A 144,179-nucleotide genomic window follows, 5' to 3' on the forward strand; every position below is an offset into this window, starting at 1 on the left:
CTGATACTTGGGGGACAGGATAATGGTCCACTGACACTTGGGGTACAGGTTAATGATACACTGACACTTGGGGTCAGGACGATGACACTGACACTTGGGATACAAGATAATGACACTGACACTTGGGGTGCAGGATAATGACATACTGCAGAGAATAAACATACAGCCCTATTACCACTGCTAGTTGAAGGGTCATGGTGTCCAGTGGTTTAATGTATGGAAAGAATATCTTAAGGCCTCATGCACACTTCAGTTTTTTCCTTCAGGGTGCTATCCGTTTTTGTCACTGATAGCACCCTGAACCCATTCATTTCAATGGGGCCATGCACACCTGAGTTTTTTTGATGGTCCGTTGCTCCTTTCCGATACAAAGTAGAGCATGTCCTACTTTGGTCCGGGATTCCGTGACCGTGAGGCCCATGCAAGTCAATGGGGCCGTCAAAAAAACTGAAGGCACACGGAAGACATCTGTGTGCCGTCCGTGTGTGACAGAGCCGTTGCCTAGCAACCGCCGGGCGGGCAGAAAAACATTAGAAAAATATTACACTAATCGGCAGCCACTTGTCTCTATCAATAACATAGAGAAAAGAGGCTGCTGATTAAAAATAAAATAAAAAGCATTTCATACGTACCAGGTCGTTGTCTTGGTGACGAGTCCCTCTTCTTCCTCCAGTCCGACCTTCTTTTGTGACGCGGCAGTCTGTGATTGGCTGCAGCGGCGACACGGATTGAACGTCATCGCTGGAGGCCGGACAGGAGGAATGTAAGTATGAACTTATTTTTTTTTATTACATTAAAATTTTATTTTCCGTGCGCCGAGCATGGTACTGTCCAGGGTGCTGAAAGAATTACCGCCGATCAGTGCAGCCCATTAACTCTTTCAGCACTCTGGACAGTACCATGCTCAGCGCACGGAAACGGAAACACGGAGTGCACACGGGACTGCACACGGAAACCACACAGCCGCTAAAACGGGTTCACGGACCCGTCAAAAGCGGTCGTGAAAACGGTGACGTAAGTGTGCACGAGGCCTTAGTCATTCCCTCCTCCTCTTAGTAAATAATGGGCGACTGTTCTCAGATCTATTTGCTGTTGCTCATTATTCGCTTATAATAGCTCTGGATTAATTAATACATTTTGTGGTTTTTCTATCACTCCCCAGTGTGAATTATTGCTGAGAAAATGATGATAAGGAGATGAATCGTGGATCATTGTACAGTCAGGCATTTCATATATACTGATGGCTCTGGGAACTGGGTGACTACCTTTCGTAGTAATCTTGGGGACCCATACGGTCAGTCATTCACTTAAATGGGACTGAGTTTCTGTGAGCCGTAGTACCTGGCATAGCCACAACTGTATGTATGGCGCTGTGCCTGGGTAAACAATGACCATCGCTCAATTCAGCTGATCGTCATGAGTGTCGAGAGTCAAACCCTATCTATCGTAAATTGATGGCCTATCTTAAGGTTAGGCCATCAAAATTCTAGTCCTGGGACCAGTTGCCTGCTACGCATAGGAGTCTGTGAAGAGCAAGATCTATGGACACCCTTTGGAAAAGCATATTTAGGTGCCCTATTACAGTTTTTGGAAAGAAGTACTAGTGCCATAATACAATAATAGAGCCATACTGTGCCCGAGTAAATCCATAGAGTGCCCATATAATGCTGCCATACTGTACTCAAGTAGAACCATAGAGTGCCCATATAATGCTGCCAGACCGTGCTCAAATAATACCAACACAGCAGCAGCAGCTATGACAAGCTATACTCCCTCTACAAGGAGGAAGGGTCCTACAATTTCCTGTCACTACATTGCAGGTCATCAGAATGTTTCATCCCGAGGTAATGTTTAAGATTAAAAATAAGGAATAAGTTATTATAATGCTGGTAAAATGATACAATTTCTGTTCCGGGGTTTTCTATAAAATATGTTAAAGCAAAAATGTTGCTCTATATGAGGAAATGCAAAGGTGGAGATGTAAGACAGCTGGAGGCTATAGGTGATAATTGACAGCTTGCAGCCATAGGTGATGATTGACAGCTGTAGCCATAGGCGATGATTAATAGCTTGCAGCTGTAGGCGATGGTTGACTGCTTGCAGCTATAGGTGATGGTCGACAGCTGGCAGCTATAGGTTATAAACAGCTTGCAGCTATAGGTGATGATTAATAGATTGACGCTATAGGCGATGAGTTACAGTTTGCAGCTATGGGTGATGATTAATAGCAGATGATTGACAGCTTGCAGCCATAGGTGATGATTGACAGCTGTAGCCATAGGCAATGATTAATAGCTTGCAGCTATAGGCGATGGTCGACAGCTGGCAGCTATGGGTGATGATTAATAGATTGCAGCTATAGGTGATGGTCGACAGCTTCCAGCTATGGGTGATGATTAATATTATATGATGATTAACAGCTTGCAGCTATAGGTGATGATTGACAACTTGCATGTAGAGAAGGTGATTGACAGTAGCAGCTATAGGTGATGATTGACATATTGCAGCTATAGGTTATGATTGACATATTGCAGCTATAGGTGATGATTGACAACTTGCATTTAGAGAAGGTGATTGACAGCTGCAGCTATAGGTGATGACTGACAGTTGTAGCCATAGGCGGTCATTAATAGGCTGAAGCTATAGGCAATTGTTGACAGCTTGCAGTAGGTGATGGTCGACAGCTTGCAGCTATAGGTGATGGTTGACAGCTTGCAGCTATAGGTGATTATTAAAAGATTGCAGCTATAGGTGATGGTTAATAGCTTGCAGCTATAGGCGATGATTGACAACTTGCAGTTAGAGAAGGTGATTGACAGCTGCAGCTATAGGTGATGATTGACAGCTGTAGCCATAGGCGATGAATTATAGCTTGCAGCTATAGGCGATTATTGACAGCTTGCAGCTATAGGTGATGGTCGACAGCTTGCTGCTATAGGAGATGATTAACAGCTTGCAGCTATAGGTGATGATTGTCAACTTTCATTTAGAGAAGGTGATTGACAGCTTGTAGCTAGAGAGGTGCTGCAGCAGCAATTCTATGTAGTGGGCTTCCTCTAGTGGGGGTGGGGGTGTACATTACTGGGCAGACCTCCTTCTAGTAATACGTCTTGATGTCCTGGCTGTCTATACTGGAGTAGGTACAAAGGGTTAAAAAGGGAGGGGAGCGGCTGCCAGTCTAGGAGGAGCCCGGGCTCCAGAGAGCGGATTGCAGACATTCAGTGTTCATCACTGTGCATTGAGCAGCTGCATTGATCGTACCCCCACCCCCCGATTCAGGAGATGAGCCCCCTACCTGGAAAGACCCCCCCGGTCTGCCCCCCTTCCAGTATGCAGCACCGGTGAGACCCCCCCCCAAAAAAAAAAAGTCTCATTCACTAACCATGGTGCAGAAATCCCGCAATGGGGGGGTCTACCCCGGCCCCACCGGGGAGAAGAAGCTGAAGGTGGGCTTCGTGGGGCTGGATCCGGGGGCACCGGAATGCAGCAGGGACGGGGCTCTTCTTATTGATGGCTCCGATCACAACACAAAGAGAAGCAGCATCCTCAGCAGCAAGAGCCGATCAGCGGTGCCCGGGACCGGGAAGCCCCCGAAACGCAACGCCTTCTACCGCAAACTGCAGAATTTCCTGTACAATGTGCTGGAGAGACCCCGGGGTTGGACCTTCATATACCATGCCTACGTGTGAGTACACAGAGATGGGGAGCAGTCATGGGGTACAACACATCTATAGGGGTGCACTGTCAAAACTGGAGCACATTGATTACTTGGGCACAGTACATTTGTGGGGTACAATTCATCATTGTGGCAGCACTCTGCAATGAGAAATCACTGAATAATAGGGTACCCCATAAATGGGGTAATGACAACTATAGGGTATAGTCAACATTGGAGCAAATCATCAGTGGGGGGGCATTAGTAGACTACAATACATCAAAGGGGGTTCTCTTAACAATGACTATATACTGACTGAGGGGCACTTACAAATGGAGTACAGAAAACAATGGGGTGCAGTTCTTAAATAGGTGAGCAGAAGACATGTAAGGCTAGTCCCTCGGATAAAGGGTAGGTCCTTTTGGATTAGTTTGTCTGATAAAACAACAGAGTGAAAAGTTAGGGTACACTTAATAATTTAGGAGGTATGCCCAACAATGGGGCACATTCAGCAAAGGGGTACATTAGTGATTAACAATTTATGTAGCTGTAAACGTTGGACCCCCAACATAGGACTTATCCTGTACACAGTCGTCACATGGATGAAAATGTAGGGTGAGCAGAAATAGGGTTTATGCAACAGTGGGGTACAGTACAGAACCCTAGCGTCAATACATAAATGATGGGTGCAGTAGTTATGTAAGGCTGGATCCTCAGATATAGGAGTGGTCTTCCAAGAGAAGTGTCTGATTTAAAAATTGGGGTGTATTGGACAACTGAGGGTTAATATTTTGGTAATATATGGGTACAGCAGTTGTATGGTTGGACCAAAAAAATCAAATGTAGGGGGCTATTATACAAGCAGGCTAAGATATATCCTAGAACTATATATATATATATCTGCTTACTATAGGCTTCATCTCTGTGAGTAAAATTTGGGGTTCACTATATAAATATCGCCGCTATAAAATTCTGCATATACTTTGGGGATTCTGTCAGCTCTTACTGTGATATAGGAGATGTGTCTACCTTGGGAGCAGTATGGAAGTCGTTATGTTCCTAGAAAGAGTAGACCATATGGGGTGCGATATTCAGCGGTGTAAAATAGACCTTTTTTTTTTTAAAAAAAACATTCTTGACTTTAATGTTGGGGAACGGCCAATAGACCCCCCAAAGATTCAATTCCTCTGTGAAGTAAAGCTAAGACGGGGTGTTCTACAGAAAATGAGGACACCATGAAACCTATAGATCAGCGGTTACTGGGGTTCAGTAGATGACGAGATTGGGATGTTTGTAAGGTCCTGCAGACACTTGCCCACCCCATATCTTCATAAACCAGATCATCTGGCAGGTTCTATAAAATTCTTATGTATCGATGGTGAGGAACAGTGTTGGTTTATGGGGGATATCAAGTAGCCATTTGTGAGGTTTGGGTACAGAACACAAAGTGGATAAGGAGGAGGCATTATCACGGAGTTCTTGCTTACCATGCATGATGGAGATTTGAGGACCAGGCTATTGACCATAGATGGTTAGGTGTCACCTTAATACATGACTGTGCTCCTACGGGACTCAATAACTGAAGGGGGGTTTGGGATTGCTTTCCATTGCTCATGGCTTAGACCCTCGTGGTAGGGTATTATTGACTTATCCATTAGTTTGAGGACCTTGTCTGGTCCTAGATCTTGTCCTCCATTCAGATTAATGTATGATGATAGCCCATGTTAGTGGTGCTTTCTATGAATTCAGCTCATGAATGGTTCCTTCTTTACTCTACTGTTTAACCCCATATGGGCTGGTTCAGAGTTTGCTCCCCTTCACATCCTCCTTGGCTCGTTTTTCAACATCCTCAATCAGTATGAAGACATATGACATGTTCCTGGAATCTTTGTCGATTCTGTATGTGTTTGTTTTTTTCATACTTTCCATAATAAGTTCTATTATGCAGCACATTGATTATCTATATGTCTCTTCCCTACCACACCCCAACAATGTCTTCCTTAAGTTGGCTAACATAATTCTTCAGCCATCGTTATAGTCCGAGATCCAGTATCAATCTGCCTCCTGCCAAATCCGTCCACCTACAACGTCTGGAGACCTCCTCATCTCACGTTTCTTCTACCGTTGTGGCCCTAACAATGCTTCTGTCCTAATATTCGGTTCTTGCTATGACTTGATCGAAGAACTGATGTTTTTATTAGATTCCCGAGCAATAGAAGAAGAGTAGGAGGCAGTATTGTCTGTGAATTTAGTCCTTCCCAAAATTCGTAGACACAAAAGGGGAGCAGCCTTCCATTCAAAACATCTACGACGTCACAGCTGGATGTCTTCTATGTGTCGAAGAGCACAAAGCATCTTCTAGTGTACACAGTGTTAGGATATATACAGTGCCTGTCCTAGGGGGGAGTCATGTGGAGCCCCCACCGTCTCCCTTTCCATCCGCCAGTAGGTGATAGAACATTTCTTGGCTCGTTCTTGGTATGACCATGGTGCTGGTCTCACTAGGAGATATCCTCACTTTAGGTGACTTTCTGCTTCATGTGGTGGGTTTTTCATAAAAATGGAGCAGAATGGTCTATTAGACCTTAATTCACACACTAATCAATGGAGTTCATTGCAGAACGTCTGCTGGTGTGAAAGCGCCCAGGAAGGTGAGATTTCCTGCTTCTCTTTATAGACCTGAGCTGCTTAGTATCATGTGAAGACTTCAAAGAACCACTGAAGTCGAAATACTCTGATTTTTAATATTAGAATTTTTGGTTATTTTTGCAAAATGGGATGACTTAGGAAAGGCAAAGATACAAAAAAAAATAGTTGGACAGGGACTATATTTTTTAATCTCCCGCTGCTTTATAGCGCCAACGAATTCTGCAGTGCTATACAGAGATGGTCCTCTTTCACATCAGTCCCTGTCCCCCATGGGGCTCGTAATTTAATTATCCCATCTCAGACACACATGCGCTAGGGCCAGTTTATTAACCTATTAGTATGATTTTTGATTGTGAGAGGTAATCCAGGGAGAACATACAAACTCTATGCAGTTGTTGCCCTTGGTCAGACTTGAATCCAGGACCACAGTGCTGCCAGGCCATCTTGCTAACATAGTAAAGTGTTAACGCTAGCCATTGGTGCACAGATAATTCAGCTAACTCGACCTAAAGTAAATGCCCATGGCCAGATAGCAGAGGGACCCCCGTGCAAAAAAAGTGCGTATGGACCACTTGCTCTCGAATACCTCAGAATATAGCACCCCCTTACGTCTTTCTAAAAACTAGTAATTTTGAGCCAGGATACCCATTAGCTCAGTCCCTAATAGACGGTAGGAAGCTGCTTTTAGAATGGTCCCCTCCCCTACTATGTCATGTCCTTTCCATGGCCATTATCTGGTTAGAAAAGAATTACCCTCCGACCAATGGAGGCTAAATACAAAAAGAAAATGTATTAGGTATAGTTTTTTGGTCTTTGCTCATAGATATCTCCAGAGGTTTATATAAGTGAGGGTCAAGAACAACGGCACCCCAACTGGGTTGTAAGTGTCTTGCACCTTTGGCTTTTAGCTTGGATATCGAAAGATCTTTGGGAGGATCATTCTGCCCAAACTATAAAAAAGAGGGAGGAACGAGCCCTTCCGTTCAGGGATGGGGTCTTATGGTGGTGGTGGAAACCATCAACAGGACAAGTTCCACTCTACAAAAGCCCCTGATATTGATGACCATAAATATGCCAGAATGTCCACTCCATCAGAAGTATATCTGACCATTAATGCCTTCATGAATGTTCCACCTGCAGCATCAGGATCCTCAAAATGCGGAGAGGAAGAAGTGTTAAGTCTTCTACATGGACAAACAATGTTCACCAAGTTTTCTAGGGTCTTGAGGCATCGTTACATGTTCTGTTCTGTGTGCATATGGGTTAAGCCATTAAAATGGTCTCCATCTTTTTTTGGACAACCCTTTTAGATTGTTCAGACTTTCCTACTGGGTGGTTTCTTACTGCTTAGAGCTCCCCCTGATTCAACTAGCTGGAAAGGAAAATCTTGGTATGGTGCCCATTGTGTCTTCTTTTCAGTGGCCACTTATTGGTCCACCAGTGCCAACTTTTGACAAGTAGCAGTAGCCATTCAAAGAATTTGGGAATGGTTGTCACATAGGGTTCGTGGACCCACTGGGCCGTACCGCCTTGGCGGTATGGCAGCTGGCCAACAGGGTGCAGGTCAGAGTCTATAGTTTTATATAGGGTACCTGTGGCAGCTCGGACAGTAGCAAGGCAGGCCCGGCAGGAACTAGGCAGCAGGTAGACGTTAGGCGTGGAGAAGCAGGACAGGTGTGGTATACAGCACAGCACGGCTACAGCTCAGCACGGCACTAGATCAGGAAACACTGGGAGCAGGAAACACTAGGGGACCATTTGCAAGACCGACTAGGAATACAACAACAAAGCTCAGGCGTGGGAAGATGGGGCTGGGACCTTCTTATAGCCCAGGGAGCTCTGGACCAATTCGCTCAATCAGCAACATGCTTGCGCTCTGGCTTCTCAAGTCTGGACTGAGCTCGTGAGCGCACCCTGGTGGTCACTGTGGAGCAGGACGGCCGTATGTGCAGACATCTCTTGAGAGAAGGGCGTCGACTGGATGGAAGGAGTTCGTGGTCAGCGACCACGGACGTTACAATGGTGGTCCTGTGATTTCTGTTGGCCGATTCATACCAGTTGCTGTCCCAATAGAAATCAATGGGGAGGTATCCATGCTTGCATGTGACCCTCTGCATTGTAGTCTTTGGGATTTAAGGCGAGACGCGAGTATTGCTTACTCTGCTTTTTCTGAAATTCCCATAGACCTCCATTGACTTCTATGGTCAGAGTGACCAGTGTGAATTGGGAAATGGGGATCACTGGATCACCTTCTCCTGAAAGGTGAGGGTTCTTAAAGGTGGGACCCACACATATCTGGCATTTATGGCATATCCTGTGGTTCATATGATGACCACCACATAAGGCAGAAAGGAGCCCGGTCTGGTTTTTCACCTGCCGTTTCTGGACTCCTGAATGGCAAATTTGCCTACTAATAGAGAAATGCATATCCCACTCCCACAAGAGCAGATGTCTTAGATAGGAGCTTAAAGCTGCAGAAACATGTTACCTTATGGGGTGGGTCATGATTAACTGATTTGTAGAGCTGGTGGGGAGTCCTGCAGGGTGTTGAATGGCATACAGGAACATACAGCACTCCAAGTGCAGAGATAGCCAAGTTTATGTAATTAGAATGTATATGTTAGTAATAGCTGCATTCACAATTCTGCAGGCTTCAGAGCTGAAATCCGCTGGGTGGTCTGCACAGAGATTGCTTTTGTCTTTACACTAGACACTGTACAGTAATCTGATGTTGGAAGAAACTAACTACCCCCTCTATTACTGGAGCTTAGCTAAGCTTTTAGTGTGGAGTCTGGCAAAAAGCTTGCTGACTGTTTCCTTTGATAACTAGAAGAATAGTCCGTGCAGCTCTGGAGTATAATACAGGATGTAACTCCGGATCAGTGCAGAATAAGTAATGTATGTACATAGTGACTCCACCAGCAGAATAGTGCGTGCAGCTCTGGAGTATAATACAAGATGTAACTCAGAATCAGTACAGGATAAGTAATGTAATGTATGTACACAGTGACTCCACCAGCAGAATAGTGAGTGCAGCTCTGGAGTATAATACAGGATGTAACTCAGGATCAGTACAGGATAAGTAATGTAATGTACACAGTGAGTCCACCAGCAGAATAGTGAGTGCAGCTCTGGAGTATAATACAGGATGTAACTCAGGATCAGTACAGGATAAGTAATGTAATGTATGTACACAGTGACTCCACCAGCAGAATAGTGAGTGCAGCCCTGGAGTATAATACAGGATATAACTCAGGATCAGTACAGGATAAGTAATGTAATGTACACAGTGACTCCACCAGCAGAATAGTGAGTGCAGCTCTGGAGTATAATATAGGATGTAACTCAGGATCAGTACAGGATAAGTAATGTAATGTATGTACACAGTGACCCCACTTGCAGAATAGTGAGCGCAGCTCTGGAGTATAATATAGGAATTCTTATACATTGGCCAAATCAGTCGGGCCGGTCTATGGTTCCCATCCACAGAACTACGATTATCTCTCCCAAGGCATTCTGGGAATTGATGAATCTGGCGGATTCATTCCTTCATCTGTAGTTCTCGCCAAACATGGTGACGCATTATTTAATAAACCAGTTCCCTCGAGAATTCACTCTATTCATCGACACAGTTTTATAACCGGATTCATCCGTATCAAGCCTTTTAGGCCGGGTTCCCACGTAGCGTGAACACTGCAGAATTTCTGCAATGAAATTCTATGCTGAAATTCCGCAGCATTTACAGTAGCAGTAAATTGAATGAGATTTTGCGTATCTCCGCCACAGGATGTAGAAAAAAATGCTGAAGAGTAGTGCAGAAAGCGTTCTGCGGTGCGGTTCTCAAGTTCGCAGTATGTGAATTTATGCTGCAGGTTCTGTGCGGAGATGCTGCGAGTTTGACCCATAGACTTCAATGAGGAGTATAAATTCTGTAGTGTACAATGTTTACGCAGCGAAAACTGCTGGAAATGCGCAGGTGCACATATACTTTGCTATAATCAATGTTTAACTCTAAATCTGCAGGTAAAACTGCTGCGAAACCCCCCCCCTCCCCCCACTATTTGCTTGCGGGTTTTTGTGACTGAATTACCTGCGTTTTTTTTTTAGATTCTGCTGCAGATTTTGTTGCAGAAATTCTGCAGCGTATCCAGTGTGTGGGAACATGATCTTGGGGTCAATTCACACTGAGGGAAAAAAATCTGCTTCAAAATTCCTTCAGGATTTTTAGGCCGGTTTTAAAATGCCAGCGTTGTTTGACTCTTTTTTTAGACGCGTTTTTCTTGGCTTTTCTTTAAATGAAGCAAATGGGGGAAAAAAAATCAAACACTTCAAACAAGCGGCGCGTTTTTTTTTCTGCCTCCCATTGCTTTCAATGCAGTTCCAGAAACGGAAAACGCTCGAAGATGAGGCATGCCGCTTTTCCCCACAAGCGGTCAAAAACCACCTCTGCCTCATTAAAAATCAATGAGGGGAGATTTGGGGCATTTTGGCGCTAATTCTGACGCGGTTTCCGCAGTTTTCACCAGAAAACGGTGTGAACTGGTCCTTAGGCCCCATGCAAACGAACGTAAAAACGCCTGTAATCACGGGCCTTAATTACGGGCCCATAGACTTCTATTGGCCACGGGTACCTACCCGTATGTTTACGGGAAGGTGCCCAGCCCGTTAAAAAAATATAGAACATGTCCTATTTTAGGCCGTAATTACGGCACGGGCACATGGACTGCCGCGTCATCCAGGGAGGTCGGGCTGGATGTCAAGAGAGGGACGCGTCACCAAGACAACGGCCGGGTAAGTATGAATTTCTTTTACTTTTATTACGGAAAGGGCTGCCCCTTCTCTCTATCCTGCACTGATAGAGAGAAGGGGCTGCCGATTTAGTGCGTTGCAATTTTGCAGCGAAAACGTGCCCGTAAATACGGGTGGAATACTGGTGATACCGGGTCCGTAAATACTGGTGCAATACGGGTCGAATACGTGTGACCAAGGACCCGTATTAACGCCAGTATTTACGGGAGGAAAAAAATACATTCGTGAGCATGAGGCCTTACTCTTTCATTTGTGGAGATTATACAGTTTTCTGATATACATGGATTATAAATTCTCCTCACATACCTTCCTTATACCCGTGTAGTAGCCCCGGTCTCCTCACCGTACAATGGTAGAGCCCACGCATTGGTCCTGTGTAATACATCCATGAGCTAACCGAATAGGACTAAACATGGCGGCAGTCATGTGACCCCCTAGCATTCTGTAAGCAGCAGGGTTCCATGACAGACTTGTTGGGGACGCGGGCGAAGTGAATAGGACTAATGGTGGAATAATAATGAACAACTACTTCACTGTGCACGTTTTTACGGTCCTTAAACGATTTGTAAAATGCTGCCTGTCTCTAGGGGATGTTGTTAATAAAGTTGTGTTTAAAAAAAAAAAAAAAAAACACCCCAGAGGAGACAATGTATCAGCTGCTCCTCACAGACTGACCGACATGATGGAATGTTGCTGCAGGTAGGAATACTTTATAACTTCTGCTCCTCAATACCCTATTATTAACCTGTTCTATACCTGGACAGTGTTACCTGAATGGCAGGAGGTCACTTGACGTGAGTCACATGACTGCCGCCATCTTTAGTCCATTCAGTTATCCTATGGACTATACCATTTTTCACTTTTTTTTAATTTTTATGCTAAGGCGACTACACTGGAATAGGAAAGTTATATAAGCAGAATTTCACATATATTACAAAACTGTATAATATACTATTCTGTAAATGAAGACAAAAATAAAAAGTGGACAACCCCTTTAAGAAGCTATCCATGAGATATTGCACTTTGTATTCATATTTGTTATGCACTGGGAACAAAGGGTTGTTCCCCGTTATCAGCCATTTCAGTCAGAAGGGGTAGGGGTGATTGGAGAGGAAGCGTGGTGTGCAAAGAAAAGTATCTTCCCCCTTCCACCATGTCCTAGTTTATGTTCCACGGTTTGAAGGGGTTGTCCACGCCACGTGTACGGTACACGCCGGCAGGAAGCGGTTTGTTGGGCTCCTCACGTTCAGCAGCAAATTTGTGGTTATAGGTGAATTTTTTTTTTTTTTCCCTGACTAAAACCATAGCCGCTGTGTGTTAGTCAAAGGTACAGTTCACATACAATTTTTTGGCATAGAAACCGAGCCTGAATCCACACCAAAAAATGGCACAAAAAAAAAAACACGGCAAAAGACACCTGAGGAATTTTCAGGCAGTTTTTTTTTTCTGCCTGACAAAACTCTGCCAAAGGGAGAAAATTACCGGTGACTACTTTTTTTCCCTCCATGTCACAGGAAGGCACATTGCCAACTAGAGCCGCTCTACAGTGTGAGGAACTCTGCAAACAACCCCCTAGATCTCACCATCGTGGCCCCCCGTGATTGTGACCTGTAGAAAGATAATTGGTTACATATAAAGTTGTTTCTTTTTTTTTTTTAAATCAAATATTTGTCTACCGTTTTGCGTACATAGCTTCAATGCAAACCTCTGTGTCTCCATGGTTACAGACCACAAACAAACCCTGTGTAGTCTGATCCTGCAGTCTTGTGTTATGTTACACCCTCTACTCACTATTCTACAGACCGTAGAGGAGGCAGAGGGAATGGAAGGGGAAGTCGGCCTCGAAACCATCACTTAAGGAACAAGCAAAGCAAGCGAGCGTTTCTTCTTCTGTCTTCGTTGTTTATCAAATGGTCGTGAGTGCTGCATAGTGGTCAGGAGAACTCCGCAGTTAGGAGACTCGTAGTCTGCTGGTCATTAGAGAAGCTTCGTTTGTCCTTGCAGATAAAACACACGCATTCCTTAATGAAAAGTTCTGCAACTTTCTAACATACTTTGTGTATCCATTCCTCATCGATTTCAAGATCTCTGCTGTCAGCCAATAGAAACATTCTTGTTTAAATGGATATTAATGAAACCTGCTCAAATTTGGTGATTGGAGAGGAAGCCTCAGAATGTAAAAAATGTTTTCAATTCACTGACAGCAAGCAGAAATGCCCGATAAATAGATGTACAAACTTTATTAAAAAACGACAGAACATTTAATTGTACAGTGATTTTTTACATACAGACGGAAAACGCCTTTAAATATAAATGAATGGAAAAGTTGTGCGACCTTTGTAATGTCCAGTCGCGCCAAAGTCAGATAAAGCCTTACCAATTGTCTTAATATACTCTGATTTATCCCCCGTTCTTATCTTTGTGGGAATCCGTTGCCATTTATCAGTTATTTTGATCCATAAATTATTCTCAAGCCATTGTGTGTATATATACAATTCTGCTCTGCTGAAATACTCTGTGACTCTGTACAATTTAAAGGGGATGTCTAATTTTTTTTTTTTTTTCTGTCTTTTAGCAAGACATTATCAAAAGAGCTTTTGGATTCGCTAAAGTATCTGGGGTTTGTGTTTTGCGAGTGGCTTCGAAAAGCTGGATGATACTGTAATGGCGGCCATATTGGTTGTTACCCAGCTTTCCCAGAAACAGATAGAAATGTCGTTCTGCGATTTCATATTTGTAACAGAAAAGGCATAACTGACAAAATTTGTATTTCTGGACATAAAGGGGCGGGGCTTGTGCACATTTACATAAAATGGGCATAATTAGCAATGTTGGGGGCATGCCTAGTCTGAGTAGGCGGGGCTTAAAATGGCCTGCAATGTTTGGATTCAAATGTTGGTAGGTATGGAAAAGGTTGAATCACGGAATGGCATTTACAGGGGATTACTTTAAATTTTCAAATGAGTATAGTAATCCCCTACCCCTCTGTGCCCCCCAAAGCGCTTCATCGAGATTAAACACTGTAACCATTACAAAAGCCAAGTGCAGAACTCCCCCGTAATCTGTCTGTATTAAACTCCAGACATCCCCCGATTTTCCTCCTATTGATTTCTCATTTTCTTTATAACTAGATTACAGCAAGCAGAGGACTGTTACTCAGCGGTTGCAAATGAACTCGAGTGCCAGGCTCCTGCGCCATACTTATTTAATAAGCGCTGGCATTAAATCTGTGATAATTTGTCATTCCAGAGAGAGAGGTGCAAATGTGACTGCGAATACGTCAGTGGCACAAAATATGGCGCCGAGGGTCAGGTGTCGGGGGAGGTGCTGGGTTAGGGCACTAGATTGCATGCTGTAATTTCCCGGATGTGGACCGCGATGCCCTGATAAAAGGCCTCCGAGGTGACTATATTTCATGCTACAAGCCAAGCACTTGCGCTCCTGGTCCTGACTATGGATTTTCTAGTCCCTGGGGTGATGCATTAGATCAGGAGACGGGCTGGTGTATTTTGTAGGATTTTCAGCTTCCCGGTGGGTTAGTTGTGATGGTATCATGTAATATTATAGGGCACTCATCATAACTTGAGTCACCCTTGTGGCTAAAAACCATATTCAGCGATTTCTTATTTAAATCTGGTCTTGGGAAAGCTGGGTGACAACCAATATGGCTTCCATTTCCGCACCCACAGGGATAGCCACCCATCTTTCCGAAAGTCCTGAACTGAAGATCTAGTATGGAGAAGACGGTATACTCCGGAATGGTGGCTATATGAGTGGGTTCCTTTCACAGGTGAAACGTGAAGCTCCTGGGTCCAGGCTCCCCCCACTACTATGTAGTCCTCTATACTGGTGTTTTCTTAGGCGCAGGAGGGGCCCTTTTAGTGCCCAGTGTGACGATCACAGCTCCCCCTAGAGTTACGGAGGATCCTTCCCTGCACATTGTAATGTCTCTTTGTATTTGTAGTTACAGTATGGTTTCTACATGGTAACAGCTGCTGAATGAGATCTCCATGATCCATTTTTTCCCCTGACAATAATTGTCAGACTCCACCCCCTTCTCATTTCTGAATAGGTATCAGTTGGCAGGTGCACACAGTCATGTGACTAGTAAGCTCCACCTGGTGGTGGAAATGGAGAAAATTTCAGTTGGCAATGACACATCATTGGGAGAAATAAGGTAATAATGTGACGTCTGATCATAACTGGGGTCCTTCAGAGGTCATCAATGTGACCTTGGGTTGTACGAGTCTTGGGGGGGGCGGTGAGACAGTAGTAAGGTGAGCCGTGTGGAAAATATGATTAGTGGGCACCACACTGGTTTCATACGCTGAGATAATCTCCCTCCACTCTATGTCCATGCTCCAATCTGGTCTAGAGCCAAGATATTTTGTTCTAGGTCATCTTTCCTCAGTGGTCTAGAACTTTTATCCTGTCTCTTGTTCTAGGCTCTTCAAGTTGTTCCATTCTTTAGGATCTTCATCCTGTTCCATGTCTGGTTTCTTTATTGCTTTAGGATCTTCATCCTGTTCCATGTCTGGTTTCTTCAATGGTTTAGGATCTTCATCCTGTTCCATGTCTGGTTTCTTCAATGGTTTAGGATCTTCATCCTGTTCCATGTCTAGTTTATTCAATGCTTTAGGATCTTGATCCTTTTCCATGTCTGGTTTCTTCAATGGTTTAGGATCATCATTCTGTTCCATATCTGGTTTCTTTATTGCTTTGGGATCTTCATCCTGTTCCATGTCTGGTTTCTTCAATGGTCTAGGATCTACATCCTGTCTCATGTTGGTCTTCAAAGCACTAGAATCTTCATCCCATTCCACACCATGCCTTCTCCGTGATTGACACTTCATCCTTTTTCATGATCGGCTTCTACAAGTGTCTGGATATTTTCTTTTGCTGTTTGGTCTCCGGCTGGTTTGACTTTTTTGTGTAGAAACAATGCCACCCTCCCCTCCTTTTTCTCATGTTCTTGTGGTGGCCTCTGGATTGTTGTCTGTTCCTCGCAGAGGTCTTTAGAGCTGATTTAAGGTTGTAGATTGGAGTATAGAGACGTAGCAATGTCAGGTCCGTATATCAGGGAACATCTAATTTGCAATTTTCATGCTAGATGAGTTTATTAAGATGCTGGTTGTCTGACTCCAGGAATACAATAACTTAGAATATAGAGCCGTTAATAAGCCGTACCATAACTGGAAGCCACAATCGGAGTACGGTTACCTGACAAAGAAATCCCCAATTTTTTTTGGGGATGTGATTATAAAAATGTTCCGGGAGGAAGACCGGAGTAATCACCCTAGGACTCTCCTTCTATACTCCGTGATCTTAAAGGTGTTTTCCAAGATTTTGTTTCCAGAAACAGTGCCACTTTTGTCCATAGGCTGTGTATGGTATTGCAGTTCAGAACCCTAGAAGAAGCTAACTCACGTCAACAAAATGCGTGTCGGGACAAAGCCGGCCGTAGGTTAGAGACAGCACAATCGAGTGAGAGTTCAACAATGCTCATAACTTTGAACCATACTTACCCCGCGAGGTAAATATATTACGCGAAAAAGAACTGCATGTAACTTCTTGAGCTGTTTTTCATTGACTCAATAGAAAAACGGCATCAAAAACAGCCGTGAAAAACGCGAGTTTGCTTCCCTTGAAAACAGCTCCGTATTTTCAGACTTTTTTAGTAAGTGTGTGAACATACCCTAACACATGAATGCTGGTAATGTTCAAGCTTCAATATAAAGAGCAACAATTTTTTTCCAACATTAAAGGAGCACTCTACTTTTTATTTTTTTATTGTACCCTCCATTTGTACATTGGTATTTCATGGAGGTGCTGTGTGCAAAAATACTTTCCGATCCCCGCATCTTGTCTTTTTCGGGTCCAGCGCCACTCACGTGATCTTCCCTCTGACTTGTATACCGAAACATTCCTATGGGAGCCAGAACGAGGCTCCATAGGGATGCACTAAGAGTCTGACTTCCGGTTTTCTGAACAGCAGCGATTCCAGACCAGGTCAGAATGAAGATCACGTGAGCGGCGCTGCATCCCAAAAAGACAAGATGCGGGGATCGGTAAGTATTTTTACACACGGCACCTCCATGAAACACCAATGTACAAATGCAGGGTTCAAAAAATAAATAAAGTGGAGTTCTTCTTTAAGATACAAGTGTGTGCTCTAAAGTTTACATTCACATTGTATCTTCTGAAGGAAGTCTGAATTGAGTTTATACTGGTGTTTTGCCAGTATCTATCACAGTATTTGTTCTAGCAGCACTTTAATTTGCTGTTGGAGCACCCAGGTAAAACGGCACGTTTTTTGCGCGCGCAAAACGCACACTCTCGTGTAAATCCGGCTTTATAGGAACTTCCATAAGGGACCCTATCCTTATATGGTAATCCATAATTACTATAGCCGGTCTTTTATTAGATCGAGTATCCAAAACTTCTTGCCCTCTTTTCTCTTTTCCACATCCCCTTTCCCTTATTTAATCTCTACTATTGGTAGTGTACATCATGGCAATATAATGAAACAATAAGTTTAAAGATCCCAAAGAGGTGTTTCTTATTACTATTGCAGTTCAGGACCATTCACTCGAATACTGCAATACCAGACTCCACCTGAGAACAAGAGTGGCGCTGTTTTTAGAAACCATCCTAGACAACCCCTTTGAGCTGCTTATACCTAGTAGATAGAAGACCTATGGAGAATGGATTACCAATCATATACCAGATTGTAAGTGGGGGCAACAATCTAAAACATATGAAGTTTGGGGTAAAAAAAAATAATGAACAATGGCCATACACAAAAGTTGAAGTTTAACAACTTCTCTCTAATGTTTAGAGGAACCTTTAGGGTCATGATTTAAAGTCTTTTTTTTTTTTTTTTTTTTTTTTTTTTTTTTTTTTTTAAATTCCTCATAATTTTTAGGATTTCTGCTTGCTGTCAGTGAATGGGAAAAGTCTTGTTTGCATTGAGAGGCTGAATACCTGTACAGATATATTACTTCTCATAGCTGAGTGTTTGTTCCAATTGTAACCTGTCTAGGCAATCTCTGTGAGGTAAAGCCTCTGATCTCCAGACTGTTATATTTTACCTGTACTGATACAATGTAGCAAACAGGTCAGGAGAGAGATTTGTGCTGTAATATATTTTACGCAGAGTATTAACTATACTGTAACAAGCTCATCTGCTGTGTGAGCAGGACTGGTTTTCAACCTTTGCATGTAAAGTAGGAATGTTTCCATTCAGTGACAGCTGTAACATTTGTGCCGCTGGTGTATTAGGGTATGTTCACACACACTAATTACGGACGTAATGGACGCCGCGAAAACGCCTGCACTTGCAAAAACGTCTGAAATTCAGGAACTATTTTCGCCTGAAAACTGCTCCGTAATTTCAGACGTATCTTACGTCTGCGTGTGAACATACCCTGAAGCTTGCAGAGGATTGTCTAAACTGGATACAATTGTAACAAACCCTCAGCTGTAAGACGTTTTAGATCTTTACAGATTTTCAGCCTCTGCTGAATGTTCACACTCGCGGACAGCAAGCGGAGGTCTTGAAAATGTTGAAAAATTGTGTATAATAACTCATTTGAATCCTTTTAGCAAATATTTGTCGCATTTAGTGTTCCGTGAACTATTGTCTCTGCTGCTGGTGGGAAGTTTGCCCCAGCAGTGAACGAGTTAACCCCGAGGTTTCAGTCGATCTGCCTGCCATGGATGGAGGAAAGCGTCCAGTCAGCAGAAATGGAGCTGGATCCGGCTCCTCCTGATGCTGCCGGGTCCCAGTTTCATCGGTTAAAAGCTTTAAATAAATGAAATGCGGTTTTATTGCAGCTGATTTGTTTCTCCTCCACAATTGTGTCCAATTCCCAACATAATGCCCATGTGGGCAGTGCCAGCCAGCAAGCCACCAGCTGTGCCTCATGCCGCCCTGGGAACTAGTGAATTATCATGCTAAATATCAGCTCACAGTATCCAGTTATTATGGCGGTCGTGTATGGTGCAAGCAAGTACGAGAGGCCGTGACCCAGTAGGCAAGAACAAGCTCATACAACATGTATAATATACAAAGGTAGCAGAGCTGAGTTTGTCAGATGCAGCTGAATTAAGATTTTCCAGACACAGCAGAGCTGTGTTTCTGCCCGATATAACAGCTGGCTTCATGCTCTATGCAGCAGTGCTGAGTTTTTATATTAGATGCAGCTGAGCTGAGTTTCTTCCCAACCTACCGTAGGTTCTTCTTGACGCAGCAGACCTAGACACGGCAAAGCTGCGTTTGTCACCTGTGTTATCTAAGCTTTTACATAGGACTGCCCATATGTTTCCAAAGGAGTAAATTACAAATTCAGCTCTGCTACGTCAGACGTTTCTTAACGCCGCCATGTAGGGATTCTGGGTAATGGTTTGATGCCTGGATTGATTTCCTGACTGGCAGCTCCTGTCTCTGGTCATTTGGCGTCTCCGACCATTGTGCCGGGATCATTAATATAATATTTTCCGCACTCTGGCACCAGTGATTCTGCAGTCGTCCGAGAATGACCTGGGGAGGGGGTGATGGAAAAAAGGGATAGGGGCATCGCATAATATGAGGATGGTATTCGCTGGCGCAGACCTGTCACGAGATAGAAGCAGACGAAAATTGTACTCTGAGGTTTCTTTTGAATTAAATGTGGGCAGACACGTGCCCATGGGCATGAGTCAAGGTCTTCTCCAGAAATCCTGCAGTGAATGGGCAAGACATGTGGAACACAAAATTAGAAAGCGTCAGAGCTTTTCATTATAAGACTGGACAACCCATTTAAGTTAATGCACCACGCGATCAGCCCCTCACTGTTTATCCTGCACTTTCTGGTTCATGAATAGAATTCCAGAACTTGAGTGAAGACTGACACACCGTTGTTAAAAAAAAACAAAAACTAAGAAAGCAACACTTGTTTTTTTTGTCAGGTAATTCTGGATGAAATTGCGGACCCATTCATTTCTATAGGTCATGGACACCTTTCCATACATTTACGGATGTTTTTCCGGGCCGTAAAAATGATCCACAATATATAGAACATGTCATATTCCTGTCCGCAATTACGGACGGCTACCGAAGTGTATCCGTATTTGCGGACAGTAAAATCCTTAGTCGTGTGTATAAGGCCCCATGCACACGACTGCGCCCGTAATCACAGCCCACGATTGCGGGCACGGCTGGCCGTTGACGGCCGCCCGCATTTTCGGGCCGTGCTCCCATACAAAGTATAGGAGCACGACCCGTAAAATACGAAAAATAGGACATGCTCCATAATTCCCGACACGGTTCTACGGCAAGGACACCCATCGGTAGCGCTACGGAAATGTGTCCGTAACCAATAGAACCGAATGGGTCCGCGGTCTTATGGTCGTGTCCATGGGGCGTAAGGCCTAATGTTTTTTACTGTCCGCAAATACGGATCTGTAGTCATCCGTATATCTGGCACGCTGTCTGCAAAGACGGTCCGTAGTGCATCCGTATTTACGGATCCGCAAAAAAAAGGGAGGCTACAAATGAGGTCACCAACATGTCCCAACCCCTTGAAAAAGTCACATGATCGCTCATGTGCCATTTTTTGGGGAATCCGCCGCTGTCGCAGAGAAACACATCCGCAATTACGGACGGCGCTATGGATGCACATCCGTAGCCGTCCGCAATTTTGCACTTGCCCATACACTTCTATGGGGAGTCCGTGCCGTGATTGCGAACAAGAATAGGACATGTTCTATATTTTGCTGATCATTCCTACGGCCTGGACACACCTAGGGAAAGGCGTTCGTGACCTGTAGAAATAAATGGGTGCGCAATTTCATCCGTAATTACCTGATCTGTAGTTACGAATAAAAACTATGGTCGTGTGAATGGGGCCTTATAGTGAGTAGAGGGCTGCATGTGACCGGGGCAGTGTCATGATGTGAGGAAGGGAATCAAGGCGGGGAGGGGAGGGTACAATGACTGTTATATCCTATGAGAGCTTTCAGCAGTACAGAGTGTTTCAGGCAGGGAGTGTGTTCTTGTGGGAGGGGAAGTAATCTGTCAACCCAAATGGTGATGTTACGGAGAACAGGGCTCCATGTGGGAGATCGCGCAATGCGTTTTAGATACTATAAGAGCTGCCAGCTGCACAGAGTATTTCAGGAGAGCAGTGTGTTTCTGAGGGGGAGCAGTGATTTGTCCACTTATGTGATGTTAGTGAGAACAGGGCTCCTTGTCATCCGGACAGTATCATTATATGAGTTGAAGAATTGAATGAAATGGTATTGTGCAGAATAAGTGCTAGATACTATCAGCACAGAGTATTTAAGGAGAGGAGTGTGTGATCTTGTGGGGATGCAGTGACCTGACTACTCATGTGATGAGGTAATTGAGCGCACAGTGTCTTGATGACGAAGAGGATTAGAAGCAAATGACTGGTCATAGCCTGAGAGTTACATAGTGGAAGGAGCAGGGTCCCCCAGCAGCACAGAGTATTTCAGAAGTTGTGTGCCGCTCATGTGGGAGGAAGTGACCTGTTCACTCAATGTTGATATTGAGGTCAGGGCTGCAAATGTCCCTTAAATGTTATCCCCTACTTTATTACATTGCATCACGCCACACACCACTTAAAGGGACATCACCCCAAAATCTCAACACAAGTCCCTACAACATACTTGTCACAGGACCGGTCCCTACTGTCTATGGATGCCTCACCCTGCACTATAAATGAGCCAGTCCCTATGATAACTATCCTGATGTCCTGCGGCTTCGAGGGATTGTTGATAATGACGGATTTATAAAATGTTTTTTTTTCTACAACCGCAGATGAATTCTCCTTCTCATTATCCCATTATACCAGCTCCGGGTGACGGGATGTTCCTTTAATACCCAGGATGTTTCTGATGCAGAATTTATAAACAGGCGCTACCTTATAATTGTCTCTAAATATCAGGGCGAGCTCTTCTAGAACGGGGGTCAGTGCTCATGGGACCAGGGCGGGTGTATTAGGCCAATGTGCTGACTGTAGTAAAACCTCAAGGAAGTGCTGAAGTCAAGTTATTGAGTGGATATTGCTCTTCTCACTAAATTTGAGATACCCCCTGGGACTGGAGAAAATGATCCCCCCCCCCCCCCCAACAATCATTGTATATTTGCTTTGCTTGTACTCTGGTATCTCTCTCGGGAAACAGTCCATTACCCCCCCCCCCATTCTCTGCAATTAACGGAACCCTATAATTCCTGTAGGTGTTGGATTCTCATATGTCACGTAGGAGGCAGGAGAACAGGATGGGGAGGGGGAGTTCCTAAAAATTTGCCTAACCAGAAATACGAGATTAGTAACTGTAATCCTTAGGATCCTAAAGAGCAATACCACCCGGAAATGAAAGTTCTCTTACCCCTGCAGATCCATAATTATGTCTATAGGGGCAGTATTATAGTCATAAATTTTTGCACATATAGGGCAGTATTATAGTAGTTATATTCTTGTATATAGGAGCAGTATTATAGTAGTTATATTCTTGTATATAGGAGCAGTATTATAGTAGTTATATTCTTGTATATAGGAGCAGTATTATAGTAGTTATATTCTTGTATATAGGAGCAGTATTATAGTAGTTATATTCTTGTATATAGGGGCAGTATTATAGTAGATATATTCTTGTATATAGGGGCAGTATTATAGTAGTTATATTCTTGTATATAGGGGCAGTATTATAGTAGATATATTCTTGTATATAGGGACAGTATTATAGTAGTTATATTCTTGTATATAGGAGCAGTATTATAGTAGTTATATTCTTGTATATAGGGGCAGTATTATAGTAGTTATATTCTTGTATATAGGGGCAGTATTATAGTAGATATATTCTTGTATATAGGGGGCAGTATTATAGTAGTTATATTCTTGTATATAGGAGCAGTATTATAGTAGTTATATTCTTATATATCGGGGGCAGTATTATAGTAGTTATATTCTTGTATATAGGGGGCAGTATTATAGTAGTTTATTCTTGTATATAGGGGGCAGTATTATAGTAGTTATATTCTTGTATATAGAGGCAGTATTATAGTAGGTATATTCTTGTATATAGGAGCAGTATTATAGTAGTTATATTCTTGTATATAGGGGGCCAGTATAATAGTAGTTATATTCTTGTATATAGGAGCAGTATTATAGTAGTTATATTCTTGTATATAGGGCAGTATTATAGTAGTTATATTCTTGTATATAGGGGCAGTATTATAGTAGTTATATTCTTGTATATAGGGGCAGTATTATAGTAGTTATATTCTTGGATATAGGGGGCAATATTATAGTAGTTATATTCTTGGATATAGGGGGCAGTATTATAGTAGTTATATTCTTGTTCATAGGGGGCAGTATTATAGTAGTTATATTCTTGTTCATAGGGGGCAGTATTATATTAGTTATATTCTTGTATATAGGGGGCAGTATTATAGTAGTTATATTCTTGTATATAGGGGGCAGTATTATAGTAGTTATATTCTTGTATATAGGGGGCAGTATTATAGTAGTTATATTCTTGTATATAGGGGGCATTATTATAGTAGTTATATTCTTGTATATAGGAGGCAGTATTATAGTAGTTATATTCTTGTATATAGGGGCAGTAATATGGCAGTTATATTCTTGTATATAGGGGCAGTATTATAGCAGTTATATTCTTGTATATAGGGGCAGTATTATAGGAGTTATATTGTATATAGGGGCAGTATTATAGTAGTTATATTCTTGTATATAGGGGTCAGTATTCTAGTAGTTATATTCTTGTATATCGAGGGCAGTATTATAGTAGTTATATTCTTGTATATAGGGGGCAGTATTATATTAGTTATATTCTTGTATATAGGGGGCAGTATTATAGTAGTTATGTTCTTGTATATAGGGGGCAGTATTATAGTAGTTATATTCTTGTATATAGGGGGCAGTATTATAGTAGTTATATTCTTGTATATAGGGGGCAGTATTATAGTAGTTATATTCTTGTATATAGGAGGCAGTATTATAGTAGTTATATTCTTGTATATAGGGGCAGTAATATGGCAGTTATATTCTTGTATATAGGGGCAGTATTATAGCAGTTATATTCTTGTATATAGGGGCAGTATTATAGGAGTTATATTCTTGTATATAGGGGGCAGTATTATAGTAGTTATATTCTTGTATATAGGGGGCAGTATTATAGTAGTTATATTCTTGTGTATAGGAGCAGTATTATAGTAGTTATATTCTTGTATATAGGGGCAGTATTATAGTAGTTATATTCTTGTATATAGGGGTCAGTATTATAGAAGTTATATTCTTGTATATAGGAGCAGTATTATAGTAGTTATATTCTTGTATATAGGGGGCAGTATTATAGTAGTTATATTCTTGTATATAGGGGGCAGTATTATAGTAGTTATATTCTTGTATATAGGAGGCAGTATTATAGTAGTTATATTCTTGTATATAGGGGCAGTAATATGGCAGTTATATTCTTGTATATAGGGGCAGTATTATAGCAGTTATATTCTTGTATATAGGGGCAGTATTATAGGAGTTATATTCTTGTATATAGGGGGCAGTATTATAGTAGTTATATTCTTGTATATAGGGGGCAGTATTATAGTAGTTATATTCTTGTATATAGGAGCAGTATTATAGTAGTTATATTCTTGTATATAGGGGCAGTATTATAGTAGTTATATTCTTGTATATAGGGGTCAGTGTTATAGTAGTTATATTCTTGTATATAGGAGCAGTATTATAGTAGTTATATTCTTGTATATAGGGGGCAGTATTATAGTAGTTATATTCTTGTATAGGGGGCAGTATTATAGTAGTTATATTCTTGTATATAGGGGCAGTATTATAGTAGTTATATTCTTGTATATAGGAGACAGTATTATAGTAGTTATATTCTTGTATATAGAGGGCAGTATTATAGTAGTTATATTCTTGTATATAGGGGCAGTATTATAGTAGTTATATTCTTGTATATAGGGGGCAGTATTATAGTAGTTATATTCTTGTACATAGGGGGCAGTATTATAGTAGTTATATTCTTGTATATAGGGGGCAGTATTATGGTAGTTATATTCTTGTATATAGGGGCAGTATTATAGTAGTTATATTCTTGTACATAGGGGGCAGTATTATAGTAGTTATATTCTTGTATATAGGGGTAGTATTATAGTAGTTATATTCTTGTATATAGGGGCAGTATTATAGTAGTTATATTCTTGTACATAGGGGGCAGTATTATAGTAGTTATATTCTTGTATATAGGGGCAGTATTATAGTAGTTATATTCTTGTACATAGGGGGCAGTATTATAGTAGTTATATTCTTGTATATAGGGGCAGTATTATAGTAGTTATATTCTTGTATATAGAGGGCAGTATTATAGTAGTTATATTCTTGTATATAGGAGCAGTATTATAGTAGTTATATTCTTGTATATGGGGGCAGTATTATAGTAGTTATATTCTTGTACATAGGGGGCAGTATTATAGTAGTTATATTCTTGTATATAGGGGTAGTATTATAGTAGTTATATTCTTGTATATAGGGGCAGTATTATAGTAGTTATATTCTTGTACATAGGGGGCAGTATTATAGTAGTTATATTCTTGTATATAGAGGGCAGTATTATAGTAGTTATATTCTTGTATATAGGGGCAGTATTATAGTAGTTATATTCTTGTATATAGGAGCAGTATTATAGTAGTTATATTCTTGTATATAGGGGGCAGTATTATAGTAGTTATATTCTTGTATATAGGGGCAGTATTATAGTAGTTATATTCTTGTATATAGGAGACAGTATTATAGTATTTATATTCTTGTATATAGAGGGCAGTATTATAGTAGTTATATTCTTGTATATAGGGGCAGTATTATAGTAGTTATATTCTTGTATATAGGAGCAGTATAGGCTAAGTTCACACGGAGTATTTTGGGGGAGGAATATCTGCCTCAAAGCTCCAAACGGAATTTTGAGGCAGATATTCCTCCCCCAAAATACTCCGTGTGAATAGCAATTATCGCGCCGTTTTTCGCCCGCGGCCATTGAGCGCCGCGGGCATAAAACACGCTTTCTCCTGCCTCCCATTGAAGTCAATGGGAGGTCGGACGCGGAAGCGCCCGAAGATAGGGCATGTCACTTCTTTTTCCCGCGAGGCAGTTTTACTGCTCGCGGGAAAAAGACGCCGACGCCTCCCATTGAAATCAATGGGAGGCGTTCTCGGGCCGTTTCTGCCGAGTTTTGCGACGCGGTTTCCGCGTCAAAAAACTCGGCAAAAGACCCCGTGTGAACATAGCCTTATTATAGTAGTTATATTCTTTTATATAGGGGGCAGTATTACATTCGTTATAAATGTATGTTCTCTTTATTCTCAGGTTCCTACTTGTCTTCTCCTGTCTCGTTCTTTCGGTCTTTTCCACTATTAGAGAGTACGAGGAGAAGTCAGAGGGTGCCCTCTACATACTGGTATGTACGAAAAATAGATTGTCCGCTCTATAAAGCAAAGATGTTTTGAATAATGTCATTAATGGTGGACCATTTTTTTCAACTAATATTCTTATTAAAGGGGATTTACATATTTTGTTACCATTGCCCATTACACTGGGGCCCCTTAGAGCTCCCCTTAGGGACGGAGTTGATGAATCTTAATTTTGAAAATAAATAAATAAATCATACCTCAAATGTAATGCTCCCTGGGGGTTTAAAGTGTAGTATCCCTTTTAAATTTCTTTCTTATAACCCTATTCCAATCTGTCCCGTCCTGCAGGAAATTGTCACCATTGTGGTCTTCGGGGTGGAATACTTTGTCCGGATCTGGGCTGCCGGCTGCTGCTGCCGTTACAGGGGATGGAGAGGACGGCTGAAGTTTGCTCGCAAGCCATTCTGTGTCATCGGTGAGGCGCCTTCTACCTTTTATCTTTGACCTTTCGAGTCACTCGCTAGTTATCTGTAATAATCAGCAGGTACCCTGCCTATGTAATGTGCCCCGTGCATAGTGACAGGGATCTAGCAAACACCATTGCACCCTGGCAGTGGTGGCAGAAGAGGCCCAAAGGTCCCTCTGCCAGGTGAACTGTATGACACTACGGAGTCCCTGATACAGATGTAGTATTGGGACGCAGCAGCTGTAAATTAGTAGTCAGAAATTGGAATAAGAGGTCTGCTTTTTTTTTTTTTCCCCAGAAACAGCGCCACTCATGTCCAGGGGCTGTGACTGGTATTGCAGCTCAGCCCCTCTGGTTTACAGTTTTTTGTTTTTTTTTTATGTTTGTTGTAGTACCATGCATTGACATAATGGGAAAGTTTTTTTGGGAACAAACAAGGTCATCTCCTTTTTCTTTCTTGCCCGTGCAGACATCTTGGTGTTGATCGCGTCCATAGCGGTCCTGTCTGCAGGGTCACAGGGGAATGTTTTCGCCACTTCAGCTCTCAGGAGTTTGAGGTTCCTGCAGATTCTACGTATGATCCGTATGGACCGGAGAGGAGGAACATGGAAACTACTGGGCTCTGTGGTGTACGCGCACAGCAAGGTATCGCTCACTGTACAGGGTATACTTTATTATGAGGGCAGAGAGCTGATCAGCCTCGCCTGCTGAGTGGAGGTTTCCAAAAACTTTCAAAGTTTGTACCCCCTTGTTCTTACCCGGTCACAGGGTGCACTCCTACCAACCCCCTTCCACGGATGTGCTGATTACAGTGCCTACAGGTACTCACCCCCTATAGAAGTGGTGCCACCTACAGGCTGATAGCAAGTATTGCACAACTTTTTGTTTATTTAATTTTTAAACCTATAAATCAAAATATTACCAGCAAATAAGTCCCAGAGTCATCAGAATTGTTTAAAATTCCATTCACTTGTTTCTGAGAAAGCTGGATGACAACCAATACAGCTACCAGTACGGCTATGTTCACACAGGGCGCAAAGCGTATCCGTGCTGGATGCCGCAAAAGAATTACGACCGAAAAACAGTGGTGCAGTTTTTCGGCCAGAATTTCCGCTGCGTAAAACTGCACGTATATAAAAGAATACATACGTACCATCTGACGTCCTGCTGACCGGCCTCCTGGGATGACATTTATCCCATGTGACCGCTGCAGGCTGTGATTGGCTACAACGGTCACATGGTGAAACGTCATCCGTTGAGGCCGGCCTGAATGAAAAAACAGAGACTTCTGGTTAAGTAAGATTTTTTTTTTTCTGACTTGCGTTTTTGGCGGCGTAATCACAGATTTTCCGCCGCAAAAAAAAACAACTTCTGCCATTTTTTTGTGGGTTTTACCTCCCCATTGAATTAGATGGGGAAAACCTGCTGCGATTACGCAAATACAATTGACATGCTGCGGATTGTTCAAATCTCATCCACTTTGCCACTACTCTGTTAGGCTATGTTCACACGTAGGAAATTTTGCGTCGTGTTCCGCCTCCTCTTCATTTCAATGTGAGTTGGAAGCTTTTTTTTTTTTTTTTTTTCCCGCTAGCTGAAATAATAAATAAATTTAATAAAAAAGCGCCCTGCTTGATCTTTGGCCGGATCCTTACTGAATCTCCCATTGATGTCAATAGGAGGGAGGAATCTTCCCTCCTATTATATAATATATATATAATAATTCTGCATATTGTTAAAAAAGAAGCTGATTATAGCGTCTACTTCAATAATGAATTACTCTTTAAGCCACTTATCCATTCACTTAGGCTTCAAGGTTTCCTGTAGTAGGTGTCAATTGTTAGAACACTACACAGATGTAGCAGAGCAGAACTTGACAAATCATCGTTTTCTGTCGTGAAGAGTGATAACTGCGTTAATATAATGCATTAGGTTCCCTGCAGTCTTATGGAAAAACCACAGTGACCAAATAGCGCTATCACAGCGAGGTGTTGCCAAATTTATGGTTCCGAACCAAACCGGCTCTGCTACATCTGTATATAATTGCAAACATTTCTTAGCCTACCATAGTCCATTTTTCAGATGTCCAGCATGAACCTGGTAGTGCTCATAACGTTTCTTACTATGAATAACCTTAAAGGGCCACTAGCCAAAAAGTCCCCTGATTATAAGAGAACCGCGGTGTTATAAGAGGAGCGGCTGATATCGGTCACACAAATGGATGTCTATATATCTAGGAGTAATCCGCATGAGAGATATTTGACATCAAGTAGCGATCATGAAGGCATGGAGATGTCTGGACTTTCTATCGGTTAGAATGCTAGAAATGGCTGATAACAGGGAACAATAGATTGCACTAAACGAAATATAGATGGCATTGACTGTAAGTTTAAGGTCCCTTTAAGGAGAATATTTTTTACTTTTAGGAACTGATAACTGCCTGGTACATCGGCTTCCTGTGCCTCATCTTGGCTTCGTTCCTGGTGTATCTGGCAGAGAAAGAAGAGAACAGCGACATGTTTGATACTTATGCCGACGCCTTGTGGTGGGGACTGGTGAGTGTCGGAGTTCTCGAGCTTACACCATCTACTACAAAACACACTAAAGCATCGCAGGAAACTTGTAGAACATTTTTCTTCATTATCATTTTTTTACATTTGTAGTTAGATACACCCTAGTAGAGATCGTATCTAAGGTTGTGTTCACATAAATTGTGGTCCATCTTGCTTGGCAGCCATATCGGAGATACTGTCTCTGATAGTCATCCCATTGGAAACACTAAAGGTAGCCTCACCCAGCATGAATTGCTGATAACCGGGAGCAATAGAATACAATTACTGGAACTGCATAACAAGTCAAGATAGACTTTAGGTTTACTGTCCCTTTAAAAAAGGTTTGCAGATCAGTACGGTACAGGCTTAATGAGAAGCAGCTTGATCGCTCTGATGGAACCTGCGCCTCATAAATATTTGACTATGAAGTGGCTCCGGGATATCGCTCCTTCCAAGAAATGTGCCGCATTCCTGTATAAGTGATGTCACTGGCTTAAAAAATATACTTCAGTGTAATATAAAGGTCCCTCAACCTATTCAGGTCCATATTCTTGTCTATTAGGGGTTTATTACAGTATTCATATTCTTGTACATAGGGGGCAGTATTAGGCCTGATTCACATGAACGTTGTATACGTCCGTGTGCTGTGCGTGAAAACAACGGACAGCACACGGACCCATGTAACTCAATGGGGCTATTCAGACATGCGTGATTTTTCACACAGCGTGTTTCAGTTGCGTGAACCACACTGCTTGTCCTGTTTTGGTGCGTTTATGTGGATCACACACCCATTGAGGTCAATGGGTGCGTGAAAATCATGGACTTCCGCGTGCTGTCCGTGATTCACGCACCAGTTGCTAAAGAAATGCAGAGAAAAAAATAAATAAAATGTGTACTAACACTGACGTTAAAAAACGGATGCCACGACGAACTGCAACGCAGGAAAAACGCTGCGTTTTTTTGTGGACACAAAACGGACACGTTCCTAAACGTAGTAGTTATATTCTTGTATATAGGGGCAGCATTGTAGTAGTTATATTCTTGTATATAGGGGGCAGTATTATAGTAGTTATATTCTTGTATATAAGGGGCAGTATTATAGTCACTGGCGTAGCTATAGGGGTCGCAGCGGTCGCAATTGCGACCGGGCCCCGAAGCCAGGGGGGCCCACGGCCCCCCGCACCACATCAATAAAAAGTTACTATAGTAACTCGGGCCGCGGGCCCCTGTTACTATAGTAACATACTTTACTTACCTTCCTGGTTCCGGATCGCAGCGGAGGTCCTGACGTCACAGCGCTGTGCCGCCGCGCACAGCATCGAGACTACAGAACTCCCGCCGCGGCCGAAGAGGAAGGTAAGGTTATTATCCCTGACTGGCGGGGTCTGACTCCCGGGACCCGCCAATCAGCTGTTTTGAAGGGGCCGCAGCACTCGTACGAGAGCTGCTCCCCTTCATTCCTGTCACTTCATTCCGGTCACACTGTGAATCGGTGTCGGCGATTCACAGTGTGGGCGAGTAGTGAAATGAAGGGGAAGCAGCTCTCGTACGAGTGCTGCGGCCCCTTCAAAACAGCTGATTTGCGGGTCCCGGGCGACACCTCATCTATTGATGGCCTATACTGTGGATAGGCCATCAATGTTTAGGGACTGCACAACCCCTAAGCCTACGATGTAGCAGGCTTAGGGGGCCCAGAAGACAGGATCACAGATTGTGTGATCCTGTCTGCTGGGCCCTGTATCTAAGCCAATCACATGGTAGGCTTAGATACATGGCCCATGTGTGATCCTGTCTGATGGGCCCTGTATCTAAGCCTACCACACTGTAGGTTTAGATACAGGGTCCCAGCACACAGTAATCTTATACTGTATAAGATTACTGTCTGCTGGACCCTGTATCTAAGCCTACCTTGTGGTAGGCTTAGATACAGGGTCCCACAGACAGTATCACACATGGGCCCTGTATCTAAGCCTTAGGGTATGTGCACAGACACTAATTACGTCCGTAATTGACGGACGTATTTCGGCTGCAAGTCCCGGACCGAACTCAGTGCAGGGAGCCGGGCTCCTAGCATTATAGTTATGTACGATGCTAGGAGTCCCTGCCTCGCTGCAGGACAACTGTCCCGTACTGTAAACATGATTATACTACGTGACAGTTGTCCGGCAGCGAGGCAGGGACTCCTAGCATCGTACATAAGTATGATGCTAGGAGCCCGGCTCCCTGCACTGTGTTCGGTCCGGTACTTGCGGCCGAAATACGTCCGTCAATTACGGACGTAATTAGTGTGTGTGCACATACCCTAACACACGTGTTACTAATCATTTTTTGTGTGTTTTCTTACAGGTTCGGTCGTTGGACTACGGCAGATTCCAGGACTACTTCGATGACAGCTTTTTTTTTATTAATAAAATGGTTAATGAGGGCTGTGTGGGTTTTTTTTTTTATTTCAATAAAATATTTTTTCTATGTCTTTGTGTTTTTTTTTAAACTATATTACTACCGCCTTAGTAATGGCCGCCGGCTGATTGACAGCATCCATTGCTAAGGCGGGGCTTAGTGTTAGCTGCTGCAGAGGCTAACACTAACCCCCTTTATTACCCCGGTACCCACCGCCACCAGGGGTGCTGGGAAGAGCCGGGTACCATCCAGTACCTGACCATCTGAAGTGATGGTCGGCCACTGGGGTGGCCGCAGGCTGGTATTATCAGGAGGGGAAAGACCAAAAACAGTGGCCCTTCCTACCCTGGTGATGCTAGGCTGCTGCTGCTTTATTGTATCTGGCTGGTTATGAAAATGGGGGGGACCCCACGTCATTTAAAAAAAATAATAAAATAATTGGAAAGAACGATGTCGGGTCCCCCCCAATTTTCATAACCAGCCAGATACAACACAGCAGCAGGCAGCATTACCAGGGTGGTAGGGGGCCACTGTTTTTGGCCTTCCCCAGCCTAATACTACCAGCCTGCGGCCACCCCGGTGCCTGCCCGTCACTACAGATGGACGGGTACTGGTTCGTACCCGGCTCTTCCCAGTACCCCTGGTGGTGGTGGGTACCGGGGTAATAATGGGGGTTAGTGCAGCCTCTGCACCGGCTAACATTAAGCCTCGCCTTAGTAATGGAGGTTGTCAATCAGCCAGCGGCCATTACTAAGGCGGTGATAATAAAGTTTAAAAAGATACAAGCACATAGAAAAAATATTTGATTGAAATAAAAAAACAACCCTCATTAACCATTTTATTGAGAATAAAAAAAACGCCGTCATTGAAGTCCTCGTATCCGAAGTCCAACAACCGAACCTGTAAAAAAAACACAAACACACAAAAATAATCAGTAACACATAAAGAAGCAAAATTATTATTCTTACCTATCCTGGGTCCAGCGCTGGAGCTGCAATGTCAGCGAGCTGGGCCCTGTATCTAATCCTATCATGTGTGATACAGTCTGCTGAGCTGTGTATCTAATCCAATCATGTATGATACTGTCTGCTGGGCCCTGTATCTAATCCTATCATGTGTGATAGTCTGCTGAGCTGTGTATCTAATCCAATCATGTATGATACTGTCTGCTGGGCCCTATATCTAATCCGATCATGTGTGATACTGTCTGCTGAGCCACTGTATCTAATCCTATCATGTGTGGTACTGTCTGCTGAGCCACTGTATCTAATCCTATCATGTGTGATACTGCCTTCTGAGCCACTGTATCTAATCCTATCATGTGTGATACTGTCTGCTCAGCCACTGTATCTAATCCTATCCATAGTTTATAGGGTCGTAGTGCTATAGATATGCTATGCTGTCTCATATACACACTTTTTTTGGGGGCGGACACATATGTATTGGGGCTATTTTCCCTGACATTTTAAGCCCTGAGGGTATGTTCACACGGCAGCGTCTGTTACGGCTGAAATTACTGTGCTGTTTTCAGGAGAAAACAGCACCGTAATTTCAGCCGTAATGGCATGTGCAGGCGTCTTTCGCTGCGTCCATTACGGAAGTAATTGAAGCTGGTTTTCCATGGAAAACGCCTCCATTTACGTCTGAAGAAGTGACAGGCACTTTTTTACGCGCCGCCTTTTGACAGCGGCGCGTAAAAAAAATGACCATCGGCACAGATCATCGTAAGACCCATTCAAATGAATGGGCAGATGTTTTCCGACGCTTTTGAGCCGCATTTTCGGACGTAATTCAATGCTAAAACGCCCGAATTACGTCCGTAAATAGTGTGTGTGAACCCAGCCTTAGTGACGCCCCCGGCTGCTAGTGCTGCATTGTTGGGTTACTTAGGAGACCCAGCGATGCAGCTGAAAGCGGACCGTCGGCCATGAGAAGTTTGGGGGGGGGGGGGGCCCAGTAAGAATTTTTGCATCGGGGCCCATGAGCCTCTAGCTACGCCCCTGATTATAGTAGTTATATTCTTGTATATAGGAGCAGTATTATAGTAGTTATATTCTTGTATATAGGGGCAGCATTATAGTAGTTATATTCTTGTATATAGGGGTAGTATTATAGTAGTTATATTCTTGTATATAGGGGGCAGTATTATAGTAGTTATATTCTTGTATATAGGGGGCAGTATTATAGTAGTTATATTCTTGTATATAGGGGGCAGTATTATAGTAGTTATATTCTTGTATATAGGGGGCAGTATTATAGTAGTTATATTCTTGTATATAGGGGTAGTATTATAGTAGTTATATTCTTGTATATAGGGGCAGTATTATAGTAGTTATATTCTTGTATATAGGGGGCAGTATTATAGTAGTTATATTCTTGTATATAGGGGCAGTATTATATTAGTTATATTCTTGTATATAGGGGCAGTATTATAGTAGTTATATTCTTGTATATAGGGGCAGTATTATAGTAGTTATATTCTTGTATATAAGGAGCAGTATTATAGTGGTTATATTCTTGTATATAGGAGCAGTATTATAGTGGTTATATTCTTGTATATAGGGGCAGCATTATAGTAGTTATATTCTTGTATATAGGGGCAGCATTATAGTAGTTATATTCTTGTATATAGGGGTAGTATTATAGTAGTTATATTCTTGTATATAGGGGGCAGTATTATAGTAGTTATATTCTTGTATATAGGGGCAGTATTATATTAGTTATATTCTTGTATATAGGGGCAGTATTATAGTAGTTATATTCTTGTATATAGGGGGCAGTATTATAGTAGTTATATTCTTGTATATAGGGGCAGTATTATAGTAGTTATATTCTTGTATATAGGAGCAGTATTATAGTAGTTATATTCTTGTATATAGGGGCAGTATTATAGTAGTTATATTCTTGTATATAGGGGTAGTATTATAGTAGTTATATTCTTGTATATAGGGGGCAGTATTATAGTAGTTATATTCTTGTATATAGGGGCAGTATTATAGTAGTTATATTCTTGTATATAGGGGCAGTATTATAGTAGTTATATTCTTGTATATAGGAGCAGTATTATAGTAGTTATATTCTTGTATATAGAGGCAGTATTATAGCAGTTATATTCTTGTATATAGGGGGCAGTATTATAGTAGTTATATTCTTGTATATAGGAGCAGTATTATAGTAGTTATATTCTTGTATATAGGAGGCAGTATTATAGTAGTTATATTCTTGTATATAGGAGCAGTATTATAGTAGTTATATTCTTGTATATAGGGGGCAGTATTATAGTAGTTATATTCTTGTATATAGGGGGCAGTATTATAGTAGTTATATTCTTGTATATAAGAGCATTATTATAGTAGTTATATTCTTGTACATAGGGGGCAGTATTATAGTAGTTATATTCTTGTATATAGGGGGCAGTATTATAGTAGTTATATTCTTGTATATAGGGGGCAGTATTATAGTAGTTATATTCTTGTATATAGGAGCAGTATTATAGTAGTTATATTCTTGTATATAGGAGCAGTATTATAGTAGTTATATTCTTGTATATAGAGGCAGTATTATAGTAGTTATATTCTTGTATATAGGGGCAGTATTATAGTAGTTATATTCTTGTATATAGGAGCAGTATTATAGTAGTTATATTCTTGTATATAGGAGCAGTATTATAGTAGTTATATTCTTGTATATAGGAGCAGTGTTATAGTAGTTATATTCTTGTATATAGGGGGCAGTATTATAGTAGTTATATTCTTGTATATAGGGGCAGTATTATAGTAGTTATATTCTTGTATATAGGGGCAGTATTATAGTAGCTATATTCTTGTATATAGGGGGCAGTATTATTGTAGTTATATTCTTGTATATAGGGGCAGTATTATAGTAGTTATATTCTTGTATATAGGGGGCAGTATTATAGTAGTTATATTCTTGTATATAGGGGCAGTATTATAGTAGGTGTGTGTGTGTGTGTGTTTGGGTTTGTGTATGTATGTGTACATATATAGGCAGCACTCCTGGATCTCCAAGTAAAAATAAAATAAAAATCAAATGATGAACTTTATTCTATAAGCGACGTTTCGGCAGATGCAACTGCCTCTCTCAAGCGTTCAAGCAGTTGCATCTGCCGAAACGTCGCTTATGGAATAAAGTTCATCACTTGATTCTTTCAGTTGCAGATCCGGGAGTGCTGCCTATTTTTTTGTAGACTATTACGAAGGATATAGCCTTCATCCGGAGGTGGCACCCACATTTATTGGTCATTCCTGCATGGTGCTGCTCTGGGTTTTCTTTGTTTGTTTGTGTGTGTGTGTATGTGTGTGTGTATATATATATATATATATATATATCTATCTCTATAGAAATGCTCAATAGAAAGTATAGTGATAATATTCTTGGTATATTCTGATATTAATGAACAATTACTAATAATTTGTTATAAATGAGTGTTTGCACTTTAGGAAGATGAAGCACGTTTTCAGATCACACATGCCCTGAGTTTCTCTGCTCCAAATAGAATATATAGATTTTTAATCCTGTCGTTTTATAACCACAAAATCCTCATAATTTACCCTTTTTCCCAACCAATTCCCATAAATCATCAATAGGAACATTGAGGGACCTGAAATAATATCAGCTAGAATGATCGTCCTGGATTACAGCCATTAGATGCTTGTACGCTGATCTATCAGAAAATCGCTTATATAGCTATTCCCTTATCTAATATTATGATTGGAGTTGCAGAAATAATATGATCATCCAGCAGGGTTGCTGCAGGGAATTCATGGTCCTGCCCAGTCTGTGGCTGTTGTAGGGTATCCTGGATCTGCTAATTCACATGGTGAGGGACATGTCGTCATTAGTTTCATAATCTTGTAGGGATTTGCTTCTCTTTCCTCAGATCACTCTGACCACCATCGGTTATGGAGATAAGTATCCGCAGACATGGAATGGTCGTCTCCTCGCTGCCACCTTCACCCTCATTGGAGTTTCGTTCTTTGCTCTCCCCGCTGTAAGTACATGGCTCTTTACAGGGGTTGTCTGGTTAATGAAACCCTTTTTTTCAAATACCGTATTGGGGAATTTGGAGTTAATAGAGGGGTCCCCCACTTAGAAAACCGAAAGCGACTTACAGGAGTTTCTCTTTCTCCGGAGAATACGACATATCTGTGTATTACACATACAACCATTAATTTCAATGGGCTCCGTGTAATTCTTTATTTCTCCTGCGGGGGAGCTGCAGGCAAATTGAACACTTGATACCAGGTTTTTTCCATTGGTTGTATCACATTGAGGACTTGATTTCAATTTCCATGGTCATTACCGACTTTACTCTCGTTTAGCTGTGTGTCCGTCCATTGACCTCCATGTAAGGGGTTCCCAACACTTTTGTGTAACTCCCATTCACTACAGTGGATAGTGACCTCTTGAAAAGGGGAATCGAGTACTCCTGTTCTTCGGATCGGTGAGGGTCCCAGCAGTTGAACCCCTATTGATCTGACATTCATCCAGTTGATGTGCAAAAAGTATGGAAGCCAATTTTGGGATGGTGCAATAATGGTCTGTATAGTGGTGAGAAAGGGGTTGAGGAGGGTTAAAATTGTTATACACTAATATAAAATAGGATTAGGTCATCGGACCACATCTGAGGAGGAAGTAGGCATTGTGTATATAGCTGCGACCCTGCCCATGGCTCAAAGGATATAGCTAATTACATAAGAATCATTATGTACTCACTTTAGCGCCACCTGCTGGTTGGTAGAAGGTAGCAATATTAAAGAGGAATTGCACCTAAATTTATTTTGTGACCATTTAGTCTGAGATTGGACCCTCACTGATTCCCGCAATAAAGCGCCAAAGGGCACTGCTTGGTGCGAACCCAGATTTTCCTCTATGATAATATGCGGCTTAATACAGTCAATGGTTCTTTATGAAGGATATTTGAACACTGCTTGGCGATTGCCATTGCTGTAATAGCGCCAGTAATTTCAGAGAACTATGACCCTACATTTTAAGAATTAGTGGGGTCCCATACCAGCCCACATATGCCCCTCCCCCATGTTTGACATTTGGTGTGATTTCCCTTTAAGGCTACGAGTTGTTTTTGGCACCAGTCTGATACCGATGTGTGGTAATGTAACGTTATCTCTGGGTTTCCTTCAGGGGATTCTTGGATCTGGATTTGCCCTGAAAGTCCAAGAACAACATAGACAGAAACACTTTGAGAAGAGGCGGAATCCAGCGGCCGGACTGATTCAGGTAACGGATGACTGTCCGCCACTCTCTCCAGTCCCACCGCTGGGACTTGTTTCACACCGTGTGTAGGAGGATTAATCTCCGTATCATAAATCTGACTATTGTTGTCAAAGACGTCATCCTGTGCGGCAGGCGGCGCTGGAACAGATGGCATCAGGGGAGTTTTTAGGGAAAGGTGAAGAATAACAAAATGTAGAATTAATGTCCTCATGTAAATCTATCTGAACTTTTCCATGGTGAAATAAAGCTTAGAAACCAAGGCAGAGTCATAATAAGACAAGCTGTGCCTCTAACTGTTATAATCCAAATATATCATGTGGCGCCGCTTATCTTCGATGAAAAAAAAAATCCATTGTTGGATTTTTTTTTTTTTGTATATCTTTCTTCTGTCCTGGACTTCAGGTTCATAGCTCGTACCTACACTGATATATTATAACGAACCACTAGAACATTTCTATCTATTGACAGCAAGCAGAGATCATTAAATATCTGAGTGGCATTCTGGCAGCCCCTTGTCTGTTGATCCCAACAAAATCCTCAAGATCCTTCAACTAAAATCTAATATCCATGGCAAAGTTAAAGGAATGCAATGAAAGGTTACAACTTTCTAATATATTTAGAGTTTCAGTTCCTCCCCTCTGCTTGCTGTCCGTGAATGGAAATGCTCTTGTCATTTGTTACAATGTATCAGGGTAGGTAAGTGCTATCAGTCTGGAGTCCGGACCAGGAGAGACTTTATTTATTTATTTTTAATGCAGAGGATTGCCTAGTATGATGCATTGCAACAAACCTATCAGCTGTGTGAGCTGGGAAGTAGAGGGCAAAAAAAAATAAAAATCAAATAACGAAACTATACAGCGCCGTATAGAGGGCTTAGCAAGTAACACAGTCTTACCGTAAAAGTAGTTTTACAACGAGTACTAGGCTGTGCCGTAAACGATGAGGGTCCAACCATTAGGCCCCCCATCAATCCTGAGAACAAGTAACTTGGCTGTTTCTGTATCTCCATTATTAAATAGCATCCGGCTTCTCTAGCCCCCCCCTGGTGTTCAGCTGTTATCATCGGGGAAGCCCCGTCTGGCCATTCACTTTCCCTTCAGTGGCCGTATGAATTGCTGAAACATATAATGTATAGACGGCTGGGTCCGCCAGATAGGGGCAACTCTCTTTTTTTTTTTATTTTTTTTATTTTTTTTTTTGCTCGTAGAGGGGTGTCCAAAGCAGGGGAGAACCCTCTTTGGCATCCATATTACCTAATTGGGCAAATGGAAAGGGGTTCTGATGGGAGAACCCCATTAACGGGGATAGATGGTGTTGACGCGGTCTAATCTACTGGGAACGGGGATCCTCTCTGTTGGATGCCCCCTTTGTCCTGTTGATACATTCACACGACACTGCATGGCAATACAAGAAGTGCACACCTGCCCGAAATTACAAGTCTGACCGGAGGAGTCAACTTGGCAAGTTTCAATATAATAGACCACTCCTTCTTTGTTTTTTTTTTTAGGCGTCTTGGAGATTCTACGCCACTAACTTGTCTCGCATGGATCTGCACTCTACGTGGCATTATTACGAACGCACCGTCTCCGTGCCAATGTACAGGTAGAAGATCTAACCGTGTGTCACGTGATACCCCCCAAACAAGGTTCATGCCCATCCCCATGCATAGCTTCCGTTATCCCAGAGACTTTTGAGTTTGTTTTTAATTTAAATTTCATTATTTTATTTTTTTTGCATTTTGTTGCTATTTTTATTAATTTTGTTCTTCTCTTTGTTTTTGTGTTATTTTTTGATTTATTTATGTTTTCTTGTTTTCTCATTTGACCCCTCATCCCTCTCATTATCGGTAGACTTTTGTTGTGTCTTCTGAACGTATGAAGACGGCTCAATCATCAGAGGATAATAGGTAACTCTTCACGATCTTCTGGGGTTGGAATGACTTTTGGGTAATACTTAAAGACCAGACCAGTCCATCATGGTAGGAATTCATATTTCTGAAGGACTACAACTCTGATCATGCAGGTCCATGAGCGCTGTAGGGTCACTTTTTTCATTCCTTTGGCGGTTTTACACCGATGAACTTTCGAATAGTTCTAGGTGCTAAGAGGCAGCAGAGATACTGTATATAGCCACATCTGTGCTTGCTGGTGGGGAGATCGGAGCTGCTTACATTGATCTAAATGTAAGCGGCATCATCCAATTTTTTTGACCGATTGATCAGATTTCAATTGGTTGGTAATAATAGTTCCCATAGACAACCAGGTTATCACTATGAAGGCTAAGTATCAGTCTTATTGACCTAGTATTGGGGGTGTCTATGGTTTTGTCTTAAAGGACTCCTCAAAATTGAGGCTTCAAAATGAGAAGCTGGAAAATTTAAAAAATTTGGCATGGATGGCGGTTTAATGTAATGATTGGCTTTCTAGGCTATCTATTATATGCCAACCTGCAATAAGAATAGGGGAACACTTTCCTTTACTGCTTTTATTTCTTTGCAGGTGCGGACAAATAACCTGTTGCTGGTGGTTTTTTTTCAAAAAGATCATGAACTGTAATATATGTAATTATATCATCCAGATGCTATACATTAAATATGAATATAGTGCCCCCTACATCCTGGTAATCAGAACTACAATAGAGTGTCATGTAATTCAGTTCAATCCACATATACCCCCCCCCCCTCAGTTCTAGCACACCCACAAATTTCTTGATATTCTTTGTTTTTATCCCCTTTATTCTTATTGCTGTTCGAGCAGCTCTCAATCGTATGGCGCATCCAGGTATGGCACAGATATATGTGGAACGTACTGTCTTCCACCCTTTCGCAGGCATCGTGCTGTTGGTTTGCCATCTTACGTGTGGTTTGTGTGCCCCCTGTGAGATCACTGTGACCATTTTGTGGTGATCTTGTATCCATATTAAAAAAAACATTGTTTGGTGATTCATACACATGTCTGGGAATGAGGGAGTATTTTTGACCAAAAATTGTGCTACATGATGTCATAATGTCACGTGAGCTGATGAGATGTGTTGGTTCAGGCCATCACTGATGACATCACTAAGGTAGCCACTTGGTGGACTGAACCAATATTCATGGCTTCACCGAGGCACCTACACTGTATCTCCTTATTATATTTTGCCAATTGGGGAGAGTTCACCTCTATAGGGTGAACCTTGGGTTCCTCTTTGTTCCTGTAAATCTCTCGTTGTGTTGTGTCTACATCGGTCCTGAGATATTTTGTCATTGTGCAGTAATTGACCTCATTTGTTACACTGTTTGTGGCTTGAATTGTGGTGGTCTTTCCTGAATGATGCCCCTTTAAGTGACAGAACGGTCACACCATAGTATCTCTGTTCAATTCCATCTTTTTTGGGGGCGGGAGGAAAGTTATGTCTTTAACCAAAGAATACAAAAAAAATTGTCTGTTACAACTCAATATAATAGGACTACAAAAAAATGCCACCACATATTAAGGCTCCATGCACACAACCGTGCCCGTAATTACAGGCACGGACAGCCGGAGGTTTTTGCGGGCCGTGCTCCCATTATAAAGTATGGGAGCACGGTCCGTAAAATAAAAAAATAGGACGTGTTCTATTTTTTTCGGCAGGTTTCTACGGCACGGACACCTTCCTGTAAATATATACGGGAAGGTGTCCGTTGGCCATAGAAAGGAATGGGCCCTTAATTACGGCCGATTTTACGGTCGTGTGCGTGGGGCCTTAGGTGCATACATCCGAGATGGAACGGCCAACCGTTACCATTATTTCATAGTTTTGTGTGATCTCACACTGTCCAAGGCTCAACCCTATGAGTCAACTGTGGGAGACCTGTAATATTTTTAGGATAAAATCGAGATTAGTGAAACTTTTTGCCATGTTCTGTATTCGAGGCCGATCAAACTTCACATCTTGGTGGATCATTCTTGAACCAAATTTTGGAAAGTTCACCCATCGATGTGATACCCCAGGCTTTTCCAGTTGGTGTCTCATGGTATTTGACTCTTTTGGTCTTCTTTGCTGCCGCACCATCCCAATTGACCTTCACAATAGTATAAAGCCCCCAACCATAATAGGGATACTTGGTTAGCCCTGAAAGATGAGGTTCAATTAATATTCATTAAACCTTTTGTAATCTCTCGGTCCATAGAGTGAGTTGCATACATACAAAACGAAGCAGCTACCAAAAGTTGGTCCGACTTTGTCACACGATAATGTGACCGTGTGACCCCAGAAGCTAATGGAAGTCCTAGTTATGGCTTAGATGCCTTGTTCCCTAGACTTGATGAATTCGGTATGGAATCCGTTGAATCTATTTGACCTGTCCAATATTCGATACAGATAAAGCCTCACATCTTGGTTGATCTTCTATAAACAAGATTTTATGATGTGCTCCCATCTTGGGCTTCACATGATATCCTTTACTCCAGGGCTTCCCATCTGGTGACCCATTAACAGATTCTGACTCTACAAGTCTTCTTTTTGGCCCCACGAACCCTATTGACCTTTGTTTGTCCTGTTACATTTTGACATTTTCTAATCTTTCGAAAACTCATCCATACAAGTAACAGAGTCCAATAATGGTCTGTAAAAAAAAAAAAAGGACAATAGAACAAAAAAATATTAAAGGTTCTCCACTTTGGACAATTCCTACTTGTTAGAAGGGCCCCTTGACAATAAGCAGATTACAAAGTGCTCTCCTGCTGGGACCCCCAACAATCCGCTGTAATCTATTCAGAAACTGTCAGCAAGTGTTCAGTTTCCCTGCAGTGCCACCGCAGGGGAAATAAGGCATTACACTATATTTATTTTTATCATTGGGTTGTCTGTCCAGAGCGGGAGACGCTCCTTGTTTCCACTCTGGCCAAGAGATGACGATCCTGAACATGGGACCACCCCCCCTTTATTAACTTACAATTCCCTAACCCCTTAATGACCATCAACAGAGAGAAAAAAAAAACACTTTAGGAATATTTTCTTTTGATTACAATATATTTCTGATATCTTGTCTTCTATATCATTTCTCAGGTTGATCCCACCACTAAATCAACTGGACCTTCTACGGAACCTGAAGAGCAAATCGGGACTTACATTCAGGTCAGATGTGCCAGGGTGGGAGTTTTTACTGGGTTGGTCAATTAAGCAAATTGTTTTTCTCGCAGCATAACAGAATTCTATAAAATTCCTGATTTATTTGAGGGTCTGAGCTATGCAGCATCTCGATCACCAGCCCAACCACGTTCATTTCTTACCAGTTGTGCCCGCTCTTGGCTTTTTTATACTGCAATTTTTGTGTATCTAGATTAGCTGAAAATACTTGAGCTATGGGATGGGTTGTAATGCTGTCACATTGCAACACTGCATATAGTTGTTCGCCATAGTCAAGGCATTGCATCCGTCTACATGACTACCCAAGCCATTGGATTTGGCGGCAGGCGACATGTAGTGCTATCCTAAAATGTTCTCCAATAACATTAAATGGATCATTCCTCAAAATCTTGGTGCACTGGCATAGACCATCGTCATTCCGTAGTAGGAAGAGGGACCATTCTAATTTTAGGGTTTTGCACCACCAGAAACGGTGTTTCCACAATTCTGTGTGAATTAGACAGGACTATGGATAGTGAACCGTAAACGGCTGGAGGAGAGGGTCCTAAAGGTTGTTCTTTAAAAAGACTTCCTCAAAATTTCAAAAAAAATAAAATTGTTCTCTGATGAGATAATGATCCGATTAGAATAGACCCATGGCGGTTCTTGGATAATAATTGCAGTTTTGCTCATTTAGAAAGCAGATCCATACTAAGTTATTTTATACAAAATGTCCAAAAAGTAACTGGACTATAAGGCCGGGTTCCCACTGGACGGATGCGCTACGTAAAAACCACGCAGCGTATCCGAACCGGAAACCCGCAGGACTTTCCGTCCTAAAAATTGCAACAGTGCGATTTTTTTTTTTTTCCGGCCGGAAATTCCGCCGAGTAATTAAGAGCACATACTTACCCGCAACCTCCCCTGACGTCCGCTCCGAGCCTTCTTGGATGACGTTTCAGGCCATGTGACGCTGCAGCCTGTGATTGGCTGCAGTGGTCACATGGGATACAACGTCATGCCAGGAGGCCGGACTGCACGAAGAAGGAGGGGGGCGTTCTGGGGAAGTATGAATTTTTTTATTCCGGCATTGCGATGGCTTTCTGTTGCTGGTTTTGCACCCCCATTGAATTCAATTTGGAGAACCCGCTTCAGAAAATCAATGAAAACGCAGCATAAATAGACATGATGTGGAATTAAAATCCGCACCGCAGGTCCATTAACGTTTACGCTGCAGGTTTTTTCCGCAGCGCGGGCAGGAGATTTACTAAATCTCATCCACTTTGCTTCTACTGTAAATGCTTCGGAATTTTCACACAGAATTCCGTTACGGAAATTCCGCAGCGTTTATGCTACGTGGGAACCTGGCCTGAGGGTCCACGTGTTTTTTTTTTTTTTTTTTTTTGTTTTTTTTTTACATTTATTTTTTTAGCTGGTTTTTGCATGAATTTTTCCTGGTACGTTTGCCCCCCACTCATTGCACGGGAACATCCAACCGCTGTGCCAAATCGCCTCAGTGGTCAGACCGCAACGCAGCCGTGCATGTGAATCCAGTATTACCCATTTAATGCCGTGACGTGAATTATAATGTTAGAAAAACACAAAATGTTTTAAATTAAAAACGGGGTATAAATATTCATTTTCTCGCTGAAATATTCATTGACAATCTTCCCGGATTTCCCTTTGATGTTATACGTCCAGGCTCCAGGTCGTACGAGAATTTTTGTGAATTATTTAGTCGGGGACCTCTGTGCGCACGGGGTCAGTCCTTCCTTTTTTTTTTGATATACATCCAAGTTTGCGTTCAGCTTCCAAGGCAATCAGTATGCGGTTTCCATAGCTACGGGCTAGTGCGGTTACCATACCAACGCCCCCCTCTCCTCCCGTGAATCTTTCTCGCGTCCGATGCATGTGAAGAGAGCGGCACAGTGGCTCCCCGATGACCGCCAAGAACGCAATTATAACGTCCCTCTCCCCCTCTGATAGATTTTTGGTTGTTTAGACGGGGAATTTAATTATTTTTTATTTCTTTTTTTTCATTTCTGATCTGATTATATATTTAAATGCCCCCTGGGGTCATGTACCTATTAAGCTGCTTGTCCGAGACCGCTGAAAATGGCGGCATTTGCGACAATTGTTGAGCAACATGTAATTTGTTTTCCCTATAAAGAGATGGTTTAATACAGTGCGTTAATATATGGCCCACAGGTCAAAAACATTTGCACGTTTTTTTTTTTTATTAACCATGGCTATCCTGACCTTGAAGCGGGAGCCATCCTATCAAATAATGCAGTTCCTATGTATATATATAGTGTGTGTGTGTGTGTGCGCAAGTCTAGCTCCAAAATGGCCGTATTACATCTCCGTAGAAGTTCCAAGTTGTACACGGCCACAGCACGGCACCCATAGAGGTCTATAAGGCCCTACAGAGACATAAGGAGTATTATTGTGGGACTGGGCTGCGAAAGGGACAAAGTCCATGTTAATATGCCTCAAAAGGGGCGGTCTGGTTTACAGGTGGAATGGGGGTGGGGCTTAAATTTCCTTACAATATGTTTTTTTTAAATGTTGGGAAGTATTTTAATGACCATATAATAAAAAGGTTATCCAGGAAGAAACATGGCGGCTTTCATCCAAAAACAGCGCCACACCTGTTCACAGGCCGTGTGTGGTATTGCAGCTCCGCTCCATTCAGTTAGACAAAACCTATGGACCGGTATAGTGCTGTTTTCTGAAATAGATCAGCCATGCTCCTATACTGGACAAAACCTTTAGACTACATGCACACGTTGCGTATTTTGCTGCGGAACATACGCTGCAAAATTGCAAGAAATTCGCAAGAAAAGGTTTTTTCGGTGCGGTTTTTAAGCGTAAATTGTGAATCTCATTGTCTATGTTGGTACTGTATAAGACGAATACGTTTTAACTTTTTTTCATAACTTTTTCATGAGATCTACATCATTGTATGGTTATTCTTATGTATATATATATATATATGTGTGTGTATATTATAAAGTTGTGGAGCAGTATAGGTTTTTTCAATAACAAATAAAATATTACCCATTTTGTCTTATTAGTATAATTATTATTGTTTAGATTATTTTATTATTTTAGCTTTTTTACTATTTTAAACAAAATTGACAACATATTACTAAAATGATAATGAGAGCAGTATGGGAGTTTTTCAATTTTCAATTTTAAATACTGTATCCCCTCCCCCCACCTCCTGCTGTCACGTTCCCCGCTTGCTTTAAATCTTGCTTGTGTCCAGGCAGATGGTAGCTGAGAATTAACGGAGAATGCGTCATTTTATCATTGCATTACAGCTAACATAATATTGCTTCTTGTTTTAAGGAAAGAGCAACAGGCTGAGCCGCCACCCAGGTTGGTACCCTCACGTGTCATGTCACCATACTGTGTGTCCCCCTCATTCATGGTAACCCGTACTGATGCCCACTCACCAGCTTCTGTGGCTACACAATCCCCCTCGTGGCTTCTCTAATGCCTGTATCCACTAATGTCACTAACCGCTCATTGCGCCTGCCACTTACACACCACATGGGGCTTAAATAAATACATTGGGTCAAATTGAACCAAAAATGTTTAGTGTTTTTTGGGGTCGCAGTCGAGTCCGCCTGTGTCATGTGACCGCGCACTTCTCAGTGGCCACGCAGACACTACATGGTGCCACGTGATTGTGTCTGTGTCACATGAAGAAGCAGCATAAGACTTGGCCATTGGTCAAGGGGGTGGGTTCGATCCCATACATTTTTTTTCCCTAGCTCAGAAAATGGTAATAATTAAACAATGTTGTTAACTAGTTGTCTGCCTGTTCTGTAAGTGGCCAGTGCATAAGAAATGTTCCCCTGTGATCACTCCGTAATACATATGTCACATTACTAGGCCACAGTCATGTACGTAATAACACAGGCTGCTCAACCGTGCATGTTACAATGTGACGTATACGTCTCTTATATAATGGCAGGGCCGATTAGTTGGCAGCTGCTGTGGTGGAAATGTAAAGCAAATGGAAAGTTTTAATTGTCGGTGTGTAATACTTACCTCAGCCTCTGGGTGGCACTGCTCTGTGATTCAAGAAGGACGTTTGGTTTTTATCTTCTGTAGTTTTAATGAATGAACAGGGAGGAGATAATTGAGGTGTCTGTTGTGTCAAGGACCGTGCCATTCAGTCTTTGCCTCTTCTTCCATCTCCCATGTCCGTTTCTTCTGACTTTTTCTTCCTTCAGTTCTTTCTACCATTTTTTTACTATTTTGCCCACAAGTTTTTCCATCTCCTGTCTTCTCTCCTAGTTTTTCCTTCTTTTTTCTTCCACCTTCCTGTTCCCTGTCTTCTCAGTTTTTTCCTCTGTTACTTTCTTCTCCTGTCTCTTCTTCATTACTTGGTTCTGTCAGATTTTCCTATTTTTCTTTCTTCTACCTCCATTCTTATCTGTTCTTTTCCTTCCAATGTTCACTTTTCACTTCTTCTTTCTACCATCTTGTCATCTTTCTTCTCTTTTTATTTTCTCTCTTGGTATTTCTTCCACCTTCTTTCTTCTCTTCTTTCCTCTTCATATTTATTTTTGCTATTCCTTCACTTTTTCTTCCTTTCTTCTTCTCTACTTTTTTAAACTATTCTGCCCACTCCTTTTCCATCTGCCGTCTTCTATTTTTTTTCTTGTGCCTTCCATCTCCTCTTATATCTTCTTTTTTTGTTTTTCTGTTTTTGTTTTCTTTCTTTCTTTCTCCTCCTTTTTCGTTCTCCTCTTTCTTTTTCTTTCTCCTCCTCTTTCTTTTTCTTTCTCCTCCTCTTTCTTTTTCTTTCTCCTCCTCTTCCTTTTTCTTTCTCCTCCTCTTTCTTTTTCTTTCTCCTCCTCTTCCTTTCCTCCTCCTCCTTTCCTCTTCTTCTTTATTGTTTTTACATTTTATCTTTTTAGCATCTTCACTGTGAATGAATGGGAGGATTTGTGGAAGATAGCTTCTAGATCGGCCTCCTCGACATCCCAAAATAAAAAAACATCTAGATTCTATCGAATTATTAGTTTACAACTATCTGTCAGTTGGACGTTGGTCTATTATAAGTTGTGTTCTCGACGTCTTTATGTATTACTTCCTCGCCTGCTGTGCATTGATTTTGAGCATTACTTGGTTATTAAAGGGAACCTGTCACCAGCATTTTGACTATCAAGCCAGCAATACCTTGTGAAAGTGGGTGAAAAATCATTATCTAACCTATAAATATGTTCTAAGTAAGCTCTGTACCTTTTAGTTTTCCATTTTTCAGCGCTCCGCGGCCCATCTATCAAGTAATCACGGACCGTACACACAGCTACGGCCATGTGCAGGAGGCCTAATAAAGCTTATGAGGGCAGTATGCAAACCTTAAACATTTGGGTGCACTAGGTACTCCAAAACCAATAATCTAAAATGATGAGTTTACTATATCTTATAGTTTTTTTTGATGGGGAGGGACTTTTACTGTAAAGATCCAGAACAGTTTTGAGTAATTTATCAGATCAGCCACTTGATGGCAGCATTGCCTATATGTAAAACTATTAGAGTTGGCGTTTACTTTTTAAACTTTTTACTGTTAAATATGAATTATTATCATAGTGGAGACCTTCACTGTCCTACAGACATAATACCTGCAGTTACGGGTGGTGGCGCCACTCTATTACAACATGTAGATTGCAGTCCTGCTTACTTTCTACTATACTCCATCGTCTGTGGTTTATCTCTGCTTCATTGGGACACATCTTTGATTAGTGACTCCAGCTGAGCTGCATTGTTCATTGGAGTCTGAGGTAGTCTGAAATCCAACTGCTGCTCCACCATGCTTTACTGTGCAGCCCTGCTTGTTTAGATAGATTAATCTGTATAAGCACTAGCTCAGCGGGAGCTTCAGAATAGATCAAATAAGTCACTGTATGTCTGCTTAATCTGGCGTCATGGGATAACAGCAGGGCAAAATCTTAAAATTGTGATGTCCGTTCTGCTCTTACAGACTCTTCTTCGTTTGGTCTAGCCACTAAACCACTAATATGAGATGACAATGGGGCACCTCCTGATCTGCACATCTGCTTTACGATTTGACCATGTTCTGTCACACAGCTCGCAAAATAACGTTCAAATACCGAATGTTCTGATGGTTTTATTGTCCGGGGTGGTGCGGAACTTCCCTATATCGTCTCGTTATGGCTGATGTCCATGGTACTTCATCACGATTTATGATTTATCTGCCAGGGAGGTGATATTAGATGTCTGTTTTATGGCAAAGACTCAAACATCGCAGTCTTTATGGCCTGTGACAAATATTGACACTTTTCGGAAATCTACGGGATCAATGTATTCATTAGAAAGGACTTTTGTATCGCGGCGGTCTGATTTTACGGGTCGTTACTCTAAGGTTTAAGCAACTTATTTGGCATCCTCTGTGTGCACCTTGTTCTGAAATGGGTGGGAAACTAATATTATGTAGCCAATCCGATCATGAATATGATGACAGCAGAAGGGGAGTAGTATGCTGATTTTGTAGCAGACCGTAACTTGTAGATTCATGGGATGATAGAGAGTAGTGAGGATTATGCTGCATGTGACAGGGGCAGTGTCATGGTTTGGAAACAAGTGGGAGATCACAGGCAGAGTGTTACATAGAAGAAGGGCCATGGTTCTCAGCAGCACAGAGTATTTCAGGATATTTAAAGGGAGGTTACAGATAAAGAGTTTCATAGTGGATGGAGTAGTATGCACACACTACTAGTCCAGAGTATTTCAGGAGATGAGCTGGTCTTGTCTGGGTAGAGACCTGCATGTGGCAATGATAGTTTCATTGTATGGAAACAAGTGGGAGGCCATTTTGCCATTTTACTCCATGAGTTTGACCTCCCACTTGTTCTCGGATCATGCAATTATCACGTCACAAGCAACTCTGTCTTCAATAACATAGTCTTCAATAACATAGTCACTGCCTCCATCAAGCTCAACACACTCATCTCCCGAAATAATCTGTGCTTCTGAGGCATCTACTAGTGAAAGTCGGTGACCTATCCACCCATGTAATGTTTGTGAGGACAGCCATGCATGTGATGGTTCATTTTCATAAAATAAGTTGGTAGGTCAAATATTGATAGTGGAAGGTGCAGGTTCAGCAGCACAGAGTGTTTCAGGAGATGAGTGTCAATCTTGTGGGAGGCAGTGTCCTTTCCAGACGTGATTATGCTAGTAAGGACAGGGCTGTGTTGGCCAGGGGTAGTAATTTAAACACTTTAATAGTCAGGACAGCAGCAGAAGATGAGTGTGTTGATCTTGTGGGAGAAAGTAACTAGTCTACTTTTAACAATTAATTTTATATTGATTGACTTGCGATTAACATCAGGAATATCTTTGTTGAATTAATGCGCGATTCGTTGTATATCTAAGTATATACAGTACTTGACACCATCAGTTACAGAGAGGACAAGTTACTCTTCTGTCCTGATCTGCCACATTGTTTTCTAATGGAGCAGGGAATACAGAGTAGCTTGAAACCATTGGATCAATGGATAAGTTAAGTATCCACCGGACAACAAGCCTTGTCCTAGGGAAATGGAATTGTATATACTACCCTATATATAACCCTAATATATCTATCATTGACCAGCAGGGGGCGCCACTTTTTACATTTCAGAGTAGATTTGCTCGATTTATAGAAATCAAATTACACCAGGTTCAAGGTTATTGGAAAATCCCTATGTTACCGGCTTCCACTCCTGGATTCTGCTCCTCTATTAATATGTTTAAAGCAATGCTTCACTCTTTAAACAGCATTTCACAGGTTAAATCTAAATTTTATAGTGAATACTTTATCTTGTACTGATCCTGATCCATCATGTCTCATACTTCAAAAACTGCATTCAGAATTCTGCTGTTCGCTTTAAAGATGTGACCTCCTATCTCACTGCACCACCTGCTGCTTCAGCATCTGCGCATGTTCTGCTGAGGTACATTGTGGAAAATGGCTGTAGCACTAGATCCAAGAATTGGGTTGTGTCTTTGGATGATTGCTGTCCTTACAAAAACTTGCACGCACCCCTGGTTTGTTGCATAAAAAAAAAAACTACAGTTGCTGCAGCATCGAGAGAGCCTCAATCTGTTAGGGGCGTGTCTGTCAGCACAGTGCTGACGGATTCTAAGTGGCAGTCAGCAACATTTTGAATTCCGTTCCGGATGTGACTGGAGTATAAGATCTAAAACCCAAGATCAGTACAAGATAAGTATTAGCAAAGTAACCCAACGGACTCTGTATATGAGAAGTGGAACCTTCCCCTATTGATGTCTATTTGTGCCGAATGCACTGTGCTGTTCATAAAGACCAAAACCGGAGAATTTTTTTTAATTTATTTTTTTGTTTTTTTTTGGGGGAGCCTCGGAGTGTTGTCTTTGTTCCAAACCAATGCATGTCTTTTTGAGACTAATTTTTGACTTTCCCCTGATTTTCAGTAAAGGCAAAAATCTCTGCAGCTGCTGCTCGGGGGAAAATAGGTACCGTGAGAAACCATCACAAGGACCCCTCCTAGCTGCACGTCCTGCCGCTGTGATCAGTTTTCTAACCCTCCAAAATTTTAGTAGAGTTTCCAAAAATTCTGGGTCTCCATTTCATCAAATTTTCTGCTCAAACCGGATTACTAATCCAAAATTACAATGTACTTTTCCTATTAGCCCAAAATGTATGTTTGGCTACCCGACCCTGGAGGTGAATTTTGGCAACTCTGCTCAGCTTGATCCCATCGGACTAACATGGCAACCCTCTAACCCGGAAATGTGCCCACCTATCCTGCTACTGCGGTCTAGACTGAGTAATATTACCAAAAATACTAATACAACGTTTTCTAATTTAATTATTTGGGGCAATCATATTATTGTATTTTAATTTTATAAAAAAATTGAATTATTTTATACTTGGTAGTATTTTATATTTTATGGGCTATAATTTAGTTTATTTAACTTTTTAATAAAATATATTTAATTATATTTATGGGGTCTAAATGTATTTCTTTATCTAAATTTTATTCAAATATATAAACAATTTAGGCAATAATTGTAATTCTTTATATTATATTTCATTGCATTAATTAATATTAGATGTTTTGAGAAAAAAGTTTATTTAGTTTATAAAAAGCTTATTTTAAAGATAATTTTGACATGGTCCATTAAAGAAATATATAACTATACAAAGTCAATAAAAAATAATAATCCCAAAAATCTTGTGTTTTAAAAAATAATAAGTTGCTAATATTAAAATTGACGGTTTTACAGCTTTATAATTATGCGGCAAATGTTAAAATCCCCACCTAGCTCTGAATTATTATTATTATTATATATTTTTTTTTAAGTAATGATTTCTAGGTCCAGTTGCACTGTCCAGTCGGAGGTCTGTGGGTCTCAAATTTTTAATGTTTTATTTTATTTTTTTGTAGCTACTGACTGCATTTTGTTGTATATTTTGTCACTTTCTTTAAGGGCAAGATATCTTCTCCCTCTGCCCCTTCTTGCTAACCTACATTTAGTGGAAGGGGCAAAATATGAAAAAACAAAACACATCTGCAGGATCAGACTACACACAGGTTTTGTTTGTAGTCTGTAACCATGGAGACACCTAGGTTTGCTTAAGAGCTGCATACACAAAATTGCGGAAGATTTTTCTAAGACTATTTGGAACGTTGTTTAATTTTTTGTTTAGATAGATTTGCGCAATAAAAAAATTGTTTTCCAGACTCTACACACCCAGCGGTATTGGTGATGAGATAAATGCATTTCCTCCAACATTGGATAGAATGGAAAACAGGCACAATCGCTGCCGGCCACAAAAACAATATGGGAGTCAGTGTGGAGTAACTTGTGTAGTGCACTTCACAATTTTGTTTGCATTACTGTTTTAATTTGCCCAACATTCCTGGGAGTAAGCCACAGAAGCGCTCTTTACAGTGTGCCAGCCACAGGATGCCCCCATAAGTGTGTCAGATTCCCCCACACCAGAACCCACGCTTACCTTTAGCCTCTGCTACAATGACTGGACCAGGGTTACGACATGACCTTCTTTCCTGGATTTATTATAGACTAAGAGCATTTGGTATTATACCATCAAAATCCGTACAATCCGAGTAATTCTTGTATATAGGGGGCAGTATTAGAGTAGTTATATTCTTGTATATAGGGGGCAGTATTAGAGTAGTTATATTCTTGTATATAGGAGCAATATTATAGTAGTTATATTCTTGTATATAGGAGCAGTATTATAGCAGTTATATTCTTGTATATAGGGGACAGTATTATAGTAGTTATATTCTTGTATATAGGGGGCAGTATTATAGTAGTTATATTCTTGTATATAGGGGGCAGTATTATAGTAGTTATATTCTTGTATATAGGGGCAGTATTATAGTAGTTATATTCTTGTATATAGGGGGCAGTATTATAGTAGTTATATTCTTGTATATAGGGGGCAGTATTATAGTAGTTATATTCTTGTATATAGGAGAAGTATTATAGTAGATATATTCTTGTATATAGGGGGCAGTATTATAATAGTTATATTCTTGTATATAGGGGGCAGTATTATAGTAGTTATATTCTTGTATATAGGGGGCAGTATTACAGTAGTTATATTCTTGGGCATAGGGGGCAGTATTATAGTAGTTATATTCTTGTATATAGGAGGCAGTATTATAGTAGTTATATTCTTGTATATAGGGGCAGTATTATAGTAGTTATATTCTTGTATATAGGGGTAGTATTACAGTAGTTATATTCTTGTATATAGTAGTTATATTCTTGTATATAGGGGTCAGTATTATAGTAGTTATATTGTATATAGGGGCAGTATTATAGTAGTTATATTCTTGTATATAGGGAGCAGTATTATAGTAGTTATATTCTTGTATATAGGGGCAGTATTATAGTAGTTATATTCTTGTATATAGGAGCAGTATTATAGTAGTTATATTCTTGTATGTGGGAGGCAGTATTATAGTAGTTATATTCTTGTATATAGGGGTAGTATTACAGTAGTTATATTCTTGTATATAGGAGCAGTATATAGTAGTTATATTCTTGTATATAGGGGTCAGTATTATAGTAGTTATATTGTATATAGGGGCAGTATTATAGTAGTTATATTCTTGTATATAGGGAGCAGTATTATAGTAGTTATATTCTTGTATATAGGGAGCAGTATTATAGTAGTTATATTCTTGTATATAGGGAGCAGTATTATAGTAGTTATATTCTTGTATATAGGAGCAGTATTATAGTAGTTCTATTCTTGTATATAGGGAGCAGTATTATAGTAGTTATATTCTTGTATATAGGGGCAGTATTATAGTAGTTATATTCTTGTATATAGGGGTAGTATTACAGTAGTTCTGTTCTTGTATATAGGAGCAGTATATAGTAGTTATATTCTTGTATATAGGGGTCAGTATTCTAGTAGTTATATTCTTGTATATAGGAGCAGTATTATAGTAGTTATATTCTTGTATATAGGAGCAGTATTATAGTAGTTATATTCTTGTATATAGGGGCAGTATTATAGTAGTTATATTCTTGTATATAGGGGTAGTATTACAGTAGTTATATTCTTGGGCATAGGGGGCAGCTTTATAGTAGCTCTTGTGGTCAGCACAGTTGTTAGGTCCGTTTCCCCCTCTTCTTAGTAGCCTATATAGAGTACACTACCCAGCAGGGGGCAACCCTGGGCACATGAAGGCATAACATTTATTTATGTACTTATTGATATTTACTGTACCATTGATTACCCTTGCAACCTTAATAACTTTATTGTGTGTAATACCCTATAGCAGTGGAGGATATACTGATATACGCAGACCACCTGGTGCATAATTCTAGAATGTTGCCTGCTATTTACCTTCATACTTTACCTGATTATGCAATTCCTGCTATAAAATGCTGTACCCCACCTCGTTCCACCATATTTTTTTGGTTTTCATGGTCTGTGTCTTGAGTTGTCTGCTTGCTGCGCCCTCCGCTCTCCCTCATCTGTAAATGATGCTTTTTACGTTTGGTAACTGCATGAAAATTGAATTTTATATCTTCTCCTCAGATTTTATGGCCTTATATTTGATTTCTCGCTGTCCAAACATTGATTTTCCCATGTTCTATTTATTGCAATAAAAATGCATGATTTTGTTTATTATCGATTGTTCCAATAATCATCACGTATTGGAAGATTTATTGCAGAGTCCTTATGGCTAGCCTTACACTTTAGGAATAGCCTATAAGGCACTTTTATTTTTTATACATGACCCAGATCATTCGTCTCCAACCTGTGGTTCTTCAGCTGTTCTAAAACTACAACCCCCAGCATGCCAACAGCCAAAGATCAGTTAGCCACAGATTGAAGACCACTCAATACTTTCATCCTAGTCCACCATCAGTCCTCATCAGATAGACTAGTTCATCTTTGATGGTTCGCCATCAGTCCACCTTATACAACCATCCACCTAGATGGTCCTAGCAGATGTATTCAATTTACTACCTTACATTTATAACCATATCCAAGCACAATGATGTCTGGTCAATCTTGTGTAAAATTCTCCTATTGAGATGTACCTTCGATCGTCCTATCCCTGCATATATGACTTAATCCGGGTATTAAAGACCTGTCACCTGACCCAAAAACGGCAGTTACATCTCCGTTACATTGTCGGCGCGTCACATAATCTGGCGTTTTTTTTTTCTTCTAGCCCCCACCGTTCCTGAGATATCATTGCCATTATTTTTGGTGCCCTCTATGCAAATGAGGCATTTTAGTGTAAAGTGGGCTGTTACCCCATTGCAAGGGAGCGGGGTTAACCACCCACTTGACAATCAAAGGCTTCATTTGCACCAAAACTCATGGCACAGATATCTCAGAAACGATGGGGGCTAGAAGAAAAAAACAAAAACGCCAGAAATCTGATAGGTGTCGGCAATCTAACTGACATGTCAGCTGCAGTTTTTGGAGCAGGGGAGAGGTCCCCTTTAACATTGTGGCTAGTACCACAAATAGACATAGAGCAACATCTGTCTGTGTTCCCAATAATGTGGTCATATTTTTTATGCATCAGATAGCCTTTTTTTTTTTACAAAAAGGTGATTTTTGGATTATTAGTCAGTGTTTGTTTGTTTTTTGTTTTTGTTTTTTTTCCCGCCCAGCAGCCAGAAAGTGAGCTTGAAGGAAAGGGTGTTTTCAAGCCCCAGAAATGTTGCCACAAAAGGAAAAAGTTCTCCCCAGTCTCAAGGGGTACGCCGTTCCCCCAGTGCTGACCAAAGCATGGAGGAGAGCCCGAGTAAGGTGCCCAAGAGCTGGAGCTTTGGAGATCGAGGACGGACTAGGCAAGCTTTCCGTATCAAGGGATCAGCGTCACGGCAGAACTCAGAAGGTGGGTATGTTGGTGGACCAGATGTTAACCAGGACCATGGCATAATGTTTGTATGGTGAGGAATATAAGCTGAACTTTTTTTTTATCAGTGTTTTTGGTTACTATTTATTTAAATTTTTCTAAAATATATGAAAGATGTAAAGATCTTGAAATTTTACTTTTAATTTTATTCTGTTAATATACCGTAAACTTTCGACTATAAGACAGACCCAAGTTTAAACAGCAAAAAGGAAAATGTCAGACTTCCTTGGTGGTCTGAGGTTGTCGACAGGTTAATACCAACTTCTCCAATGGTCTATGGTATTGAAGAGGTTATTGCCATCTTCCCTTATAGTCTAGGGTATTGAAGGAGTAACTTTACACTCTCCTGATGATCTAGGATAATAGAGAGGTTAATCCCTGCTTCCCTAGAGATCAAGAACAGTAAAGGGTTTAATGCCAACATCTCTGGTGGTCTAAGGGTGGTGGAGGTGGTAATGCCTGGTGGTCTATGGTAGTGGAAGGGTTATCAATGGTGGTCAAGGATAATATAGGAATTAGTGTAAGGGTTAATGCTTGTTTTTTTTTTTTGTTTTTTTTTTATTTTGGATAAAATAGTTATTATTGTCACTATCCTTGGTGGTAGATATGTTAGTGCCTTCATCCTTGGGGGTCTATGGTAGTGGAGGTGTTATCCCTGTTGGTCTAGGATAATATACTGATTAGTGTGGCTAGGCCTGGTAGTCTAGGGTGGTGGAGGTCTTAATGCCTGCTTCCCTGGTGTTCTATGGTTGTGGAGGGGTTAATGCTTGTATCCCTTGTGTTCTAGAATAATATAGGGATAATTTCCATCTATCTTTGGTGGTCTAGAGTAGTAAAGCTGTTAGTGCCCGCTTCCCTCGGGGTCTATAGTATTAGAGGGGTTATCCCTGGTGGTCAAGGATAATCTAGGGATTAGTGTGTCTAGCCTTGGTGGTCTATGGTTGTGGAGGCGTTTATGCCTGTATCCCTTGTGGTCTAGGATAATATAGAATTTAGTGCCACTATCCCTGGTGGGCTAGGGTGGTGGATGTCATAATGCCTGCCTCCCTCAGGGTTTATGGTTGTGGAGGGGATAATGCTTGTATCCTTGGTGGTCTAGAATAATATAGGGATTATTTTCACTATTCCTGGTGGTCTAGGGTAGTGAAGCTGCTAGTGCCTGCTTCCCTGGGGGTCTATGGTAGTGGAGGGGTTATCTCTGGTGGTCTAGGATAATATAGGAATTAGTGCCACTATCCCTGGTGGTCTAGGGGGGTGGAGGTCTTAATGCCCGCTTCCCTTGTGCTCAATGGTTGTGGGGGGTTAATGCCCGCTTTTCCGGCGGTCTAGGAAAATCTAGAGATTGGCGCCACTATCCCTAGTGGTCTAGGGTGGCAGAGGTCTTAATTCCTGCATCCCTTGAGAACTATGGTTGTGGGGGGGGGGGGATAATGCTTGTTTCCTTGGTTAGTCTAGGATAATATAGGGATTACTGCCACTATCCTTGGTGGTCTAGTGCAGTGGAGATGTCATTGCCTGCTTTCCTAGGGGTCTATGGTAGTGGAGGAGATATCTGTAGGGATCTAGGACGGTGCAGATTTTAGTGCCTGCTTCCCTGGGGGTCTATAGTAGTGGAGGAGTAATCCCTGGTGGTCTAGGATAATATATGGATTACTGCCACTATCCTTGGTGGTCTAGTGCAGTGGAGATATCATTGCCTGCTTTCCTAGGGGTCTATGGTAGTGGAGGAGATATCTGTAGGGATCTAGGACGGTGCAGATTTTAGTGCCTGCTTCCCTGGGGGTCTATAGTAGTGGAGGAGTAATCCCTGGTGGTCTAGGATAATATATGGATTATTGCCACTATCCTTGGTGGTCTAGTGCAGTGGAGATATCATTGCCTGCTTTCCTAGGGGTCTATGGTAGTGAAGGAGATATCTGTAGGGATGTAGGACGGTGCAGATGTTAGTGCCTGCTTCCCTGGGGGTCTATAGTAGTGGAGGAGTAATCCCTGGTGGTCTAGGATAATATATGGATTATTGCCACTATCCTTGGTGGTCTAGGGTGGTGGAGGACTTAATGCCTCCTTCTCTGGTGGTCTAGGATAGTGGAAAGGTTAATACCTGCTTTAAACCTGACAATGTGCTGTAATATGGTGTAATCTTGCTTTAATTGATCTAATTCATGGGAGGTATCTCCCCCTAGAAGCCAGCCTCCCAGGGGAGGAGATTCCTGAGGATAACCGTAGCTGTAATTGTGAATTTCTTGCTGAAGACCTGACTCCTGGTCTCAAGGCTTCAATTCGAGCCGTGTGGTAAGTCTTCCAATTTTTATCGATCGACCCCCGAAAATAATCTAGAGACCTCTCTGACTTCACATATTCATTTTTTTTTTAGCGTAATGAAGTTTATGGTATCAAAAAGGAAATTCAAGGAGAGCCTCCGACCATACGACGTCATGGATGTGATAGAGCAGTATTCAGCTGGTCATCTTGACATGCTTGCACGTATAAAAAATCTGCAGTCCAGGCAAGGAATCTTCTCAGCTTCTCTTCCTGCCATAAACATCTCTTTTTATACACATTTATATCACTGGCAGTGATGACTAATGTTCATTTTCACATATGTGACAGTAAATGTATCTGGCCAAGATCCTGTTTATATACCTACAGAATCTAAAGTCACTAGTATGTAAAACGTGGGTAGCTATATCAATAAAAAGTGCTACACCACTATGTTGATCCCTCAATTATGGGATGCCTTTCATTTAATGACCCAGAACTTTTGAGAACTTGTATGTACAATTGTTGACATCATTGTCAGATTAATTTTATCACGTTGTCTGATGTGTATCCATGCAACCCAGAGTGTACCCGTGTGGTGAAACAAGACAGTGGTCCAAGTAAAGCCAAGATTTATGGTGATCACATCAGGGTAGATGTGGCTCCCAGAAAATAGGACCATGGGAAATGGAGCAATGCTACTTCCATTGATATATGATGTATGGTAAAGTTAGCTCATCCAAACCCATCCGAGTAGAGTTAAGGATAGTCTTCGTTTAGATCAGGAGGACTACGTGGAAAGCCGAATGTGAGGGAGCATCCCAACTTTCATTGCTTCTGGGACTCCTCTCAACTTATCCTAGAAGACATGGACAGTGTTAAATTCCATCTGATAGGAAAATAAACTAATCTTATCTCAAGTGACAGATGTTCATACATTCTCAACAGTGATGGAACTTTTTGGAGAAGGGGGGACCAATAATCTTTGTTCAAGATCATTTTCAAGTGGTCTTCCAGCAAGGAGTCCAGGAAGCATCACCAATGGGTGTTACCCATCCTATCAGTGCTAAGGATCATCTAAGTGTTTAAGAGGCAACATTTACAGTACTTTCAGCCATTTTGGTATAAAGATACAGTGGTGTCTTCCCATTCAAGAATGAACTAACCTCTAACTTTTTAGATTTGCGACTACCAAAAACAAATAGGTGGATTTTATCCCAAGTTGCTTTGTAAGCTTGGAGTTGCCCTCAGCCCAGTTGGTATGAAGAAGTAATTATCAAGAATGAGTCTAGGTTCTAAGGAGCATTAGAGCTTCAGTAGAATTAGTTGTACTTGTCACCAAGGGACTCAAGAAGTTGCCAATTCTATAGTAGCTCTACATCATGTCCGTTCGCGGAATGGTTTGCAGATATATCTATTAATATTATTTTGCAGTCCAGAATGACTTTATCTTCCATCTCTTTTAGAAAGAAAGGAGGGTTCTGGTTGAGGGACTGTTGCCCACCAGAAAAGGGGAAAATGGTTGGCTTCAATCCCCGTGCTTGTGGTGGTGTTGGGTTTACCCATTCTTCAACTTCTAAGGATGTTAATGTATATGAGGGTTTCTTCTGGTCAAGAAATATACTAGCTTCCAACGTTATGGTGAGACCAGTGATGGGCAAATAGATCAGGGAACAGTAGATCTCAATGGGCTGTTCTCTTGAAGTTGGAGAACTGCATCCTCGTAGATTAGAGTTCGAACAGTCCTATTAGCTGATGTTGGTCTCATACGCACCCCTTTATCTAATGTTTATCAGAGAGGAGGATGAGTTTGGTCATATATGTGGAAGGCATGAAGGTGGAGCAAGCAATAAGTACTGTAACTATCGTTATGGTGGGGAAACTGGGTTATAGGAAAAATTGGAGCAACCACGTCAGAGCCACATGTAGGTCCCTCATTCCTTAGCTATTCGCCTAACTCGGGCTCCACAAAATGTAGATCCCATACCATAAAATTTGGCCACTCCTGTTCTAGACCATCCGAAGAAAAAGTTAGTTGACTTCTGTCTCAGGGCACTGAAGATATCTCCTGCCTTAGTCAAGTTCGAGAAAATGTTAGACTATAGAAAAGTCAGGTCCGCGGCGATGAGACTTGTAGAAGATGATATCAACTCGAGATTAGTTGTGTCATGGATTAGCATTTAATAAATTGTGGTTTCACCACCGATTACACTCTGACCTGAATACATATGATGATTACTCTCGCGACCAGTTGTGTGTCTTGTGTCATAGTGTGTATTTTTTTTCACCCCTCCATCATGACGCACAAACCCTCTCTATTCGTTCACACTGTCTGTCACCTTGAACCATAGGAATATATGTTGATCTATATCCAGTATTCCAACCAGGATATTGCTACATATATACATGCAAATATATTCCAGTCTTCCCAGCCATCCCAGACTTTGACTGGTGGTTTTGCAGCAACCTACACACTGACATAGCTGAATTCAGCCAAATGGAATATATTTCCAGTCTATTGAAAAAAATTCCCTCTTGAATTTTTCCCAACGTTGCTTCATTATGCATTTTTGCTGGTGTTTTGTTTTTCTATTTACTTTGCCAGGATAGATATGATTGTGGGTCCCCCACCCCCTTCAACACCCCGGCATAAGAAGTACCCTACCAAAGGATCAGTGCATTCTACCAAAGAATCTCCCTTGTACTCTCCTAGGTTAGGATTCACCAAAATGCCTCTTTGTATGGACTGCTTTTGTTTTTTTTTCTTTCTTGACGGCGAACCTCTTCCAGTCCATGATTTGTGATGGCATGTAGATGCTGGGAAAACCTTGCTCAATGACACAGGATATCCCTACAGGAATATGGATTTTAGGGCTCGCCTCCCTTGAGATCATTGGCTTGCATAGATAGACGTAAGGACCCAAAAACGACTCTACAAATGGCCAAGAAGCAGAATACAGGGTACACTGTATGTCCGTAAGAAATAATCGCTGATGATCCAGTCATCGCGGAGAATACAGATCCTTATAAATCTTTACTTACATGCAGGAACCCCTAGAATTGACAATGACCTCTAAAACATGGTTCGAGTAGGTGCAACAGAGGTAGTCCTTTTAAAGGGCCAGTCAACCTAAATTCTTCTTCTCAATGACATTAAACCGGGTCTACTTCAGGTTTAGGGCTTCTTTAAGATGTGAGATGGATAGCATAAAGATGATATGAAGGGGAGATTTTGTAATCCCAATTCTGGATGAGATCCCAGGAAGAGTAGTGCCCACTGGTTAGGGAGCAACCAAGATGTCAAGGTGACCCATGCAGAAGGTAAGTGTCCATCACATAAATGGGTGAAAGGGGTTTGCTGGTATTATTATAATTTTTTTTGAGCTGCAGCGAGGTTGAGAAGACGAGCATCCTCCTTTGTTTTATCTGTTGCTAGTCTTTCTTTTCTGCTCTACATTGTTTTTGCATGCAGGCATGTGATCTAATGGAGCATGACAAAGATGGCATCGTGGCTGAAAATGAGCAGCATTTTTATGTTTCTTTTTAATGTATTTTTTTTCTAAAAAATAAAAATTTGGTCTTGGGATCCCACCAAGATTGTCATTCTGTGGAGCTTAGAATAGAGGGACCATTAACTAGAACCATGAACACTTAAGGACGCCCCATCACCTCTGCTGTCTGTTTTTAGGAAATAATTGTATTCCACATGAAATAACAATTCTGGAGCATCTTTTCTTAGAACTCTGTTGTGCGGTTCCTCTGTTATTCCTCCTAGAAATTCATTAATAAATTGACAACTGGGTGTGACAGTTGGGTGTGTCCCTACACACACTGAAACTGACCAATTAGGACTGACCGTGAGACTTTAAGGACACACCCTTTTGACACGGGGGATGGTAACACCCAGTTGTCAATTTATTCATAAATGTCTAGGAGGAATAACAGAGGAATGGCACAACACAAAGTTATACGAAAATACGTACCAGAATTATGTTATATGTATTAAAAAGAACATATCAGTAGAGGTGACTGGTCCTCTGCATGTATAATGCAAATCTCCGTTCTGTTGATGGGTATGTAATCATAGGCATCTTGTCTGGCTTTGATAACCCCTTTCCATTTGCTATTTTAGGGCATATTTATCCAGTAGAGAGATTTTCTGCTCAGGGCCTTACCCTTTTTAGCTACAGCTGAGAGCCATGTCCAAAGCAGCTCTTGAAACTGGATGGTTGCCCATTGTAAACCATGGGTGACATGGATGTCCATTGATTAGTGGTCATCTTTCTTGGGTTTGTTTTGCCTACAGCCCGCCTTCCCTATCCAATCAACTCATCGAAGTGGGGAGCCATAGACGATGGGTGTAGTAGATCTATAGCTGTTACGATCTCAATGACCATAAGGCGAGTTTTGAACGCAAGACTCCAACTCCGTAATAACCAGACTAGTTTTCGATTTACAATCTCAAACCGGCCATGTTCAACAACCAATGATATTGGTTAAATGACCACCAAGTCATCAGGGTTAACCTTCATTCAGTGCAGTTCCTTTCCCACTATTATCTCCCAAAAGGTGGATCCAACCCATGCTGGTCAAGTGTAGCCATGAAATTGTTAGGTCCACTAGCAAATTGGTGTGGAAATTTAAGTCTCTTCACTTGTTTCTCCTTTATTATTTATATGGTGGACATTTTTCAACTTTGGTTCCAAGCTCTGCTCTTCAGAATACATAATGTCCATCATCTCTTCTTCAAATACTGTTGACAAGAAGAAAAAAATATAGCCTACCCTTTATTTTTGCCAAGAGGTGCACCACTCATCCAAGTTGACATACAATGACCAGCTCTCGTTTTTTAAAATCTTTTGATGACAATAACTTATGAGCCACACTGACCACTTATCAGTGGCGTAACCTAAACCTCCTATATCTAGATGGACTTTAGAGAAGCTGGATGGTAACCCCAGTAGGCATTGCAGTAACTTGAAGCTGCCGGAACCCAATGTCCAATAACAGGGCCCCCTATCTTTTATGATACTGGTGTCTTCTCAAGAAACAGTTTTTTGGGCTCCCTTATGTCTCAGGATCAAGGTTAAACTGCTACCTTGGCACCCCCTATAACTACGCACCTGACTGTTATGGTTAAAAATGGTGTAATAATTGAAGTCGCTGCAAGACCAGTAGAAAGCAGCACAAGGGATTGGTGATTTATAAACTCTCCCTGCTTCTACAAGGTTTCTCTCAAGCACTAGGACCCTCTTCTTCGTCCATTAGGTCATTCTCATCCTGCTCAGTCTCGGCGTCACTCTCCGCAGTATACTGGCAAAACTAATTATAGCTGAATATACCCAGTATTCGACTTTTGGATTACATGCTGGAAAACACTTTTTCTGAGCCATAGTCACGTATTCTTTAGCGTATCCAAAAACTTCCTAGACTTCTTTTGGCCAGACTCATGGGACGCCTCTTGCCGAGCTGGTAATGCAAAAAAAAAAAAAAAAAGTTGCCTGGAGAACAGGCAGTTGTTGTAGGCTGTTGCTTTCTGCCTTGCAGTATCCTGGCCCCTTCATCTTCTCTGCTGTCACTGTGTTTGTCTGTGTTCTCTCCATCCTTGCCCCCACCACCCTCATTTAGTGCACGTGTCCCCATCACATATCATGCCGGCTGGTGGGAGCCACTCAGCATTCAAGTGTGACATAGACCTAATGAACAGTAAAAAGAGAAACGGGGGGAAGCTTTCTGTAGATGTTGCACCCCAGGTCAGGTGTTGTTAGGGTTCTACAAGAGCGTCTGTTCACTCCTACTCCATACTGATATTTCTTTAACTTTCCTTCATATTGATCTGACCTACATTTCCACCACATAGCCCTTAAATGTCGAGATTTTTATTCAAGGTCGACTTATATGGGCACAAATAATTAGAGTTCAAATAAGTTTCCTTGTTGCAAGGACGTTATGTTCTCCCACTATCGAAGGACAATCTGATCTCCTGAATGTGAACATTGTACTCTTGTAGGACTTTTCACATCTGTCTGGGAAATATTCTTACTTTAATTGGCTTAATAGGTTCTAATGGGTACTCTAAAACTTTTTGAAGTTATTAGATGTTATAATAGCATCTAATGTACACTGGGCTGTAGTGCTAGATCTAGTTTTATTGTTGCTGACGTCATACATTCGAGAAGCTCTTCATTCACTGGAAAAGTAGCATTTGACGTCTGCTGTGACACTTGACTAATCTTTGGAAATTCTGGGGTATATTTGTGTTCCTGGTAGAGTGGACCAAATTGTCGGAAGAGGAGGTTCCATCACTGAGAAAGACAGGTCCAAGGGAGCAGCTGAACCCGAGATGCCTGAGGACCCAAGTATGATGGGTCGTTTGGGCAAAGTGGAGAAGCAGGTAAGACCTCTTCATAATAGGTATTTAAGAAATTGTTAAATTTATCTCAATGAAACCAGAAAATTATCTTCACGCTTTTCAACACACAGTAGATGCCACAATTATGTGAGCAGATGCCATGTAGTAAGGGGAGTGCATGTTAAGCATGATTTGGTTCCATTGTACCTTTTGAGTTGAAGGCCACAGCTTAGTTCAGATGCCACCACGTTTTAGTAATTACTCAATAGGTATTCAATATATTCGTTTATCCAATAAAATAGTTGTCATCGCCTTGTGTAGGTGATGGTTGCGTTATCAGTTAACCATCATAATCTTTACAGGTGCTGTCAATGGAGAAGAAACTAGACTTTTTGGTCAACATCTACATGCAGAGAATGGGCATCCCACCCTCTGAAACCGAGGCTTACTTCGGGGCCAAGGAACGTGAGCCAGCTCCTCCATATCACAGTCCAGAAGATAGTCGGGATCCTGTAGAAAAAAACACCTGCATTACTAAAATTATCCGATCCTCAAGCTCCATGGGCCAAAAAAACTTTAGTGCTCCTCCTGCACAGGGAACGACTACGACTTATTGCCCTCCATCTACATCATGGCAGCAACAGCAGCCAAGCCACCGACGTAGCCATGGTTCTTCACCGGTGGGAGATCCTAATTCCATGGTAAGAATTCCTCCACCCCCATCGCATGAGCGCTCGCTTTCTGCATATGGAGGAAGCAGGATGGGGACAGGTGAAGAAGGGTCTGCCAAACACCAAGACACAGCAGCCTTGCGAGATAGTGACACCTCAATATCTATTCCTTCGGTGGATCATGAAGAGTTGGAGCGTTCCTTCAGCGGCTTCAGCATTTCTCAGTCCAAGGAAAACCTGGACGTTTTGAACAATGGGGCAGTGGCGGGTCCTGGTCCCAGCAACAAAGTTCGTCCTTACATTGCAGAGGGAGAGTCAGACACGGACTCTGATCTCTGCACTCCATGTGGACCACCCCCCAGGTCAGCCACGGGTGAGGGACCATATGGTGATATGGGTTGGCCAACTGGCAAGTAGTGGTTGTCTAGGGCTCCTTTGGACTATCGGCTACGAAGATCTGTAATGCGCCCTGAACAAGGGTCTCCACGTCTACATCCCCTTCCAAAGGTGCAACCACATCCAACTATTTAGTAGCAAATGTGGCAAAGTATTTTTGTTGGCTACATTCTGCATCACGCCACCGATAACTACAGTTTAGAATTGCTTGAACAGCCCAGTACCCTGGGGCAGGTACCCTATTACATTATTTTTCTGTTTGACATAGGGGGATGTTGGGTTCATTGACCATTTCGAGTCACTAGCTGTTGAGTTTGCCGATAAATTGGCATTGATTGATCTTGGTTTATTGTCTCTTCACAACTGTTGACTTGTTGGAAGTTAGGACATCTTCGTAAGCCCACTGGGCTATTTATAGACTGTTTTCTTAATCTCACGCATCTTTTCTTTATTGTACAGTATTTGTATCGAACATTACAAATCTATGACATCTATTTTCACATTCACCCATAACTAGTCTCGTTCAATTGTAGAGTTTTGTAGAGCTCGCCTTTTTTCGATGCCAGTGTACATAGCTGTACAGAATATTTAAGACTCCGCCCCCCTTTCCCCCGAGAGAAGAGTTTCTTCTTCTTCAGGTGTACAGTAATATAAAAATGCTCCATTATACAACGTACAAATCTTTATTTCACATATATAGAGCATTGGAACTTATAATCTCTTCTGCATGTATACAGTGATAGGTCAACCTCATAGGACCCTATTACAGCTTGCAATTCCCCAATATTTCTCTTTACATGTTTTTGGCTTCGTTTCCACCCGTCTGGACCTTCTGCATGCAAAAAAAAAAAGAAAAAACTGTCCCTTTTTGTTAATGCACTGAGCAAACGCTTTGCCAATAAAGCTTCCAATCTACAAGACCTACCATAGAGCTTTACAACCGGAGTCCCGTTCCAGTTTGCAGATCTTTGTCTCACCTGGTTCTGTTGATAGTCCTACTAGGAGGCATATTACATTTCTAGTATCTACATCTACTGCATGAAAAGGGCTAGATGTAATTAATTACAGCCCAAAATTTACCTTTCTAATGTATATGTAAATATATACAATTGCGATGCCTTACACTTTTTTTTGTTGTCTAGGGGGCGCTAGTGAGTTTTTACGTTGGAATTGTTTTAGGTGAAATTTTATTCACTTAAACGGATCTCCACTTGCTAGATCGACATAGACATTTTTCTAATGAGGGCTCATTATAGTGATATTCAAGCAATGTATGTTTCCTCGTCAACCAACTAGAATCATGACTGGCTTGTACAGTTTTCTATGGCACGGACCTAAAAAGATCTGGCAATATGTTCAATTCTTGTAGGTCATGGACAGAAAAAGGTTGCAGTCGGACCTAAAGTGGAGACCCCCTTTAAAGTTCTGCAGGAACCATACGGTAGACTTCTCGTTGTAAGACCATTTGATCTTCCATATGTACAGGACCGACCCAACCAAAAAGACTTCTTTTCTTTAGGCTTTTGTTGGAGTTGATCAAGAGGCAGAAGCGTGCCCGGAAAGAGCAGAAAGTGCATTCATTATGTAACTAATACCGTTTTCTATAGAAATGAATGGCTCCGTTTTCTTTCCACACTTGTTGCTGTGCGTGTAGCCATATGTAAAGAAAATTGCAGAACGGTTTTATGATGTGGTTGCACCTTTCAACGACTGAGGAACGCTCTATCGGGGGGGGGGGGGGGAAGGACAGCGGATGACCATGAGGAGCCTTCCACATTTGGGTAATGTTGGGCGAGAGAATGCTTTCTATTTACGTGTTTCTCTAGAATTTGGACTGTAGGGGGCAGCGTGGAGAAAAATAATGTACTTTTTATATCGGGACTCCTTGGCTCCATTCACCAGCCACCACTGCTGCGGCTGCTCTAACCAACTATTGGCACAATGGCTTTGTCAGGATTGGTTTGCGTTTCTGCATTGTCTTTTTCTTGCTCTTGTTCTCGCCAAAGAAACATTTACTTAATTGCCTTTTTTCTTCATTTCTAATTCCCAGTTCTGTACTGGGCCGGTCACTAGACCTGTGTGTATGGTCCACTCTGGGTTTAGTGGGGGTTGGGCGGTGGGGGGGGGGGGGGGTTGGGGAGTCCATGCTAGCTTTACCACACTGCCTGCACCTTGGGTTTTCTGCATCTTGTGCATGGCTGTCCTGTTGCGATGTTCTGCAGCCTGCAAGAGATGACTCGATGCTACGCTCCCCTTTATGTTCTGCATTGTAAATTATCGGCTTTAACCCAACAACTGCCAGAAATGCATGCAACGTCTACACTGCTCCTTGCGAGCTCCAATGGCAGGGAAGTGGTTAAAGGCAGAAAAAAAGTGAATGACCCCATTTGCAGACAGGGCGCCGCTGCTCATTGCTGTGCAATTAGCTGCAAGTTTCCTTTTGTGAAAAAGGGTTGTATGTTCTTTGAAGAATAAATCAAATTCAGTACTTATGGATCTTCATGGCTGGCTCTGGTGGAATTATGGGATTTATTTCGGACAGGAAAATTTCGGACAGGTTGTCAACGATTAGAGAACTGAACATCTCCAACATATCGAAAGAGAAGCTCTACTTTTGGAAATTTTATATTGGGCCATTTACATAATTCGTCCACATTTTAGCATCTGTGTTACGACTGCAACATCCGGACCCCCGGGGTTCTACTAAATCGACCTTAGGTCACCACATCGCCTTACGTTGATCTTAGTTTGGTTCAGTAGAAATGCGGCAGATCATGGTGTTTTGTCCGTAATAGACGATGAAAAAACATCCGCATTTTGTAATTGGCCCAGGTACAGAACTTCCAAAAATGGGCAAATTTTTTCGAGATGGGTTAGACATGGGAAATTTTAGAATCCCCACAAACGGCCAGTATTTTTGTATCACTCATTCTTCGGAATGAATGAATGAATTCCGTTTGTTACAAATCTTACTTAGACCTCAGAATCCCTGAACTCCTAGGATTGGCTAAATGACGTAACATGGGAAATTGTGCAAGGTCCTGTCTACAATATTTAGACCCTCGAAAGTCCTAATATCCCAACGAGTGTTAGGTAGATGTCAGAAAGTGGAGTGCTAACCCCTTCCCTGCCAGAAACCTGGCCACTCTCTGTCTGTCAGCAGTACAACGGACCACGTGACCTCCCATTAGTGCCATGAGGATCATAGTCTTTGGGTTCCCCCAAAACAGGGAGAAGGTTTTCCAGTCTTGTTGAGTGCCTTTCCATGCAAAGAGAGGCTGCTATGGAGATACATTGACAGGAAGTCATTAAAAAATATTTATAGAACTGATGTGTGTCTTGTCTTTATTCTCTACACTTAGGAGTTGTACAAGACACTGTAACAGGCGGCTCGTCATCCAAGACCCCAACATCGGGTCATACAATGCATAGTAAACCCAGTCTGTCCACCGAATGATGAGGATCATGGCTGCGGGGTGTGTGCTCATCCATATAGGCTGCTTGGGCTCTCTATGGAGGTCTTCCATGTATCTCTTCTATGGAGATTGCCTATATGGACAAGTAGAAAATAGTCTCCTGCTCCTGAGATCAGTACTTGGGAAGTGAATTCTATCACGGGACATATTGGCTTTCTATGTTATTTCAGCCCTAGAACCCTATCAGCCATTCTCCATACAGAAGCCCCATTCAATTACTAATCCAGTCTGTGCACCTAAAAATTCTTACTCCTTCATGCGTCCAAATGATGGTCAGTGAGTCCAAGAGGTATAGACCTAGGTATAGTTGTTGGTCCACATGACATATAAGGAGCATACCAATGGAGAGTCAGGTGAGAAAGGAATCCGATCTGAGATGGCCAACCTTAGGAACCAGAAGTCACATATAGGGTGCCAATGATACTGGATGATCGTACAAGGAAAACATTAAGAAATGCAGAAGGACATCAGTACAAGATAAGTAATGGCATGTGTGTATATATAGAGTGACTCCACCAGCAGAATAGTGAGTGCAGCTCTGGAGTATAATACAGGATGTAACTCAGGATCAGTACAGGATAAGTAATGTAATGTATGTACACAGTGACTCCCCCAGCTGAATAGTGATTGCAGCTCTGGAGTATAATACAGGATGTAACTCCGGATCAGTACAGGATAAGTAGAGTATGCACACAGTGACTCCACCAGCAGAATAGTGATTGCAGCTCTGGAGTATAATACAGGATGTAACTCAGGAACAGTACAGGATAAGTAATGTATGTACACCAATTCACGCCGACCTCTTTGAAGTGTATGTCTACTCTATCCGTATCACAGCAGCTGCAAGGAGAGCAACCCAGAAGCCCAACAGCACCTTTACTGCCAGGCTATGACACCTTAGCCACATCCCCCCACAGACACAGCACCATGCACCAGAGACCACCACATCGCAACCAAGTGAACAGATCAATAACGCTCACCTTTCCTGTGGTCTCAGTGAACAAACAGAGCAAATAGGTAGAAATCTCCTGCAGTCTCTTGCAAGTGCCGTGTTGGCTTATACAGTTTGATCAAAATGTTCACTAAGAATCTTATATTCATGTTGGCAGCAATAGATCAATGTATATAACGTAGATGTGCGGCCCATTGTTGGATATATTTAAATATATCGTTTGTACCTAGTTTTTTTTTTTTGTTTCTCCTTGGTGTCAGCGCTCCACCCAGCGGCTCAGGTGTTATTGATTAGCAGGAGATTGCATGAGGTTTCTACCTGTATGTCCACTGTGACCACGCGGAGGGGTGAGCTCCTATGATCTGTTCACAGGTTTGTGGTGTGGTGGTCTCTGTTGTTGGGGGGGGGGGGGGGAGGGATGTGGCCAGGCAGCAGGGGTGTTGTTGGGCCCCTGGGTTGCTCCTCCTGTGCTGCACCTAATAAAGTAGGGTCCCAAATTATGCTGGGACTAAACCTAGACTTTTTGTTTTGTAGTGAGCGATATAGTTGTACATAGGAACGCTTTGAGTGGCATGAAAATCTCTTCACTATCGCTGCAGACAAGTGGGTAGCTCCGAAATCCCAGCATGTAGAGATTTAAAAAATTAATCGCTAGCAAATCGAGTGACTGGAGCAATTTTGAAGAGCTTTTCAAGTTACTCAATGCATTCCTATGTACAGTGATTAATCACAGCCATTATTTATAGCTAGATAAATCGCCCCAGCCTTATACATTCCTATAGAGAGCGATTAAATCACTCACTGCAAAATAAGTATATGTCTAGCCCCAGCCTAAAAGAGGTCCGTGCAAAGTGGCCTGATACAATTTGATCAAAATTGTTACGAAGAACGTCATATTCCAAAGTTAAGTTGAGTATGAGGCATTTTTCTCCAATAAGATATATTACAAAGTTTCGTTATATTTGTTTGTACGATGTATGCAAAGTTTGTGACTATTTACTAGTCCAGTGGTCTCTCCTTTAGAAAAGATTAAATGTAATTCTCAGTGTCTCCACTTGGGGGCAGAAGTGACTCATACTTTGGCCACTGATAGAATGGGAGAAATGTGAAGTGCTTTTGTTAAACAATTTCTTTTTGTTTCTTTTGAATTATAACATGCTGATTATAGGAAAATTTAAATTCTAAACAGTCATTTAAAGTAACAGTAATTTTAAGATCATTCCCACCAGATCAGCACTTAGGCCTGATTTACACGAGCGTGTGCGTTTTGCGCATGCAAAAAACGCGGCGTTTTGCGTGCGCAAAAGGCACTTAACAGCTCCGTGTGTCATCAGTGTATGATGCGTGGCTGCGAGATTTTCTCGCAGCTGTCATCATTATGACACTCCGTTTGGATGTTTGGAAACAGAAAAGCACGTGATGCTTTTCTGTTTACATTCAGAGCTTGATAGCTGTTGCGTGAACCACGCAGTTCGCACGGAAGTGCTTCCGTGCGGCATGCGTGGTTTTCACGCACCCATTGTCTTCAATGGGTGCGTGATGCGCGAACAGCACACAAAGAAAGGACATGTGAGTTTTACGCAACGCACTCGCGTTGCGCAAAATTCACGCACTGTCTCATAGCCTAATATAGGGGCACGCGCGTATATTACGCTCGTGTAAATGTTGCCTTACATGGATGGCTCTAAAATATCAGCATGGACCATGATGCATGACTTAACCCGTATAGGAGGAAGGTTAGTTAACAGGGATGTAAACGTTTGCAATGAATCATCTTTGCAAATCGTTCTTGATTAAAAATATCTTACCGTTTTGTGTACACAGCTCCTATGCAGACCTATATGTCAACATGGTTACAAACCAGGAACAACACTATACTCCTCTTCTGACGCTGCATAACAAAATTAATGGTGTTAATAGGGGGTCTTAGTCTGAATCATAAGGGCCAGAGGGTTATCTATAAATAGTACAGAGGTTGCAGTCGCACCTGGGCCCTGGTGCCTAAGGTGCCCAAGTAACCTCTGCCACTTAAGAAGAGAGCAGTGCTATAGTACTATAGACATGATAGTTGGTGTGCATGTTACATATTTTGCACAGGGGAATAGGAATAACCCTAGTGGAAGTCGCCATTTTTTGTCTTCCTTTTTGGATGGACATGGTCTTTGAAAGAACTACAAAAGCATTCATTACATTATATAAAATCCCAGTGGTGTACCGACCATAGACACATGTCACGAGCTCTATAAATCCATGTGTAGTGAGCTCCCCCTAGTGGTGGCTAAAGTCTTTTGAATTGTATCATTTATCAGAATTCGTGAGCAGAGTTCCCCTATATAGATATATTATGTAATCAATCTGCACAGAATTTTGGACCTAAAAACTACTTGTGGACAATAACCTTAAAGGGGTTGTACAGGGTTATATTAACATGGCTGCTTTTTTTTTTCTAAAAACAGCGCCTCACCTGTTCATTGGTTGTGTCTGGTATTGCAGCTCAACACCTTTTAAAGGGAAAGAGGCTCAGCTGTAATACCACACACAAACTGAGGGCAGGTGGGGGCGTTGTTTTACATATCCAAATTTGTAGCTTTTATTTTGCAATCAGAACAACCAAGAAGTCTATCATTTACTAGTATGATCAGCAAAAAAAGAAAAAGCTTATCTAAAAATGGCAGCCAAATACCAAACGAAAATTCTACTTTGCTCAGCGCATCTACAGTGTATTACAGTAAAACGTATTTAGAGCTGAAAGTCTCAGTCCGGGAATAGGACGCCACGTTAGAAGTTCTAAAAGCCGAAATGGAAATTGGTTCTCCAAATATATGAAATTAGAAACACACGATTCCAAGTAAATAAACCTATAGTAGATCTGAGGAGGCATCCCATACATCACTGTCAGAAAAACCTATCTAATGAAAGCTCGCAACGCTGTAGAGTGCCAGGCTCCAAGTTTAACCCATGACTGGCTGCACAGGCTGTGGAAACCAAAGGGTTAAATGACCACAGGGCCAAGAAAAAAAACACTCGACCCCCCCCCCCCACCCCTCACCCACTCCCAACTCCTACATATTTAAAGATCTCCTTAGTCAAGAACATCTGCATTAAGTACCCAGAGCTCGTGTGGAGACCGAGCAATGAGAGCAGCACAAACCGTAGACACCGCTTACCCAGACAAAGCAAGGCAAGGGGCCAAAATGTGTCCCCATGATAGGCGAGGAGAGCGATGGACTCTCCATTCATAATTGTAATTCCACTGTCAGACTGAGAAGAACATAGCGGTGATTATACTCAGGAAAATGAGGGAAACCGTATAATGTAAAGTGATTATTCTATACTAATATCTTTTCAGGACATTCATTACTACAAACTGCATATTCAACAATTCACCCTGAACCATTTTAAGAATATAATTGTGGTTGAGTATATTTGTAAATGTCCACATGACTAAATCTTACAAGTTTCCCTATAAGGGGCAGTATTATAGTAGTTATATGCTTGTATATAGGGGTCAGTATTATAGTAGTTATATTCTTGTATATAGGAGCAGTAATATAGTAGTTATATTCTATATCGGGGCAGTATTATAGTAGTTATATTTTATATAGGGGGCAGTATTATAGTAGTTATATTCTTGTATATAGGAGGCAGTATTATAGTAGTTATATTCTTGTACATAGCAGCAGTAATATAGTAGTTATATTCTTGTATATAGGAGGCAGTATTATAGTAGTTATATTCTTGTATATAGGAGCAGTAATATAGTAGTTATATTCTTGTATATAGGAGGCAGTATTATAGTAGTTATATTCTTGTATATAGGAGGCAGTATTATAGTAGTTATATTCTTGTATATAGGGGGCAGTATTATAGTAGTTATATTCTTGTATATAGGGGGCAGTATTAGTAGTTATATTCTTGTACATAGGAGCAGTAATATAGTAGTTATATTCTTGTATATAGGAGGCAGTATTATAGTAGTTATATTCTTGTATATAGGAGGCAGTATTATAGTAGTTATATTCTTGTATATAGGGGGCAGTATTATAGTAGTTATATTCTTGTATATAGGGGGCAGTATTAGTAGTTATATTCTTGTACATAGGAGCAGTAATATAGTAGTTATATTCTTGTATATAGGAGGCAGTATTATAGTAGTTATATTCTTGTATATAGGAGGCAGTATTATAGTAGTTATATTCTTGTATATAGGGGGCAGTATTATAGTAGTTATATTCTTGTATATAGGAGGCAGTATTATAGTAGTTATATTCTTGTACATAGGGGGCAGTATTATAGTAGTTATATTCATGTATATAGAAGCAGTATTATAGTAGCTATATTCTTGTATATAGGGGGCAGTATTATAGTAGTTATATTCTATATCGGGGGCAGTATTATAGTAGTTATATTTTATATAGGGGGCAGTATTATAGTAGTTATATTCTTGTATATAGGAGGCAGTATTATAGTAATTATATTCTTGTACATAGGGGGCAGTATTATAGTAGTTATATTCATGTATATAGAAGCAGTATTATAGTAGCTATATTCTTGTATATAGGGGGCAGTATTATAGTAGTTATATTCTTGTATATAGGGGGCAGTATTATAGTAGTTACATATTCTTGTATATAGGAGCAGTATTAGGCTGGGTTCACACGTGGCGGAATTTCACTTAAATTCCGCTGCGGACACTCCGCAGCGTTAATCCGCAGCGGAGCCGTTTGTCCATTGACTTACACTTTAATTTAGCAGTGTTCGTTTAGACGAGGCGTAAAATTCCGCTGCGGAGCATAGGCTGCGGAGCGGAATTTGGTGTCCGCAGCATGCTCTGTCTGTTGCGGAGCAGTGGCGGACTCATGGCGGAATTTCTCCATTGACTTCAATGGAGATTCAAAGTTCCGCAATGAAGTCCGCAGCTGTCATGCACATGTCATGTGTGCTGCGGATGCGTCTTGCTTTTTTGCCATGACATTTCTTCATTCTGGCTGTACCTATGTATTTCTAGGTCTACAGCCAGACTGAGGAAGTCAATGGGGCTCCCGTAATGACGGGAGCGTTGCTAGGAGACGTCAGTAAATAGTCACTGTCCAGGGTGCTGAAAGAGTTAAGCGATCGGCAGTAACTGTTTCTGCACCCGGGACAGTGACTACCGATCCCAATATACATGTATCTGTAAAAAAAAATGAAGTTCATACTTACCGAGAACTCCCTGCTTCTGTCTCCAGTCCGGCCTCCCAGGATGACGTTTGAGTCTAAGTGACGGCTGCAGCCAATCACAGGCCAAGCACAGGCTGCAGCGGTCACATGGACTGGCGCGTCATCCAGGGAGGTCGGGCTGGATGCCGAAAGAGGGACGCGTCACCAAGACAACGGCCGGTAAGTATGAAATTCGTTCACTTTCACTAGGGAAAGTGCTGTCCCTTCTCTCTATCCTGCACTGATAGAGAGAAGGGAAGCACTTTTCCCGCAGTCCGCAGCAGCTAGTCCGCATCAATTTTCTGCACATTTTGTGCAGATCCGCAGCCGTAATCCGCAACCCGGATTAGGTGCGGCATTGATGCGGACAGTTGCGGAGGAAATCCGCCACGTGTGGTCATGCCCTTATAGTAGTTATATTCTTGTATATAGGGCAGTATTATAGTAGTTATATTCTTGTATATAGGAGCAGTATTATAGTAGTTATATTCTTGTATATAGGAGGCAGTTTTATAGTAGTTATATTCTTGTATATAGGATCAGTATTATAGTAGTTATATTCTTGTATATAGGGGGCAGTATTATAGTAGTTATATTCTTGTATATAGGAGTAGTATTATAGCAGTTATATTCTTGTATATAGGGAGAAGTATTATAGTAGTTCTATTCTTGTATAAAGGAGCAGTATTATAGTAGTTATATTCTTGTATATAGGAGGTAGTATTATAGTAGTTATATTCTTGTATATAGGGAGCAGTATTATAGTAGTTATATTCTTGTATATAGGAGCAGTATTATAGTGGTTATATTCTTGTATATAGGGAGCAGTATTATAGTAGTTATATTCTTGTATATAGGGGGCAGTATTATAGTAGTTATATTCTTGTATATAGTGGGCAGTATTATAGTAGTTATATTCTTGTATATAGGAGCAGTATTATAGTAGTTATATTCTTGTATATAGGGGCAGTATTATAGTAGTTATATTCTTGTTTATAGGAGCAGTATTATAGTAGTTATATTCTTGTATATAGGAGCAGTATTATAGTAGTTATATTCTTGTATATAGGAGCAGTATTATAGTGGTTTTATATTCTTGTATATAGGGGCAGTATTATAGTAGTTATATTCTTGTATATAGGAGGCAGTATTATAGTAGTTATATTCTTGTATATAGGGGGCATTATTATAGTAGTTATATTCTTGTATATAGGAGGCAGTATTATGGTAGTTATATTCTTGTATATAGGGGCAGTATTATAGTAGTTATATTCTTGTATATAAGGGCAGTATTATAGTAGTTATATTCTTGTATATAGGGGGCAGTATTATAGTAGTTATATTCTTGTATATAGGGGCAGTATTATAGTAGTTATATTGTATATAGGGGCAGTATTATAGTAGTTATATTCTTGTATATAGGGGCAGTATTATAGTAGTTATATTGTATATAGGGGCAGTATTATAGTAGTTATATTCTTGTATATAGGGGCAGTATTATAGCAGTTATATTCTTGTATATAGGGGCAGTATTATAGTAGTTATATTCTTGTGTATAGAGGGCAGTATTATAGTAGTTATATTCTTGTACATAGGGGGCAGTATTATAGTAGTTATATTCTTGGATATAGGGAGCAGTATTATAGTAGTTATATTCTTGTATATAGGGGGCAGTATTATAGTAGTTATATTCTTGTATATAGGGGCAGTATTATAGCAGTTATATTCTTGTATATAGGGGGCAGTATTATAGTAGTTATATTCTTGTATATAGGGGCAGTATTATAGTAGTTATATTCTTGTATATAGGGGCAGTATTATAACAGTTATATTTTTGTATATAGGGGGCAGTATTATAGTAGTTATATTCTTGTACATAGGGGGCAGTATTATAGTAGTTATATTCTTGTACATAGGGGGCAGTATTATAGTAGTTATATTCTTGTACATAGAGGACACTATTTAGATAATTTGTCAGACATTTTGATTCAGAAAGGTTCACACTGTAGGGGGAAACACAAAATGAAAATGAAAAGCATTTCTTAATAGGAGAATATGCAATCCGTATTTTTTTCTGTATCATTGATGTTAATGAGAATTGTAACTGATTTAGTTAATTCTACCCACAATACTGTAGCGGAGCGATCACTGATTTAGTTGTCTGCATACAATCTTCTCGGTTTGTGTTTAGAGACTTTTGTTTGGCTTCAGTTTTTACATTGCAGAAATTCTGATCCTGAGACTAAATTATTCAGCATTGAGATAGAATATTGGGGAAATCACGGAGCATGTCAGAAAGTTCACGGTCTCCCTCTTTTCTGACTCTCTCCATCTCCTCAGACATCCAGGGTCATCATATTGAAAAATGACTCCGAGAACAGTGCTCGCTCTCCCCCTCCGGCATCAGGTGTAATTCAAAGTTGGTGAAATGTTCACTTCCACTCCGGTGACTTTTTGATCGGTTACATGTTTTTGTGGCCATGTATCCTATGGAAGTCACTGTTCTATTATTAACATAAATAGAAACCTGTCTGCCAGGAATGGAAAGAGAGGGGGATAGAATCTCAGCCCTTACAGTATTATTACCCCATGCCTCAAAAACAATGTTGGAACCGGAGGGCAGTATTCAGGGGATGGGTTGGCGGAGTAGGTAGCAGCCTAGGGTCCCTTTCTAGAGGGGTGCAATTTAGGGATTACAACAAAACCGTAAAATAGGTGAGGGGTGGAGGAGTTGATACACCCTGCTATAGACATCTAGTAAAATTACCAACTGGCCCTGCATGTATGGATTGGATGGGGATGGGAATGTAAACTATGCATTTTAATTAAGATGGCTAGGGATTAATGGGAGCGGCCACAGTAAGTGATTGAATTAAAGATTATCCATACAACAGATATCCTGATTCTCTAAAGGGATTGAGAATGACCCCTACCCTGGGCACCAAGATAGCTTATGCTGTTCCTGTTAGTATTCATGCAGCAGCCATATAATTAGATTTCGGGAGAAGTCTACTATAATGGCTTGGTCTTCACTGTCTTGACCACAACTTTGGCTTAAGATTCTCAAATTAAGACCATTGAAGATGTCTCTGATTGGTGGCAGCAGAAGAATGGCTAGAAAAGGTTCTGGCGCGGCACCTGTCTCGAGTGGTGGGTGCCAGGGGGTGTCAAGAAGCCACTCTGCCTTAGCCAGAGAATTTGGATCCCATGTTAGGGCAATGAATGGATTCTTTACCCCTGGTGTAGGAAATCCAATTCTGTCTGCCTGCAGCCACCACTAGAGGGAGCTTTAGTATTTTACTGCATACTGTTTATACGCTGAACTCTATGAATAAATAGTATGCAGCGTACGCCCTCTAGTGGTGGCTTCTAGCAAACAGAATTTTAGCATTTATCTCTATGTATATGTTGCGGATTTGGAGTAAAAAAAATGGTTGTCCCTGAAAACAAGATGATGTTATAGGGTGGACATTCACTTTAAATCTATGGCTTCCTAAGAAACTGTCACTAGTATATGTGTGAAGCCGGTATGGTTACATACATTGATTGTGCAGCGCTGTGACCTATGTTTATTTTATATAAATAATTGATAATAAATCAGTGGTGAAACTCCCATATATCATTGTAACCAAATGTGAAGTGTCTTCTCAGCCTTTGCTTCATATAGCGGTTCATATACATTAATATGTGTTAATATACCAGGAATACGGGCTGCATCTGCAGAATAATTTATAAAGGAATGCAATAAATACAGAATATTACTTGTAAATAGGGATCCGTTCCTTCAAGGCTTTGAAGTTTGTATATTTTTTGAGATTGAAATTTACATGTTAGCAGTCGGTTTAATAACCAGCATAACCCAATACAGGAGAGGAGCCAAATCACATCTGTACGTCGGGTTCTTGGAAATTACAGCGCGGACTCGAGTGCGAAAATGATACAGAAAACATGAAATTGATTCAGTTAAAAGTAACTACGATCAAAATCCATAATTCTACAGCTATATGTTAATTTCTTCTTAAAGTAGAAGTGCAAGTTGAAAATCTTCCCATTACCCTATGGCTATTGCTTACCCACTATTAACTATCTTCAGTGATTGCTTTGTTGCTATGTTATATTCGGACCCATCTATAAGCAGTGGCTCCCACTTAGCTGCATTGTCTATTGGACCCTGTGGTAGTCTGAAATCCACCTGCTGCCTATTTTCTGTAGGTCACTGCCCATTCCCCCATATTGCACCTAGCATTTGTATTCCAGACCTGATATACCCCATTTTATACTGTTTTTGAACACAGCAGAGTCAGATCAGTTGTCATGCCCCTTGCACCACACAGAAGGGTATTAGATACCTGGACAATTCTCAAAAAGTCTTTGGTAATTACTTTCTAAATGTATTTTTGATTTTCCAAGATGCGTATTATCTTCATATTTAGGAGGTATGGTCTATAATCGTGATAACCACTTTTTTATGACAATCACTGGTTGTCACAGCCCGCCTCTTACCAGAACCACTGAATGCTAATGTCCATCAGGACAACCCCCTTTTAAAAATGTAGACCCACTGGCCATCAGCTGATATCATGTGGCCGTCAGCTAAAACCTCCGCATTCAGCTGCTATCACTGGGTGAAACCATTTATACTAATGGGTGACCATGTCATGTACAGCTGCGTCCTTCAGGGTTGTAGACGCTCCGACTAATAGAGGTGAATCCTAATCTACCCTAAGAGGGCATATTCGTATAATGATGGTACAACACTTTAAGGTCCTTCCAACATGTGGTGATCCTACCTTGGAGCACCTGGTCAGGAGACAAAGATTTGCACTTTTTTTAAAGGACCGTTCTCCAGGGTTAGAAAAAAAAAAGGTCTGCTGGTAATGTTTTTGGGGAAAAAAAAGACAATTTTTCCAATTTTGTACAACCCCAAGACCAAATTAAGTCCATCAAGAGTTCTTACAATCTATAGGAACCATTGAAGCTCCCTCAACCTTCTGCTAGGTGTAAGAGCCCATGGCCACTAATGAAGACGTTGGGTCATCGAATGCATTTCATCATATTCTTTGCTGAGCTATTGTGAATGATTTGTCTCTTTGTGGCTAAGATGAAGCATTGTGTGAAGTCAAAGCAAAGAAATATTGTCACTTGCTTCACAAAAGAACATATGTTACTTCAATGAATGCAATAGATCTTGAGGAAGAAGAATAATCCCTCCGTGAAGACTTGTCATTGCTTGATAGGCAAGAGTTAACTTCCGGAAAGGAACAATTCTACTGCCACACAAATTCGTGTGAAACCCAGTGAAGGAGAAGAGTTGCTAAGATGAGAGGTAGTGGGGAGGGATGGAAAAGGGACAGGGAGTGCGTAAGAAATATGTAGGGAACCGTCCAAGGAAGAAGTAGCCAGCAGTATTCAGCGAGGTGAGCACGTCCGACCGTCTTGTCAGGTTGTACTGTCTCCTGACACATCATGAATGCCAATAGAGTTGGTAGTAGACCTTGTCAGATTGTCATTGTCTTGTTTAATAAATAGCAGATAGACATTTAGTCCAGTCAGAGGCAAATAATTACATATATTATTGACCATAAACACGTCTTGTCCTTCATGAAGGTCAAGGAATGTCAAGAGATAATCTTTTAATTAGAAGTAGCTCTAGTGATGCAGCTTACGAGTCCTGGAAGCCCCCATGATATAAGAGTACAACACTACTATGAATGGCAACAGTATGAGGGGCCCCAAAACAGATTCCTCACTGGGGCCTAGGAACATGTAAATAGGGTAAATTTATTTTTTTATGTTTTCCCGCTGAGGATTGTAAATACATTACCATGATTTTAAATAAGTTTTCCAACTTCCAGTGTTTATAGTAGTTATATTCTGGTATATAGGGGGCAGTATTATAGTAGTTATATTCTGGTATATAGGGGGCAGTATTATAGTAGTTATATTCTTGTATATAGGGGCAGTATTATAGTAGTTATATTTTTGTATATAGGAGCAGTATTATAGTAGTTATATTCTTGTATATAGGAGGCAGTATTATAGTAGTTATATTCTTGTATATAGGAGCAGTATTATAGTAGTTATATTCTTGTATATAGGGGGCAGTATTATAGTAGTTATATTCTTGTATAGAGGGAGCAGTATTATAGTAGTTATATTCTTGTATATAGGGGCAGTATTACAGTAGTTATATTCTTGTATATAGGGGCAGTATTATAGTAGTTATATTCTTGTATATAGGGCAGTATTATAGTAGTTATATTCTTGTATATAGGGGCAGTATTATAGTAGTTATATTTTTGTATATAGGAGCAGTATTATAGTAGTTATATTCTTGTATATAGGAGGCAGTATTATAGTAGTTATATTCTTGTATATAGGAGCAGTATTATAGTAGTTATATTCTTGTATATAGGGAGCAGTATTATAGTAGTTATATTCTTGTATATAGGGGCAGTATTATAGTAGTTATATTCTTGTATATAGGGGCAGTATTATAGTAGTTATATTCTTGTATATAGGGCAGTATTATAGTAGTTATATTCTTGTATATAGGAGCAGTATTCTAGTAGATATATTCTTGTATATAGGAGCAGTAATATAGTAGTTATATTCTTGTATATAGGAGACAGTATTATAGTAGTTATATTCTTGCATAAAGGAGCAGTATTATAGTAGTTATATTCTTGTATATAGGAGGTAGTATTATAGTCGTTATATTCTTTTATATAGGGAGCAGTATTATAGTAGTTAGTTATATTCTTGTATATAGGGGGCAGTATTATAGTCGTTATATTCTTGTATATAGGAGGCAGTATTATAGTAGTTATATTCTTGTATATAGGAGGCAGTATTATAGTAGTTATATTCTTGTATATAGGGGGCAGTATTATAGTAGTTATATTCTTGTATATAAGGGCAGTATTATAGTAGTTATATTCTTGTATATAGGGGGCAGTATTATAGTAGTTATATTCTTGTATATAAGGGCAGTATTATAGTAGTTATATTCTTGTATATAGGGGCAGTATGGTAGTAGTTATATTCTTGTATATAGGGGGCAGTATTATAGTAGTTATATTCTTGTATATAGGGGCAGTATTATAGTAGTTATATTCTTGTATATAGGAGGCAGTATTATAGCAGTTATATTCTTGTATATAGGGGCAATATTATAGCAGTTATATTCTTGTATATAGGGGGCAGTATTATAGTAGTTATATTCTTGTATATAGGGGCAGTATTAGAGTAGTTATATTCTTGTATATAGGGGGCAGTATTATAGTAGTTATATTCTTGTATATAGGAGCAGTATTATAGTAGTTATATTCTTGTATATAGGAGCAGTATTATAGTAGTTATATTCTTGTATATGGGGTCAGTATTATAGTAGTTATATTCTTGTATATAGGGGCAGTATTATAGTAGTTATATTCTTGTATATAGGGGCAGTATTATAGTAGAAATATTCTTGTATATAGGATGTAATGGCAGGAAGGAGGTGAAGGGAAAGTGAGCCCTAATCTACCCACCGCCCTGTCCCTGCCTACTTGCAACGACCCGCCCTAGGCGACGAGGTACAACTGGGCGGCGGTCCCTACGCTGTCTAAGTGCACAGGAAAACAAACAGGGAACACGCAAGGGAAGGGGCAGGAGCCACGGAACGCCACGAGGAAACGGAGCGGCGAACGAACAGTCAGGACCAGGACGAAGTGAGTACACCCGAGCGGGCACGGAGACAGAAGCAAGCCAGGGGCAAAGCAAAGCAGGTCAAGCAGAACTGCAGCAAGGCAGAAGCACGGCAGAAGCAGGCTGGAGCAAGCAGCAGTGGGGCCAGGAATCCAAAAGAATTAAAAGCACTGAGAGAGAGAACAGGGCAGGTAATAAAGGACAGGGGGCGGAGCTAACTCCGACAGACCAGGCCGCGATAGGCTCTCCCACTCCTGAGCCTGCCACCCTGGTTGGTGGGAGATGGTGTCAGTCGAACAGGTCTGGCCTCAGGTGTGGATTGATTAATCCCAGGAGTATACCTAGATGAAGTACCTGGCAGATCCCTAACATAGGAGAAGTATTATAGTAGTTATATTCTTGTATATAGGGGGCAGTATTATAGTAGTTATATTCTTGTATGTAGGGGCAGTATTATAGTAGTTATATTCTTGTATATAGGGGCAGTATTATAGTAGTTATATTCTCGTATATAGGGGCAGTATTATAGTAGTTATATTCTTGTCTATAAGGGGGCAGTATTATAGTAGTTATATTCTTGTATATAGGGGGCAGTATGCTAGTAGTTATATTCTTGTATATAGGAGCAGTATTATAGTAGTTCTATTCTTGTATATGGGGTCAGTATTATAGTAGTTATATTCTTGTATATAGGGGGCAGTATTGTAGTTATATTCTTGTATATAGGGGCAGTATTATAGTAGTTATATTCTTGTATATAGGGGGCAGTATTATAGTAGTTATATTCTTGTATATTGGGGTCAGTATTATAGTAGTTATATTATTGTATATATGAGCAGTATTATAGTAGTTATATTCTTGTATATAGGAGCAGTATTATAGTAGTTATATTCTTGTATATAGGGGCAGTAGTCTAGTAGTTATATTCTCGTATATAGGGGCAGTATTATAGTAGTTATATTCTTGTATATAGGGGCAGTATTATAGTAGTTATATTCTCGTATATAGGGGCAGTATTATAGTAGTTATATTCTCGTATATAGGGGCAGTATTATAGTAGTTATATTCTTGTATATAGGGGCAGTATTATAGTAGTTATATTCTTGTATATAGGAGGCAGTATTATAGTAGTTATATTCTTGTATGTAGGGGCAGTATTATAGTAGTTATATTCTTGTATATAGGGGCAGTATTATAGTAGTTATATTCTAGTATATAGGGGCAGTATTATAGTAGTTATATTCTTGTATATGGGGTCAGTATTCTAGTAGTAATATTCTTGTATATAGGGGTCAGTATTCTAGTAGATATATTCTTGTATATAGGAGAAGTATTATAGTAGTTATATTCTTGTATATAGGGAGCAGTATTATAGTAGTTATATTCTTGTATATAGGGGCAGTATTGTAGTACTTATATTTTTGTATATAGGAGCAGTATTATAGTAGTTATATTCTTGTATATAGGAGCAGTATTTTAGTAGTTATATTCTTGTATATAGGAGCAGTATTATAGTAGTTATATTCTTGTATATAGGGGGCAGTATTATAGTAGTTATATTCTTGTATATAGGGGGCAGTATTATAGTAGTTATATTCTTGCATATAGAGGGCAGTATTCTAGTAGTTTATATTTTTGTACATAGGAGCAGTATTATAGTAGTTATATTCCTATAGGGGGCAGTATTATAGTAGTTATATTCTTGTATATAGAGGCAGTATTATAGTAGTTATATTTTTATATATAGGGGGCAGTATTATAGTAGTTATAGTCTTGTATATAGGGGGCAGTATTATAGTAGTTATAGTCTTGTATATAGGGGGCAGTATTATAGTAGTTATATTCTTGTATATGGGGCAATAATATAGTAGTTATATTCCTGTATATGGGGCAGTAATATAGTAGTTATATTCTTGTATATAGGGGCAGTATTATAGTAGTCATATTCTTGTACATAGGTGGCAGTATTATAGTAGTTATATTCTTGTACATAGGTGGCAGTATTATAGTAGTTATATTCTTGTATATAGGGGCAGTATTATAGTAGTTATATTCTTGTATATAGGAGCAGTATTATAGTAGTTATATTCTTGTATATAGGGGGCAAAATTCTCCTACCAGTTTAATCCTGTATTCTTCTACATTGCGGTATTATAATAGTTATGTTCTTGTGTATAGGAGCAGTATTATAGTAGTTATGTTATTGTGTATAGGGGGCAGTATTATAGTAATTATGTTCTTGTACATAGGGGGCAAAATTCCTCACTCCTCTTTGCAGTGCATAGAAAATGCATTACTTAGCAGGGGGCCTCAATGAGCACTTGATAAAACTCCTCCCGTAGAATATAATATCTGTGCTCCACCCTGAACTATATTGGGAGTGATCTTTGTAATATGAAAAAAGTGTAATTTATATATATCTGAACCACTTTATTCTGGTAATGTTTTCGTCATCATAGGTGTTATATTAATCTCGGACACAACAGATATTACAGATAAGACAATAATGGATTTTACAGTGCATTAAAATTTTAGCTTCTTTGACATTTTTTGGGGTTATTACATAACAGCACTGAAAATCACAGGGACACATTGAAGAAGACATTGAGTGGGGACGTCAGTGCTCTAAAAAGCGTAGGATGACTTTCATCCTGCAACGGGAGTCCCATGGGATCTGGGGATCTGCTAAGTGAAGTGGAAGCTGAGATAAGGGTCATCATCAATGTTTCCTGAGCTGTGGCAGCTTTTATGCCAAAAACGTGACTTGTCATGTGAAGTGTTGTCCCAGACTATATTTTTGAGGATCCACAGATACGAACAATTTTTTTTGTTCCTTAATAGTCCAGTTGAAACAGAGTAGGAGCAATGGAAACCGAATATCATGATAAGTGTGTCTGGTTTAGTGTTCATTTAATACATTTAGCCCAGATGGTGTGCCATAGAGTCCAAAAAAAAATACAGTCCGTTCACCATGTATAAGGAGGCGGCGGCGCTCCACATCCAGGTGGTGCTCGGATTTCAACTCTGCATCGGTAGCAGATAATCAAGTCCTAGAAAAAAAATTTGGTCCACCACTCATCCCAATCCAGAGACAAGTGCTGGATATCAGATTTCCATGATTGGAGTAACATCGAGTCCTCGCAGCGGCTATAGTTTGCCTAATGTCATATCCAAGGGTGTACTTACCATAGAAGCAGCCCATATGGGCAAATGTGCATCAATTGCTGCTGTCCAAGATGACAAAGTGTGTTGTGGTTTCAACCTGTACCAGATTGGAGCCCCATTTTAATTTGCTATGGGGTGTCCCTTATATATGCCTACATCCCCATAGAGTAAGACATGAGATGGTAAGTATCCAGCACTCCTGTCAGGGGGCTATCGGGGCTGGATGGAGGTTGTGATGGCATGGACCTCAATCGATGGGATGTCTTCTCCATGAATACCCCCTTTCTATCTTTGCTTCTTGTTCTGCATTACCTGGAACTTCTGCCCTGAGTCTCCTGCGATAGACATTTTTAATCTGCCCTCAAATTTCAGATTTAAGACTATTTTATTTTTCTTCTAAGAATTGGTGTAAAAATGTTCAAAGCCATGACAGGGCTCGCGTACTCATGGACAGTGCGCCTCAAAGCTGATAAAGAACATGCTAACACAGCAGTCAAATGTCACATCTCTTTAACCGAAGAGACGAGAGTTCAAATCCCCTCCTGGAGGCCTTTGAGAAAACGACACATGCTGGAGATAGAAGTCTTGGCATTTGGGAGAATTCAAGACCAAGCGTCATTTTCACCTTTATCAAGAGTTTTGATCAAACTGGTATCTTCTCCTATTATATTGAGAAATGTTTGTGCTATTGGAAATAATATAATTTAATGATTTCACATGACGTATAATGTAAAGCTACAACATCTTGCTCGGTTAAACTTTATGGACATGTATTTTTTCAACCGTACTAACTATGTAACGGACAAGGACACGTATAATAAATTGTCTCATCAATGTTTCTGGAAGTGCTTAGTGCCAAGAAGGCTTTGCTTAGACTTCAAGGGGTTCTCTGCTTAGCACAATCCCTACTTGTTAGAAGGATCCCTTGACAGTAAGCAGATCACAAAGCGTCCCCATGCTGTGATCCTTAGTGATCAGCTGTAATCTGTGGGAGAACCTGGCAGTAATTGTTCAATTTCATTGCAGTGCCACCACAGGAGAAATGAAGTATTGCACAGTGTCCATTCATATCAATGTGTTGTCTGTGTAATACAGGTCCCCTAGAGCAAGAGAGATGCTCTATGTATCCGCTCTCCATTCTGGTCAACAGATGAGGATCTTGAACAGAGGAGCCCCTCTATTAACTCCAAATTCCCTAATAGGGTTTATGACAATGGGTTTTCTAAATCGGGCAACCCTGTAAAAAGGAGCAGCGTTTTATTTACTGGTATAAAACATATATTTATTACTAACCACATCAGACTGGGGTTTATTGGTACATGAGAGTATATTGTAGTATTTGGACAGGTCCTAGCACACTAGATAACAGCATAGGTTTGTGGGTAGATGCAAAGTTTATGCTCACATGAAGGTCCTCCATCTTCTTGTAGAAACCGGAGGACCCAGTGATTTATAAAACATCCTCACATCTTCTGTTGGAATTTCAGCATGAGCTTTGGACCATTTCCATATTCTCTTTTTTGCTAATGTTGACATGTTTGTGATTAAAGGGGGCGCTGCTTAGATTTCCACAAGAGTGTTACTACTAGGGGAGCAGACATCGTGGTTTCAATAGGACCCAGCAGCTAAAGGGGACAAACTCAACTCTATCATTGCCAGGTAAACTTATTGGCTTCCCTAGATAAGGGCATTTTATGGGTTTGCCTACCACCTCAGAGGTGAGGGGTAAGTTGTGATCACTGTGTTACTACTACTCAAAAATCTTAAAAATTGAGGAGAAAAGAAAATGATGAGCTCAGGAAGGAAGAGGCAGTGGGTAAGACCACAATAAACTTTCTCACTTGCTGGGGTCATGGTTGCGAGGGCGTCTTCCAAGTTTTGCTATGGGATCCCATATTTACATGGAAGGTGAATGGGGTCATCCTGAGCCAATTCCACCTCCACAGTCCTATAGAACGCCTGAAAAAACGATAGTCTGGCAGGACAATGTACGTCTCCCACTTACCCCACGCAAATATTTTTGTGCGTTTTTAAGAGACTCCTAAATGCAAGAGCCAACAAGAAAGTAGGTGTTTGGTCATATAAGTATGATTGTGGGGTAAGGTAGAGCCCAGTTTCTCAACCTGTGGTACGTGGACCCGAGGGGGTACACTCTGTCTCGAAGAGTCCTTTTACATTGCCAAATTTCGTCCGTAAAAACAAGTGCTGATCAATGAGAGAGCTCATAATCGGCGCTTGTTTGCTCCTTTCAAAATGAGCTATTATCAGTAATGTATGGGGACGAGAACTCTTTACTACGATCACTCGTCCCCATGCGTTACCATCGTGGCGGCACCATGCCTCCCTCTTTGGACAGGGAGATGTGCTGCTGACAACGAAAATATTTTCTGCTACATAAACTATACGATGAGCCGATGAACGAGCGTTTGCTCGTCCATCAGCTGATTGTTGCCCTGGGCATGATCGGCAATGAGCATTCCTATTGCTTGATCATTGGCCCATGTAAAGGGACCTAAGGGATATTTGCACTATTCTCATTCTGTGCATTGTATGACCCCAGATTTGGCGCACTATGATGTAATTTACTTGAATAGGGTGTATTTGACTAAGAAACACTGAGGTCGAGTAAGGACTCCCAACAGGTTTACCAAAAAAATTCCTTGGTAACCCTAAAGCCTACCATAATCTCAAGGAATATAAGTGTGGGGGTAAACAAAGATTTCCATAATTCTAGATTATTGACATATTCTGGCCAAGAGTTTCGGACTTCTTGGTCTTTCTTTATATCAAGTATCTTCAGGCAGGGGGAAGTCAATTTGCCGAGGAACCCCAGGTGAACCCTGGTTTGGAAGGACTGAAGGTTAAGCATAGCATGGCTTGTGTTGATCATAGGTAAGACTTTGTTGTCCCAAATTTTTTGAGTGATCAGAGGTATGAAGAGGAGTCTTCTAGACACAATGTTTATTTCTTAGAGACTTCCGATTTCTCCTCCTCCTCACTTTCTTTTTATACCTACACTTCTTTCTTGATGAGATGTCTTGTGAAGTGTTCTGTTTTTGTTCCCCTGCGTGGTTAGTATCTGGTGTTGCCTAGGTTATTGGATATAGAACGTACATATGAGAATTGTTTTTCTGTAGCCTCTTCTGATTGAGGTTGCCCACATCTCATCATCGCTAGGACACGGCGGCTTCGACACCCTTTGTTGGTAATCATTGCTATTATGTGTCTGGTATAAAGAGCTAGTGCAGACGCAGCATCAAATACGCTTACCTCGTTAATGAGCGGGGACTAAGTAATTAAATGTCTTGTGTTTTAACGTCTATAGTACACACAAAAAAAACAAGCAGAAGTAAAATAAGCGAAAATGTACTAAAATTAGATGACAGAATGAAAATATGTAAATTGGAAAATATATGCTGAGGAATTCGAGATTTTATGGTACAGCTATGGTGTGGTTTTAAAGGAATATAAAAGTGCCAGCACGGCCATTTTGAATCTTCTTAAAGGGGACTCGTCCTTATAGGGATTCAGACATTAGTTAGATTTTTGGACTCAACTTTTTCAAAATCATACAGGTTCAATCAAGCCAAACATCCTTACTATTTTAAGTCAGAGGGGATAGATAAGTTTCCGCCATACACCTCTGTTGCCCCTATAGGATGAGCCAGATCAAACTAAATCCAGCTTATAACAGCGCCAATAAAATGTTAGATTGTCTACAGGTCAGACAACCTAAAAGTATCTACCAGTTGAAATCCTGCAAGGACAATGGCCAGAGAATATTGTACAATGAGTTCTGAATAACACTCAGTTAAATGTATAGAACACTACAACCCCCAACATGACACGACCACTGGACATGACCATAATACAATTCTATTACACCCTATAAATAGAACACTACAACCCCCAACATGACCATTATGTAATTCTATTATACTCTATACGTAAATTTTGGTGGTGAAGGAACCTCAGATGCCAAACATCCCTCGACAGCTGAGCGGCTGATCTATCGACACTTCTCATCATTTCACGTCACGTTTGGTTCTTTCGCGAGGCCTCTTCCTGACCTTGTGCAGAAGTGACACTTTCAAGGACGGAGATGCTGCATGGAAGTGACTTGGAGCAGTTGACCTCTTGCGCGTGCGCTCTCTCCTGCCAGGAGTGTGAGAGAGTCAGGCGGAGAGTGTTCCCTCTGGGGCCGCACGTCAAGTCTGCTCAGCCTCAGAGCCATCTCTGGCCTCCTGCGATCATCAGTCGGTGATTAGCGGTCCTGATTAACATATGGTGGAACATGTCCAGAGGTGGGAGCTCAGGCCCCGACTGTTAACCTCTTCAGGGCCACAGGGTCTACAGCAAAACATCTTATCAGCTTTATTATAAAATGGATTAAAGGGCAACTAAACCTGAGGAGGCCACCTTATAAAAGGGCAGCAATGTTATAAGACAAGACACGTGTGGATGCAGAGATTTCCGCAGGGTCTCAGAACTCGTTATTTGAGAGAATTTGAGATACTTTGGGTAGGGATTTTTCCTGATTCTTCTGTCAGTCGCTCTATATTATGACAGACTGTGGCTGCTATACCAAAATACAGGCTGCCCAGAAATGTAGACTTGTACAGGTCTGACACGTGTTATTAGGTAGATAGATAGAGATGAGAGAGATTTAAATTCTATAGATCTGTTCATACCCGAATACTGCCATACAATGCTAAATAATACTTACATATGATGCCTCAATAATACCTCAGTTAGGAGATAGATAGATAGATAGATATGAGATAGATAGATATGAGATAGATAGATAGATATGAGATAGATATGAGATAAATAGATAGATAGATATGAGATAGATAGATAGAGATATCAATAAATAGGAGATATGAGATAGATAGATAGTTAGATATGAGATAGATAGATATGAGATAGATAGATAGTTAGATATGAGATAGATATGAGATAGATAGATATGAGATAGATAGATAGTTAGATAGATATGAGATAGATAGATAGATAGATATGAGATAGATAGTTAGATATATATGAGATAGATATTAGATAGATAGATAGTTAGATATGAGAGAGATAGATAGATAGATAGATATGAGATAGATAGATAGTTAGATAGATAGATAGTTAGATAGATATGAGATAGATAGATAGATAGTTAGATATGAGATAGATATTAGATAGATAGATAGATAGATATGAGATAGATAGATATGAGATAGATAGATAGTTAGATATGAGATAGATATGAGATAGATAGATATGAGATAGATAGATAGATAGTTAGATAGATATGAGATAGATATTAGATAGATAGTTAGATATGAGAGAGATAGATAGATAGATAGATAGATAGATAGATAGATAGATATGAGATAGATAGAGAGATATGAGATAGATAGATAGTTGGATATGAGATAGATAGATAGAGATATAGATAAATAGGAGATATGAGATAATTAGATAGATAGGAAATAGATATTAGATAGTTGATTGCTAGATAGATATGAGAGAGTTAGATATTAGTATATATGAGATATAGATAAGGGCGTGTGCAAAATTGCGTACGGCTACAGATGTGCATCCGTAGCCGCCCTTAATTGCGGATGCGTTCCTATGAGACGGCAGCAGATTCCTCAAGAAAATGTTGCCTGAGTGATCCTGTGGCCTTTTCAAGGGGTTGGGACATGTTGGTGACATCATTTTGTAGCCTCTCTCTTTTTTTTTTTTTGCAGATCCGTAATTACGGATGCACTACGGACCGTATTTGCGGTACAGCGTGCCAGATATGCTTTTGACTACAAATCCGTATTTGTGGTCCGTAAAAAACACTATAGTCATGTGCATGGTTCCTTAGGGCCACACCAAACAACACCTCATACCTCAGCTTCCTGGACTGTGACAAAGGGTATTGGTGATACCTGGGGTCATATTTGCATTAAGAGAGGCTCTTGGTACTGCAGCAGTGACCAACATGAACACCATAGACCTCTATTGATTTCAATGGGCATCCTGTCATGTCTGTTGCCCACATATGTTCTCAGCAGGGGACTTGGATTTTTTTCTGAACTGGACAACCCCTTTAAGGGTTCTCTATCATTACCAGTTAGCCTTCATGTGTCCGGTGTCCCATCTGCTGTGATGTTATAGGGGAAGATCGGGAGATTGTGTCTGTGGCGGCCTCTGCTCTCTTGTACTAACGCTTCTCCGCATAGTGATAGAACTACTCAGGATCCTGTCAGCAGTACGAGCCTCTGCATTTTGATTTCTTATCTGGAGATTTATTTTCCTGCCACTGACGCACCTGAGACAAGTCGAGAGACCGGTGACCTGCACACAACAGGGCTGATGGGCTAAGAAAATGGACACCACAAATGTAAATAGGAATTTTAACCCTACAGTGGCAAAAACAATTTGATATATATAGCAACAATGGACGGTCCTCTTCTCCCTGTACTAGATAAAGACGCCATCTATCTTGGGCAAAAAATTGTGTCACGTGATAAGTTATTTTAAGATGTTAGTGGGACAATTCCCATCTATTGCTGCCCTTAGATTTATCATTTTTGATCAGATTTAAAGGGTAACAATATTTTACACTTCTTCATCTGGCCATAGAGCGATGCCCTGTACCAGTCAATCAAAATTGTGCTCCCAGCTAGCCATGGTTCATACTGGGTCCAACACTTGATCACCCCCTTTCCATCCCTTGTATGGGCAGTTTGACGATTGGGTTAATTCCCTGCCACACTACTCTTTGCTAATACTGGGGTAGGGAGTGGACAGAGAGGGGTCATTGTCCATAAAGGTCATGGGCCCCTTACCAAACACTATACTCTAATGCTGGGTTGCCACGTTAGATGTGAACAGCGTTAATTGCCTTTTTGATGATCCATCACTTAAACGAATTTGCATTTGACTGCTGGGCTGTTGACCTGATCTAGCCATGGGGCCTGACACAGTTCCCAATGGTGAGTCTACTCCTGGCTGTGGTTCCTCTAGATAGAGAGCGTTTTGCACATGACCCAAAAGAAAGTAGAAAGGGCCAGCCATCAACACTGGGCAAGCCATCGCCACCGGACCAACCATCTTCACAGAGCCAACCATCACCACTGGGCCAGCCATCGCTACCGGGCCAACCATCCCCACAGAGCCAGCCATCTCCACAGGGCCAACCATCGCTACTGTGCCAGCCATCTCCACAGGGCCAGCCATCGCCACAGGGCCAGCCATCGCCACAGGGCCAACCATCTCTACAGGGCCAACCATCTCCACAGGGCCAGACATCTCCGGAGAGCCAACCAACACCGCTGGGCCAACCATCGCCGCTGGGCTAACTATCTCCACAGGTCCGGCCATATCTACAGGGCCAACCATATCTACAGGGCAAACACTTTTCATCTTCGTGCCTTTCCAAGTGGGTATATGCCTATACTTTGCACGTCCATTGAATGTAATTGGTTTATATATGAAGTAGTTTATTCTGCATCAATGGGTCTGGCACCCTGGCATAGGTTTATCCCTCAGTCAGTGATTCATTTTACTTGGGTCTTGAGGCTCTTGTGTCGTCTTGCAGAAAGCAGGTCTATAATTTTATAATATGTCTACTTATGAGGGTTTCGGTGTTCAATATGTCAGCTTGTATCTATATATTCATCGGCTTGTCACCGCCTTTCTGTACATTTGTAAATGAGGCGATTTTAACCTTATTTCCCAGCATTAATCTGCCACAGTGATAATGTGCTCCAGTTATGCTGATGGGACTTACTAATAAGATGGGTCAGGCAGGACTTGTAATGGGATGGATCTCATCCTACTTCTGTCTGTCATCATCCATGTCTGCTGTCCTCATTAAATCAACTCATGTCTCTTCTTCATCCATGGCCATGCTGGATGGCAACGGGACACTTTATTTTTGGAAGCGTGCAACAAATTACCTGCACCATGTGACAGGGGGCAGCAAGCAGCCCATTCATCAACGTCTGACTCCCCGCTAACTAGCAGACTTTAATAGGACTAATTAATCCTCCTGTAATGTGCAGCTGCTTTCCACAGCATTTAATCCTTATGTACCTGCATCCTCATACACCATTCATCAGAAAGCTTTGTATGTGCTGAATACAAGTAAGACATACAATAAATACACCTCACCTAATACTAGACAAATGCTTCAATGTACAGACGGAATTCATGGTTCTTAGATTTCAATGAAGCCAATATAACATTCTGTAAAAATCAATAAGGGTGCAATAACAGTCGCAGCCAGCAGGTGCTGATACTTTCATTTTAAATAAGGCAACATTTATGGTTTGTAAACTATTAAGAGTACAATGACTATGCTAAGTTTTTGTGTTTCTCATCAAGAATAATTATACTACTATAATACTGCTCCTATGTATACGAATGTAACTGCTATAATACTGCCCCTATATACAAGAATATAACTACTATAATACTACCCCCATATACAAGAATATAACTACTATAATACTGCCCCCTATATACAAGAATATAATTACTATAATACTGCCCCTATATACAAGAATATAACTACTATAATACTGCTCCTATATACAAGAATATAACTACTATAATACTGCCCCCTATATACAAGAATATAACTACTATAATACTGCCCCCTATATACAAGAATATAACTACTATAATACTGCCCCCTATATACAAGAATATAACTACTATAATACTGCCCCCTATATACAAGAATATAACTACTATAATACTGCCCCCTATATACAAGAATATAACTACTATAATACTGCCCCTATATACAAGAATATAACTACTATAATACTGCCCCCTATATACAAGAATATAATTACTATAATACTGCTACTATATACCAGAATATAACTACTATAATACTGCCCCTATATACAAGAATATAACTACTATAATACTGCCCCTATATACAAGAATATAACTACTATAATACTGCCCCTATGTATACGAATGTAACTGCTATAATACTGCCCCTATATACAAGAATATAACTACTATAATACTGCCCATATATACAAGAATATAACTACTGTAATACTGCCCCCTATATACAAGAATATAACTACTATAATACTGCTACTATATACCAGAATATAACTACTATAATACTGCCCCTATATACAAGAATATAACTACTATAATACTGCCCCTATATACAAGAATATAACTACTATAATACTGCCCCTTATATACAAGAATATAACTACTATAATACTGCCCCTATATACAAGACTATAACTACTATAATACTACCCCCTATATACAAGAATATAACTACTATAATACTGCCCCCTATATACAAGAATATAACTACTATAATACTGCCCCCTATATACAAGAATATAACTACTATAATACTGCCCCCTATATACAAGACTATAACTACTATAATACTACCCCCTATATACAAGAATATAACTACTATAATACTGCCCCCTATATACAAGAATATAACGACTATAATACTGCCCCCTATATACAAGAATATAACTACTATAATACTACCCCCTATATACAAGAATATAACTACTATAATACTGCCCATTATATACAAGAATATAACTACTATAATACTGCCCGCTATATACAAGAATATAATTACTATAATACTGCCCCCTATATACAAGAATATAACTACTATAATACTACTCCTATATACAAGAATATAACTACTATAATACTGCCCCCTATATACAAGAATATAACTACTATAATTCTACCCCCTATATACAAGAATATAACTACTATAATACTGCCCCCTATATACAAGACTATAACTACTATAATACTGCTCCCTATATACAAGAATATAACTACTATAATACTGCCCCCTATATACAAGAATATAACTACAATAATACTGCCCCTGTATACAAGAATATAACTACTATAATACTGCCCCCTATATACAAGAATATAACTACTATAATACTGCTCCTATATACCAGAATATAACTACTATAATACTGCCTCCTATATACAAGAATATAACTACTATAATACTGCCCCTATATACAAGAATATAACTACTATAATACTGCCCCACTGTAAAGGATCTGCCAGGCACAGCTTCGGGGTTAACGCCCATAGATAATCAGTCTGCACCTGCTTCTATGTCTGTGAGACTGACTCCATCTTCCACCACTCAGGGTGGCAGGCTTAGGAGTGGGAGAGCCTATCACAGCCTGGCCAGACGGAGCTAGCTCCCGCCCTCCGTCTATTTATACCTGCCTTTCCTGTTCCTCCTTTGCTTGTGATTCTTCTCGTTTGGTTTCCTGGCCCTACTGCAGCTTCTTGTACTATTGTCCTTGCTTCATATTGACCCCGGCTTGCTGACTACTCTCCTGCTCTGCGTTTGGTACCTCGTTCACTCCAGGTTTGACTCGGCTTGTTCACTACTCTCCTGCTCTGCGTTTGGCACCTCGTACTCTCCTGGTTTGACTCGGCTTGTTCACTTCTCTTGTTGCTCACGGTGTTGCCGTGGGCAACTGCCCCTTTCTCCCCCTAGCTCTGTGTACCCTTGTCTGTTTGTCTGTCATGCACTTATTGAGAGTAGGGACCGTCGCCCAGTTGTACCCCGTCGCCTAGGGCGGGTCGTTGCAAGTAGGCAGGGACTGAGTGGCGGGTAGATTAGGGCTCACTTGTCTGTTTCCCTATCCCTGTCATTACACCCTATATACAAGAATATAACTACTATAAGACTGCCCCTATATACAAGACTATAACTATTATAATGCTGCCACCTATATACAAGACTATAACTACTATAATACTGCCCCCTATATACAAGAATATAACTACTATAATACTGCCCACTATATACAAGAATATAACTCCTATAATACTGCTCCTATATACAAGAATATAACTACTATAATACTGTTCCTATATACAAGAATATAACTACTATAATACTGCCCCTATATACAAGAATATAACTACTATAATACTGCCCCTATATACAAGAATATAACTACTATACTACTGTCCCTATATACAAGAATATAACTACTATAATACTGCACCTATATACAAGAATATAACTACTATAATACTGCCCCTGTATACAAGAATATACCTACTATAATACTGCCCCCTATATACAAGAATATAACTACTATAATACTGCCCCTATATACAAGATTATAACCACTATAATACTGCCCCTATATACAAGAATATAACTACTATAATACTGTCCCCTATATACAAGAATATAACTACTATAATACTGACCCTATATACAAGAATATAACTACTATAATACTGCCCCTATAGACAATTTAACTACTATAATACTGCTCCTATATATATATAACTACTATAATACTGCTCCTATATACAAGAATATAACTACTATAATACTGCCCCCTATATACAAGAATATAACTACTATAATACTGCCCCCTATATACAAGAACATAACTACTATAATACTGCCCTTATGTACAAGAATATAACTACTATAATACTGCCCCCTATATACAAGAATATAATTACTATAATACTGCCCCTATATACAAGAATATAACTACTATAATACTGCTCCTATATACAAGAATATAACTACTAAAATACTGCTCCTATATACAAGAATATACCTACTATAATACTGCCCCTATATACAAGAATATAACTACTATAATACTGCCCCCTATATACAAGAATATAACTACTATAATACTGCCCCTATATACAAGAATATACCTACTATAATACTGCCCCTATATACAAGAATATAACTACTATAATACTGCCCCCTATATACAAGAATATACCTACTATAATACTGCTCCTATATACAATAATATACCTACTATAATACTGCTCCTATATACAAGAATATAACTACTATAATACTGCCCCTATATACAAGAATATAACTACTATAATACTGCCCCCTATATACAAGAATATAACTACTATAATACTGCCCCTATATACAAGAATATACCTACTATAATACTGCCCCTATATACAAGAATATAACTACTATAATACTGCCCCCTATATACAAGAATATAACTAGTATAATACTGCCCCCTATATACAAGAATATAACTACTATAATACTGCCTCCTATATACAAGAATATAACTAGTATAATACTGCCCTCTATGTACAAGACTATAACTATTATAATACAGCCCCCTATGTAGAAGTTATATCTGACTTGAGCTGGTCTTTATTATAATGAGGATATGTGTAAGGGCTGATGACATTTTGTGGTGTTTTATAGTGTAGTACACGCTGTGTGTTGCTGTGTTTACTCCTCTTATTTTTACATGTAAGAATAGACAGGGGCGGACATACCGCATGTGCAGCCGGTGCAGCTGCACAAGGGCCCCGCGTGGGAAGGGGGCCCGTTCAGTGGCGTAACTACCACAGTAGCAGCCGTAGCAGCTGCTACGGGGCCCGCGGCATGGGGGGGCCCGTGTCGCCCTGACAGGCACATTACATTTTATGTACCAGGCCTGGCGGCACGGGCCCCCTCATGCCTAGTAGCATCACAACACTAGGCATGAGGGGAGGGAGGGGGCGGGGGCCCGGTGATAGCCGCCACACTGCACTACCAATCGGGAGGGAGGGGGCGGGTGCCCGGGCCCGGTGATAGCCGCTACACTGCACTGCCAATCTGGCACAGATGAATAGGACAGGACGGCGATGCTGGTGGTAGGAGGAGCGCTCAGGCAGGGGAGAGGACAGGGGGCGGTGCGACGTAAGACTTCGGGCGGCTGGACAGTACAGTCAGGACTGCCGGAGAACTCATAGGATGAGCGGAGGACAGACACAGGACGAGTGGAGGACGTGCAGACTGCAGAGGACAGGTAGATGAAGTTAAAAAGTTCATGTCAGAAGGGAGAAGTTTTTATGTAGAAAAATCTGCCTCATAATTCCTTCCGGAATTTTGAGGCATATTTTGACCTGCCGGTAGAACACTTCCCGCGTTTTTCATTGCGTTTTTTTGTGGCGTTTTTCGGCCATCGGGCCGTGGGCAGGGAAACGCAGCAAAAAACGCATTTTCTGCCTGCCATTGTTGTCAATGGGAAGTCAGAGACAGAAACGCCCGAAGAAAGGGCATTGCGCTTCTTTTTCCCGCATGCGGTTTTTACTGCTCGCAGGAAAAATTTCATGGATTTCAATGGGAGGCACTTTCTGACGTTTTTCGCGAAAAAAACCTCAGTGTGAACTCCCCCTAACACAGGGGCGTAACTACTGCTATAGCAGCCGTAGCGGCTGCTACGGGGCCGCGGCATGAGGGGGCCCGCGTCACCTGCCGGCACGGGCCCCCACCTTGGCCGGAATCTCCGCTAGCTGCCGCTATGGCTGCTACAGCGCGATGCCACGGAACACTACGGCAGAGCAGGGAGTATCTCCCCGCTCTGCCATTAAACATAAGACATGTATCCCCTATCCACAGGATAGGGGATACGTGTGTGATCGCTGGCATTGATAGGGAGAACGGGGGACCGAAAGTCCCCTGAAGTTCTCCATCACAAACCTCGGACTTCCGGGGTCTGTGTCGGCAGCTCCGTAGAAATGAATGGAGCGCCGGTCACACTTGAGCTGCGCAGACACCGGAAGTCAGAGGTGAGTGATGGAGAACTTCGGGGGACTTTCGGTCCCCCGCTCTCCCTATCAATGCCAGCGATCACACATGTATCCCCTATCCTGTGGATAGGGGATACATGTCTTTTGTCTTTTCACACTGTAGGTCGCATTTTTTTGAGTGATTGGGGGTGTATGGCGTTCCCTACAGGGGGGGGGCTGTATAGCGTTCCCTACAGGGGGGGGCTGTAAGGCGTTCCCTACAGGGGGGGCTGTATAGCGTTCCCTACAGGGGGGGCTGTATAGCGTTCCCTACAGGGGGGTCTGTATGGCGTTCCCTAAAGGGGGGTCTGTATGGCGTTCCCTACAGGGGGGGGCTGTATGACTTTCCCTACAGACCCCCCCTGTAGGGAACGCCATACAGAACCCCTGTAGATAACGCCATACAGACCCCACCGTAGATAACGCCATAAAGTCCCCCCTGTAGATAACACCATACAGCCCCCTGTAGATAACGCCATACAGCCCCCCTGTAGATAACGCCATACAGCCCCCTCTGTAGATAGCGCCATACAGTCCCCCCTGTAGATAGCGCCATACAGTCCCCCCTGTAGATAGCGCCATACAGTCCCCCCTGTAGATAGCGCCATACAGTCCCCCCTGTAGATAGCGCCATACAGTCCCCCCTGTAGATAGCGCCATACAGACCCCCCTGTAGATAGCGCCATACAGACCCCTCTGTAGATAGCGCCATACAGTCCCCCCTGTAGATAACGCCATACAGCCCCCTCTGTTGATAGCGCCATACAGTCCCCCCTGTAGATAACGCCATACAGCCCCCTCTGTAGATATCTTGAGATTCAGTCCTGCTTGATAGGTAACAGTGCAGTAAGCTAAGCATGATAAGATCATCTAAATTATTGCATCTCAGTTGCATGAGTGCTTTGTGTTATATTCAATGATTCAATTTAACCTAAGTCTCTAAATGTGGGCAAAGAAAATAAAAAAACTATACTCACCTCCTCCCTCGCCTCCGTTCACCCGCCGCAGCCCCCATCCTCCTGTCTCGGTCTGTGTTACAAGTGTACAAGGCTGCACTGGTGACGCGCTGCCGATGGCACGTGACCGCTGCTGCCAATAACTCCTCATTGGTGTGCTGCTGAGGACAGTAGTTCCACAGCAAATCGCTGTTGAGGGCATTGATTGGCTGCAGCGGTCATGTGCCATCGACCGCGCGTCACCACAGCAGCTTTGTAAACACAGAAAGGGATAGGGGCTGCGGAGGGGGAACGGAGGCGCCGGAGGAGGTGAGTATAGGTTTTTCATTTTCTTTGCCCACATTTAGGGACTTAGTTTAGATAAGAATTTAACCCGGAAAAAAATGTGTTACTTGTGTTCTAAACTGGTAATAAAATGTACAATATAAATCTTCCTTCATAATTTTTATTAGTAAGGTTTATTTTTATATGCATATATATGTTTAGGTAACTTTGTCGGTATTGGGGGGGGGCGGGGGGGCCCTGGCACATTATCTGCACAGGGGCCTTTTGCAGTCTGTGTCCGCCACTGAGAATAGAAGTCCCCGGTGATTGGAAGCAGCGACTGACTAAACCGATTACAGTCTCCTGGGAACACACTTGGATTATTCTGACCAGCATCAAAAGGTATTTGTAATTTCCCAGTACAGACGCCACAACACACAGAGCGCAGTGTTCAGGATCAGCGGAGCACATCATCACATGGATCACAGACAGTGGACACAATGTCACACGCTTTAAAGAGGATTTTTTTCACTGTGAACTCGCGGCCTTTGGCCAGTTTTGCAGACATGATTCTAATAGAAATTTATAGCAACGATATTTCAGACTTAACATAATATGGGACTTATCTATTCATTATATGAGTTTTCCCACTGCAGTGTTTTATGTCTTGTTGATAGGGCTGCCCGGACCCCTACCCAACCCAAAAGAAGAGAATGGTGGTTATTCTCAATTGGAAAGAATAGCAGTTATGGAACGCTTATTAATTCATATGGTGATCAATTGCTGAAACCAGCCCTCCCCCAGGATTGGTGATGGTCCTAGTGACCCTATTGACATGTCATAAAGACTATTGGGAAAATCTCCTTTACTACTCCACAGTTGTGGCTCTCACTATGTACGATACAGAAAAAGCAAAGGGGTGATAGAGAGCAGTGATAGGAGTGCAAAACAGTTCTGTGGTGGACCAAAGCAGTTCTGGTGGCCTGGAGCAGTAATGGTGGTCTAGAGCAATAATGGTGGTCTAGAGCAATAATGGTGGCCTGGAGCAGTAATGGTGGTCTAGAGCAATAATGGTGGTCTAGAGCAATAATGGTATCCTAGAGCAGTACCGGTAGTCTGGAGCACTCATGGTGGTCTGGAGCAGTAAGGGTATGTTCACACGGCCTATTTACGGACGTAATTCGGGCGTTTTTGCCCCGAATTACGTCCGAAAATAGCGCCTCAATAGCGCTGACAAACATCTGCCCATTGAAAGCAATGGGCAGACGTTTGTCTGTTCACACGAGGCGTATATTTACGCGCCGCTGTCAAATGACGGCGCGTAAATAGACGCCCGCGTCAAAGAAGTGACCTGTCACTTTTTTGGCCGTAATTGGAGCCGTTACTCATTGACTACAATGAATAGCAGCGCTAATTACGGCCGTAATTGACGCGGCGTTCAAGCGACTGCACATGCCGGTACGGCTGAAATTACGGGGATGTTTTCAGGCTGAAACATCCCCGTCATTTCAGCCGTAACGGACGCCCTCGTGTGAACATACCCTAAGGCTGGGTTCACACGAGCACATTAACGTCCGTAATGGACGGACGTATTTCGGCCGGAAGTCCCGGACCGAACTCAGTGCAGGGAGCCGGGCTCCTAGCATCATAGTTATGTACGATGCTAGGAGTCCCTGCCTCTCTGCAGGACAACTGTCCCGTACTGTAATCATGTTTTCAGTACGGGACAGTAGTTCCACGGAGATGCAGGGACTCCTAGCATCGTACATAACTATGATGCTAGGAGCCCGGCTCCCTGCACTGAGTTCGGTCCGGGACTTCCGGCCGAAATACGTCTGTCCATTACGGACGTTAATGTGCTCGTGTGAACCCAGCCTAATGGTGGACTGGTGCAATAATGGTGGACTGGTGCACTAATTGTGGTCTGGAGTAGTAACGGTGGCCTAGAGCAGTAACAGTGGCCTGGAACAGTAATGGTGGCCTAGAGACATAGTGGTAGCCTAGAGCAGTAATGGTGGCCTGGAGCAGTAATGGTGGCCTAGAGCGGTAATTGTAGTCTAGAGCGGTAATGGTGGCTTAGAGCATTAATGATAGTTTGAAGCAGTAATTGTGGCCTAGAGCAGTAACGGTGGCCTAGAGCGGTAACAGTGGCATGGAGCAGCAATGGTGGCCTAGAGCAATAATGGGGGCCTGGAGCAGTAATGGTGGTCTATATAGTGGTGGGGGTTAGGAGCAGTGGTAAATAAGTCTGTCCAATAGTCATAAAGAAAGGATGACTACTCTACAAACTTCATCCAAAAGCTCGAGCCCCCACCTCAAATCAGCAAAGTCTCTCCTCCTAGTTGCCCCTCTGAGCAACTATCACCCTGACAACGAGACATGATGGGAGAGCGGGTTGTCAACTCAAAATGCTGCAGCAGGGTCTACATCCAAAGCCGCCTCTGCTGCTGAATACTTTCCACTCCAGTGACAGCTATTGACATTCAGCCGGCTGACCGACTGTCTCCCATCACATCAAATCTCCTGTATGATCGTTTAATCCTTACTCCGGGGGCTAGAGACCCCCCTGAACGACACCTTGTTTGTGCCAGATGGGCATAATGCCCCCTATTGACATTCACCTAAAATCACTTATAAATAATAAGTCATTGAGTCGTCCTCTACTTCTTTTAGTCCTATCTATTTCTAGGAAAGCTGGGTGTGATACAGGAGATGGCTAAGGCCCTGTTCACACAGAGTTTTTTGACGAGTTTTTTGGCGCAGAAACCGCTCTGCAAAACTCGTCAAAAAACGCCCAAAAATGCCTCCCATTGATTTGAATGGGAGGCAGACGAGTTTTTTTACCACGAGTAAAAAAAACTCGTCTTGGTAAAAAGAAGCAACATGACCCATCTTGAGGCGGTTTCCGCCTCCAAAACCCCATTTCAATGAGTCAGAAAGAGGAAAAAAAAACCTCGACGAGTGTTTTGACGAGTTTTTGTCAAACCACTGTGCAAAAACCTACTGGAGCAGTTTTTGCAGGAGGAATTTTCCTCCTTCAAAAAACTCAGTGTGAACACAGCCTAACTTGGTAGATGTGCCATTCAGGCGTCTGGGAATGCTGGGTGACATGATTACGCTTTCCTGTATTTTATACGCAATAAATAAAAAGAACTGGGATCGAAATGATGTCAGAAAGTCGGCATTGATAAATAAAACAGAGGTTTGCCATCCAAGGAAGTGGAATATGAATTCAGCCGGCGAGTGACTTAGAATTTGTAAAGGGAGATCCGGGGAACACACCTCAAAAAGAGCTCTAATGAATGTGAGGGGAGGTGGGGGCGCGGAGACCCCCTGCTCTCCTCCTCCTGTTAGCTCTACATGGGGCAAATTTCTTCCACCTTCTGGAGCAGAGATATCGCTGAGCGCTGAGCGGAGGATTAAACACTCTCCTTTCAACCTTGTTCATCTCCTAGTGGTGCGGAATACTAATACAACGCAGGCGCCGCGCGAGACCCAGGTGCAGCCGCCAGAGAGCACAGGAACGGCAGCACTTGGGGAGGTCGGCAACCCGCAGCAGCCCAGCTGTTCGTATAGATAAGCACCAGCCATTGACTGGCAGGGCATGCTGAGACTTGTAGTGCTAGAGGACTAGTAAGCTCCTGTGCCCCAATGCAAAATCTGTACAAGCTCCCCCACCTATAATACTGGGACATTTAGTCCCCGCAAGCACCGATACTGGGTACGACTGCTACTTTTGCACCCCCCCCCCCCCTATAGCTGTGCGCCTGTGTAGTGCCAAAGCATCTGGATGGGTAAAATGTTGCTGGGCCAGGGGCAGACATACTGTAAGTGCAACCTGTGCACCTGAAAAGGAGCCCAGTAGGTAAGGGGGCCCACAACCACCTAATAGCAGCTACTGTCTTATAGATTGCATGTAAGGGAACTGAGTTAAAGGGGTTGTCCACTACTGGATAACTGATGACTTATCCACCAGATAGGTCATCAGTACACGATCTGTGGGGGTCCGACATCCGGACCCGCACCGTTAAGCTGCTCCGGCTGCCTCCGAGCACTGGACGTACATGTTGGAAGCAGTTGGCTCCGGCCATTGAATGCGGAGAGCTGCAGTACTGTAGTATTCAAGTGGATAGGAGCAGATCTGCAGTTCGGTAGCACGGCCGTTATTTTACGTACGGAGCCAACTAGCAGTAGTAGTTATAATAATAATAATAATAATAATAATAATAATAATATTAGCAGTAGTAATAATAGTAGTTGTAGTAGTAATAATATTAGTAGTAGCAATAATAGTAGTATTAGCAGCAGCGTTCCCTATAAGCTGCGCAGCCACGCACCTTCCACAATCCGCCCGATCACTAAACTTTAAAGCCTGCGCACTGTCACGGGCAGATGCAGTGACGTCGCTAGCACCAGAGGGGGCTCCGGTGCTAGCGGCAGCCACATTCACAGGACGCACATACAAATAAATACTATAGGCTGCAGGTCACGTTAGGCCTGTAGCCTATAAGACGCTGGGAGTTGAGCAGGCCGGCGTGATGATGTCACATCATCACGCCGTTCTGCTCATGCGTCCCGCCGGAGAGGCAGTGTAGCGCTCCGTCTGTCGCTGGAACGGGGCAAGGTAAATACAATCTTTATTTAATTTTTATAAGGAACTGTGTGGCAGGGGAGGAGGGAGGCTATGCAGCGCTATATACAGGGTGAGGTAGGGCTGTGTAGCGCTAAATACAAGGGGAGGAGGGGGCTATTTAGCGCTATATACAAGGGGAGAGGGGGGCTGTGTAGCGCTATATACAAGGGGATGGGGGCTGTGTAGCGCTATATACAAGGGGAGGAGGACGGCTGTGTAGAGCTATATACAAGGGGAGGAGGGAAGCTGTGTAGCACTATATACAAGGACAGAAGGGGGGCTGTGTAGCGCTATATACAGGGGGAGTCTGTGTAGCGCTATATACAAGGGGAGAGGGGGCTGTGTAGCACTATATACAGGGGGGGAATTGCTGTGCAGCGCTATATACAAGGGGAGGGGGGCTGTGTAGCGCTGTCTGCAGGGGGCTGCGTGTGGCGCTATCTTCAGGGGGGGTCTGTTTGGCAGTATCTACAGGGAGGTCTGCGTGTGGCGCAACCTACAGGGTGTGTGTGTGTGTGTGTGTGGCTACCTACAGGGGGATGTGTGTATCGCTATCTACAGGGGGATGTGTGTATCGCTATCTACAGGGTGTGTGTGTCGCTATCTACAGGGTGTGTGTGTGTCGCTATCTACAGGGTGTGTGTGTCGCTACCTACATGGGATGTGTGTATCGCTATCTACAGGGTGTGTGTGTCGCTACCTACAGGGGATGTGTGTGTCGCTATCTACAGGGGGATGTGTGTGTCGCTACCTACAGGGGGATGTGTGTGTCGCTACCTACAGGGGATGTGTGTGTCGCTATCTACAGGGGGATGTGTGTGTCGCTACCTACAGGGGATGTGTGTGTGTCGCTACCTACAGGGGGATGTGTGTGTCGCTATCTACAGGGGATGTGTGTGTCGCTACCTACAGGGGATGTGTGTGTGTCGCTACCTACAGGGGGATGTGTGTGTCGCTATCTACAGGGGGATGTGTGTGTCGCTATCTACAGGGGGATGTGTGTGTCGCTATCTACAGGGGGATGTGTGTGTCGCTACCTACAGGGGATGTGTGTGTGTCGCTACCTACAGGGGGATGTGTGTGTCGCTATCTACAGGCGGTCTGTGTGGTGTAATGAGGGATTCTTTCATTGATGCCTATAATTGGTGTTTATAACTGTCGTCTATCTTACTTCTGGACTCGTAATATTATAGTATTTAAAAAAGTAATTAAAACGAATTTAAAATCAGTTTTCTTATTCTCTTATTTAGTCGCTATATTAGAGTTTACTGGGGTATTACTTTTGGTCATCAGATCGCCATTGATGGAGACTCGTCCTGCTCCCTAACTGCCACGCTCAGGAGCTGCCAAGACTTAGAGGGAACACTGATTAGCAGTAGTAGTAATAATAATAATAATAAATTAGAGTGCAAGCTCTTGTGAACCGGCATAGCTAAAACCCCATTCTCCCAAAATTGAAACTGCTTTTTGTTCCCTCCTCCAGCCCAGATATCACATGTCAATCAATCAGTCATGCACCAACTAAGCTCCACCCAAGAAAGTGAGGTCTGTAAGCAGTGGCTGGAAGTGATGCATCATGGGACCTAACTAAAAACACTAAAACGGGGGGCTTATACTTTTCCACTCTTCTGTGTTCGATCCCTATGGCACCAGGCACCTACAGGAGAGTCCTCCATGGAAAGCCACGTGACAGCTGGAGTGGTGCTGTAATTTAGGCTCATGGGGAATTATTCAGCGGGTGATCAGCAAATGTCGGATATTCATTCATATGACTCCTACATGGTGACCTTCACCCGCCAGCCTGGTATATGTGTGCAGGGTTATATTCTCCAGGTAAATCACCTCTCTGGGATGAGGGCTGCCAGCCTGTGACATATAGCATGGCGATAGCCAAGCCCAGGTAATTTCATCCATGTACCTGGCTGGCACGAGAGTCTTATCGCCACTTCAGAGATGTTCGGGGCTCTTGTTTGCAGCAACTAATAACTCCTTGTCATTCGTAATCCTGAGTGACGCTTCGACTGATCCTCTAAACCCTCCTGTTGGTTTAACCCCTTATGTCCACCAGCCGAGTAATTCAATAGGATCTCATACATGTAATGCTCTTGTTCCATGTAATCATAATGGGTTAAAATGTCAAATCAATAGTTGGCACCCTACAATCCTATCTCACCCTTGGGTGCTATCACTTTCTTTTGACTATTCCTCCTCCAATGGGTATGGTGGTACTTGGGAGCTCTATGGACGCGGATGTGCTGCATGTAGGGTGTGTTGGAACTACGCAAAAAATATTTTATACCAATTTAGACAACTTGTTTCTGTATTCGGTAATTCGCAGATTGGAGAAACAGCTGGGCATTGCCCATTCTTAAGTATAGATGTAGCAGAGCTGAATTTGTCACTTTATTCTTCGGGGCTATATTCTCTAGTAGCAATGTAAAACCCCACATAATACATTTGTTTCAAATAACAACTTCAGCTCTGCTACATGTGACAAACTCCACTATATAACACTTCTCTGATTGTTAGGGGTGAATGTTTTTAGAGCTGGACTTAGGCCACTTTTAGATGACTGTATTGTGGGTGCATTTTAGTATCTGTATTATAACCGTAATTCCGGTCCAAGTAAAACGGACGTAGCTCACCATAGGATCCCAGTACGATTTCATAAATAGACCCAAAGAAAAATGTCTGACCAGGAAATTGCAAACCTGCAGACTTGCCCATCTCTAGTCGTCTATGTGCTAGTGGTTTTAGATATCTTAGAGAGTATATAACGGAGTAGAATGGAAATATTTCATCCACCAATTCAGCTCTGCTACATCTGTCCGACTTTACAAAATAACTGCATTGAAATGTTTATATGCAGAAGAAAATGCACCTGTTCTGATGTCCACGCTTACAGAATATTAACAGATAGCGAGGATCAATCAAGCATACAGAAGAGTATTAGTGTGGTGGTCATACATATAAATGACGCATGCTATGGATTACTCACAGACTATACAACAACGTGATACGTGTCACCGTGTAGATGTCTGGAGGAAAGGAATAAAAAGACAATTACGAGACTCTTTAGTGATATTAAATTCCAGCTAATCGTGATGTAGAAGCTGCGGTCTCCTCCCCAGGTACCGCCACTAATCTATTGAACTAAATCATCTGATCTTTTGCCGTCAAATAATTAAAGTGAACCTCCAGCCAAGAAAGAAAACTTTCCTCTTCTCCTGACCCTTTATGTGATGTCACTATGTGCAGTTTTTGTCTTGGACTGTCCTAGACTTCTCCTGCCTTCTGTTTATGGAATAGGAAGTAGCTGTCTGACACTTACCGTTATCTGCCATAATAGCTCAGATGGGGTTGAGTTTTCTGTCACTCGGTCTCCCAAAGGGCACTGTGAAATATGGTACCTGCAAAGAAACATATGAACTCTTTATGAGAGTGCACCTCAACTTTCCAAGTCCAATGTCTGACATATAGCTGAAGCCAAATGGATCATTTCAGCTCTTTGGGCAGTAGTGGCTCTTTTTGAGTTTGTCTGGGTGTTGGTAAATGAACATGCACACTTTTTTGATGTGAGGAGAACTGCAGCGATAAAGCATATGGCACTATTTTTCGCAAAAATCTTTGAGTATGTAAAAAGATTGTTCAACTTGTGGCCCGAGGACATCGTCCATCTTCCCCATTGACATTGGTCACCTTCTTCCCCATAGACATCATCCATCTTTGTCCCCATGGACATTGGTCATCTTCTTCCCCGATGGACATTGGTCATCTTCCTCCCCATGGACATTGGTCATCTTCCTCTCAAATGGACATTGGTCATCGTCTTACCCATGGACATTGGTCATCTTCTTCCCAGATTGACATTTGTCATCTTCTTCCCCATGGACATTGGTCATCTTCTTCCCCGATGGACATTGGTCATCTTCTTCCCCAATGGACATTGGTCATCTTCTTCCCCGATGGACATTGGTCATCTTCTTCCCCAATGGACATTGGTCATCTTCTTCCCCATGGACATTGGTCATCTTCCTCTCAAATGGACATTGGTCATCTTCTTACCCATGGACATTGGTCATCTTCTTCCCAGATTGACATTTGTCATCTTCTTCCCCATAGACATTAGTCATCTTCTTCCCCGATGGACATTGGTCATCTTCTTCCCCATGGACATTGGTCATCTTCTTCCCCGATGGACATTGGGCATCTTTTTCGCCATGGTCATCAGTTCTCTTCTTCCCCATGGACACTGTCCATCTTTTCCCTAATGCATATAGACCATCTTCTTCCCTTTGGACATTGGGCATCTTTTTTGCCATGTCATCGGTCATCTTCTAACTTAGAGCTTGGTCTTCTTCTTCCCCATGGTCGTTAGCTATCTTCCTTCCCATAAACATAGAGTACCTAAAGAATGACTCTCATACAATTTATGTGTTTATCAGAACGAAAGCCGAGTCTCTCCTTCAGTAAAGCTTTGTAATTGTTTCCATGGTAGAGGAAGGCAACACAGCAGCTGTCATCACACGGAGGGTAAATTCTTCATATTAATGATTGGTGTCACACAATAGACAGGATTAATATATTTTTACTGTCAACGAATGGATATAAATGCTTTCCTGTTTAAAGTTGAAAGCAGAACTCTACTTCTGCCAGGCGGCCTTGACGGAGAAGGATATAGAACAAATCCTTTAAGAATAATTTTGATAAGTAATACCAGAGTTTTCTATACAGAGACTGAATTAATCATCAGGCTGTTCGGATAACAACTAGCGGCTTGTAACATTCAAAAAGTTTGTTCTTCTAAAGTATAATGGTAGTCACATGTGAAAATAACTCAAAGAAAAGACTTAGTACTGTCAAAACAACCAGTAAGTCTTGGACAGAATCTTCTTCAGCAATGAGAGAGCACGTATCTGAGATAATGTCATAGACAACTTCTCCGTTTTTTCTCCGACCTACTTTTTATCCATTGTCTTTAAAAATGCTTCTATAGGGGGATGTATGTTGTTGGTTTCAACAATTACTCATCAGAATGCAACCTATGAAAGGGGCAAGAGAGTGGAAAACTGTGACTTTTTTGAGAGATCGAGATGTCATCCTCACAAACGAATTACGAAGGACCATGGTTATTTTTAGAATTTGGGCAGTATTGATAGGCAAATAACAAGCTAACTGGTGGAAACGAGGCTAAAAGAAGTTCTTGAAGTCCATGGCTTGTCCATGGTTGCTTTGGGACCATGGAGAAGAAGAGGGGAGTCATCTCATGTTGGCCGTGTGTCACATTGACCGTATGATCTACAACATTACCGGATAAGGGTATGAGAAATGAGCCCGAGAGTCACACTGTCCTTTTCTCTTTACAAGAAATAGGAAAATGGTAGGGGATGAACCAGACCAGGGCTTCCCTGTGCCTGAATAGGAACAATGTGGTGGAGAAGGAGAAAGACCATCTTTTCTATGGCCTCTAAGTATAAAGACAGTAGAGTCTTCTGGAATGGTAATCAGACCCATCGGAAGGGTCACATTGATGAGGTCCATGACCTGGCACAGAACAATGAATGGGTCCTGGCGCCGATTGTAAGAGAGAAACTACCTCACATACTCCAAGATCCCAACCCCACTCCTGAAATTGGAAATTTCCATCATTATAATACCGGTTATATTTTTGAAGCCCTTATGACTCCTATAAAAAAAAATGATTGGAATAAAATTTACTAAATCTAGCTAAAAAACATCTAGAAAATACAATCAAGTCCTATAAACAAATACTTCTCAGCGCTGCCGGTATACATTGGATATCAGAGTGGCATGCCACTAATTGGTAGGAATTAATGCCAGGTAGATAGGATCCTCAAAAAGAAATAAAAAAGTCACCATCCAAGTACAAACCCTAACAATTTTGAATTATGTAAGTGAAATATAAAATTCTGATGAAACACACCCAATAAGCCATGTAGGCTCATGCCATCTTGACAATGTGGGGGCTGCACTCTCAGGCCCTAAGGGGTGTAAGGATATAATACGAATGATACTTTGTATCCAATAATAACAAGTCACGTATGGCTGTCACAAGGAGCCATAAATATACATGAGTGAGGAAAAGGCTTCCTCCAGCTTCTCGCTTTGTTTACTCTGCCAACGGCTTCCGAATGTTACTAATTGAAAGCAACATCTTCAGTCTGTTTGTCTCCTCAGCGTTCGCCCGCAATTTCTCCACCGCAGGGAACCAGGGCCAACCCAGCTCATAGAAGTGGGCTAATTGTTTGTGCTCACTGGCCTTGGGTTCGGAGCATAAAAATGTGATGAATTCAGAAGAGATGTCCCCTGTTTATCCAGGACGGCAGTGCATTTATCCTGACATGCAGGGAGAAGAAGAAGAAGAAGAAGAATGGAGGTCGGGCACAAGGCTGGCACAGGAGGGTTAAATTGGCTTAAAGCCTCTGTCTTCATCTCCTATACATAAAGTAAATAAAAATCTAGCTGCAGAAACTCTGGACAAGGAGATTTGCTAATTCCAGATTATTAGGGCATGACCACACATGGCGGAATTCCTCCGCAACTGTCCGCATCAATGCCGCACAGAATCTGCGTTGCAGATTCTGCAGCGGATCTGCACAAAATGTGCCGAAAATTGATGCGGACTGGCCGCTGCGGACTGCAGGAAAAGTGCTTCTCTTCTCCCTATTCAGTGCAGGATAGAGAGAAGGGACAGCACTTTCCCTAGTGAAAGTCAAAGAAATTCATACTTACCGCCCGTTGTCTTGGTGACGCGTCCCTCTTTCGGCATCCGGCCCGACCTCCCTGGATGACGCTCCAGTCCATGTGACCGCTGCAGCCTGTGCTTGGCCTGTGATTGGCTGCAGCCGTCACTTACACTGAAACGTCATCCTGGGAGGCCAGACTGTAGACAGACGCAGGGAGTTCTCGGTGAGTATGAACTTATATTTTTTTTTACAGATACATGTATATTGAGATCGGTAGTCACTGTCCCGGGTGCAGAAACAGTTACTGCCGATCGCTTAACTCTTTCAGCACCCTGGACAGTGACTATTTACAGACGTCTCCTAGCAACGCTCCCGTCATTACGGGAGCCCCATTGACTTCCTCAGTCTGGCTGTAGACCTAGAAATACATAGGTCCAGCCAGAATGAAGAAATGTCATGGTAGTAAAAACAATACGCTCCGCAGCACACATAAGATCTGCGGACTTCATTGCGGAATTTTGACTCTCCATTGAAGTCAATGGAGAAATTCCGCCATGAGTCCGCAACCAGTCTGCCACTGCTCCGCAACAGACAGAGCATGCTGCGGACACCAAATTCCGCTCCGCAGCCTATGCTCCGCAGCGGAATTGTACGCATCGTGTAAACGAACACTGCTAAATTAAAGTGAAAGTCAATGGAGAAACGGCTCCGCTGCGGATTAACGCTGCGGAGTGTCCGCAGCGGAATTTAAGTGAAATTCCGCTATGTGTGAACCCGCCCTTAAGTAGATGGAGACAACTTTTGGGTTTAATAAAGAATCAAGTCTGACGCGTAGTTTCCTTAATTTGATGCCAGGTGTCTGTGCCAAAATTGCTCTTTAAAGAAAATTATGTAATGGTGCCCACTGGCATACACTGTCGTCTGATTCTGCCAGAATTATTCTGAATGGAAAATGTCTATTAGTGGTTTAACAATGCCATAGCAGAGCAACTGTTCAACTGGATGTTTAACATGAAGAAGGACCCGTTCTCTGGACAAAGAGTGAATAGTGTGAGGTGGGGCGATGGTAGTGTACAGAACCAATGATTCCAAATAACCAAACCTACAGAGGTATTGGTAGTCCTACATAGCACTAAGAGGGGTACAACATAATAAAGTTACTATTCAAGAATGTGCTTACCAACCACATGCCAAGCCTCAGCCGTGGGTGAATACAGACCTATGAAGAATGCCAATGAGAATTTAGCTGGGCATGACTATATTGATGTCACGTTGGGTACGTGGACCCATTGGACCGTAGCGCCTTAATTGTATAGCAGCCGGCCATGCAGAATGACATGCAGACGAGACTCGTCCAGGCTCCTCAAACACTGTGCGAAATGTCCGGAAGAACACGGGTCTCTGGTCCTTGGTCTCTCCCAGATAGGGTTCGCCCATGCAAGGGCCCTGACAGTGAGAAGAGAGACGATGAAAGCGACCCTTGCACCGTCAGACGAAAATGCCCTTGCATACAGGCTAAAGTGGATCTGGCACTGGTTCAAAAATCCCCGGAAGGTCTTCACGTCTCCATCATAGCGGTCAGGAAGTGGCAAAGAGAATCGGAGATCAGCACTGCCAGGAGGTGTAGTCTGAGAATATGTACTACCAGGAGGTGTAGTAGGAGGAACAGCAGCTTGCACATCCAGTCGATGTGCAACAATGTTCAATGCCTGGAGGAGTTGGTCCTGTCGAGACCGGAGGTCTAGCATATCCACACGCATCTCTTGTGACGAAATCATGGTCTTGGATTGACCAACGGCGTCCATGGCTTGAGCTTACTGTCACGTTCGGTACGTGGACCTACTGGACTGTATGACCTTAATGGTATGGCAGCTGGCCTACAAAACACAGGTCAAAGTCTATAGTTCGTATAGGTGTACCTGAGGTTAGCTTCGGACAGTAGCAAGGCAGGATCGGATGGGACTTTGGCAGCAGGCGGACACAAGGCGTGATGTAACAGGCCAGGCATGGTATACGGCACAGCACGACTCCAACTCGATACGACACTTGACGAGGATAGCAAGGGACACAGGTAGCAGGAACGGGAAACACTGGGAACTGGAAGACACTAGGAAACCATTTGCAGAGACAAACTAGAGTAACGACAACAAAGCTCAGGCAATGCAGGAAGGGGCAGAGCCCTTCTTATAGCCCAGGGTGCTCTGGGAGCAATCAGCTCAATCTCACACCTACGTGCGCTTTGGCTCGCGAGCGTACCCTGGTGGTCACTGTGGAACAGGACAGCCGCATGTGCAGACATCTCTGGAGAGAAGGGCATCGACCGGATGGAAAGAGTTCGTGGTCAGAGACCACGGACGTTACAATTGACACTAAAGATTGGAAATGCTCAGCTCCATTTGATATAAACACATGGATGCACATACGCTAGAGGCAGATTGTGGCCCTTGGAGATAGAGGGACTGGCACTTCTTGCTTCCAACCCCTTTGCAACTGGTTGGCGAGAACATTTGCATGCTTCACTTCTCCAGAGGAACTGCATTATTAACCAGCAAGGAGGTGGTCCTTCAGTCCTAGGTGGCAAAATGTGGCACCTTATTGGGGCGGTGGATTTTGATCTTTGCTATGGGGCCCCTCTCTTCTATAGATGCCAGCATTTTTATACAGTAGACAGTAGTATGCATTTCTGCAGTGATTCGTCTCTATATCCAGACTCCAAGATTATAACAGTATATTTCTAATATCGAAAACCAGCAAACAACCATCACAGACTAGAAGAGGTTAATAATCCATCCAATTACAATAGGTTTCAGAAACCTAATCTCAATGGCTAGAACCTCATTTTGCCAGACAACATGAAACATGTATGTGCGTCCTAGATACATTGGGTACCCTGTGTCCTTAAAGCTATATGGTTTCAGCAACCGGTTTGGATTCAGTGCAGGTGTAGGAACTTTGTGTCTTATCTGACCCCAGTTTCTTTGCATCAAATCATAGGATCAGACCAAAAAATTGCAAAAATTGTAATGGATAAATTCACCATCACCTCCGATTCTAGGACTAAGGGCCTGGATCTTGTTCAAATTCTATACAGGCTAGACCATACATGAGGAAGGAGGATGGGGTTAACGTGAGCTGGAGCCTTGACTTTCACAGCTCATTGGTCGCTTCTATGTTCTTACTTACTCCAGGGCCAATTGCATTGGAAGCCAATAGGCATAAATATGTTTATGGAGTGTGCATGGACACCAAAATATCCAGAAGGAACCCAAGTAAACACAAGAGGAACATAAAAGGTCCAAAGCAGATGTTTACCTGTGGAACATCCAACCCATAGTTCCAAAGGGACCAGTTTGTACCATACCACCAGGCATATCATAGAAAGTAGGGCAAACAAGTCTCCTCATTCTTGGCTACCTTGATGTATGTGGCTCTGTATAATTTTAGTAGAACACATTGACCTTGGCATTTGACCTCAGCTAGAAATCTTCCAGGTGATGTTAAATTACCATTTGAGTGTTGAAGACTTCTGCGTCTTAACGATCAAGTGAATGACTATGGGCAGATCCAATAAATTCATTGTAAAATATCCTGTAAAACACATTATTGCCTGTGCGACCAGCAGACCTAGTGCTATTTATAATGTCCTGTAGTTTCCAACCTTCTTATCATGAACGGCCAGAGCTCAGCTTCCTCATTGTCTGCACGTGTCGAAGACATAAGATCCAATATAATCTGGGTCACGCTATGCAATCTGGATGCAAATGTGTCATTAGAAGGGCCAGGTCTCTACTGATAATGTTTCTTCATGAGCAATCTACTTGAATAAAGAAGACGATAGTCCCGAGCCTGCTGAGATGAGATTTCTAAAAGTGTGAAAGTCAAGAAGTGACCGCACCAGGCCTTATAGTATAGGGCCGGCCATGCTGGATTTACCCTAATAGCCATAACAGCCTTATATTCTGCAAGTTCTCACATAAGTGGATTGAATTTAGAAGAGTCGACTCTTGCTGTGACGGAGGTGCTTTGGATTGAAATTGTACTTGCAAATGAATACTCGTACGACCTTGAAGTGTATGAGCGCCTTCTACTGCAGGTGCAAGCTATATGACTGTTACAGCTACTGCAAGGATTGATGACAGAATATAAGGAGAGGGATTCTCATGTAAAAAAAAAATTAATCAACTCCCATCATGATGAAGGTTTCTACAACACATTCGGGAGGGAATGGCTTCACGACCTTTGGGCTGGAGTCCCCATTTCCCCCAAATTTTGATTGCCAATGCTATGGTACCTGCATAGTGGTGTAGCATAATACATAGAAACCATCAGAGACGTGGTCTCCTCCATGGAAGCCATGGGCGGAGACCTTGGTGCATGCCCTGGATATGTAAGACCTTTCAAGACTGACCTAGTAATAAGATGTACTTTGCTCTACATTTACATCTGTACAGCTCAATGGGGACATCCTGTTCTTAGAAGCAAGTTCATCCCATTATTCAAGATAGGGACAGCTTGGAGGTCAAAATGGTGATGCAGATTATTGACTCGGCCAAGAGATGGAATTCGGGAATTGCAAAGAGTCTGATGACAACTTTGCACTTTAGCCCTTTTATGTCTGGTAGCTCCACTGGAAGTCTTGGTGCAGAAGAGTAGACCGGTCCTGGTGCTTTCTCAAAGGACATCTTGGGTCAAGTCCTTGGTATGTTTTATATCTCTGCAGAGAAAGCAAGAGTGAATAATATGCTCAAGACATATATCTCTACACTTGGAAGAATGAGGTTCTAACTCTCCAAGACGCTCTATACAAACACATAACTAGTCCTGCTGTGAGGTCCCCATTGAGGGAACTGCTAGAAGTATCATTGTCAAGTTTCAGATTCACAATACAAAATCTGTCATAGGGTCCCCACACCGTCATGCATTATTTATAGTTCTGGTTTCCAAATATGGGACAGAGGGATCTTTTGGGGACCCTCAAGGCCAGGTGTGACCACCATCTCTGTACCCTTTATAGTGATGCCCCTGTCAAGGCTTCTACATGGGAACATCCCATCCATCCGTACGTACGTGCATGGGACTTTTTTCTTGCCGATATTTGTGGTTTTTCCATACGGTTGCATTGTGACCAGTTCCTTTTAATAATTCCATTTGGTTTCCAGTGAAGAAGCTGCAGAACAGCTGCAAAGCATAACAAGCGAGTAGAGCTAGAAAACATCCAGGCTCCTTTGTTGGTCGGTAAATTCTATGAATAATATACAAATATATATTTTATTAAGAAACACCTGCATTTGACCCATAGCGCTCCTAGCTCATTGGATGCAGATTGCACAGTCTTCGCTCTTTTTATCTGCGCTGAGATTCGCAGGTCGGCAGTCTACGAGGGAAGAGTCCCATGATGTGGTGAGAACGCACCGATGAGCGCTCTCCGTGGTGCTGAATCTACTGATCATACAGGAGATGTGTGTCTGCGCTGAATACTTTGCCTCATTATGTTCGCTGAAACTGCTTGCAGATGTGCAGGATGTTATATAAGGACTTGAGAAACCGAGCGCTGGTTAACCCCTTATAGTCCCCACCTCTGCTAGTTACATAAGACACTAATAAGCAAATCTAAATATATTGTGTCATGAAGAAATTCTACATTACCTTAATCTTTTAAGGGCTGTCTACCCGACTTCCTCCTGTGGCCCTCAGATATTCTAGGAATCCCTATAGTCTTTGTCTACATACATAATTAGTTTATTTTATATCTTCGTAACTACTCGGATTTAAAGGGCAAGTCCACCTATTGTATTGGAGGATCTCATTTCTTAGTTGTATCTGTTTTTCATATACTGTAACTAAAATAGTGTAAAGAAAACATAGATAACATATTGTAATATCGCCATGAGTTGTGCCAAATGAAAAACTGCTCTATTGATAGTCTAAGCTCTGCTACATCTGTACATGTCTCCAGCCCATACATCTGACCTTCCCATTCAGGTCTCTAGGACACCTGTGGGGGTAACGACTATGGTCAAATGTTATGTAAATGGAGCCCATAGCATGTACGTAATGGACATGTATAGGATTAAAGTCCAAAATGGGAATCCGCTTCCCAAGAACTACATAAAATGCCTCACAAACAATGAAAAGATCGCAGGTGGGAATGTAAGACTTTGACCAATTAATTGAACCTCTTCCCATCACCCCAGGGGTGAATAAAAGGCAATATGTCCTAGGCAATATCTACAATTATAATTCTATTAAATGGACAAGGCACTCAAGGCTTCATGTTCTAGGCATGGTGGGCTCATGACTGGGGCTATAGAGTATAATAGGGTCTCCTGTTGACCAGGTAGAGAGGTCCTCTTCTTGTCTTTGGGTCAGTAAGGTTCTGACTCACAAGACTCCTGTAAATGAAATACCTGGAGGTCCCTTCTTCTTTAGTGATGCTTATTGAGCTATCAATCTAATGGTCTTGAAGGCAGAGGTCAAAGAGCGTGTTCTCCTGCCCTGATCATGGTGGCTGGGTCACAGTATTTATGCTTATTACACCCGGAATTTTATTATTTGAGGGTTCATACTTTTCATTGGGTTAGTCTTCTTAGAGAGAGGATTTTTTTTTTAATTTGTACTTTTGTGTGTCCAATAATCTGGAATCAAAAGCATAGATAGATATGACATAGGAAGAAAAATAGATATTAGATAGATAGAGATGAAATATGAGATAGATAGAGATAGATAAATAGATAGAAAGTCCACCATCCAGCAGCACCAGTCTACTACTATTCGGAGTGCTGACTCTTATTGGACAACTAGATAGATAGATAGATATGAGATAGATATGAGATAGATATGAGATAGATAGATATGAGATAGATAGATAGATAGATAGATAGATAGATAGATAGATAGATAGATAGATATGAGATAGATATATACTGCCATACAAAGTCGAAATAATAAATAGTGGTAAAGTCCACGATGGTCCAGGGCAGTGAAGGATTTTATGCTCCCGGGTCTCGTATACTCTCTGGTTCCTCCTGTGGGTTTAGCCCTTGGGGGGCCCTAGGAAATAGAAGCTCTGGGCAATTGCCCATTTGCCACTCCTAAAACACGCCTTGAAACTGGGACAGAAGTGGAAATACATTTCATGATTTTATGCATCCTGCAGCCAGGACCAGTGCTATCTGGGGATTTTATATTGAGATTGCAGTTTTAGGACGTGGCCAGCAAGGAACAGTAGTTACCAACATCCGTTGAAGTAATGAGGATTGGAGTCGGCTGTGCCAGCTTCATTGGGAATATAGGACACAATCCAAGATATCAGGATCTGCAGGCATGATGTAGGGGAGAGGAGGGCTCAGCCGTACGGTAAAACATGGAAAAGATATTTCGATTGTGAGCCCCACTGGGGACAGTAAGTGAGGGCAAGTTCTGTACAGCACTGCAGACTATGTTGGCGCTATATAAGTAATAGAAATAAATGAATCTATGTAGTGGAAATCCGCACAAACATAACTCGATGCGGTAGGTTTGCAAATGATAGTTCAACTTTTTGATCTACAGATGAAGCAGAGCTGAATTTATCATTTGGTAGAACTTATGATGGTGTGATGAAGTGTTGACCGTGTTTTTTCATAGAGCTCCTACGACATTATCTTAGCTCAATGAGTTAATATAGAGAACAAAATTCAGCTTTGCTACATCTGTACAACAGAAAAACACTTTTCATCATGTATAAAAAAAGTCAGGTCACATATGTGCCAGTTAGAGATGGTAAATCTGGTAAAATTTGTTGCTTTGGTGTTTTTATTAATGGGCAAATTCCATATTATGGAGCAAAATTGGCTGCATATAAGACAGAGGAGGCTGAAATGTTGTAACTTGGATTCGCATTCCATCCGCCATTGTCTTTTTGACTTTACACAGCGTCAATCAGTTCTACTGCCAATTCTTTATGGAGAACTGGTGACCAAGACAAGTCCCTTAAGAGTTCTTACTTATAGATGCCCCAATAAGAACGAGTGGGTGCAGTAGAGCCCATTGAATGGTTTCCCAAAGCATGCTATTTGCCTCTTTTTACCAAACTTTTTATTGCCCACTTTTGGTCCATTTTTGGACTCTGTATGGTGGCATTGTGGACTCACTCTGTGTGACACAATATGGTACCTCTCAGAGACACATTGAGATGCAATATGGGTCCACTTCAGCCTATGTACAATGTATTATGGACCTGTACAACACAGATAATAAGGTAATATGGCCCGGTGCATGAGCCCTTTAAAGGAAGATCAGTGAGGATCAGCAGGGATCTATCTTTTATGACTTTTGCGAAAACTTGAAGAACAAAGTCCATTATAAGACAAAGTGTCCCAGATGATAAAAGGAAATATTTTTTGGATTGTTCTTGCTCTTAAAGGGAGTCATCCTGATAATGAGTGTCTATTAGGGACTTGCTATTTAAACATTTATCTAATATGCCAAAGGTGAAGCTACCCTTTAAGCACCATTAGTAGGTGACCCTTAGGAGCAATGTTCTCAGATTCCACCACATTCAGTCCATGAATTATAATGGAGGGTTGTAAGAAGATAGTGTCACAGAGAAGAGTCAAGGCGGCGAATGTGATCGTCCTCGTAGCTGTGAATGTGCCTGATACCCAGCCAGCTTGTGACACATTTCATCAGAGATGGATGCATGAAAACACCTGCCCGCTACGCCACACACCCTTCGAGCACAATTGTTCTATCACTTAACTGAGCACAGCTGGCAGTGGATAAATCTCCCAACTCCCAGGAACACGGGATCATTTCCTCTGAGAGAGATTGTAAAACCACGGCCAGTTCTTTGTACTCCAATTTTTCTATTATCTAAAGATACAACATCCGAATGCAGACAAGATCCTTCTGAGTATATACAACCAGGGGCTCTATAAAGCTATACAGTAGAGAAAAATGCTAACACCAAGCATTAGAATTGCATTTTACATTGTATTATAAGGGGTTGCCTGCTTTTTACAATCCGAATCTCAAACACTAAGCCGATCACAGGTTGTCCACCCGGCGATCAGCTGTAATCTGTGCAGGAACCTGGCAGTAAGTGCTCAATTTCTCTGCAGCACCACCACAGGGGAAATGAAGTATTACACTGTGCACATTGAAATAAATGGGCTGTCCACATAATGCATGGATGTGTGGGGTCCCCCAGAGTGGTAGAAGCTCTTTGCAGCAATCATCCGCTTTGGACAATCTCTTTTTGCTAAAAAGGTCTCCCCACAATAATCTAATCGCATGGTATCCCAATGCTGGGAGCAGCTGTAATTGGTGAGGAAATTTGACAACCATACAATTGTAACACCTTGTCAGCTGTGAGAAGGATTGAGTCAGGAGGGGATTTCAACCTTGGGATAGAGACTAAACTAATCGGATTCGGTATGAATTTCCCAAAAGTTTTAGATTCATCGAAATCCAAATCTTTTGGGGTTTTCGGCAAAATTGCGGCCGCAATTTCACAGATTAGATAAAGGAAGAGGGAAGAAGAGGAGATTAAAATACAATACACACCTAGCGACGTGTCCCTTTCGGCCTCCTGAGATGACGTTGTTTTGTCCCATGTGACCGCTGCAGCCAATCACAGGCTACAGGAGACCAGGGGAGGGGAGAGTGGTATTTTTTCTATTTTAGGGGTGGAACCGAAAGTTCCCCAATTGCGCCATTTGACTCTCTGATATCATCTAGGACTGTATTTAACTGTAGGTCAATCGGAGCACTTCACGCCAAATGTATTCAAATTGGATAGCCAATTTGATAGAATTGGCCACAAAACTTTTTAGGATTTTTTTTTTTTTGAGAAATCACTCATCTCTACCGCTGCATGTAAATAGGAATGTTCTCATTTACTGACCGCAACCAGAGATATTGAAAACGGTGAGGAATTGAAGCACAAAGTCTAATAGAACATTGCAGAAGTTTTCAGTCTGAATACAAAAGCAAAAAGTGCAAGGAAATTTTTGTTTTTCTCTTTCTCATTGGTATAATTGTAAGCGTCTAATATGAAAGAACCACTTGATAAAAGATCCTGCTGAGCTGCCGGGCCCAAGATGAAGAACATATGCTTAGCACTAATTTGCATCACTCAGTTCTTAATTAAAATGGCAATTGCAGCAGTAACCCTTGATATACTAGGGGAAGCAGAAAGAAATGTTTCACAACACCGCAATATACTATATTAGTATCTTATGGTGCAGGGTGTAGCCAGGGGCGGGTGGCAAGGTGTGTGTCTCAGGTACAGACTGCAAGAGGGGTTCCAAAAAGTCACTCAGCCTTGGCCAGGGTATTTAGATAAAGGTCTAGGGCAGTAAACGGAATATTTGCTCCAGGTTAAGGAAAGCCTAGCAATGACTGGTAGAAAGGCAATAAGGTCTTAGTGCTTCTTTTGGATCCTACTTTGGAAAACCCTTGGGCAACTTCCTAGTAGCAGCCAAATTGGACAATGATCCCATAACACACCTCATGCTCCACACAGATTGGCCATATGGGACTACAATCAGGTTGGTCATATCTGGCCAAGATATCAAGCAGCTCAATTAGATCTCCCGTCCTTTTTAACATTCATGCTACGTTCTCCAGCTCAGCGTTATTTTTGTAACCTATGATGTTCTTGTGAGTATCCCCCTGTTTCTTTTAAGATTGCGTTGACCATATGAGCTGATACTTAACTAAGGGTCTTGTTCCGTGATGATTGAGGAAAGCCCAACATTTAGCCCTCACCCCCCTTTTAATACATATGGAATGACTTCTCTTTAGACAGGGTCCGACTGGACCATTAGAAGACAACCCCATTAGAAGCTGAAAGTAGACCAGAGGACTTACGGAAATACTTCTCTTTAGACAGGGTCAGACTGGACCACCAGAGAATCTTCCAGTAGGCCCAGACTCTTGCACGCTAATGGAGACCAACCACAACATAGACCATGAGGTCCAGTAGAAGACGATCCCATCAGAAGTTGAAAGTAGAGCAGAGGACTTGTTGAGCAAAGCCGAACACTTAGTCCTTCCCTCCCTTCTAATACATGTGGACATACTTCTCTTTAGACATGGTCAGACTAGACCATCTGAGGATCTTCCAGTAGGCTCTTATATGATAATGGAGGACAGCTACAACAAGGGCCATGAGGTCCAGAAGAAGACAATCCCATCAGAATCTGAATGTAGAGCAGAGGACTTGTTGAGCAAAGCCAAACTCTTAGCCCTTCCCACCCTTCTAATACATACGGAAATACTTCTCTTTAGACATGGTCAGACTGGACCACCTGAGGATCTTCCAGTAGGCTCTGATATGATAATGGAGGACAGCCACAACAAGGAACATGGGGTCCAGCAGAAGACAACCCCAACTGAAGCTTATAGTAGAGGAGATGACTGAGGTTTTCGGTTCATAGATGACCTATTAGTCCGTATTGATAATATGGTCTGTGTGTGCAATGACAGTTTATTTGTAGGGTGGTACCTCAGGATCATTTTCCTGGTGGCCCTGAGGTACTTTGATCCAGCACTGTCTCTATGACATAGGGTTGTGAAAATAATCTAGACACTTTCTCTTTGACAACTGGTCAGTCTCTTGAGATATTTTCGGTGTGGAGTGTTTGTATAGAGTACGTTGTCTGCTGGCCCCTGCGGGGAGAGTCCAGGTAAGTGGAATGAGGTAGGAAGGGCTCCTTGATGTCCTGCTGGGAGTTTTCATACAGCCATCAAAGAAATGATACCTTGAGAAGGGTATCGAATCCTTGAATCTCCTGCAGGGAGCTCTAATATTAAACTCTGCTCTATTCAGCGTTTTTAACTCTTTGTTTGCTTCCCCTGTCTGTCAATTACATGGACAGTTCTTTCAAATGTACTGCTTTATATCATATGCTCATCAAGATATGATATAAGAGGCAGGTGTTTGATGAAGGTCTCTCTGTGGTGACTGTGGAGCGATCAATACAATTCTCGCACTGCCGTCATCCTATGTGGAGAAGTCACATGACATGGAATATATTATACATAAGGTGATGGGATGAGAAGTTGTGTTGTATATGTGCGGTCTCTAGAGTGCGTGACCACATATCTTGATCACTGTATCATATGTAGAGGTGATAAGACTGGCTTAACTTGAGGACAAAAATAACCCAAACTTTAAAATATAAAAGAAAAATTGCTACCTAACAATAGATAGAAACCCAAAATGACACATAGTCCATGTGGACTCTGACACCATTGCCACCATAAGAGGAGACTGCAGTGATGGGACAACATTGCTGGATTATTTTCTTCTGTCAGGTGAAGATCAAACCAATGACATCCCAATGAAACAGTCGAGGATGCATCACACATACCAAAGTAGCCTAAGGTGTGGACTCGAGGAGACATTAAAGGCAACTACTATAATACTGCCCCTATATATAAGAATATAACTACTATAATACTGCCCCCTATTTACAAGAATATAACTACTATAATACTGCCCCCTATATACAAGAATATAACTACTATAATACTGCCCCTATATACAAGAATATAACTACTATATTACTGTCCCTATATACAAGAATATAACTACTATAATACTGCCCCTAGTTACAGGAATATAACTACTATAATACTGCCCCCTATTTACAGGAATATAACTACTATAATACTGTCCCCTATATACAAGAATATAACTACTATAATACAGCCCCTATATGCAAGAATATAACTACTATAATACTGCCCCCTATATACAAGAATATAACTACTATAATACTGCCCCTATGTACAACAACATAACTACTATAATACTGTCCCTATATACAAGAATATAACTACTATAATACTGCCCCTAGTTACAGGAATATAACTACTATAATACTGCCCCCTATTTACAGGAATATAACTACTATAATACTGTCCCCTATATACAAGAATATAACTACTATAATACTGCCCCTATATACCAGAATAGAACTACTATAATACTGCCCCTATATACAAGAATATAACTACTATAATACTGCCCCTATATACAAAAATATAACTACTATAATACTGCCCCCTATATACAAGAATATAACTACTATAATACTGCCCCTAGTTACAGGAATATAACTACTATAATACTGTCCCCTATATACAAGAATATAACTACTATAATACTGCTCCTATATACAAGAATAGAACTACTATAATACTGCCCCCTATATACAAGAATATAACTACTATAATACTGCTCCTATATACAAGAATATAACTATTATAATACTGCCCCTATATACAAGAATATAACTACTATAATACTTCCCCCTATGTACAAGAATATAACTACTATAATACTGCCCCCTATATACAAGAATATAACAACTGTAATACTGCTCCCTATATACAAGAATATAACTACTGTAATACTGCTCCCTATATACAAGAATATAACTACTATAATACTGACCCCTATATACAAGAATATAACTACTATAATACTGTCCCCTATATACAGGAATATAACTACTATAATACTGCCCCTATATACAAGAATATAACTACTATAATACTGCCCCCTATATACAAGAATATAACTACTATAATACTGCCCCTATAGACAAGAATATAACTACTATAATACTGCCGCTATAAACAAGAATATAACTACTATAATACTACCCCTATATATGAGAATATAACTACTATAATACTGTCCCTATATACAAGAATATAACTACTATAATACTGCCCCTATATACGAGAATATAACTACTATAATACTGCTCCTATATACAAGAATATAACTACTATAATACTGCCGCTATAAACAAGAATATAACTACTATAATACTACCCCTATATACGAGAATATAACTACTATAATACTGCTCCTATATACAAGAATATAACTACTATAATACTGCCCCTATATACAAGAATATAACTACTATAATACTGCTCCCTATATACAAGAATATAACTACTATAATACTGCTCCCTATATACAAGAATATAACTACTATAATACTGCCCCCTATATACAAGAATATAACTACTATAATACTACTCCTATATACAAGAATATAACTACTATAATACTGCCCCCTATATACAAGAATATAACTACTATAATACTGCCCCTATATACAAGAATATAACTACTATATTACTGCCCCCTATATACAAGAATATAACTACTATAATACTGCCCCCAATATACAAGAATATAACTACTATAATACTGCTCCCTATATACAAGAATATAACTACTATAATACTGCTCCTATGTACAAGAATATAACTACTATAATACTGCTCCCTATATACAAGAATATAACTACTATAATACTGCCCCCTATATACAAGAATATAACTACTATAATACTGCCGCTATAAACAAGAATATAACTACTATAATACTGCCCCCTATATACAAGAATATAACTACTATAATACTGCCGCTATAAACAAGAATATAACTACTATAATACTACCCCTATATACGAGAATATAACTACTATAATACTGCTCCTATATACAAGAATATAACTACTATAATACTACCCCCATATACAAGAATATAACTACTATAATACTGCACCTATATACAAGAATATAACTACTATAATAATGCCCCTATGTACAGAATATAACTACTATAATACTGCCCCTATGTACAGAATATAACTACTATAATACTGCTCCCTATATACAAGAATATAACTACTATAATACTGCCCTCTATATACAAGAATATAACTACTATAATACTGCCCCCTATGTTCAAAGTCAGAGGTCATAATATAAAGAAGATTTGGTGTCCAGGACTGCTCTTCTCTTTTGACCACTTCCACGCTATCTGTTGGGTTTTGCTGATAATCTTGTACCATTAGACTTTTATGTGTTACTGACTTGAGATAAAGGTCTTGGCTGTTCAGTTTCATCTAACATCATCCCATTGATAGACTAGAAGTGTCTGTGGTTCATGTGACATCACAGCAAACCTATAAATACCCCTTTCAGTCCTGTATAAGACTCTGGGTCGAGCAGCTCCTTGACTTTCTGGAGTCTCTGTTACTTTAAGGGTGACTTTCTTCTACTTCTAGGTATTGAGTTACTCCAGGTTTCTAAATATAATGGCAAATGAGCTTTTAGAGAAAACAAACAGAGCTCTACGGCTGAGCGTCTGGACGCAGGGTCACACAGATAGCAAACATTGATTATTGGGCTAAAACTAGCACAGACTGAAGACAATTCTCTGTCATCTGTATGAGCGTGCTAAAGAAATAAACAAAGAACAAAGTGGAAACAAGTAGAAAAGTAATGTGAAATATAAAAATAACCCATAAATGTACCCGGGGTCGTAAATAGAAATGTCCCTTTCTATTTAAATTCATTGAAGGTATGGACACCTTGGATGGGATGTGGTTCTTCATCTGACTTTTGTTTGATTGACATGTCATAAAAATCTGTTGTCAGGCTGAGAGTCCTCTAGGCTTTCACTTTATGGATATCCTATGACTATAACGTCTTTTCAACTGACCTCATCATAAAATTCTTGCCCCCTGTTAATGGTTTCTCATTATTTCTCCAATCAATAGGGCCAGTACGTGTAACCCTCACCTGAAATTAGCTCTAATTAAAAAGCGGAATAAGTTGCCCATCAACCACTTGGCAAAATCAATGTCTGTTGACACAGTGAAGGCGACCTTAGTCACGTGTGCTACAGCCCAGACGTCGATATCCGTAAATGAATGATGAATAGCTGTGTAGAGAAAATAAGAGCATGGGGTATCGGAAACAACAGCAAAAATGTTCACAAATCATTACCTCTTAAATGGAGTGGTTTATTGGATGGTGATGACCCTAGGCTCAATCACTGATGCCCTTCATTTGCCCTGATATGAGGACACTACTAGCCGGAGAATCCATTCATCCCACTCTTGTAGAGAGATAATTTAGAACTCAAAGCTGTCGATCCATTAATCTGCCCCCTAGATATCTGCCTCTTATGTCTTGATCAATTAGCCAGTCACATGTAAATACCATTTGACCCCAACGGGTCTTTGGCTGTTGGTAATTACTGTAGTGCGGCAATTAACTGGAGAAATGAACAACTCACTGATTCATTGTGGTAGCCACCATGTCACTCGTGCTTTATTCAAAGATCTCCTTTGTAGATAAGATGCCATATTTACACCACATAAAAATGATTGACCCACTTACCCGTTTACCCACTTGACGGCTCATTTACTCAATCCCTTAACCTAGGTACTCTGGCTTAATGTGGAGGTCTCTGGTTAACAAAATTGTATGGAACTCTTTAGTCAAGCAGTGCCCAAATAATACCCTTTATTCCAATACCAACATTTTTTATCCAACCACTTCTACCCTCACTCAGGTATTTTAATTTACCCACTCAATCCCCCACTTGGATTCTTTCACTTGTCTACTCAATCGCCTACTCAGGTATTGTCTCTCACTCACCCCCTCATCTGAGGTACTTAATGTGTTGGCCTCTGGATGAAAAATGGTATGGGATCCCCACCAGTGTCATGCAATGCCCAAAAAACACCCCTCATTCCAATACTCAAATGCTATACCCACCCAACCACTTCCACCCCCAATCAGGTATTCTCATTTATCCGCTGAATCCCCCACTTGGATACTCTCACTTATCTAATTATTCCTCATGAATGGGTGAGGTCACACTCCCGATCCCTCAAGCACTCTTATTTACTTTCTCAACTCAGGTACTCTCACATACTATGGAGGTCTCTGGTAACAAAAAATGGTATGGGACCTCCATCTTTGATGAATTTCCCTAATAATACTCAAATTGCTCTCACCAACCCACTCCCGACCTCGCTCAGGTACTGGATCAGTGCGGAAAAAATGTAAATATATACAGTATATATATATATATATATATATATCCAAAAAGAAAATTCAGCAGCACTCCAATGATCAAGGTGAAAAAAAGGTGAAATTTATTGAGCCAACATGGCAATGCAACGTTTCCGTCCCACCTTGGGACCTTTCTCAAGCATAGTCTATGGATCATTGGAGTGCTGCTGAATTTTCTTTTTGGATATATGTATGGTCTTTGGATCGGGACTATCAGCTGGCACCCTTCATTACTGGAACCGATATACTGAATTAGAGTGCTGCCGTTTTTTCTACTGGTATATATATATATATATATATATATATATATATATATATGAAATACATATATTAGAGGAAGTCAAGGAGCGCTACCCCATCTGAAGGTGGAAAGAAATTGAATTAAATATTTGAGTATTTATTAAGGTAATACGTTTCAACACCGGACTGGCGTCTTCATCAGACCTAATACCTGTATTAGGTCTGATGAAGACGCCAGTCCGGCGTTGAAATGCATTGCAGTTAATTTTTCGCACTGATCCATTGCCAGGCGGTGGAACTTTTTTGGTCGTTTTTTAATGAGAAACTTGTAAGAAGAACTTGTCTACACAATGTTCCGGACAGCAGAGACGTGCCACCATCAACGATGCCTGCCGGATACTCAGTGAACATTGCACTAGGTGGTATTGGGGTGCTATCTGGTGACTCTATAACTGTAGTGTGAGTGTAGCAGGTGTTGACTGGACATGTTACCCGGTTTTTTGGGGGCGCTATAACAAGCTACTGGCTCTTTAGGGTGGTGGGGTCGTGAAACTAAATCATTGCACCAGGTGAAGGAAAGCCTAGCTAAGAATCTGGTTGGGTGCCATGAGGTCACCCTCAAATGCGAAAATGTTGAACAACGGCAGTATCCAACAATTCAGGGTTCACTTCAAATGCAAATAGTGCAGAGTCAATGATTACAAACGTACTGGAGACAAATCTGATGGGAGTCCACTAACTATTCATGTGAACCCCTACTTTATGTTGGTATAATCTCTGCTTAGTACCCAATCTACAAAAGTGCCAATCAGTTTTATGGAAAGCATGACAAGGATGTCACAGCCCCGGTCAGGGGCATATGCAGCAGAGATGGGACCCCAAAGTAAAGCTCAAACTGAGCCCCCAGAATGGTACCAGGTTTTGCCACCCAAGAAAGCAGTGTATTCCTTTAGTTTCCTCCTCCACGCCGACTCTTGGGCAAATTTCCCAACTCCTTGAGTCCTGCACTGGTTCTTGCCCGACAAATGAGATGGAACAATCAAGGCTGGACCCCTTCTCTCCAAGGGCCCCATAGCGGTCACATATACCCCCTTACCCCTCGTCATATTAGTATCATAGAACAGATATACAACCTGCAGACCTCCATGCCATCATTTATGGTTGGAAACCTTCAAGCCGTTGGTCTTCGAAGGACATCCAGGAGAATTTGTAATATTAATGGTCAGGGTGCAAATTACTTGTCACCAGACAAATTTCCAGAATATGTGTGCGCCGCCTTCTCTGCGTGTCATAGTGCAGTTACGTAGGACATGGTGGCGAGGTTATGTTGGGTTAGATGGTGTAGGTGGTAGATTAGCAGTATGTGTTGTGGACACTGGTTATGGTGAACATGGCACAGACTTGGAATGGGCAAAGGCTGGTGGTATATGTGTGATAAGGATATAATATTATAGGGAGACAGACTGGTATATGTGGAGCGCTTATATAATCGACATTGATACAGATGATGCACTTTTGTGATAAGGTAGACAACCAATATGGCGGCCATTATAGTTCTATATGCATTGTCCCTAGACATCCAGAAATACGGGACCGGGATGTATCACTGCATAAATGAATAAATTTGCCATTCTGAAGTCTCTGAAAGCTTTGCGACAAACTATGACCCAGCTTTCCCAGAAATAAATGAATAGAACGTGTAGAATCTTTACAGGTGGAGACGACTCAATTTTCTTATTTTGGGTGGGATTCTCTTTAATTAGGAATTACCGAGACCGAATTCCGCTGGAACGTGTCCTACCCTACGAAGTATCACCAGGGATTATAAAAGATGTATCGGCCTTCAGGTATCTCTTGTTTATTAGACAAATTATTATAAAGTGTCTGTGCTCGTGCTCCCCGTCTTGGGGCCCGCTGGCTGGTCTATTGATTTGAAAATATTGATAGTGTGAATACCTCCGGTCCAGACAATATTAAGCTCTCCATTGTGAAGCTCCGGGGATTTTTTCACATTCGCATCAACCGTCTATTGCTCATAAATGCAAGAAATTCCATTTGCAGTCTCGGCGGCTATACCAGAGCAAAGATATAAGCTGAGATGTTGTTTGTCTATGAAGCCCGGTCCCCCTAGATTAAACATTGGCTTCTTAATAAATTGTTGTACCTTACATTTAATGCCTACCCCATGCGTTTAACTTACCAAGCAAATCCGGCATTAAGTGATGTGCAAGACAGATCCAGTGCATGTCACTACTTCACATCGCCAGAGGCAAGAGAGAAGCAAAGGAGGCACTTAAAAGCCTTCCTTCATGTGACAGCTCGGGATGATGGCCTCTGAAAAAATACCGTCCTGCAGTCGTCATCATCCCTGAGGCTATTTCCTTCTCATTAGAACCTAAATTTATGAGATCCTAACCATGATGGTACGTTCATCGTTCCAGAGCAGATGGAGACGTGTTCCTATAACTTATAGGTATCTACATTTTTATATCCAACGAGTGGAAAATTCCTCCCATGGACAAACATGACTACCTTTAGAAAGACACAGCTGGGTCATATCCTTGTCACACCCACCGACAGGACACTTTCTAGAACATAGTCTGGGTGAGATAATTGCTCCTCATTCCTGTGCTGAAGAGAATTATCCCTGAACGCTCAAGTATCCAACTTTATGGCTTCACATGGAGTCTATATTGATGATTCTATCATGGGATGTTGGGTCGGTGGGAAAGATCATACTATGGTGGGTTGTTATGTCAATATTGAATTGACATAACAACCCAACATGTTTTCATGTTATTTCACCCATACGCATTGCCTTGCAACAATGGTGTCCCCAATGTAGCCACCACCTATGTCTTAAGTCAATCCCCATCGTGAGGATAACATTTAGACATTGTAGCCAACACCTATGTCTTTGGTCAATCCCCATCGTGAGGATAACATCGATACATTCTAGCCACCACCTATGTCTTTAGTCTATCCCCATCGTGAGGATAACATCGATTCATTCTAGCCACCACCTATGTCTTTAGTCTATCCCCATGGTGAGGATAACATCGATACATTCTAGCCACCACCTATGTCTTTAGTCTATCCCCATCATGAGGATAACATCGATACATTGTAGCCACCATCTATGTCTTTAGTCTATTCCCATCTTGAGGATAACATCGATACATTGTAGCCCCCACCTATGTCTTCAGTCTATCCCAACTATAAGAATAAGGGTATGTGCACACGACCTATTTTCAGACGTAATTCAGGCGTTTTACGCCTGGAATTACGCCTGAAAAGACGGTTCCATTACGTCTGCAAACATCTGCCCATTGCTTGCAATGGGTGTTACGATGTTCTGTGCAGACGAGGTGTCATTTTAAGCGTCGCTGTCAAAAGACGGCGCGTAAAAAGACGCCTGTGTCAAAGAAGCGCAGGACACTTCTTGGGACGTTATTGGAGCAGTTTTCCATTGACTCCAATGAAAACCAGCTCCAATTATGTCCGTAAAACACGCCGCAAAAAACTCGAGCTGCTACAAAAACGTCTGAAATTCAGGAGCTGTTTTCGCCTGAAAACAGCTCCGTAATTTCAGACGTATTTTGCGTTTGCGTGTGAACATACCCTTACATTGATACATTGTAACAACCACTTTTGTCTTTAGTCTATCATAACAGTAAGGGTATGTTCACACGGCCAATTTTCGAAAAACGGCCCAAAAAATCTGAAGCAGAACGTTTCCAGACCTCTGCCCATTGATTTCAATGGGAAAAACGGCAATATGTTCCGATGGGCCATTTGTTTACGCAGCCATTTTGAAAAATGACCGCATAAAAAAACAGCCGCGAAAAAGAAGTGCATGTCACTTCTTGGGACATTTTTTTGGAGCCGTTTTTCATAGACTCTATAGAGAACAGCTCCAAAAACGGCCGTAAAACACGCCGCGAAAAACGCGAGTGTATTTTCAGACGTTTTTGAGTTTGCGTGTGAACATACCCTAAGGATGACATTTATACATTGTAGTCACAACCTATGTCTTCAGTCTGTCCCAACCGGGAGGACAACATTGATACATTGTAGCCACCACCTGTGTTCAGTCTATCCCATCCGCTAAGAATAACATTGATACATTGTAGCCAGTCTATCCCATCCGCTAAGAATAACAGTGATACATTGTAGCCAGTCTATCCCATCCGCTAAGAATAACATTGATACATTGTAGCCAGTCTATCCCATCCGCTAAGAATAACAGTGATACATTGTAGCCAACGCCTACGTTTCCAGACTACCCCAACTATGTACAGAACATTGCTACTCTATAGCCAACGCCAGCATTAGGGGTATACGACCTGTATGTTTGTTCCAACATTGAAGGTAGCACCCCTAATGCATAGCCACCACCTATGTTCCAGTCCATGTCAAAGGAAAGACTTCTTCTCATTTTTGGATCCCAGTTGGGTATAGGAAACGCATTAAAAAACTGCACAGCACTGTGTGAATAAGGTCTTCAGGTTTATTTACAACAGACTTGTTTTCACTGTTGGGGCTTATTCAGACGAACGTGATATACGTCCGTGCAACGTGCGTGATTTTCACGCACCTCGCACGGACCTATGTTAGTCAATGGGGCCGTTCAGACAGTCCGTGAGTTTCACGCAGCGTGCGTCCGCTGCGTAAAACTCAAGACGTCCTATATTTGTGCGTTTTTCGCGCATCACGCACCCACTTCCGTGTGACGCGCGTGATTCGCGCAACAGCAGAAAAAAGTATGAATGAAAACAGAAAAGCACCACATGCTTTACAAACATACAAACAGAGTGTCATAATGATGGCGGCTGCGCGAAAATCACGCAGCCACGCATCATATGGTGATGACACACGGAGCTGTTATATACCTTTTGCGCACGCAAAACGCACACTTTGTGATTTATAAAATGCAACCTCGCCCCTTCATACACTGCATATATTACTGCCATGGTGGCTGGGCCATGGGTGAGGGCTTTGTGGCGATAAATTGAATGCGAGTTGATCGTGTTAGATATATGTGTGTAATGTGTTCCTATAGAATTGCATGTGTATATAAGGAGAAAATGTACATACAGTGAAGGAAATAAGTATTTGATCCCTTGCTGATTTTGTAAGTTTGTCCACTGTCAAAGTCATGAACAGTCTAGAATTTTTAGGCTAGGTTAATTTTACCAGCGAGAGATAGATTATATAAAAGAAAAAAAAACAAAACACATTGTCAAAATTATATATATTTATTTGCATTGTGCACAGAGAAATAAGTATTTGATCCCTTTGGCAAACAAGACTTAATACTTGGTGGCAAAACCCTTGTTGGCAAGAACAGCAGTCAGACGTTTTTTGTAGTTGATGATGAGGTTTGCACACATGTTAGATGGAATTTTGGCCCACTCCTCTTTGCAGATCATCTGTAAATCATTAAGATTTCGAGGCTGTCGCTTGGCAACTCGGATCTTCAGCTCCCTCCATAAGTTTTCGATGGGATTAAGGTCTGGAGACTGGCTAGGCCACTCCATGACCTTAATGTGCTTCTTTTTGAGCCACTCCTTTGTTGCCTTGGCTGTATGTTTCGGGTCATTGTCGTGCTGGAAGACCCAGCCACGAGCCATTTTTAATGTCCTGGTGGAGGGAAGGAGGTTGTCACTCAGGATTTGACGGTACATGGCTCCATCCATTCTCCCATTGATGCGGTGAAGTAGTCCTGTGCCCTTAGCAGAGAAACACCCCCAAAACATAATGTTTCCACCTCCATGCTTGACAGTGGGGACGGTGTTCTTTGGGTCATAGGCAGCATTTCTCTTCCTCCAAACACGGCGAGTTGAGTTAATGCCAAAGAGCTCAATTTTAGTCTCATCTGACCACAGCACCTTCTCCCAATCACTCTCAGAATCATCCAGATGTTCATTTGCAAACTTCAGACGGGCCTGTACATGTGCCTTCTTGAGCAGGGGGACCTTGCGGGCACTGCAGGATTTTAATCCATTACGGCGTAATATGTTACCAATGGTTTTCTTGGTGACTGTGGTCCCAGCTGCCTTGAGATCATTAACAAGTTCCCCCCGTGTAGTTTTCGGCTGAGCTCTCACCTTCCTCAGGATCAAGGATACCCCACGAGGTGAGATTTTGCATGGAGCCCCAGATCGATGTCGATTGACAGTCATTTTGTATGTCTTCCATTTTCTTACTATTGCACCAACAGTTGTCTCCTTCTCACCCAGCGTCTTACTTATGGTTTTGTAGCCCATTCCAGCCTTGTGCAGGTCTATGATCTTGTCCCTGACATCCTTAGAAAGCTCTTTGGTCTTGCCCATGTTGTAGAGGTTAGAGTCAGACTTAGTAATTGAGTCTGTGGACAGGAGTCTTTTATACAGGTGACCATGTAAGAGCTGTCTATAATGCAGGCACCAAGTTGATTTGGAGCGTGTAACTGGTCTGGAGGAGGCTGAACTCTTAATGGTTGGTAGGGGATCAAATACTTATTTCTCTGTGCACAATGCAAATAAATATATATCATTTTGACAATGTGATTATTTTTTTTTTTTAATATAATCTATCTCTCACTGGTAAAATTAACCTAGCCTAAAAATTCTAGACTGTTCATGACTTTGACAGTGGGCAAACTTACAAAATCAGCAAGGGATCACATACTTATTTCCTCCACTGTAGGTCTCCTCTCCTGGATCCAATTGTGGTTTTGTCTAAAAAAAAAAACGCATGCAAAATCTGCATCAAATCTGCACTGTGGGAACCCAACCTAAGGCCTGGTTCCCACGGAACAGATCGCTAAGTAAAAACCACGCAGCGTGTCTGACCTGGAACCCGCAGTACATTCCGTACAAAAAAAATCACACCACATCGTGGTGCGGTTTTTCGAACGGAATACCAGCTGCGGAAGAAAGCAGTTCATACTTACCCCCTCCCACTTCTGACGTCGGCTCCGGCTTCCCTGGATGACGTTGCAGGCGATGTGACGCTGTGATTGGCTGCAGCGGTCACATGGGATGGAACTTCATCCCAGGAGGACGGACTGCAGGAAGGAGGAGGGCATTCTGGGTAAGTATGATTTTTTTTCTCGTAGTTGTGATTTTTGCGGCGTAATCGCTGCGAATACGCCGCAAACGTCGCAACACATGGCTTTCTGTTGCAGGTTTTGCATCCCTATTGAATTCAATGGGAAAACCCGCAACGGAAAATCAACAAAAGCATAAATTGAGATGCTGCGGAATCCAATTTATTAACGTTTATGCTGTGGGCTAAATCACATCCACTTTGATGCTACTGTAAAGAATTCAGTTGTGGAAATTGCGCAGTGTTTACGCTATGTCGGAACCCGACCTTAGACTTTGTGGAATTTGGTGCAGAAAATCTGCATCAAAACCGAAGGTAAAATCCACACCTAAGGCCAGATTCACACGCCGTTTTTCGTGCTCTGCGCTGCGGGATGCGAAATCACCCATCCCCCATAGACTAGAGTCTATGGATGGATGCGTGAAGTGTGAAAAAATAGGACATGTCCTATTTTCTCACGGACCCTTCACACGCTCCGTTGAAACAACGGTCATGTGAACGGCCACATTGCATTACATAGGTCCGTGTGATGGCCGTTGTTTTGTTTGTTCGCGTGAATCCGGCCTAATAGCGCGTTTCTTGATGCATTTTTCGGCGTGTTTTTTACACTTCAAGGGCTGATTCAGACGAACGTGCCGTTTTTGCGCACGCAAAAACCGCAGCGTTTTGCGTGCGCAAATGGCACTTGACAGCTCCGTGTGCCCTGTTCATATGGACGCGCGCCTGCGTGCTTTTCACGCATCCGCCATCTTTATGACACTCCGTTTGGATGTTTGTAAACAGAAAAGCACGTGGTGCTTTTCTGTTTACATTCATTCTTTTACTGTTATTGCGCGAATAACGCTTGTCCCACGGAAGTGCTTCCGTGGGGCATGCGTGATTTTCACGCACCCATTGACTTCAATGGCTGCGTGATGCGCGATAAACGCTGACACATAGAACATGTCGCGAGTTTTACGCAGCGGACTAACGCTGCGCAAAACTCACGGACTGTCTGTACTGCCCCATAGACTTCTCTAGGTCCGCGCTAGCCGCGTGAAAACCACGCGGCCGGCACGGACGCAAAACACGTTCGTCTGAATCAGCCCTAATTCCGATTTTTGGTGCGTTTTTTTTTTTTACAAACTAGTCAGATACAATTCGCAAGCGGTAGTGCAAGATAAATTGACATTCTGAGGATTTTATAATATGCCCCGCAGGTTAATTTAGGTGCAGAAAATCTTGAAATCTCATTAACTTTGCTTCTATTGTATTACGCTGCGTATTTGCCGCACTAAAATACGCTCGCCAAATCCGCACGTAATACGCATCGTATTCATTTGGCCTAAGGGTGTATTTAGACGTTGAGATTAAGGGTATGTGCGCACACACTAATTACGTCCGTAATTGACGGACGTATTTCGGCCGCAAGTCCCGGACCGAACACAGTGCAGGGAGCCGGGCTCCTAGCATCATAGTTATGTACGACGCTAGGAGTCCCTGCCTCGCTGCAGGACAACTGTCCCGTACTGTAATCATGTTTTCAGTACGGGACAGTAGTTCCACGGAGAGGCAGGGACTCCTAGCGTCGTACATAACTATGATGCTAGGAGCCCGGCTCCCTGCACTGTGTTCGGTCCGGGACTTGCGGCCGAAATACGTCCGTCAATTACGGACGTAATTAGTGTGTGTGCACATACCCTAAGGGGAGATTGAGACAGCATCCAAAAACCGCATGCATTTTTACCGTGATTTGATGCATTTTCTATGCAGTTGCAGTAAAAAAGATATATCAAACCGCGATTAAAAACACATGCGGCTTTCGGATGCATTTTTAATGTGGTTTTAACGGCACCTCAACCCCAATGTCTGAATACACTCTAACACTAGCATATGTATGCGATCACAGTTGAATGCGATATTGGGCACTATTATAATACGCTTTTTTAAAATATATATTTTTACGCATTTTGTGGTACGTCTGCGGTTTGGCAGTGAGATTTCATGTACGATTGCGTGTAATATGATACCTGAGATTGTAAGGGTGGGATATTCAAACAGCGCGTTTTACTGCGATGTCATGTGATCAGTAGACTTACATTGGGCGCAAAATTATCGCATTGCGATTTTGATCTCCCCTTTGGAGCCCATGACTAATATTTCACCTCATTACACAGACTATAGGCGACACCTGTCAGCCTAATGGGAGCAGCTGTAAAGTTTTCTGGCTGCAGCCACTTGACCTGTAATGACTGACTACAACCCACCTGGCTGCAGTAATACCCCCATCAGAGCTGCAGATGATGAATTTCAATATGGAGCTCACAGCAGAAAGTAAGATGGATCTGGCCGCCGTGTTTCATGGGGTGAGTGCAGCTTCTCCTTCCTCTTCATGAAGTTGGGGGACACTTTCATATTGAAATCAGTTTATACATAAAATATACATTAAAAACCCTCCAGAGCTGGTGATGAAGCTGGGGGGGGGGCGGGATATGTTTTATTAATGATGATGTCAGGCAGGGGAGATATAATTCATTTGTTTATATGCCTTAAAGTGAGCCCGTCTCCTATATTTCTTTTATTTGTCGGTTACAATTAGTGGCTGGATGGTCCATATATTTTTCTTTTTTTTGTCTTTGTTTTTTTGTGACTTTTTTTATCTAGAATTGTACACTTATTTGTCACCGCTAACTGAATGTCTGGAAAAATTTGGAGATCTCCCGGTAGAGAAGACAAATCTCTGGAGTACCCCATGTTTTGACAATACTCCCCTCTTCTCATTCCCGCAGACCTCTACACACTCGGGCGCGGTTGTCTACAGCAACACCTAGGAGTGAAGACTGCTACAAGAACGCGGAGGAGGAGATATCTGCACGTCTGGTCTGAAGTCTGTATCCTGAGTGGGCCTGTATTTATTCTGGGGGGCGTCTGGTCTGTATCCTGGGGAGGGTTTGTATTTATTCCGGGGGAGTTCGGTCTGAGGTCTGTATTTATTCCGGGGGCGTCCCGTCTGAGGTCTGTATTTATTCCGGGGGCGTCCCGTCTGAGGTCTGTATTTATTCCGGGGTGGCCTGTATCATATTCTGGTGGCATCTGGTGTGTATTCCTGGGGCGTCTGGTCTAAGTTCTGTGTGTATCCTGTAAAGGGGCCTGTATTTATTCCGTGGGGCGTCTGGTCTCAGGGCTGTATGTATCCTGGGGGGGGGGGCGTCTGGTCTGTATTCCGCGGGCGTCTGGTCTGAGGCCCGTATGTATCTTGAGGGGGCCTGTATTTATTCTGGGGGCATCTGGGCTAAGGTCTGTATTCTGGGCGTGCCTGTATTTCTTCTGGGGGTGTCTGGTCTGAGGTCTGTATCCTGGGCATGCCTGTATTTATTCCGGGGGGCGTCTGGTCTGAGGTCTGTCTGTATCCTGGGCAGGCCTGTATTTATTCCGTGGCTGTCTGGTCTGAGGTTTGTATGTATCCTGGGCGTGCCTGTATTTATTCCGCGGGCGTCTGGTCTGTATGTATCCTGGGGGGCCTGTATTTATTCTCGGGCGTCTGGTCTGTATGTATCCTGGGGGGGCCTGTATTTATCTGGGGGTCGTCAGGTCTTTGGTCTGTATTTATTCAGGGGGGGCGCGCATCTGGTCTGAGGTCTGTATGTATCCTGGGCAGGCCTGTATTTATTCCGGGGGCCGTCTGGTCTGAGGTCTATATGTATCCTGGGCGGGCTTGTATTTATTCTGAGGCATCTGGTCTGAGGTCTATATGTATCCTGGGCGGGCCTGTATTTATTCCGGGGGGCGTCTGGTCTGAGGTCTATATGTATCCTGGGCGGGCCTGTATTTATTCCGCGGGCGTCTGGTCTGAGGTCTCTGGTTTGTATTTACTCCCGAGCGGGGGGAGGGGGTATCTGGCCTGTATTTATTCCGGGGGTGTATGGTCTGTATGTATCCTGTGGGGCCTGTATTTATTCTCGGGCGTCTGGTCTGTATGTATCCTGGGGGGGCCTGTATTTATCTGGGGGTCGTCAGGTCTTTGGTCTGTATTTATTCAGGGGGGGCGCGCATCTGGTCTGAGGTCTGTCTGTATCCTGGGCAGGCCTGTATTTATTCCGGGGGGCGTCTGGTCTGAGGTCTGTATGTATCCTGGGCGGGCCTGTATTTATTCCGCGGGCGTCTGGTCTGAGGTCTGTATGTATCCTGGGCGGGCCTGTATTTATTCCGCGGGCGTCTGGTCTGAGGTCTGTATGTATCCTGGGCGGGCCTGTATTTATTCCGCGGGCGTCTGGTCTGAGGTCTGTATGTATCCTGGGCGGGCCTGTTTTTATTCCGCGGGCGTCTGGTCTGAGGTCTGTATGTATCCTGGGCGGGCCTGTATTTATTCCTGGGAGCGTCTGGTCTGAGGTCTGTATTTATTCCTGAGGGAGGGCATCTGGTCTGTATTTATTCCTGAGGGAGGGCATCTGGTCTGTATTTATTCCTGAGGGAGGGCATCTGGTCTGTATTTATTCCTGAGGGGGGGCATCTGGTCTGTATTTATTCTGCGGGCATCTGGTCTGAGGGCTGTATGTATCCTGGGCGGGCCATTATTTATTCCGCGGGCGTCTGGTCTCAGGTCTGTATGTATCCTGGGCGGGCTTGTATTTATTCCGCCGGCATCTGGTCTGAGGTCTGTATTTATTCCTGGGGGGGGCATCTGGTCTGTATTTATTCTGAGGGCTGTATACCCTGGGGGGGGGGCCCTGTATTTATTCCGGGGGGCGTCTGGTCTGAGGTCTGTATTTATTCCGGGGCCGTCTTGTATGTTTTCCGGGGGGCATCTGGTCTGAGGTCTGTATTTATTCCGGGGGGCGTCTGGTCTGAGGTCTGTATGTATCCTGGGCGGGCTTGTATTTATTCCGCCGGCATCTGATCTGAGGTCTGTATTTATTCCTGGGGGGGGGGCCCATCTAGTCTGTATTTATTCCTGAGGGGGGCATCTGGTCTGTATTTATTCTGAGGGCTATATATCCTGGGGGGGCCCTGTATTTATTCCGGGGGGCGTCTGGTCTGAGGTCTGTATTTATTCCGGGGGGCGTCTGGTCTGAGGTCTGTATGTATCCTGGGCGGGCCTGTATTTATTCCAGGGGCGTCTGGGCTGAGGTCTGTATGTATCCTGGGCAGGCTTGTATTTATTCCGCGGGCGTCTGGTCTGAGGTCTGTATGTATCCTGGGCGGGCCTGTATTTATTTCAGGGGCGTCTGGTCTGATGGCTTTATGTAAGCTGGGAGAGGTCTGTATTTATTCTGGGGCGTCTGGTCTGAGGTCTGTATGTATCCTGGGCGGGCCTGTATTTATTCCAGGGGCGTCTGGGCTGAGGTCTGTATGTATCCTGGGGGGGCTTGTATTTATTCCACGGGCGTCTGGGCTGAGGTCTGTATGTATCCTGGGGGGCCTGTATTTATTTCGGGGGCATCTGGTCTGAGGTCTGTGTGTATCCTGGACGGGCTTGTATTTATTCTGCGGGCATCTGGTCTTAGGTCTGTATGTATCCGGGGGTGCCTGTATTTATTCTGGGGCGTCTGGTGGGGGGTCTGATTTTATTTCGGGGGCATCTGGTCGAAGGTCTGTATGTATCCTGGGGAGGTCTGTATTTATTCCGGCAGTGCGTCTGGACTAAGGTCTGTATTCCAAAGGCGTCTAGTCAGAGGTCTGTATGTATCCTGGGCGGGCCTGTATTTATTCCGTGAGCGTCTGGTCTGATGTCTGTATGTATCCTGGGCGTGCCTGTATTTATTCCGGGGGGTGTCTCGTCTGAGGTCTGTCTGTTTCCTGGGCGGGCCTGTATTTATTCTGCCGGCGTCTGGTCTGAGGTCTGTATGTATCCTGGAGGGCCTGTATTTATTCTGCGGGTGTCTGGTCTGAGGTCTGTATGCATCCTGGGGGGCCTGTATTTATTCTGGGGCGTCTGGTCTGAGGTCTGTATGTATCCTGGGGGGACTGTAGTTATTCTGCGGGCGTCTGGTCTGAGGTCTGTATGTATCCTGGGGGGACTGTAGTTATTCTGCGGGCGTCTGGTCTGAGGTCTGTATGTATCCTGGGGGGCCTGTATTTATTCTGGGGCGTCTGGTCTGAGGTCTGTATCCTGGGGAGGTCTGGTTTTATTCCGGGGGTGTCTGGTCGGAGGTCTGTATCCTGGGGGGGTAGTATATAGTGCCCCCTCCCCTCCCTCATCAGCCTCTTTTGGCTGAGTTTTTTTTACTCGCATGGACCGGCAGAGCTCGTTTGGGCAATCCGTTCCACGCTTGCGGAGGAGGGGAGTGAATGGCGGCAGTCGCTCCTCCGGGAAGTGCCTGTTGCAGCTCCCCCTCCTTCTGAACTACGGCACTCATCGCGAACGTCTCGTCCGCCAGCCCGTCTGTTCCCGTCTGACGCAGGCAATGTGCGGCTGCCGGCATCGAGCTCTGGCACCGTGTTTAGTTCCGCCCATCCCCATCTGCCTGTGCTTCTTCCCCCGACCCCTCAGATCTCGGCGGAGCCGGAGGCTGTAGTGGCTGAAATCTTTCATCCCATGCTAGGTGCCAGAGTCTCTTCCGGGTTGGGTAGGATTATGCCCCGCTCAGGCAGGACGGGGCCTTGGCCTCGGCCTCGATTTCTGCGGCTGCTACTCCTTCAGGGAGTGTGCCCCTATTGTTGCCATCAGAAGGTAGGGCTGGTGCACAGGCTTTTAGGGAGAGGAGTTATGAGCAGCATACTGGGTCATGGTTGGACCTTTCCCTGTCTGAGGATGAGGGGTTGCAGAATGGGTCAGAGCTGTTATTCTCGGGGGGGTTCCCATAGGTCACTGGTCCGTCGGGCGGTGGCCCCTCCCGCAGATGTGGTCCCCCCCCCCACTGCCTGTGCCGCCGTCTGTCGGC

The 144,179-nt window shown here is 42.0% G+C and overlaps 1 protein-coding gene across 10 annotated transcripts; it reads left to right on the forward strand.

Annotated features, from left to right (window-relative positions):
• Positions 1 to 3,201: 3,201 nt before the first annotated feature.
• On the forward strand, positions 3,202 to 68,551 carry KCNQ2 (potassium voltage-gated channel subfamily Q member 2). 10 transcript variants are annotated; one of them, XM_075845887.1, is made up of 17 exons: positions 3,202 to 3,685; positions 26,518 to 26,608; positions 26,910 to 27,036; positions 27,497 to 27,672; positions 29,454 to 29,582; positions 36,880 to 36,990; positions 38,142 to 38,237; positions 39,742 to 39,836; positions 40,991 to 41,014; positions 43,263 to 43,331; positions 46,677 to 46,706; positions 56,514 to 56,740; positions 58,945 to 59,053; positions 59,136 to 59,267; positions 61,626 to 61,733; positions 65,291 to 65,414; positions 65,735 to 68,551. In XM_075845887.1, the coding sequence occupies exons 1-17, from the start codon at positions 3,384 to 3,386 to the stop codon at positions 66,458 to 66,460; spliced, it is 2,676 nt and encodes an 891-aa protein (XP_075702002.1). In that variant the 5' UTR covers positions 3,202 to 3,383; the 3' UTR covers positions 66,461 to 68,551. The 10 variants fall into 10 exon arrangements, with proteins under 10 accessions (XP_075702002.1, XP_075702004.1, XP_075702006.1 ...); XM_075845889.1 differs by having other exon boundaries at positions 56,517 to 56,740; XM_075845888.1 differs by having other exon boundaries at positions 3,203 to 3,685; positions 58,948 to 59,053.
• Positions 68,552 to 144,179: the final 75,628 nt, after the last annotated feature.

This window comes from Rhinoderma darwinii, chromosome 13 (assembly GCF_050947455.1).
Source record: "Rhinoderma darwinii isolate aRhiDar2 chromosome 13, aRhiDar2.hap1, whole genome shotgun sequence".
Taxonomy (NCBI): domain Eukaryota; kingdom Metazoa; phylum Chordata; class Amphibia; order Anura; family Rhinodermatidae; genus Rhinoderma; species Rhinoderma darwinii.

Excerpts from the sequence above, each read along its gene's own strand:
- KCNQ2 (XM_075845887.1), top strand. The coding sequence starts at position 3,384 with ATGGTGCAGAAATCCCGCAATGGGGGGGTCTACCCCGGCCCCACCGGG. Across the intron at positions 3,686-26,517 it reads TTCATATACCATGCCTACGT|GTTCCTACTTGTCTTCTCCT; the intron begins GTGAGTACACAG and ends CTTTATTCTCAG. Across the intron at positions 26,609-26,909 it reads AGGGTGCCCTCTACATACTG|GAAATTGTCACCATTGTGGT; the intron begins GTATGTACGAAA and ends CCCGTCCTGCAG.